We start from the raw sequence: 121,896 nt of genomic DNA, 5'->3' as shown, positions 1-121,896 counted from the left end.
ACTTCTGGGTATGCAATCAAGGGTGGCATTTGCACTCTTGACTGCCACATCACACTGATGACTCATGTTTAAACCAGTACCCTGCGATCCCTTTCAAAAGTGCTGCTTTCCAGCTACTTGTCCCCTATCCTGTACTTATGACACCCATTCCTATGCCCCAAATGCAAGTCCTTGCCCTTCCCTTCTAATATGAGAAAAATTGTGTAAATACGTGTGTGTGTGTGTGTGTTTTGGCAAAAGTTGAATCCACTGATGTGTAGATGAAGGAGAGAGAACAAAAGACTACAAAACTCAGGAAGAGTAGTTTTGGCTCTGTATGCACTTCTCTAACACCATTTACCATTGGAGTTGTATTGCCTCAGTTTTGCATGGATATGCAGAAGAGGAAAAAAGTGCTTGAAGATCCAAGCTGGAAAGCAAGGCCTTTTTTGAGTGCTTTGAATGCTATTTTTAGGGTAGAAACGTGTTGTATAAATCAGATAAACTTAACAGCGATGAAAAGAGGACACATTTACAGTGCAATGCAATGGGGAAAGAGATACAAATTGTACAAAGATAGGGGGTCAAAAAAGGCACACTTGGATTATTTGTGGGAGAAGGGATAAAGATGCAGGCAAAATGAGAGGACTTCCTGGTTGAAGAAAGAAAGCAGCTGCCTTTCCCCAGTCCCAGACATCCCTTGGAAGAGATGCTTGGAAACCTCCAAAAAGCATTCTTCATGCTATCAGGGAGAAAGGAGAATTTTTTTCTCATTAATAAAAGCCAGGAACAGCTCTATTTGTTGGAGGAAAGACAATGGGAGGCAGTGGACATCATTCCCAAAATATTCCATAAGTGCAAAACGATCCTGCTCCTATGCATAGCCATCTCCATCCACCCACTTCATGGAAAGAGGAGCCCCAAACTCTGCAATGGAAGTGCAATCAGCAGAGCATTCCCTGAAAGCAAGAAGTGTTTCTGCCCCCCACCCCAAAATGCTCCTTGCTTATATAACATCTTTTGGTAATACCGAGAGAAATAGAAACCTATGCAGTTACTATAAGTGCTGATCAGAACACCCACAGATGGACCAGTTGACACATGCTTATCTTATATGCTTGCTCTGATGCTGATTTACAACAGGCATAGACTCCATCTTGCAAAAGAACAATATCTGAGATATAGCAGACACAGACTACTTCATTATTATCACAGATAGGTGTGACTTACTATTTTCTGGGTCTTCTCAAGAATGGGTACTAATTGCCTTCCCAACACATACACACAATCTACTTTCACCTGGAACTTCATCTGGACCTATTTTTGAACCTAATCCTCAGAACATATTAGTAGGGGCAAAAGTATTGGATCCATGGCAATTTTATACGGACTAATGACTAGCTAGATTTGGGAAACCTAGTAGAATTCATCCTTCTAGTATCCTTCTAGCAGTCTTAGTATGCAAGCTAAGCTGACAGGAAGTCTGCAAATGCTCACAGGACAAAGGCTGTGCAACTGGCAACCTTCTTCAACATGTGAGTGGGAGTAGTTCATCTGCATAGAGTAGGTATAGGGGGATCTTCTCCACTGACAGAGAACTCCCACGGAAATGAAACACAGGTTGTCTTCATCTGGTGGTGCTGCCACCTTGCTGGAGTGTGATCTCCCCTGTGGCGTTCCTAACTGGCCTCTTTGCACACTCAGGTCCAGCAGCCCTGCTCTCAGATGAAACAACTTACTCCTTTCAGTCTTTCTTCAGAGCTACTTATGAGACAGAAACAGCCTTGGTTGCTTTGGTAGATGGCATACTCCAGGAACTAGACAGGGAAACGGAGTCCCTGTTGGTTCTGCTGGACTTTTCAGCAGCTTTTGATACCATTGACCATGGTATCCCTCTAGGCTGCCTTGTGAGATACGAGTTGAAGGCACTATCTTACTTTCCATTCTTTCCTGGAGGGGCAGCCCCCGAAGGACTTTTGTTGAAATCTATGGCCATTGATCTGTAGGGTTCTTTAGGGTTCTGTCTTATCTCCCATACTATTTAACATCTAAATGAAACCACTGGGACTGGTCATCCAGAGTTTTGGGCTTCAGGATCACCAGTATGCTGTAAATCAAGCACATCAGCTGCAGCTCTTGCTAGAGATGTCCAGCTATGCAACAGTAACACATGCCTTTAATCCATTTGGATTACTAATAATGTGCTCTACATGGCTTGCCTTTGAAGAGCATTCAGAAACTCCAGCTGGTTCAGAGAACTGCTGCCAGATTGTTTGTTGACTGAGGCTGGCCACAAACAACATTTCTGATGAAAAGGCTTCACTGGTGATCAATCTCTTTCTGACACAATTCAGAGCACTGCTTATGGCCTATATGGCTTGGGTCCAGTCTATCTGAAAGCCCATATTCTCCCTTATGAGCCTGTCTATACCCTAAGATCTTCTGGGGAGGCCCTTCTCTTAGTCCCAACAGCTTCAGAACAAGCTTGGTGGGAACCCAGGGAATGGCCCTCTTGGTGACTCTAGAACTCCCTTCTGAGGGAGTCAAATTGGCACTGTCCCTGTTGTGCTTTCAGAAACAGGCAAAAAATTTTGTTCCAGCAGACCTGTGAGACTACATTGGACTAATTCTATTGTACATATTTTAGCTTTTCAATTCTGGCATTTTGTATAATTTTAATTTTTTACTGATTGAATTATATTTTAACTTTTGCATATTTCTACTTGTGTCTTAACTGTATAGGTTTTAAATGTTCCAAGTTTCCTTGAGTACTAGTACTGGGCGTACATAGAAAATAAATATAGAAGTATATTTATAGCTAATAATTCATCTTAAACTTAAGACAAGCACAATGTGGGTAAGTATATGTGTTGTATGTAAATATCTGTGTAGCCTACCCACCACCCAAGAAAGGACCCAATGCAGCCCCCAGGACTCCACATGTGGTACAGCTCTTTAACAACAACCAATATAGATTCCTTAACTTGAAGTATCAAAATAGTAAGCATTATTTAATATCAATAATAAACATTATTTTGCCTCTTTTGCATGGCTTTGCATGTTTGCATGGCTGATGCAATAAGACAGAATGCAGCGCAGATAGAAATCTGGTGGAGGCATTCTGGTTAAAACTAAGGGGTTTAGACAGGGAAAGGGACCTGACAGTGGGGGTATGTTATCACCCTCCAGGTCAACTTGAGACCCTGGACGATGTCCTGACAGATCAGATTCAAAGGATATCTTGGGGGAGAGACAGAGTAATTATGGGTGATTTCAGTCTCCCAGATATTAGTTGGGAGACTCATTCAGCGGTGACAGCCAGGTCATTTCGCTTTCTAGATGCTATAGAGGGAGGGTTTTTCACACAGAGGGTCCAGGAGGTGATGAAGTGGGGGCGGATATCCTTGGGTTGGTTTTGACCAACAGGGAGGAGTTGATAGATGGGGTGCAGATTAGGGGAGTTCTGGAGGTGACTGATCACTCCATCCTTTGCTTTGAGATCAGGGGAATGGGGACGTGCAGCAGGTTGAGTACTAGTAGCTGGGACTTCAAGGGGGCCAACTGAAGGACAGACTGGGGAAAGTCTCCTGGGATAGGTTACTAGAAGGCAAGGGAGTTGAGGAGGGGTGGATGGCACTTAAAAGGGAGGGTTTGGAGGCGCAAGACTTGATGATACCTCTAGTTAGTAAGGTGGGGAGGCAAGGAAGAGTGCCGCCATGGATGCAAAAGGAGGTGGTAAGAGGGATTAGATGCAAGAGGGACCTCTGTAGGAAAAGGGCACTGGGGCAAATAGACGAAAGTGTATACTGGGAGGAGGAGGCCCATTGCAGAAGGATTCTTCGTAAGGCTAAGTTTGATTATGAGCTGAGACTTGCAAAGAATATCGAGAGCAACAAAAAGGGCTTCTATCAACATGTAAATAGTAAGAGGAAGGGGAGACAGTTAGTAGGACTGCTTAATAAGGAGGAAAAGGATCCTGTGACTGATGTGAGGGAACAAGCACAGAAATTAAATGACTATTTTGCCTTTGTGTTCTCCCCAAAGCAGGACGGGGGAGATCTGCATGGGAGATCAGATGAGGCCTGGGACTTAGGGGCACAGATTAATGTAACCCCCTTAGAAGTCGAGGAGCTCCTCAGGGCACTGGATGTTATAAGGTGCCAGGTCCTTACGGGCTACACCCAAGAGTACTTTGAGAGTTGGCGAGGGTTCCCTCACACCCACAGGCCTCCATATTTGAGGCCTCATGGAGAACGGGTGACGTTCCAGAGGACTGGAGGGTGCTGTAAGTGGTCCCAATTTTCAGAAAGAGTAGTAGAGGGGACATGGGGAATTACAGACCAGTTAGCCTTATGTCCATTGTAGGAAAAACAATGGAAAGATTCATAATAGTGAGAGATCTAGTAACCCTACATAGGGAAGGGAGGCTGGCAGCCATGCAACACGGCTTCCGCAAAAACAGTTACTGCCAGACAAACCTTGTAAAATTCTGTGACAAGGTTTCAAGGTGGCTAGATGGAGGGGATGCAGTGGATGTGGTTTACCTGGATTTCAGCAAAGCCTTTGACCGAGTGCCCCATGGTATCCTGGTTGATAAACTGAGGAGTTTTGAGATAGACCAATGCACTGTCAAATGGATTAGGGCATGGTTGACTGACCGAAAGCAGAGGGTAACCATTAGTGGGGAATCATCAGGATGGTGGCCAGTGACAAGGAGGGTCCCCCAGGGCTCTGTCCTGGGGTCGATACTGTTTTATCTTTTCATCAACGACATGGAAGCAGGGGTGAACAGTCTGCTGAACAAATTTGCAGAAGATACTAAAACCAGGGCAGTGGCCACAACTGAGGAGCTGGTACTCCAGATACAGAAGGAACTGGACAGAATATGGAAGTGGGCAGGTGACAACAAGATGGTGTTCAATGTGGATAAGTGCAAGGTCTTGCACTTTGGGCATAGGAATGGGTGTCATAACTACAGGTTAGGGGGACAAGTAGCTGGAGAGCAGCACTTGTGAAAAGGATCTTGGGGTACTGGTTGACTGCAGGCTAAACATGAGTCGGCAGTGTGATGTGGCAGTCAAGAGGACGAATGCCACCCTTGGCTGCATAGCCAGAAGTGTGGCTTCTAGAACGAGAGAGGTATTACTACCACTTTATATGACTCTGGTGTGCCTGAACTAGAGTATTGTGTTCAGTTCTCAAACCCCTGATTATAGGAAGGATATAGCAAGGTTAGAGTCAGTACAGCATAGGGCCACAAGGATGGTCATATGAAGCGAGACTGAAGGATCTGGGTCTTTCCAGCCTGGAGAAGAGGAGACTCCAAGGGGAGCTGTTGGCAATCAGATAGGTATGTAAGGGGGTGTCACACAGAGGTGGGTAGATACCTGTTCTCCCCTGCAGAGGAGGGCAAGCTCAAGGGCAGAGGAGGGCAAGCTCAAAGAACCAAAGTTCAATTTGGATGTCAGGAAGTACTCCCTGACAGTTAGGACCCCAAGGGTGTGGAATGGCTTCCATGGGAGGCGGTTGAGGTCCCATCGGTGAGGGTGTTGAAGGATAGGCTAGACATGCACATAGTAGGCATGTCATGAACAGAGCTGACTAGAGCCGGAGGTCAGACTAGATGGCCCAGGAGGACCCTTCTGACTCGTTCTCTTTCTACATTTAGGCGCAAAAAAAGTTGTACCACTCTCACCATTCCCCAGCAAGTGATGCTGAAAGTTGTAGGTCTTTTTGTGTCTAAAAATGCTTGGGATTGTACCCTAAATCTTTAAAAAGGAAGAAGAAAATAGACGATATGTGTCCCTTTCTTCAGGGATTTGATATTCCACACCCTGTTGCTTCAACACTGTCCATCTCTGTTGAAAGGAATGGGTACCTCAGCAATATTCCAATTCTGCTATGGATTCAAAAGTTCAAAAGGAACCCACCCTTCAAAAAAGAAAAAGAAAAATGGCTCTGCAAAATGGCGGAGAAATGCAGGGTAAAACAACAGGCTGGAATGAGATCAGGAATAGTTGAAATGGTGTGCAAAGAAACCTGTGAACCTTTTAGTTCTGCTGCTTTTCATGCTTACAGTAAACTGCAAACAACAGTGGAGTTAGCACTGGCAGGCCCCACATCTGCCCATAATGCCTCCCCTTGGTAAAAAAAAAAGGCATGGGGTGGCAGATAGAAGGTCCACTTTCATTGTGTATTTATCTATTTTCTTTTGTGTAGCTTTCAGAGTGATGGAGAATGTAACTGCAGAAACTGCTTGTAAACTTTTAAGGTTCAGTAACTTTAAAAAAATCCCACATTGCATAATTTATTTCTGGCTCACTCTGCTGCAGCTGTTTTACAGTTTTCTGGGAGGACAACGCCCCCAATTCCATCCTTAATGCTTCCAGTGAAATGTGCGGTTTTATGGCTGCCAAATTGGAGATGCTGACTGTAAACCTCAGCAAAATAAAAGTTAAAAGACTGCTAGCATCAGACCTAGCTGAGGGTTAGGGATAGGGGAGGATTTTACACCCCTCAGCAAAGCACAGTTTTTGTTTTTAAAATAAACTGTTGATGTCCCTGCTAGCCAGGTGACTTACAGACCAGCTAAACCAAGTGCCAATGAGGTTCAGTCAGGTGGAGATTCGTTCAGTTTCTTTATTCAGCTGAGCAAAGCAACCGGGTGTCCGCTCCCTACACGCAGGCAGGCAGCGACACACACACATTCCTCCTTTTCCTCACTTTTTCACTTAACCTCCCATTGTTCCCTCACCCAATCCCCTCTCAGGGTCTGCCTGGCCCTTTACCCAATCCCCTTGCAGGGTCTGCATGTCCACTGCATGCCTGGCCTCGTGTAGGTGCTTATCTACGTCCAATCCCCTCACAGTGGGAGCGTGATCACTTCGTGCCCGGCCTTGCGTGGGGGGTCTCACTCGCTGCCTCTTTATCAACATTCTTTTGCCTTCCCTTTTTCCTCTCCAAAGCAAGCAGTTATACAAAAAGCAAATGGCATTTGTTAGGCTGATCAAGCTCCTATGCAAGCGGCTGTTTAGAAAAGCAAATAGCGTTAGTTAAGCTAAAAGCAAATAACATTAGTTAAGCTAATCAGGCTTCTTCATAAACTCTGCATGTAAAATAAACTCTCATGGCGCTTGTTACCTGATTACAACAGATCCAAATTTTCAATTTGATTACTTGTTGCTCTTGGGCCTGAGACTCTGTAGAGTAGATTTTACATGAGCTGTATACTGGCGTATTCACACATCATATTCACAAATGCTGCATGTAGACTTCAGACTGTCTGTTGAGGTCCTTCTCAGGGAACTCCCCCCTAATGAATTAATGGGGTTGGCAACTAGGAGAAGGGCCTTTTCAGCAGTGGCACCCCATCTCTAGAACATGTTCCTCAGAGAGGCATGCCTGGCACCTTCTCTTGTACCTTTTCAGCACCCGGTGAAAACCTTTTTAATATTTTAACAGTTAGTCTGTGTGTCTTATTGCTGAGCCAATTTTAAATATATTTTTCAATTGCTTCTGTGCCCGATTGTTGTCCCATGGGTTTTGTTTGTTATGTTACCTGTTTTATAGTAGTTTATGAATATATTGTTTATATTGTTTTTATGAGTATTCTGTGCATGGTATTTATAATTTTAACTTTAAACTTCCCAGAAAACCTGTGTGCTATGGCGGTGATATATAAAACAAAATAAATAATAAATAAAATAGTCTAGTGTGTGCTTATTTCCAAGAATTGATACTGGCTTTCATCTGCAAATCTGATGCATCAACACACTGCAAAATAGAACCTTGCTGCTGTTTCAGACATGGTGGCATTCAGTTCAGGCACATCTTGCTAACACAATGCAGTCACTGCTGAAAAGAATGAAGTGGTCAAGAAATCGTACTGTTGCACCATCACTTAGGGTTTAATCCTTCAACTGCTGATGGGGTCTAGAGAGCCATAGGGTTATCCAGAGCCCCAGCCAGCCCTCTTGTCCACGCAGCCACCTCAGAGTGAACTGTGCTAGCCACAACCTCAAGGTCCTAAGAGCAACCTTGGAAACAGACTTTTGGGGACAGGGAGGGGACAAGGAGGGAAAGGAGGCGACACACTTAGCTGGCATACTCAGTATCTGAGCAGTGCCTCAACCTCCTTTCCTTGTACTCCAAGGGCAAAATACCTTTTCAAGGAAGAACAGACACAACCTTCTGTTCTGCACTCCTGTCCTCCATAGGTTACTCATAATCCCTTGAGTCCAGCAGTCTACAGGCTGCCTCATTGGATTGTTTTGCCTGATATCCATCTTTATATTGTCACGTAGGCTACCATCCTATGCTGGCTGGGGCATGTTGGCAGTTGTAGGCCATTTATTCCTGTCTACACTTGCAAAGGATTGTGCCTTTAGCCACACATCACACTTCATCCCTTAGAACAGCCTTCACCAACTTGATGCCTTTCAAAGGCATTTGGACAACTCCCAGAATTCCCATCCAGCAGGACCATTGACTTGGAATTCTAAGTGTTGCAGCCCAAACATGTTTGGAAGGCACAAGGTTTGGGAAGGCTGCTGTAGAACACATCTCCTATCCTGAAATGCCAAGGTTACTCCAAGGGCCATTTTGTACATTACGTTTTCAAACACTTGCATGTGGTTAGAGCCACTTCACACTGATTGTGTCTTTCTAAAACAATTATGACATAATCTGGTTTCACAAGGTTCTTATGTACAGATATGGCAGGATGTCACAGTAGTCTGACCACTGGGAGAGTTTCCACTGAGACACAGAGGCAAGAGTGTTGGTCAGTAGGAGGTTGGTTCAGCGAAGGAAGGCTAAACCAGAACGGGCCATGATAAAAGTGGCAAATGAGTGTTGGATATACTGGGACTTGGGAATGTATTTGGGACAGACTGGATGAGGTCTCAAAGAACTTCTCATATTTACAACTGAATTGTCCTTATTGTGTTTTCACTTTGCTTGGCTTCGGAGTTAAAATTATTTTATTTATGTAAGGGATTAGTTCTTCACCACAAACAAAACTCACAAGACACAGTATACATCCTTAAACAAATATTTCCCAGCTTTATTTTGTTCCCAGATGCATCTCGAAGTTTGTATCTGCTGCAATTACTGTATGTAGAACGGTGAGGAACAGTGGAGATGGTGGCTGCAATTTTAGACCCAAAATTCCTTGCTTACTTTCAGAGCCATAAATACACTTAAGATACACAAACTGCTTGAAGTTTAGTGACATTTGTTTTTTAAATCATGTTGCAAAATTTATCTTCTTTGACTTAGCACCAGCTGTTTCTTTCTGTAGGGAAAATAACAGCCATTTTAACTTTGGCATGTAGTGCCCACACCACCCAAAGCCATCCAAGAGTGAGTGAGCAGGGCCACAGTCCAAGGCCTCCTGTGCTCCAGGGCAGAGGTGCAAGGCATGGCAGTGGTGATCTCTGTTGCCACCATGCCTCACACCCTGCATTGCATATGGACATGTAAATAAAGGGGGAAAGGAGGATATTGGGACTATCCAAATAGGGCATAAACCACTGTCCCCAGCCTTCTCCCAACCCAGCCCCCTAGCATGCCCCCTTTCCTCCACTCCATGGCCAGTTTACAGCCTCAGACAGGCAGCCAGCTTGGTTCTTTCCATGCTAGCTGCAAGGCTGCAGGCTGGAAAATCAGCAATGCATCTCAATCTAGATCGAGAGAGGTATCACTACCACTCTATAGGACTCTGGTGTGTCCACAACTGGAGTATTGTGTTCAGTTTTGGTTACAGGAAGGATATAGCCAGGTTAGAGTCAGTGCAGTGTAGGGCCACAAGGTTGGTGGCTGGTTCGCAGGGGATAGGATATGAGGCGAGACTGAGGGAACTGGGTCTCTTCAGCCTGGAGAAGAGGAGATTCAGAGGGGATATGTTGGCGACATACAGGTATGTGAGGGGATGTCCCACGGAGATGGGTGGAAGCCTGTTCTCCCCTGCAGAGGAAGGCAGGACGCTCTCTAATGGAGCAAAGCTCAGGGAGTCAAGGTTCCATTTAGATGCCAGGAAGCATTTCCCGACAGTTAGGACCCCGAGGGTATGGAATGGGCTTCCCCAGGAGGTGGTTGAGGCCCCATCGGTGCGGGTGTTCAAGGATAGGCTGGATGTGCACATGGTGGGAGGGGGTCAGACTAGGTGGCTCAGGAGGCCCCTTCTGACTTGCTCTATTTCTATGATTCTATGTGTTCCAGCTCTGAGGCCACAAGGAGGCCCTAGACTTGTGCCCTAAATGAATTGATGAACAATGTATATAAAACAAGGAATCAAACTGGAATCACAACTGTTCTTAACATTACTTTTGTAAACATCAAATAGAAATGTGACTGTAAAGTGGTGTTTTCCAAATGCTGGAGTTTTTCATACCACTTTCAAGTGGGCCTCAGTGCTTGAGACTGTCCTGGCTTGATCACTCTGCCCCATGGCCATGCCATGCAGATTGCACAGGCTAATAATTTTTAAAAATAAGAATACTTTTTAAGGACAGGGAATAAAGAGGAATTGAGAAGGGAGAGGAATTGTAATCAAAAGTGAGTGTAAAAACTGGAAGAGGGAAGGATGGAAGACACTGGCAGTAGGGGACAAGGCACAGTATAAATCAGTATAAAATCAACTCTTTTTATTTAGATCCTCTGCATCAGAAAATTCTCCCTGTAGCCAGGAAGACTACAGTTAGAATTTTTTTTAAAGTCAAAAAATAAAAATAAGAGCTTCTTCCACTTTTAGAAGATGGGTAGATCTTTCACTGCACAATTAATCATGGTTTTTCTCTGCTGTTTCATCACAATCCACTGGTCTGAGAAAGCATTTTCTTGATTTTAATCTGTAGAGGATGGGATAGTAGCCAAAAAGTGGGTGTACATTTGATGCAGATGCTTTGAATCTTTCACTATTGGCTGCTACCTCTCTCCTTAAGTCACTAGGCACAGTACCAGCTTTTGTTGGTGTCCCTGCTAGCCAGGTGACTTACAGACCCCTAAACCAAATGCCAATACGGTTCACCAAGGCGGAGATTCATTTGGTTCCTTTATTCAGCTGAGAAAAGCAACCAGGTGTCAGCTTCCCAATACACAGGCAGGAAGCAACACACCCACATGCCACCAACTCATCCTTCTTATAGCTTTTTTTCTTACTTTTTCTCACACAGTCTCACCCCCATTGTTCCCTCATCCAGTCACCTCCCAGGGTCTGCCTGACCCTTTGCCCAATCCCCTTGCTGGGTCTGCATGTCCACTGCATGCCTGCCCTTGTGGAAGAGGCTCTCTGCATCCAATCCCTTCACAGGGGGAGCGTGATCACTGCGTGCCAGGCCTTGCGTAGGGGGTCATCTTCTTCACACTACCTCTTTTGTCTTACCTTATCAACATTCCTTTGCCTCCCCTTTTTCTTCTCCAAAGCAAGCAGTTAAAGCAAATGGCGTTTATTGAGCTAACCAAGCTTTCATGCAAGCTTTTTACAAAAGCAAATAGCGTTAGTTAAGCTAGAACCAAATAACATTAAAGCTAATCAGGCTCCTTTACTAAGTCAATAATTTTATTCAAAGGGTTGGGTTCCGGCATCCTGTAAGGATTCTGCAGCTTTCATTAAGTGTGTATCTATCAGTTTTTCATGGGCTGAGCTAGACCTTACCAAGCTAGCATAACAGGCTGGCAGAAATAACAAAAAGTCAAGGCTGTGGTTCTTAATATTTGTTGTTGAGTGCCCAGCTTCTTCCCATGAGCTTTCACAAGATATTATAGCTGGAAAGTTCTTTTGCTTTATATTGGGCAGTGTTTCTTATGAGTCAGCATGTAACCCAATGGATGCCTAGGTGTTTGAGAGTATAATGGTGATCCAATCAGTCACCTCTTCAAAAATCGGTAGAGGCCTGCTCTTTCTTGAGATGAAGAGAATTCGAAGCCTGATCATTCATCAGATGAAAGCCACATATTTGAACCATGGCAGGGTGAGACTTTCTGTTCCAGTATACATTAAGTTTATCTAGTGATTAGTTATTTTCTATAGTCTCAAAGTTGTCTGACAGAGTGAGTGAGAGGTCATCAGCATAGTTAAAACTTCTGGCACATTGAGGGAGAGGTTGATCATTAGTGTACATAGTAAACAAGACGGGAGCTACACACTGCCCCAGGGCAAACTATTCTTTTCAGTCCTCCATTGGCTGCATTGTCCTTGAAAGTTAACAATGTGCAGTTGTGCAGAAAAGTTGCTATTACCATAGTTAGCTTACAATCCTTGGTTAAATTGTACAGTTTTTGCAATATGATCTGGTGATGAACCCTGTTTTATGCAGCAGGAGGTCAACAAAGGTTACCCAGGATATTTTTTCTAGTTTCAAAGCCATCCTTGATATATTGCATTAAGTGTAGCATTCATGCTGTGAAAAATTTCTGGATTGAAGTCAGCTTGTTCTGGAATAAGGAGCAGTTCAACAACCTCCATTAAACAGAGCTGACATCTGTGTTTATTTGAGGAGGGTGCAATAAAGAACTTCTTGCTACAAAGTAAACAGCTTTCACAAGGAATGTTGGGATTTTGATGGGGGGCGGAGATTGGACTTTTTAAAAAAATAATTGCAAGCTGATAATTCAGGAGAAAAGCACAAAGACAGGTGCGGATACTTCCAACAGCAAGACTACCTCCCCCATCCAGTCCCTTCCTGCCCACCTGCAATTCCCTGGATCCTTCTATGTGCAAAACACGTGATCAGAAGACAAACACCCATGGGCCTCGATGCATCCAAGTCATGTGTGCTTTCCCAATTGCTTCCCTATCACCAATAAAGCCACTTATTCCCTGCCCCCACCTTGTGGGGTTAGCTCAAAATCTGAGGGTGTATGCAGCTCCAATTTGTATCCTACTGTTAGGATACATGGAACTAAATTAATCTGTGGACCATAGTAAATATTTTGGGGTGGTAAGCAAATGCAAACTTAAAATTTACTGAAATAGCAATGGTGGAAAAAAGGACAATTTCCATGACTTATATGAATTAGCATGGACTATTAAAAGGGAACATCAAAAACATAAGAACATGCAAACCACATTTTTTCCAGTTTGAAATGCATTGGCTGTGTAATGTAGGTACTCATATTTTGGTTAGATGCCAAAGTTATATTGGTTCCCCCCCCCCATCTTGTGTGCATCTATTCAGAAATAAGGCACATTGGCTTTTATTTAGCAGTTAACTATCAATACAAACAGTCATGTTAAGTCCATAGCCATCTGCTTCCAGTCTTGGTTTTGCAGTCTGTCTGCTGCCATTCGACAGGAATAATCACAATTAGTTTAGACATTTTTCCCAGTGTTTTCTAGATGTGACAAGCCCAAAATATGCATTTCTGAATACCAACATTGAGGCTGGACTGCTACACACACTCACCTTAGAGTAGGCCCCATTGAGCTTAAGTCTTTGAACAGACATGTTACATTCCTCATGGAAAATGTGCATACACAATAGTGCTTTCAGTATGATTTATAGGGGAAATACTGCCATCTTGTGGTCAAAATTGAAATAATGTGCACTGGTTTCAGTGAAAAAAGTTCAGTTTGGGTTCAGGCTCAGCTCAAAGGCTGGCCAATCCAGTCACTAGTCTGGAGAGGCCATTTTGTTGATGAGTCTGGCCTTGATATATGAGGTTCAACAAAGAACTTCCACTCCTCCTTTTCCTTTATTTGTTAACTCATATTAAGGGATGCAGGTGGCGCACTGGTTTAAATGGCTGAGCTGCTGGGCTGGTTGATTGAAAGGTTTGAATCTGCACAATGGGGTGAGTTCCCGTTGCTCCGTCCCAGCTCCTGCCAACCTTGCAGTTCAAAAGCATGCAAATGCAAGTAGATAAAAAGGTACCACTTTGGTGGGCAGGTAACAGCATTCTGTGCACTTCGGTGTTTAGTCATTCTGGCCACATGCCTACGGAAACTGTCTGCAGACAAATACTGGCTCCCTCAGCTAGGAAATGGAGATGAGCACTGCCCCCTAGTGTCAGGCATGACTGGACCTAACGTCAAGGGGAAACCTTTACCTTTATTACACTTAAGTATACTTACTTCCTCAAGTAAGTTAGATAAACCAATGAAAAAACTATGAAGAAAATCATGTGGCATCTTTAGGATGGATGCATTTATTGTGGGGACACCTTTCATGGATTATTTTTGTATTGATGTGAAGAAAAGATTTTGTCAGTTTGGCTTAGGACACGCTGGGGCCATGTTGCCTCAGGCTGAAAGCAGATAACCATGGGGAAACCAACTTTTTATTTTTACATGAAAATGGGTAAACTCTTCTATATGAATGAAGACTGAGAAATTTCAGACAAATAGGTATGAACGGAGATGCTGTGCAAGCATCACTTAAAGGTTGCTCATTTTAAAAAGGGAACTGTCTATAAGCTGTTTGGAAACTTCAGCTTAAGGAAAATGCTGTGAGGCAAACAAAATAACAGGGATTTTAATTGAGTTACACTGTTTGCCAGTTTGTTGCTAGGGTCATTCGAGCTATTGGGTTTAATCCTAAACCTAAACTTCGTTGCAATGATGCACTCAACATGATGGCCTTGTTTTACGTCTCACAGCAGGCTACTACCAGCAGCAGAACCTGTTCTGGAGTGCCATCCATCCTATGAAAAGGTCAGCAACAAATGCAAGAAGTACAGCTCTAGGGCTGCACGCAGGTCCCCTAAAGCTGTGTGTGCTTGTAAGTGTGCAAATGCTGCCCCCAGCACTGATGCTGTGCAGTGTGGCCCTCAGAGCTCAAACAGTTGTGCACTCTTCCCTATGGGATTGAGGTATGTCAGACCTCAGCCCGCTATGCTTTAGGTAGCTGATGGGCCCTGGTTGGGTGTCTTTTACTCTTCCATGCCGATGCACCTTGTTTTGCGAATTGTTGCTGTCTTATCAATTATTTTTCTCCTTTGGATTTAACTGGCTCTATATGTTGTAACTGTAAAATCTGTTTCCTAATGTGATCGGAAAAGCAATATTTAAAACAAATGATTTCCCCTCCCCTGTAGAATTAGCATTCTTGAAATCTGCAGTCTTCTCATTATCAGCCTTGTCAACAGTAGGCATCAGTTTCTTCTTAAGGGTACCTTAACCCTGAGCACAAACATCAGTGTTCATTTATCTGTGGGAAGTGATTAAGTTGCAATCCTTTGGCCTCCTGAAATTGTCGAGAAGCAGTGGGGATAAGTTTATTCCAGATCCCAGCTCACAGATCCTGAGCTGTCAGAGCTGGCACTCTGAACGCCAAGCTCCTCAGCTCACAGCCAGTGGAGAAAGAACCTCATTGAGTGCCTCTGCTGAGGTTAGACATGCACCTTGCAGGGGAGAGAATGGGGCCTACAGTGGAGTTGCAAGGAAGGGAAGCAGCTGTGGCTGATGACTTCCTATGATGCGCCTCCTTCTCCCTCTCTACTACCTTCTGTCTACATGGCTGAAAACCTGCACTGAGGGTGGGAGCTTTTAACTATTTTACAAGACATAGCTCATCTCTAAGATGTAAGTTGTATATTCCAGATTCAATTGGTCTGACAAATAAAACATCTTGCCAAGTCAGCTGCTAATTTAAATAATCTAACACTGATTTTTCCCTTTTAATATCCTAACTTCAATAAATCAGCAACTCAATTTACTGGTAGGTCATGACGAATCCTGGTGATTTGTAAGCATAAACTCTATTAAGTATTACGATAACTCTTCTTTTGTAGGCTTCTAAGATTGGCTAGACAACATCTGACTCTTATTTTCAGATCTTGGGCTGAGGGGCTAGGGGGCTGGGCTCAGAATTTCGTAACACATTCCAACCAAATAGCAAAATTGCTAGTCAAGCCACAAATGAAGCTGTCCAAACTGAGAACTTCTTTGAAAAAGTCCTCAGGAACCCGCACTGTTTTGGCTCCTGCTTACCACAATAGGCATCAGAATTAGGTACTGCAGGGCAAATGCCGTGGGCCACTTCCCAGCAGGGGGCTTCCTGGCCCTTTCATCCTTTTTTCTTGCATTTGCTACCTTCTGAATAAACATGCAGCACATTTGCAATTTAACTTTGCAACACTTCCATGTACTTATGAGCCTGTTGTTTTAAATTACACCAAAAGAAAGACAAAGAAGCCACAAAGTGTGAAATCTTACTGGAAGGAAATAGGACTGGAGCCTAGAATATGTAGCCAGGTGAATAAAGAACACTTCAATATTTGAAAACATTATAAAGGGACAGGAAGCAGTATATACTGTACTGAACAGGGGGACTTTCAAGGTAAGGTCAGGAATGCACCCTTTCCTTATACACAGTTTTCATATGTTGAATCACAATAACTTGTGGAATTAAATTGACTTTGTTTTCAGATTGTGCTTTATTCCCATTTTTAAAAAACAAAAAGAAAAACAGATATATTTTTTCAAACAGCACCATTTGATTTTCTAATGTTCTGCCACCAGAGTTAATAATGGCCAAGAGTGCACCTGAATAATTAAAAAAAAGTCTTGACAAAAGCACACAAGGCAGGAATAGTAATATCAGGCATGATGTCCAGTGCATTAATACTGATACATTAAAGATACAGTGGGTTAAGTCTAATTAAACTGAATGATAATTATTTTGGGGCACAGATGTGGGGCATAAAATGTCCCATTGGTTTCATTTTTAGTGGGAAAAAGCTTCCTAAGATTCTTACTAACAATGTATGGATGCCAATTGCAAATACAATATTTGATAAGTTTGGCGATTTCAAAGTAGTAATTGATGCATTTCAGATGTATATCCCTGGCAAGTCTGTGGGTGGATATATCCATGTCATTGAAATATTTCTCACTGGGAATGGAACTATCAAGTAGTTGCCATGAAACTGAAGGTGCCCCATTAACTTCAGTGGAAGAGAGTTGAATTCTTAGAAATAGATGGATGGATTACAGCACATAATGGCAGTTTCTTGGGTCAATCAGTCCTTGCACAAACAGGTTCCCTCCATGCAGAATGAAGGATCCTGGGAGTTACAGTCCTGGAGGACACGAGGTTGAAGAAATTTTAATTACTGTATCAACAGTATTCAGTACCTTCATGTTTTTTCTTATATTTAAGTAAGGGAAAGATATGTTATTATTTTTAATTTTTATAAATATTTCAGTAAAAATCTATATAATATAGCCTTATGACATATTGAGACAACAAGTTAACATGGGAAACTCTTTTAGCTTTGTTCTTTATTTTGCTCACTTTCTGTAAACAATATTAGATCACTCTTTCGTGATTTGCCAAGCTGAAAAATTTCCAATACAAATTGAACATTTTTCAATTTAAATTACACAATTATTTTCCTGAAAACCCACATCACTGCTTCTGAGAAGACATTTATTGGGTTCTGCTATAAAGCTGCAATCCTATGCCTGCAAGAAAACTGCATTTAACACAGTGGGATTTACATCTGAGTAAATATGCATAAGATTGCACTGCATGGCTTTAAAAAAAGAATATAGTGCAAATACCCTTTAGAAGTGATTTTTTGGAAGCACTGAGATTTCATTGTGAAAGATGAGGTCAACCTAGATAGTGACTTGATGTGCTTCATATAGTTGTTCCAGTGCTTTTTTTGTAAAAAAAGAAAAAAAAAAAAGGTGCCGGAACACCAATCCCAAGCTGAGCAGTGAGCAGCTCCCAAGCAGCTATCTCTCACTATCAGATAGCAGATAGCAGACACAATAGCAGCCTGCAGGCACTATGTTAATGATGTTTGCTGCTGATCTGCTAAAAAACGGTGCCAGAACGCTGTTCCGGTGCATTCTATGACAAAAAAAGCCCTGATCGTATAAAAGCAACAATTTTATTATAAAGGCAGAAGGGATTTTAACCTAAAGTTATTTATTGTGCATTATTAACTTTATTCTTTATTGTTTCTGGGATTTAGAGTAAGAGATCCTAAACTGTTGCTACAAGTTCTAGCTACCTATTACAGGAAGATCACTGAAGACACAGAAATGGAGGAGTATGTTTCTTTTTGTTTCACCCATTTGATTCCAACAGAATTTCTCATGTGTTCATGCATCTATTCTGGGCCTATTGAGAAGGTCTGGTATAGTATGTTAGAGTCTCCAGATTCTGAGGAGTGTTGCAAAGGTGCACCAGTTTTTTAGCACTGGTGTCCCAGAACTTCATTAGACAATCAACAGCAAGCACAACTATAAAGGATATTAAAAAAGAGAGTTAGGAAACAAAATATACTTTTAAAAATAATTAAAATGGAATTGGGATATCAGTGATGAGGCATTTGTGAGGTTGAACAATAGCCCTGGACATGGCCACAAGCTCCTAGCTACAACATGTATCACGTCCCAAGTATATTTATTAGGCTGAACATGGTGAAAGCCATTGAAAGCAGAACACCAGTATTATGGTTTGTAGCCTTCTATATTTCATGATTTCCCTCTTTTTTGAAAGCAGTAGGTGGAGCCACAGATGAAAATCTTCTAATGCATTCATTCTTCATTCTGCCTTTCAAAATTCTGTCCCTCACCACTGCAAAATTGTCATCAGAACTTTGAGAAAACTCTTGTTTTCATAGAGATTTGTTAGATTGGACAAATGAAGCAGAAATGATGACAGTGAAATACTCCTTGGCAAGACTTCTAGAGGCTGTATAGCCAGCTCATTTTGGTAATTTTCAAATACCTGAAAATGAACAGAAATAATATTAAGGAAAATGAAAAGTTTTACTCTCATATTTAGATTTCTGGAACTGTGTTAGGATAGTCTGTAGCATGACCTGAATGATGAATTAGTGAAATAGGGGCCACCATCCAAGGTGATAGGTTTTGCTTGTGTTTTTTATATAAGCATTATATAAGGATCAAGCAGAAATGTTTATTTGTAGTGATAACCACATGGTGATTCTATATAACTAGGATGATGTACAGAGATTGTATGGGATGATCACAACATGGGAAAGGTCGGCCTCTTGACAAAGGAAAACTGGGATGTTTATAACTATCCAGGCAGGACATGGGAAATAGCTATGCTCATTGGGCCTTTTGGGTCTTTCTCCTGTCTCCAAACAGCAGGTCTTTTACAGACATTTGTTGGCCTTCTTTCATACCTGATGACACTGACAACTTTTGGTTCAGTGGGCCTAGACATCCAGTGTTGTCAGCCTGTAAACAGTGACCTATTGGGATTTGCCTTGATATTCTGAATGGTCAGCCGGGTTATGACTTCTGTGCCCTCTGGATCCCTGTGGTCAGGATGCAGATGGCTGCACAACCAGCAGATTTGTCTACCTTGTTGTGATGGTGGGCATAGGACACTGCCAGAAGTCTATCTCGCCTTAGTTTGTATTTAAATGATTCTAAGATGGGCCAGGGAATCAGTGTGAATTTGGGCAGGGGGAGGGATAAGTGGTCTATATCTACATGGATCCCAGAATGGAGGTGCAGTGCAAATGTAGTGGGTTCCACTCTTGTCAAAATTACCACTGTTAAATTATGCCTGGAGTTCCCGGGGTGGGTGGGTGGCCCCGAGCTTGGCTTGGGGGTTAGAAAGTTCATGTGCACATACACCCCCCGCCCAGGGATTCTGGTATAGATTGCTGGAGAAGGGAATGAAGAATCTTTTCCACATTCTACCCCAACAATTGTGATTCATACTGCTCTTTCCTCCTTGTTGGGGTACCAGCTGGGAAATAACCATTTGTATCAGGTTTGCTGGGGAAAGGAATCTGGTAGCAGGCGAGGGGCTCAGGGAACCCAGAGGGATCTGCAGTGAAAACCTTTGAGGACCAGTTGTGCATCCTTACTGTACCCCCTCCCCCTTGAGGAACCATGTAGCCCCTGTTGGGTTCTGAATCAATTGTCCAATTACCTGTGCTCATTATTATTCGTATGACTTGAGGGTCCTGATCCAGTCTATGCTGAGCACAGAAAGCTCTTTACGCAAAGAATGGGGGCTGACGGGAGGGAAGTCAACAGCAGGAAAATCCCACGTGTGGAGGGGAGAAAGCAGCAAGTGGCAGAATAATGCCATTTGATATTTTTAATTGTATTTTCCACAAGGTATCCTGTTATGGAATTCTACTTACGAAAGTCTGTTATGCATTGCTGACGACATGTCCAGGGGGGCTAGAATCACTTAGTAGGTACTCCATATTTACAGCCTCATCTCCTCTTGATACAGTCTTGCTTCCCTCTGGAGAACTAGTTATAAGGCAACAAAATAGAACCTGGGATCAGTGCATATACATGTGCTAGTGCAGTGCAGACGATGAACAGAATTGCTTTCAGGCAGTAGGTCTCCCTCCAGTATTGGACTAGAAGTTCTTCCTATTCCCCCATGCTTTTTTCATGTAGTGCACACAATCAGGTTTAAGTAAATGGGCAAGGTCAGAAGGTCAGAACTGCTACTGTTTCACAACAGCTGGAGTTTATCTCCAACTTTTGAGTAGTAATCATTGCTATTGTTCTGATGTTGCAGTCACCTCCGCTCTCATGCAGAGCTGGCAAGAAATGGAAATGTGGAAAAAGAGAATGGACACCCGACGTCCCAGCATGTGCAGATCAAATGAGAAGCCTCCAGGCAAGACGAGAAGCCATGACTAGTGCAATTGAGGCTGCTCTTCTGTGGACTTGCAAGCTTTCTCGCTTTAATGGGTTACTGCATCTTTGCAAACAGCATGACAGATAGTTATGTAACAGATTAAGATGTGCATGGCACAGGGACAAACCAAGATGGCAAACACCTGTGACCCTTCTCTGCATTGTGCAAGTTTAAAGAGCTGGATTAAGAAAGTAGCTTTCAAGCGCTGGATTACTTTTGGTAAGGTGCCATTCAAGCAACACATCCAAACAATGTGAAACCAAGTGAAACAAAGCATGTTATAGACCAAGTGGAAAGCACACTGGTGGCCCAGCATACAGACAGACAAAGATGCTGGTGATGGTAAATGCCCTGGTGAAGGCATGAATGAATGGAAGGAAAAGCCCCATTTCTGTCCCAGGCTTCACAATCCTTAGGCATAACAACCCCAGTTTACACTGAATTTGATTTCTTCTTAAGGCCGGCGGCCATGGAATGTTTAAAAAGGCAATGCATTTTATGGTTATTTTGTTTCTTTAAGCATCGTTTTCATAAATTAGCTCTAGTAATCAAGGGTGGGGTAAATTAGATGTAATCAAGGGTGGGGTAAGGTGAGGAAAACAACTTTCCCCTTATTAGGTGCCCTTTACAGATCTATATTAGTATTGAAGAAAAGCACTGGAGTAGAAGCAAGCCATAAAGGAACGTTAGCTGTGTATGCATGGCCATTGCCATGCGAACTTTTGGACCTGCAGCTGTAGTGGGAAGAGGCGATGTTGTCCACTGCACCCCCATTTCCAGGTGAAGATTGGCTCCCTCCCTCCAGAGGAAGCTGATGGGGGATTGTCATCAGCATGCTGCTCCGTGATTGCTGGGAACTGGCAGTGCTGCCACGAATGTGGTTGGCAGGGCTCTGCTATTTTTATAGCATTTCTGTCTCCACCTTGGCTTGTGTGTTGGGACTACACAGCATCCCAGCTGAGCCACACTGTTTTCATGCTGGAGTAAGCGGCTGGGTTGCTAAGAGTGTACTGTTGCTTGTAATGCTGTTAATTAGGCCGCTGCCTATGTCTCAGAGGCATTCTTCCAACGTGATGAAAGATTTATTCCTCTTAGATTAGCGTTTGCAAGACAAATGATGCCTTAGCTGATTCATACATCAAGTCCAAATATCTTTGCTTGAAGATAGCCTAGTATGGCCCAGCTTCTCATAAAGCCGCAGTTCGCGTGTGTGCATGTACCTGTAAAAATCCCAACCCAACAATATTGCCTTCATGTATTTGTTCACTTGCAGCAGGCCTTCATTTTCTGGAAATACTTTCTGGAAAAAACTCACATGGGTATTTGATACTGTGGGACATACATAGGCATCCGGGTGTTGATTTCTGCACATCTCGTCTTAAGATGTACTTCTGGATAGTTGTTGACGTTAGCTGTCAAGATAAATGGTACTACTCTGGTAAATGATATCCCAAACTAGAACTACACTGTCCACAAGTGAACTGCTCACTCTTGACTATGATTGAAAGGACAGGTCATCTTTCATTCTTTTACCTAAAGCCCCTTCCTTAGCCCATGTCTAAATATAAACGGTTGTTATACTGGTAGAACCAGCCTAGTACTGTGTACTCCAAAGGCAGTGATTCTCCAGTTTCTCAAACACTGGTCTTTCTCAGCCTTTGCCAACTGAGATTATTTAAATTAAGGTGTCAAATGTTAAATTTGGAAGTTTGTATCACTAACAACATCTACCTTTATATGATTAAATGCCATTGGAAATCAAAATGAAATACATCAAACTGTGGGGATTCACACACCTACTTTTTATTTGGCCTGTAAGATACTCACAGTCCTGGACATGCAGAAGGCTCCGTAATTTACCAGTAGTGCGATTTCATGATAGTATAACAAATGTTATCAAAGCATAGTAACCATAATCTCTAGGCTTGTGGCACTGAAATTAACTAGTCCAGACATTCAAAAAAAGGCTTTAAATTATAAGGAAGGGCTCATTCAATGTATATTTCAGGAACAGCATGACTCAGATTTCATTGGAACTGAAATACTATTAGCAAATATTAATTAATTAAATATTATTCAAATATTATTTAAAATCTTAAATAATAAATGCTGTCACTGTGAAATTTTCAAATTAGCTCCTAGATCACAAGGCCAGGTATATTTGCCAACTTACCCTTGAGGAGATGTACAAACGGTTTCAAAAAATTCACGGCATAGCCAAGCTCGGCCTTGTGATTTCGGCCAAGCTGTAACAAGTGCTGCTCCAGGGGGAAGCTCGCCAGTTGCTCAAGTTCTGTGTGATCATACTCACGCCCCAAGGAGAGCACGAAGAAAGCATAGCCCTGGCACTTGGCTCTCAGGGATGCGTCGCTCAGCACCCCCTTGTCCCACTGACTCGTTCTTCCAGCAGATATAACAAAAATAGCCTTCGATTTCCTCTGGTTGCGTGCTACTGAAAATACGTTGCTGATTGTCCACTGTATGGCATGGCCAATGGCGGCTGATCCATTCAGCGGCTGGAGAGACTCCTGGATGTGCCTCTTCATTCGTCCTTTACTTCTAAAAGCCACAAAGTCAAATTCAATTTTAGCTGGATGCATGTGGGTCTGAGGTCTGAAATTTAGTGGAGTGTGGCTCACCACAGCCACCCTGTCACCTTCCAAAGAGGTGTCTGGTTTAGCAGAAATGTCAAAGTTGTCTATCGCTGCACCTAGGAAACCTTTCAGCTGCTTAAATTCAGCAGGGCTTATTCTCCGTGAGCTTTCTAAAATGAAAGCGGCATCCATGTAGGGCTGAGGTGGGGAGGTTTCATGACGGAAGCAAGATTCATCTGGGTCGCATTTGTCTGAAAATGGATGCAAAGTCATTGTAATGGCACAACACAAAGAGCAGCTATGACTGAAGAGCTGATTCTCATGTTTCTTTCAGATACTCTTACCATAGCAAAGTACACAAGACTGCATTCTTTCCAAGGCTGGACCATAATCTCTCTCCTGTTGAAGATTAATAACTTGAAACAGTCTTGTGGTATCCATCTAAAAGAAGAAAATGTGTGGCCGTGTTAAAAAAAATAACTGAGCAGACAAATTGTAAGATTTATAGTTTCATTTGTATCTTTTGTGAGTCCAGTGTGGAAATTTTGAGTAGTAGTAACTTCTAGGAATTGATGCTCATTTTGCAGATTTTGTGCAATCACATTCTCTTAGTCTTTTAGAACCTTATACAATAGAGCCCAATGAAGTTTAGAGCCAGTCCATACCATTGGCATCATAACAGTTGATTTCCTAAGTGCCAAACATCTAGTCATTTTTAACTGGAGACAGCCATTTTTCTCTGAATTTTGGGTTAGAACCTCATATTCTGATTTGGGACCAAGTTTAAACTAATTGGTTTGAAGGTTCCAATGAAGCTAACTAGAATTTACAAAGAAATTTGGCAGATGCAATCCTGCTGCTGTCCAGCGTACATGAGATGCATAATGCTGAGGTATCGGGGCACCAAAGCCTGTTGGGGAAAAGCCTAACATGTTTATCCAATCCAGGCCCTGAATGTAAGCAAGGAAAGGAAAGCCCATCGCCACCAGCTGCAGCATTCAGCAGCTCAACCCCTTGTACAGGATCCTATTTTACCTAAAATATGGAGGACCTGTAAGTTCCAACATAAAGGAGATATGTGTCAGCGTGAGAGAAATGGAAGAAGTAAAAATGACCTCAATTACTGACCAGAGGGACACATGATGTAAGAAAAGGGGCATTTTGTAGGTCAGCATGTTTAGTTGACGGTAATAAACGTACCCATGATAATGTCCCTATTCAGCACCATCCCAGTCAGGCTTCCCACCCCAGGTCTCCAGTCTGTGCTCATTTGCTGAATGTTGGTCAAGGTTGCCGGTGTGGCAGTGCCCCACTGGCAGCAGCACCTCAGGCCTGTCTGCACTTGGGTGGGTTGTCTCCAAATTTGCTAAATTCTGGTTTCATTAAATGATCTACTCAGTTATACTAAACAATTCTGTAAAATCTAATTGATATTGCAAACATTCTAACAAGCTCAATGAGACAATTCAGAATATGAAAAAAATGACGGTTTCTCACCGCAAAAGCACGGTTGACATGAGGGGTGTTCCTAAAAGCGACGACCACTGGATGGATATCTAAGGCACTGAACTCCAGGACCGCTGTGTCAATAGAACTTGGATCGTCAGATTGGCCATTGCTGAAAAACACAGCAACCCTTCTCACATTAGCACCTGACATAGTTCTCTTGAAGACATTCCTGGCAACAAACCTCATAGACCCACCAAGGTCTCTTCCACTTGTAGATCTCTGGTAGGAAAGAGTATTGATCTCCTGGATCAACTGGTTTTTGCTCTGGAAATCTAAGAAGCGGATCAGATAGTGGGTATTGGAGTTGTAGGACACCACGGCCACTCTGGCTCCCACTGGGCAATTGCTCTCTCTGATTCTGGTATTGTTCACAATGGCTATGATGATCTCTCTCATTTGTTCAAATGACTGGGGTGTAGTATCTTGAGATAAGTCCAAGGCAAACACTAATTCGGTGGGATATACAGGGCACTGAGTTCTTCCTAAAATATAAGACAGGGCAATGTTATCATTCAAAAATAATTATGTAATGACAATTTTTTAAAAAACATTTTATACATTTATGTCACCAGCCAGGCAAATATAAGACTTGTAACCACTATGTATTTAAATTGGAGATATTTAGGCTGCAATTCTGTAACCAGCAACCTTCAGTAAACACTGGGAATTCAATGGCAGTTACTTCTAAGGAATCATGTATAGGAGGTTAAGCATCCATTAACATGCTTAAAGCATCCATATTCTCTCATTAAAATCTGTGGGAAATTTAAAAATTGCTTAATTTAGATTGGATCTTACCCATTTTTAAACAAGTCAAACAGGTTAATTCTGGTGCTACAAATAGAATATTATCAAGTTTAACAATATTCTTTCCCCAAAAAAGTACTATTATTTTGGATTTGATTATCCTAAATTATTTAGAAGGGACATAGAAAGCTGCCTCATAGTGAACAAGGCAATTTGCCCATTTAGTCCAATACAGTCTACACTGAATGGCAGCATAGCTCTCCAGGGTTTCAGACAAGCGTATTTCTCATCCTGCCCTGAATATTCTGGGTATTGAATGAAGGATCTTCTACATGCAAAGCAAGTAAACTACCACTGAGGAGGCTCTGGATATAAATAGAAAATGGTGGTCAGAAACTTTGTTTATTTTTAAAATCTTTTGGAAAACAATATCCCCATTCCTGTTGAAATAGCTCCCTTAGTTCCTTCTTCTAGAAGACTTTGGAGGAGCATGAACTGGCCAAAACTGGGAAAGGCAGGGGCAGGGCTTGTCAAGTGCCTTAATTTATCATGGTTATAACAGGAAACCATTTTAGTGAGGGGACTGCTGTTGACACTTGCTCTGATGCCACAATGGCAACCAGCAACTCCTACTTTGAAATGGGGAATGATTACTGGGATCTTGTTTGCTTGTTTTCAAATTTGTCTGCACATCTTGGGATCACCACCCAACTCTAAGGATCCCCTCTACCAGCATTGTCCTTTCCGTTTCTTCAGTATCCAACATGTCTTCATGCAAAAGGACACCCATTTTGGAAATAGTGATCTGTCAAGTCTGGCATGATTCATGAGATCTTCGCCAAATTTCAGTTGTAATCATTCCATTTCCTTACAATATGACACCCCCTGTAATGGGTTGTAATCAAATCTATAGGAAATATGTATGGAACCCAGTGGCTTATTTGTCCCGAAGAGCAGGGCTGAACTTATTGTATGAGCTGAACTTATTTTATGATGACCACATTGTTGGGATGGGAAAGAAGCAGGCCTGTAGAAATTCTGCTTTGCTATCCAGTTGAGATGTAGTTTTAGATTACATCTTATGTAAAAATGTAATTGCATTCATCTACTGACATTGGTATATCACCTGCACCTAACATCTTCCCTAAGGTTTGGAGAAGCTAATGAAATGTTGTAAATTAAAACTAGAGAAATACTCACCTATCCAGCAAGCTAAATGAAAAGGGGAAGAAAAGGACATATAATTCCAGACTATATTATATTATATATGTATTTCTTGAAAAACTCTAAAACAGCAAAGTACTTTTCTTAAAGGCATTAATGGTCAAAATATAGAAGATAGCCTCTATATGGTATGTTGTTTATTACCATGCAGTATGAAGTTGAACTAGTTCTTAATTTTGAACTGTGAGTAATGAATACATAATAGAAATATGCAGTAGAAGTTATTGTGCAGGAGAAACAGTTGATAATACTTTTACCAGAACAATTAATATGGGGGTTTTAATAAATAATGTAAGCTATCAGACATTTGACATCCCTCCCGCTACACACAAACCTACAAAAATTAGATAACTATCCTGTGCAAAACATGCACAAAATAAAAAAAAATCTTTGAGGAAGGGACAATCTCCAAATTTTGCTACAAAACTATTTATTAATATTTATTGGTGCTGCCAACTGTCTGAAATAATCTTTAGTTGCACAATCAAGTGTTGAGTGACAAGAGTATCAATTGATAAAATGTAAATATATTTAAATATCGCCAAAACCTAATATAAGTGCCTTTCTGAGATTCTGGAATTACAATGATAACCTATAATCCAATGAACAAAGCTTCCAGACATGGTTAAAATGAAAGATCACTTTATATCCTACTACAGTAGTACCCCAGAACCAAAAAGAATCACAAATACAAACAAATGTGCTTTCAGTACTAATTTGATTTAGCTCCCTACTAAATTAATTGAATCTTCTGTTGAATAATGGTGTGATTCTGTCCTTAATTTATATGTGCTGGCAGGATAGGATTGCTCCATCACACTTGTGCACAGGGAAGAATTTGCATTGGTTTCATGGCTTAGGATGGTTCAGTTTCTAGGGATGCTGTGGAAATGTGTGGTGTAGGTGTTTCTACAACTTGCTTTGCTGCTGTGAGCTGATGGGGTTCAAATGGTATTATTACAGTGTTAGACAAAGAATCATCTACCGATGGAACTAATTCAGGTTTGTAACTCCACCTTTCCTTGTTCCTGCAGCTCCAATGGCCAGAAGGTTAACCTGTTCCCATACAGGACATTTTCCCACCTTCCTTGATTGTATTTCAACTCATTAGCTTTGGCTTTTCAGAATCACAGAATCAAAACTAGGTACTTACGGCTTTGTTCACGCACATATTTAATGACATCACAGGGCTGGAGAAAATAATGCAAAGTGGAAAAAATGTTATTTTTTTAGCAAATAAAGTGATCTATTTTTGAACAGACATTAGCAACAGTCTTAATGAGAGCCAGCATGGTGCAATGGTACAGGAATGCTGAGGTAGGAGAGGTGAAACCCACCTTCAGCAAGGAAATTCATTCAGTAACCCCGAGGTCAGCTACCATCACTCAGGCTCTTCTACCACTCATGACAGTCGAGATTAAAAAGGGGAAGAATCATATATGTCACTCGGAGCTCCTCAAAGGAACTGTGAGATGTGCCATAAATAACGTATAGCAGGTATACATACCTCAAAAAATGGAAGTCCCTTTGCTCCTTTTGATCCCTAGAGGAATGAGACTGGAGTTAGAGAAAATGATGGGTCTGGCTGGTTTGAAAATCTCACAACAGACCAACAGGATTATGGTTGGCTGAGGTGCCATCAAAGAGGTTAGAATACAAATAAGGAATCATCATTTTCCGATCTTACCAATGGCAAAGAGCTCAGGAATTTGCATACTCCAAGACACACTTATCTTCTTCTCTAACCTACGCAAATTCTGCGCCCCACTATTTTCCTCAGGATTCTCAATGGTGTAGCTGTATGCCTGCACTCAATTTAATACTAAGCATGTTTAGTGTCAGTGAGACATCTATTAAGTGAACCAGCTTCAAACCCCAAATTAAAATAGAGCCGTCACACTGGATTGACCGACTGAATGACGGATTGATGTAAAAACCATGTGATTTATTTTCTAAAGCCTCCAATTAATTGGCAAGCAAATAGTTTTGAGCTAACTATAATTAACATTAACTTCAGTGAAGGTATAATGATACACCATACATAATGCCAAAAATGGAAGGTGGGAGAATTCCTGTAGGAGAGAAGAATGAAGGGCAATGGAGTAGCTGAACCTGTGGAGTGCTCCCAATCACTTAGCCATGGTTAAAAAAATCAGAAAACCACAATGTGTCAGTGTGTTTTTAAGTAGGTGAGATGTTTCATATCTCACAAACAGTGACGTAAAAAAGTGGTTCCCAGCCAGACATAACCTGGAGTCAGTCACCTTGGTTCATTCAGTGAAGTAGGATTCACAGCATAGATTGCCATATGGCACACATTCCACTTATATAAAACAAATGCACATCCCCATGAAAGGAATCCCTAAATGATGGACAGCATAGCCTGAGGATATATGGATAACTGGCAATATCTTCTGAAGCTTCATCCACAAACCAATTAACCAGAGTACATGTTTGCACATTTTACAAAAAAACAAAACACCAAAGAATCTACACTACAGTCTTAAGGTACATTTCATTCTTCTGTGCAACTCGGATTTATTTCATACAGCCTGCACAAAAGCATGTTTTAATGGATTGTAATCTTAATCTGGTTTGATATGGACTTAACAATCATTTCTTACCTAATGGCAAAATGGATAGTGGTGTTATATTTTATTTAAACATTTTAATGCAATCTTTCAGCAAAGGCTTCTAACAATACAAAATGTAAAATTCAGCAATTAGAACTTAATTCATGAATATGAAAAACCAAGCAACAAAGATGAAAACAACGCTATGGAAGAGCATGAATAAGGTCAACCATCCATTTAAAGCTGAAGGAAATGAAATTGCCTTTACCTGGCACTGGAAAACTTGTTCAGTCAGTGCCATCTGAATCTCTTTGAAGGTAAACTGGACCAGCTATTACCTTCCTTTACTATACTATAGGGCTTCACCCACCGTGAATGTTGGGGGAAGTATTTAGCAAGATTTTTTTGGAGTGCCCTTATCTCTGAAGCTGAGGTACAGAGAGCCAGCTGATTTTTGCCCCTCCTGCTCACCTGAGAGAGCAGCTTCTCTCTGGCAAGCTAGGGGGGCAGCAGACAGGGAGTTCCCTGGGATGCACAGCCCGTGACTGGACTTGCCACCACAAAGCAGTTTCTTGCCCCCAGCTCGCATGGAGGGGAGGTTTCAGGGGAACCAGCTGGGCAGTGCTGCTCTTTTCCGGTGCCAGCCCGCGGACCTCCCACTACTGCCCTAAAGAAGGAGAAGTGTGACTCTGGCAGTAACATAAAGAAGCAGCTGTCAATGGTACTGTCTTGGCAAGAACATTAATGGGCTTTGGTTCAGGGTTTGGCACCACAATGGTTCAGACAACACAAGAAGTCATCATGGTACGGAGGAACCATAGAACAAACCATTGTTTCTGTTCATGATTTCTAAAAACCAAACAAGCCATGCTGAAATAACACGATGGGGTTCAGATGGCATGGTGGACATGCCATGGCAGGCATTGTGCAACCCCCCCCCCCCCCGTTGCTTGTAGTGCTGTGTGAACACAGCCAATTACTTGTCCTGGCAGCAATCCTGGAATGGAATGCCCCAGTAGGAACTACAGTGTATCATGACAGAGCATAATTCTCCAGAGCATTCCTGGGAAAAACAGTGCCTATGTTCACTGGCCATCTCTTGTATACATACTGCGGGAGCCCTGTCCCCCTTTGCACCTGAACCCCTTAAGCATGAATGATTGCAGGAATGACTCCATCTTGGCTGCAGATCGGAACATGATTTGACTAACAGTACAGACAACTTTATTTATTTATTTATTTATTTATTTATTTATTTATTTATTATTTTTTGATTTATATCCTGCCTTTTTCCTACAAAGGGCTCAAGGCAGCTTACATCTCCTCCTCCATCTTATCCTCACAACAACAACCGTGTGAGGTAGATTGGGCTGAGAGTCTGTGACTGGCCCAAAGTCACCCAGTTGGCTCCATGGCTGAGCGGGGACTAGAACCCAGATCATCTGAGTCCCAGTCCCATGCTCTTAACCACTACACCACACTGGCTCTCAGAAACTTCATAGACTTTTTGTCCAGGAACAAAGATGACATTGGAAATCTAAGTTACTCTAGAAGTAGAATTAAAAAAAAAGATGTGATGAGATTGCTACATACTGGATATCCTGGATAGCCTCTTATTCCTGGATCACCTGTTTCACCCTTCAGTCCTGGAATGCCCTGGAAACAATAAATATCTTATGTGTTTCAATAACAAATACAAAAAACTATATTCATATATTCCCTAAAATCCATGGGGGACAAGCAGCCTCCCAGCATTAAAACAGCAGCCAATTAGTATGGCACAAGAAGAACTATGAAGAGGAAAATGTGAATAAGAAAAGTGTAAGAACAAGTACTGTTATACATCGAAAGAGAGAGAGTTTTCCAGTTCTTGTTTCTTGGTTTCAAGTTGCCAAACCTGAATGCTTTCTTTGGCCACAGTCAGCCCTTCACTACAGAACAGAACAGCACAGGATGGTTGGATGTCTGTGCACGTAGTAGAGAACTCTGCCATTTTTTGCATCGTGTGATTTTTCTGTTACAGCAATCTCAGCAAAAGCTGGAAACCTATAATCCCTATGCTTTGGCTGTCTACTCTGGTTTTAGATCTTCCTATTAGCCTTCACAGCCATTGAGATGATCTAAAATAAGCCCCTCCTGAGAGATTTCAGACCTGTGTTTGGACAAAGCATAACCTATACCATTGTGCCCCCAAGCTTATGGAACAGGCTTCTTGAAAATACCAGCCTTTATGCAACCCTCCCAATATTGAAGTGCAAGGCTTTTCCTCTTCAAGGTAATTTCTGCAGAATTTGTAACTTTATGTTCGGCCAAGCTGCTTATATTCTGAGTTCAATTGTTCTGTTCTTGCAATTGCCTCTTGATAGCTTTGTTATGCTTTATGTTGCAGTTTTAAAATATATGTAAAGTTTACTATGAGCCATCACATAAATCATAATTACAAATGTAATACTGGTTTTAAAAATCTAATTGCCAAAATGCCACATATTCTTTAGAAACAATTAAGGAGGGACTGAATAATTTAAGGCTTATTTCTATCTTCTCAGGAGGCAAAATATAAATATGATGCTACTGGAAGACCTGGTAATCACTAACCAAGCCAATAACACTAAAATAGTATCCATAGAAATTAGTGGTCACAATACCATTCTTCCTCGGCTCCCTTTTTGGCCAGGTTCCCCAGGAATACCTTTGTCTCCAGGTATACCCTGTTGAATTGATTATAAAGCATAGGTTTAAAAATGTAGCAAAGAAATAAATGTGAAGAATGCAAAAAGTAAACCACCCTGTTAATTCAACTTCCCATGATATGCCTAGTTACGGTGTTGTCATAAATAAGAGATGCACAAAAAGCTCCAATAAAGTTTTCAGTCATAAATTCAGAAAGATTGCAGCTGAATGACACAAAGAACACCAACCAACACGCATTGCTTGGCAATTTCTGCAGAGAACAGCAACACAACACTCATTGCAGCGTTTGCAAGTGTGAAGTTCTTAGGAGCTTGACTTTCAGGACATTAACAGAACAAGTAAAAGGGGAAAAATGCAGTCTGTCTTGAATTCTGGAAAGGCAAATGATCAAAGATGGCCAGTATCACCTTTCAAAAGTTCCTAAGGATTCCTCAGCTTCTTTGAGACTACAGCATAAGCAAGCTACATTTTAAACATGTTTGCCTACAGTCAGGAATCAAAATGACATTCTCTGAATGTTGATGCCTCTGAATGTTCATAAGCCATAAAAAATCACATAACTTGAGGCTGACAACCCATTCCAGAAGCTTCCCTTTCAACTAGCTCAATCTAGACTAGTCAGTCAGGCCAGTTGGACTGCTTCAGAGACTCCACTTTCCAATATGCCAATACGATTTTTCTTTAGGCACAAAGATGGATTTTGAAGCACTTCAAACACATTTAGAAATCATGTGGTAAACACAGAGATCGGAAACCAAAAATAGAGCAGCACAGCTTGAGCTCCAGTTTTAAACCCACTGAAAGCCACTGCTGAACGTTCTCCATGAGAACCCTGGCATTACTCTGCCTCTTTCTTTTCTATGGCAAAGCTATAAACTGAAAATTAGAGTGCACACAACTCATTCCATTTATTAACAGACATGCCCACAAGGACTACACTGAGAATTTATCCCTTCATGAGAGTTGACTTCATAGTGTATGCATGAGGGTACCTGAACTCCAAAGCTCCCTGGGAAACCTTCTTCTCCCTGTAATGTAATTAGATATGCCATAATTACACCCAAACACACTTCCTGTTATTTATTTGACAAGAAAAGTATACTTTAGGGTCACAGACGTGAGACATAAAATCTGGCATATGCAAAAATAAGCACTAAATATGGCAGACTGATTAATCACCCTAGTAAATAAAACCTTAGTAGGCTAACAAAAGTATAGCTGAAAAAGGGGGCTGAGCAAGTGAGGGAGGTTAATTAGGAGCAGAAGCATTTTTCCTCCAGTCTGCTAATCTTGAACTTCAAAGGAGTATGCAGCCTACAAGAATTTATCACACCTAAGGGTATGCATAAATGAGGTTCAGAGATTGTGTGTGCCTAAGATATAGCAAGAGTTTGGAGCCTAGGAGGCATCTGCTCATTTTCACTTAAAACAAAATCAAGACAAGCCAGACAACTGTATTCAACATCCTGTGACTCCTGGGTAGGAGGAAAGGAGCGTAGTCTGTCCTCATTAGTATATTTCACTTCTCTTAAAATGTACATCTCCTTCATGGATTACTGCCTTGTCGTGGCGAAGGGGCTTGCATAGCTCAATGAAGCTATGAGTTATGCCGTGCAGGGCCACCCAAGATGGACAGGTCATAGCAGAGAGCTCTGACAAAACGTGATCCACTGGGGAAGGAAATGGCAACCCACTCCAGTATCTTCGCCATGAAAACCCCATGGACAGTACCACAAGGCAAAAAGATATGACGCCAGAAGATGAGCCCCTCAGGTCGGAAGGTGTCCCATATGCTACTGGGGAAGAGCGGAGGGCTAGTACTAGTAGCACCAGAAAGAATGAAGCGACTGGGTCAAAGCCGAAAGGACACTCAGTTGCCGATGTATCCGGTGGTGAAAGGAGAGTCCAATGCTGCAAAGATCTATACTCCATAGGAACCTGGAATGTAAGATCCATGATTCAAGGCAAGCTGGATGTGGTCAAACAAGAGACGACAAGAGTGAACATCGACATCTTAGGAATCAGTGAACTAAAATGGACAGGAATGGGGAAATTTAATTCAGATGACCATCAGGTATTCTACTGCGGGCAAGAATCCCTCAAAAGAAATGGAGTAGCCTTCATAGTCAATAAAAGAGTAGGAAAAGCAGTATTGGGATACAATCTCCAAAATGACAGAATGATCTCAGTTCGAATCCAAGGAAAACCATTCAACATCACAATAGTCCAAGTCTATGCCCCTACCACTGGTGCTGAAGAGGCTGAAGTTGACTGGTTCTACAAAGGCCTACACCTTCTAGAAATAACACCAAAAATGATGTCCTTATCATCCTGATTGATTACTCAGAGCTGGGGTTCTGGGGAATGGAAAAAGGAAATGAACAGAAAAGTAATTTCTGAGTAATTTGTAAGTGCCTGTTGGTACAAGTTTCTACATGAAATAAGGGAAGAGTGAAAATATTCTCCTGCATGCCTATTACAGAATGCATTTAAATTTTTAACACTCTGCTTCCTGAAGTCTATCACCTTCTTTTTCCTCTTTTTTGCTTAGATTCACAGAGAGACTGGGCCATGGAAATAATTTGCTATGGACCAACAGAGGGTAATATCTAGATGATTTATATCATATGAGCACAGGAATCCCTGCAGAACAAGTAGGAAGTGAAATATTATTCCATACATGTGGAGATCATTGCTGCAAGACAAACAAGTCTCATGCACAAATAACAAAAATCTGTGCAATGTGGAAACTGATGTTTGCTCTGCAGCAACTCCTGCTGGTAGGTAAGCAAGTCACAGTTTAGTTTCAAAAGCAGCACACTTTTTCACCACTTTCCTAGAGTGGCTCCAGGAAAAAAAGATCAGACACTCAATCAAAGCTTCAACTGCATTCCCTTTAAAGATCCTTTTTAGGATATAAGCCTTTAAGTCACATATTTATTTTGAAAATACTGGAACTAAGACTTGTACCCTTTGGGATTAGAATTGCTACATTATATCAAAATTTTACATAGGAATTCATACACAACACTTTTTTCTGCTTTTATACATCTTATACTTGCCTTTATTTTAGTAAGACTTAATAGACTGTAGATTTGCATGTCACTAACTAATTTGAAGTAAATTTTTAAATAGGATAAAAGTAAAACTGAATGTTCAGTCACAATTATTTTACATAATTACCTTTGATCCTTTAATTCCTGGTTTGCCATATCCAGGTGGTCCTTCTTCCCCCTAGAAGATATGAGCAATATCATTGAACTCACTGAATTTCAGTTATAGTTGTTTGGTTTATAGTGCCTTCTAGTTACACAGTAGACATGTATTGCAAATGGTTGTTTATACTTAAATAAACAATCTATAAAGCTATTTTTCTTCAGGACAGAAAAATCAGGCCCTCATTCATGTCTCCTTCCACTTTGCTGTCTGATGTTTCAAATCATTACTCTGGCTGTATTAAACAACTTCAGCTCCTTTTCCAGAGCTTCAGCAATGACCAGGATAATGGCAGAAGGAAGAAACAGGGCCATGCCTGTGTAAACCTAGTGAAGATCTTGCCATGCAATCACAGGTAGAAGGGCAAACTACTCAGTCAACCCAGCCAGGGGAGAGCCTGCAGAACTGGCACTGTCAATCAATTAACTGGCACTGCCCCTAATTTTACTAGCCCAAGCAGCAATTCCAGCAAGAGCATCCTCTTCGGCGTCAGTGTGTAGAAGAAGAGGTCTCATATGGACCTGGAGACTGAATTTTCAGGAGTTTCTGAATTCATTTCTCCTGCAGAAACTCTGTGCACCTTTTTTGTTTGTGTGTAGTATACTGTAGACAACTGGAGTTGTATTGTTTTTAATTACATGCCACAAATTGTTTTGTTTTATAGGTTTCTGCTTTTATGTGTATGTGTATTTGAATAATTTCTGTATTTTTTCTTGAAGCAACTTATGTTTTCAGAGCAATGCATTATAAAAATATTCAAAGGAAGCTGTGCTGGTATTAGCCAGCTGGCAGCATTAGAGTTGCAGAAATTATAAATGGCTTTTATTTGGGTAAAGCCTAGTTCACCCTAATGAAACTCCATGCCATGATGGGCACTGCAGCAGCTTGTTTGAAAGGGAATCTGGCATGCATACCAGTCGTAGCTAAGAGAGAGAAATGATGACAGAGAGGTTGTAAAGAAATTTTCTTGAGCAAAGAAAAAGAAACATGTTAAGGTTCCAAATGTCTGCAGTGGATTCCAAGTCTGCTCCAGAAATAATGGGGATTTGAGCAAAACAGAATCCACAAACAATACTGTTGCCCCCTTGGAGCATGCAAGTCCTTGCTTAATATGTTCCAAGGCCTCTGGCATGCCAAGACTTAGCAATTTTGCTGGTTTACTAGCTCAATATAAACCTCAGAATATACAAAGCAAGGGCTAGCATCTCCTGGGGACATCCTGGAGTTACTCTAGGCCTCACATTTCATGATGAAAATTATTAACATCACCAAACTTGGAGAGTGCTGATTGCAGAATAATTCCTGATGCTGCAATAAAACCCCTGTAACAGAGCAGAATGCCTTAATTCAAGGACTTCCACTCATGTCTAGGCAGATAATCAGCATAATTTTATTCCTTGAGGAGGAAGAGTCTGAAAGCAATTATGTATATATATAAATATTCTGTGATTTCTCACAAGCACATAAACAGGCAGACTTTGGTACCAAACATAGAATCCACCATGCTGAGAAGCTTTGTTTTCATTTTTTTAGTTTCTAGCTCACATGGCTGCAAAGATGCATGTACAAATGGGAGGTTACTTTCTGATAAGAATTCACTTACAATGCATTTCTGTGCTTGTGTATTAGCATGTGTGTATGCAGTACAGGTCACCAGATTCAGTTTCATGTGGAGCAGAATTTAGAGATATTTAAAGAATCCTTCAATGTATATACTGCCCTGACTATTGTGGCCCATTCACCACACCCTTTAAGTCTGGAGCAACTTCTGTTTTCAGTTAAAGCACCGTAACTGTAAGGTGAGTATAAATGACAAACCCTCATTCCTCGCTGGCCATGGGAACCCCTTTCTCCTTTTTCTCCATGATCCCCAGTTTCTCCCTGTGGATGAAAATGGGAATGATATTGTATGTGCAAAACAAATCAATATGCTAACATTGACAGTTGAGGATTTGATGAAGATACTTGGAGAAATAATAAATTCTCAAATAATGCATATGGCCATAATCCCAAAATATATACAAAGCATGTACTCTAACCATTCAAATAAAGTTAAGAGGTTATGGACAGAGCCTTCCCTGTAGTTATGATAATTTCGACCTTATAAATTGGTGTCCCAGAGTTACTGACTTTCATTTACTATTAAATACTTCTGCATACACTCTGAAATACTCGTATTTGCATGAACTACATAACCACTGCTATATAATATCTGCCTTATTTCTTGCTGTGAACATCCCTGGCTAATGTACCATTTTAACTGCTTTTTCTAAAAAGAAGAACATAGATTAGGGCTGGGATGGCCCATTCAGCTGCATTATGGGGAAACATCAACCACTGCCATTACCTTTGATGACAGGAAAAATTAAACCTGTTGATTTCTCCCTTAATTTCTGCAGGATTTGAAGGTCAAGAGTACAAAAACATAACAAAAATCAATAACCCTATTCCAAGATGTTTCCTTCAGGAGAAAAAAGAGGATTAGGGAGAATCCAACTTTCCCTTCATCATTCATAGGCAGTGAGCCCACTTATACTTTGTACAGTTATGAAAGTCTGAAAACATACCTTATTTCCTCTGAGTCCAGGCTTCCCTGGATTTCCTTTTGGTCCCACTACTCCAAAACCTCCCTGCAAGCAAAATAAATGACAATAGCTTATTACCAACAACATAGTCAAAGCTCTTCTGTCTTCTCTGGGCATTGTGTGGACATTTGCATTAGTGCTTATTGCTGCACTTCTCAGCCCACAGATCTCTTCCATGCATTATTAAGATAATACTTCCTGATCTGCAAGTTGAAACCCATAAGTGGGCTCTAACACATTTCTTATAGGCATACTATAAGTGCGGCTCTTTCTACCTGCAGAGAGGAGGCCCAGTCAGCCCAGGTTATAGACTTCCTGGATAGCTACTTCAGATGTGGATTCAGATGGAGGTGAGTGGGAATTATCGGAGGCTTTTGAATTGGCAAAGTCTCCATGTCAGATTACTAGAGAGCATGAGAACCGAAGGGGGTGAGGGGTCAACAATGACACTATAGAATGAGGGGTAAAGACTGAGGAGTTCTTACACTCGATCAGGGCAAGAGAGCAGACCACTGAAGCCTTGTCTACCATTCCTGCTAAGGTTGCGCTGATCCCTCCCTGGAATCCATCCCTCTTCTGTTTCTTGGACTTCTCATGCTTGGCCCTTGATCAGGAAGTGAGCTGAGCCAAGAAGGATGCTTATGGAAGTCTGGGTGTGCAACCTTCTTCTGCAGCACGAGGAAAGGCCACAAGAAGAGGAATGCCACTGGCACAACCTTCCTGCAGGCTTACTTCCTGCTGGGCACCTGTGTTAATGCTCAGTGCACTCACCCAGAAGTCAGACTCACAGCTATGGAAAAACAAGCTGGAATTCAAGGGGATCTGATGAATTCCCTCCCCCAACACAGATTCCTCACATATCCCTAGTCCCTGTCATCTAGCTGTCAAACAGCATGAGCCACCTGAGGAAGGGGGAAAGTCTTTTTTGAAAAAGAAGGAAGGAAAGGAATGTCCCAGCTTGGATTAAACTCTTCATATGAGCAGCCACTACCCCCCCCCCCCCCCGCCCACATATCAAAGGGATCATTACTTTGATTTATGCTGTTTGTAAAGATGCAGAGGTCAATGAAAGACTGAAATTTTAAGATTTTGTCTAAGTCTGCTAGAGAGGGAAAAGCAGACAGCAGGGGGTAAGGGGGAGACCTGCTTCCGCCACCATCCAGCACCTTTTCTGAGCCTTATTTCTCCTTTCATTTGCTGGGAAGTGTGCTATTGCTGCTGCATGAGCCCTTTAAGAGACAGGCTTGTTCCTTCCCTCTGAATACATAATGTTTAAATTCTGCTCAAATGCATGCTGTTGAGAAATGCCTATTAATATTGCAAATGTCAAATATGAACCTCTTTGATGTTAGCTACTGCTACGAAAAGAAAAGATAGAGCTCAAAACTCCAATAAGTGGGTTCCAGAAGGTTAAATAAATGAAAAGGTTAAATAAATTTACAGGTGGATTCCAGTCTGAAACATTTGAGAAGTGTTTTATTAAGATAATATGTATTGGAGATGTCAGCAGGAACTGTATGAGGTAATTTTACCTGACTTCCTTTATTTCCTGATTGTCCTTTCTCGCCTTTCACACCAGTAATTCCTGTTGTCCCCTGAAAAATACATTGCATCAAGCTAGCCTCATACATTCATATCAATCTGTAACTGAAGAGTTGTGTTACTTCATATTGTTAAAAGTTAATGTCCACAATAGAAAAAAAATGTGCATGTTGCATTGAGGGAAGGCTAAGTGAATGTTTTTTTATGTGTGTTAAGAATAGGCATGTTAATGTGTATATCAGATATAAACATGTCATTTCTGGAGTTTATACTTGGCATATTACTTACATGGCAACAGTCCTGAAGAATGAGGCTGCACTTAATTTTTTTTCAGTTAGGTTTTTCAAAATATGCTAACAGCAGCTGCAGACAAGCTGCTCCTTCAGCTCCCACAAGTGCAAAAAGCAATTAGTTGCTCTGGGTTGAGGAAATGTTAAAGACCCCATCTCCTATGTATTCAGTCTGTAATTGAATGTATAACCTGCGTTTCCACTCAAGATGGGTAAGCCCAGTAAAACAGAGGATTCGAAATTATAATGGAAACATCAAACAAACTCAATTAAGAACACACCAATTAGAATGAAATAACAGTATCTCCTGGTTAAAACCTATTTCTCCAAACTGATTTCTCAAGCTCATAGAAACAGCATAATGATATTGCAAGCTCTTAACTTCCCTAACAATATCATGCTATTTCTTTGCTATAACTTTTCTGCATAACTGTGTATTTCTCTGAGACCATACTCAAAATTTCAATATGGACTGAGGGTGAGTTGTTAAAACAGGGTTGTTTGAAACATGGGTTATTGTGATGTCTGAACCCAGTTAAGATAACAGAACATGGTGAATAACCCCAATTTCACAATCCAACAATAAACCATGAATTCTCTTTATGAGTTGTTCGTGGCTAACAAGTCATAGCTTACTAGCATAGCTGGGCTCAGATAACATAACAACAACAACCCACACTCAGTGTTGTCTGAACCCTGCCAATATTCTTAGTTTTGAGAAAAGTTTATTTAGCGGCAATTTGTGAGACCAAATTGGTAGATCCTTACCCGCTGCAGACACAATTCTCTATGCACACCTATAATTCTTATGACAAAGGAGATAACATACAAACTCACAGGTTACACATGTCACCCACAGCAACCTCTAAGATCTCATTACGTGCTACTTGATCTATTTACCTGTAAATGTCAAGGACTGAGTCTGAGACCATCTGCATGCAAACCATGTGATTTACATTGAATTACAGTCACTTCACACATATGTATGGACACACATATACACATGCACTGAATGATATTGATATCCACCTGTGGACCATGAAATCCTTGCTCTCCTTGCAAACCATTTGGACCAGGGATTCCATTCTGTCCCTGTATGAAGATACAATTCTTGTTGATAATTGTTTTCCCTTATGAATATCACAACCATTTTATTTTGATATTTATTTTATCAATAAATATTTATAAGTTCAATGCACCAAGTTTTAATACTCTCCTTTTAATTTCAGTTCATTTATTAATGATTGATTATATTGACCACTGTTGATTCCAGTCCAGGATTTAAACAGTGGCCAACAGAGCCCTGTTTTCTTCCCTCCCATTTAGGAAGCCAGTGTGGTGGGGTGATTAGATTGTTGGATTGGATGACTTTGGATCAGTCACAGACTCTTAGCACAACCTACCACACAGGGTCGTTCTGAGGATAAAAATGGAATGTAGGAAAACTGTAAGCTGCCTTGGGTTCCTCACAAGAGGAAAAAAGTTGGGATATAAATGATGAACCACCATGGGATGACGAACCACCATCATCATAAATGCACATCTTAATGCATGCATAAGCATGCGCAAGCATTGTGACCAGCCACTAGCATTCTACCTGTCTGTCTGCTGCAAGCAGATTGCTGTCTGTCTGCCTGTCTGTCTGCTGCAAGCAGATTGCTGTCTGTCTGCCTGTCTGTCTGCTGCAAGCAGATTGCTGGTCAGAGTATGAATAACTTTCACCGCATGAAGAGGGAAAGCTGGATGAAGAAATGAGAAGCATTCTCCTAGCACCCCATCATACTGCCTATGGATCCCTAGGAAGGAGACAGTCGCTCTTACAACATAGTGCCAGACTCATACAGTGGGGCCAGCAGAAGATGACTTCCGCTTTCTCTCCTCCCCGCGCCTGGGCAGCCTGCTACAGAGGCAAAGGAACCATTGCGAGCCACGGCAGATCCCTTTCACCAATGCCATTTTTTGGTGGCTGGGGAAGCCACTTTCCTCCAGGACCAATACAAAAGCTTTTGTCTGGAGGCAAACCATGGAAAAGTATTATCAGTCTCCTTTGAATTCTTTCTGTTTGCTTTTACCTAGCAGATTTACAGCAAGAACCACCCATCCAGCCCTCTCTGCATTTGCACAACCTGCCCCACACATAAAAGTTTGGATTGTGGTGGTGTAAGCACTCCTGCTTTTCTCTTTCCATCCAAGCTGTCCTTACTGCTATAGAGGGTCAGATGTTCCTCAAGGAAATACTCCATACTAGATGTATTATGAACTGGAAAATTAAGAAAAACATACTGGTGCACCTGGAGGTCCTCTTCGTCCCTCAGCTCCCTGTAACAAAAGGAATAATTGTTACTTACGACTCCTACATCGTTACTTATTGGACATTTACAATGGTTTTCTTCTCTTTTTTTCTGGCCATTGGTGTTTCATGGATCCCATGCATTTCAACAGTTGCATTTGACAGAACTCTTTGTGCTTGTAGAAGAGAAGCAAGAAAGAACATTGAGATAATGATACCAACAGTATACAAACACTTTGTGCTTTATTCTGGGACCTTGTTTCCCAGATGCCAAGGTCAATTATTATTGTTCTGTGTTACTAAATTGCTTTAAAACTTGGCTTCTAATTCCTGGTGCAATTCTATAATCAATTCGCATAAGAATATCGGAGAATTCTCATCAGTTCAGTTCCTAAAATCCCAGAAAAAAGTGGCATTAAATATATTTACTTTGGGGACTTCCTACCTCCTACCAAAAGCAAAGGAAATCTACCACTCTCATCTTTACCCCTTTTCATTCGTGTTTCAGCCTTCTTTCAAACAGTGTATTTTGGAGTGTAAGATCTGAGTAGGATGAAAAAGAGAGTATCTCAGTATTTATGGATATGCTTTAAGAGTTTTTTCAGCCAATATTTGGGATCTAGGATTAGGACTGTCTCTAGATAAATATTCTCTTTTTAAAAAATCTTAATTAATTTTAATTTTACAAATAAACATTCTGATACAGACTCATACAATCTCTTTCTGTGAATATGGATCTATATGCAACCAAAATGGTACTATCTGCATACAAGATTTGCAGAACTGAAAACAATCTTTAACATAAAACTCATAAGGGAGCAACCCATTGACCAAGGCTCATGATAACTGGGCATGCTCAGTGGCCCTAGAATGTGAAGTGTTTGTGGAGGGTGAAAAATAATGGCCTGTCAGTCTGGGCTCGTGAACAGAAATAGTCCAAACTGCAACATTACAGGGATTAAGAAGGACACTGCATTGATAAAGAGCCACTGTATTCCACAGAGCACAAATGTATGAGATTAGCCAAGACATGAGGCCTCTAAAGCCTGCAGTTCTAGTGAATGCTCCCATCTGGAACAATAATCCTTTGATGCTGCTTGTACTTGGGTTCTCCGAGACATCCTGATAGATAACAAGACTACTGGCAGATATATCCATATTTGTGCAAACCTCTGTCTCATAAAAAGGTAAATCAGAGACTACTAAAGGAGAAGCAGCCCTACTGTTGTGCGTGCACACAGAAAAGAGGTGCCAGAACACACGTGATCAGTGTATAGCGTCAATGGGAATTTGAGTGCAGACAGTGAAGATGAAGAGGTTCTGGAATGTTAGCACACTACAGTATCAGATCAAGGCCAGGGAACGCCTGCGGCATGAGAGGGGTAGCCCAGGTGGTGAGCTGATGGCCAGCCAGTCTGTGGGATTGGGGAGATAGCACAGCAGGAGGTGGAGGTGGCAGTCAAGGCTGATGAGAGCCCTGATCTCCCAAGAGGAGAACAGGGGGAGGAATTGAATAGTCTGTCAGATACAGAGGTTTGTGCCCCTGAAGAGGTGATGCCGGTTGCTAGGAGGCAACACAGATGCGAGATTCATCTGATGGAGCAACAGGAGGAGGACTGGCAGGCAAGCTATCACAGCGCCCCACTTCTGGGCTGGCATAGGAGAAAGGGGTATAAGTGGGGTGGAGATTGCGAGCTGTTAGAGACAGCTCAACACTTCACTTTGAGTGAACTCAGAGATGTGCAACAATAGGGATGTGTAACAATAAAGCCTTGTGAAAAGAAACTCTGGGGCATCATGTTTACTTGAGAGGAGGCCCATGCCGCACAACACCTATAGCTGCTCAACAGCATCTGAGTGGCCATTGCAGAGCTTTGATTTCCCGGTCTAAGGTCAGAGACAGCACTGGCCTTCCCCCTTGCAGCCAGCATGAAAAGAACTACATGGGTTGCTCTCCAAGGTCTGGAGAACAATTTTAGAAAGGGGGCATTTCATGGGGACAGGGAAGAGTGTAGACTGGAGAAGCCAGGATAGGAGGTATCCTGCACCTGCTCTGGCCTCAATCACTCCTTCTCTAAGATGATCTAGCTAGATAAGCAAAACAGCCCAGGTAGTGAAAAAGCACAGGGGGATCAAGGACAAGGATCTGAAGATCAACTGATGGTCCACAGATCACCTCCACTGTTCCTTGTATGCTGCATAGGATGCCCACGAACCTTCAAGTCAGGGGTCCTGGCGGCATCAAAATAGAATTGTGTCCTTGGTCAGCCAACTTTTAAAATTATTCTTACAATTTCTATGCAATGCATCTGGTATACTATTCTTTTATATTACATTGTACTTTTCATATACTTTGTTGTAGCCTGTTTCCAGTGCAGAAATAACACCTAGCACCTATTGTATCCAAAATGGCAGAAAAGTCAAAATGCCAGGTCTTCCATAGTGCTTAAATCCAGCTCCATATTCTGTTGAATGTACTACCTTTGTATCCAAGGCTCTAGCTTGTTTTTCTTCTTCTCTGCATTCCCCTTTACTTTTGTATCATGTCACTGTAAGCCTGAAACTAGGCACTGTCTCATTAAAGATATTTGCAATCCTCTCTGGGAGGCTTTTTGGTTGAAGTGCAGTGTAAAACTCTTCAAATAATTTTCTTTCCACCCATGCAGAATTTCATGGAAATTAAGCAATTCATGTTAGCTTTTCTCTTTCACTAAGAATTATTTGGTGTGCCAAAGGGAGAATTAAAATAAAATTCTGGCTTTCCTAATCTACAGTAGCACAACAGATGTGTTTGGAAAACTATTTTGGCAGCAGTGAAGTAAAACCAGAAATGCCCTGGGCAAGGCTCCATTCTCTCTCATTTCTCTTTTCCCCATAGTTAAGCACATTCTTGTTATGGAGTTTCATCCAGTGGTGCCATTTTGCACAAAGCTTTTACCTTTGCCGGAAATGCTGTTTTTATCTTTATTTAAGTCTCAGATCTGATACTTTGATTCTGCTTGTGCAAACTGTTGTACAATTCAGTGCATGAGGTTTTGCCCAACTCATTAGGATTTCATTAGCCCAAGCATTGCTTATGCCAGCTGTGCAATTTTTGATAGCATTTGTGGAGCTGCTCGTGGAACAATGCCAATTCTTGGCATTTTTCCACTGTTGTAACACTGAACACAAGCTATGGTTTCTGAAGGCCTGTTCTGAAATAGATTTCTCTTATTCTGTTGCTTGTGAAGAAAAACCAGTGTATCTACATTGGATCTTACATTCCTTCCTTTGGATCCTTCCCTCCCTGCTGAGCCATCTGGTCCTTTTTCTCCCTGTAGGGTAGAGAATTCAATTTTGCATTATTATTCAGCAGCCATTAGTGCAGTCCTTTCAGCTTTTCACACTGTAGTTACATCAGGACAAATGTGGACAGGCATACATAGACCAATTTTGTTGAAAGGGAAATATCATACATTTAAGGGTGCATAAACAGCATGAATAAAATAAAGAAATGGAAGATGCTAAAGCCTAAATCACAGTGTCTTTGTTTGTCACACAAGGATTACTGCTAGCAGAAAGTAGCCTTAGCGTTAAATGGCACATTGGCTTAATTGCAGAGCATGAAATGATAACCGGGCCTTTTTAAGTTTAATACTTTTCCCCTTAAAATAGTTTAGTAATTTCTTTTTAAAAAATTACAGCCCTTCAGTGTAATACTTCTTTAACTGGGACTGCAGTGAATGGAAAGGTAAAGTTTAACCTTTCCTTCTCCACCCATGATCCCTGTGAAAATCATCAAAACCTAATGCTGGAATTGGACATAGAAGAATTAAAAATGCACTGGCTCAGTTTAGGACTTAATCCCACACCAAAAAAGGGGGGATCCTGCAGTGTCACTTCAAGGCCCAGCCCAGCATGCATCGAAGTTCCCCAAGCGGGTGGCATCAGACCACAGTCAGTCTGATGCCTGGATTCTCATCCTCTATAAAGTATAATCAGATTGTAGTAATTTCTAATCTTGAGTGAACACATTGTCTATTTAACTTGCAATCTTATTCATCAATGCCCTCTCATTAGGACTGCATTTTTAATGCTTGAAAACAAATTTGCCATAAGGAAAGTCAGAATTAGCTGTAGTTACCATTCTTCCTTTTATCCCTTTGAGACCAACTGGTCCTCTTACGACATTATCCTCTCCGGAATCACCCTAAAGAAGTTTTTAAAAAGTTAACTTGCTTTCATCAAATCTTGCTGAAATTATTATATAATATGCTATAGTACATCAACCAATAAACATCTGCAGTATCACCCCTATTAGGTTTTAATTCTTCAAGATAGATTCAGGCACTTTGCATGTATAAGAAGAAACGGCTTGGGACCAGGATACCTGAAGGAATGTCTCCTTCCCCATGAGCCCTTGTGCCCCTTAAGATCTGCAGAAGAGGATCTGCTCTGGGAAACCTCATTGAAAGAGATAAGGATGGTCTCCACCCAGAGGAGGGTCTTTTCTGCGGTGGCGCCCAGACTATGGAATGTGCTCCCCAGAGAGGTTTGCCTGGCACTGGCTCTATATACTTTTTGACGCCAGGTGAAAACCTTTTTATTTGCCCACCATTTTAAATGTTAAGAATTTTAAACTGGTTTTAACTATTTCACAGTCGCATTTCGCTTTTGATTTTCCTCCTGTTTTTGATTTTGATTCTGTTTTGATTATGTTTTTATTTGTGAAATGCTATGGTTGGTTTCATGCAACCAATTTTTAATTATTGTTAATTATTGGATTGTTTGTTCTGATTTTTGTAAGCTGCCCTGAGATGCTTTTGCGTACAGGGCGGGGTATAAATATTTTAAATAAATAAATAATAAATAAATACTAAATTGCTTTTGTCAAGCTACTCTTTCTCATTCTCAGTCATTTGGCCTTTGGGGTAATTGGTGCCATCATTTGTACAGCAAGAGAGGGGCACTTTTAGGCTGTGCAATTAATCCAGCCCATGGAGGTGCCCCCTTCCCAAGTCCTGCCCCCCTGGCTTTGAGGATTGGGGAGAAAGTGAGAGGGACAATTCCGATGTTATCTTCAATTTCTGCTCAGAGATAACAGGAATTGCCTTTGTTCTGCTAGTCTTGCTTGTATCTTTTATAAACTATAGCAGACCAGTGAAGACTAGTTAAAGGCACTGATACACTTTTTCAGGCATTGCACATGAGATAAGAAGCTGCAAGCACAATATCTAAAGAATAGTGAATATGCTTCTAGAAAAACTATTTTTAAAAAACTTACAGGATCTCCTGGGAAGCCTTTCTGACCCTGGTCACCAGGAAGCCCACTTGGTCCTGAGCTGCCCTGAAGATGAAATAGACTTATGTTCAAATCTCTCAGATAGTCCTGTCTTAGTCCTGAAATTCTCAGAATTAATGACCAGAAGTTGCTAGTACAGGATGCTCTTGTTTCCTCCTTAATGGATATTGGAAGTTGAGAGTATAACCAACTGACTTTGCCCATTCTGTACTGTGTGGCTTGTAGCTTTTCAGATAAATGCAAGATGCTGATACTTACCTTTAAAACATGTCATGACCTGTAGGGCAAACATACAGTAGGGACTCTTTCTGTGCATGAATCTCCGCATCTTTCTGATCTTCTAGTAAGGGTCTGTTCTGTGTGCTTTCCGTGGGAGAAACACTGGGGCTTGAAATATGGCAGATCCAGGAATGCATCCAGCCTGCCTCTTTTGGCTTTTGGGACCTACCACTGGGAGAAACAGTGCCAGTGGCCTAGAGAGCTTTCTGGGTACAACCTGGTAGAGATGGGCCCTCAGGTCCTCCTCAATAGCCCCAAATTTCTGTCCCATTGTAACACCCCACAGACAGCAAATATGGATGTTAGATTTGCTCTGTTTGCTACATTTCATTCTGAAAGTTGCTTTAAATACAGGCAAGGGAGCATTTAGTTATTGAAAATAACTAGTATGAGGATAAGGCTTCTTTAGATCCAAGTTCTGATTCTAAGTATAAATGGGCTTTGGTGGGGAAGGGAGACTGGCTGCTGAAAGAACCACCACAAGGTGAAATGTGGCAAGGGGGCTTCCCTCTAACTCCAGTTATTATTGGGACCAGTATTCCATTCCACCACACACCTCCCGCACCGCCAAATTGGTTTCAATAGGAGGGAAAGAACAATACTAGCTCTGGGGCTGGCATAGTTCCCCAGTGCTGGGAGCATATCTGGAAAAAGAGGGAGAAAAACTTCCCCAGTCGTCTTAGACCCACCTCTCTCTCTTGCCTTCGCACAGAGGACTGCCATGGGCAGATCCCTCTTCCTTTCTTTCTCTCTCTCCCCCTCAGTCTCCTTCTCTGTGCCAATAGAGAGAGAGATCCAGTCCTCTCCCAGACACCATAAGATCACACACTGGAATGTTAGAGTTTCATCAAATACAACAGTTAAACAGCTAGCAAAGACATCTGCTCTACAGGAAAAAATACTTCAGATATCTCAAAAGTATCCACTGGGACATCCACCACATTTCACCAGCCAGTGCTAACAAAGTATTTCATCTCTTCTGAGTGTCATGCACACAGCCATTTTAAACTGTACAAAATCAGACTTGAAGCAATAACAGAGCCAGTGTGGTGTGGTTAAGAGCGTGGGACTGGGACTCAGGTGATCTGGGTTCAACTTCCCCGCTCAGGCATGAGTTGAATGAGTGACTTTGGGCCAGTCACAGACTCTCAGCTCAACCTACTCCACAACAACCTGTTGTGTGGATTAAGATTGAGAGCAGGAGGAGGAGAATGATGAAAGCAGCTTTGAGTTCTTTAAAAGAAAAAGCTGGGATATAAATCTAATTATTAAATAAATAACAGAGCTGAAAATGTTACCGCATCGCCTGAGTCCCCCTTTTCTCCTTTGAGTCCTGGAAATCCACTTGTTCCCTTAAAGAAGAGAAAAAGAGAGACGCTATCTTACAAATTTTCAAAAATAGAAACAGGACACAAGAAGATGAAAAATAATTTACCTCTTCTCCATCAATTCCATCAAGTCCATCAATCCCGTTCTCTCCCTGAGAAAACAAAATCAGGAAATATGAGTTACATCAATATCCCCAGTCATTCTGAATAAACAGATATCCAAAGTGAAATCAGGATTTTCAGCTAAGTGTGTTTTTAGATTATTTTCCTTATAACTTTGTAAGGAAGGCAGGAAGGGAGTTCTTGTTGATTTTACTCCACTAGTTGAATGGCAGTAGGGGACGGTGCTCATCTCCATTTCTCTGGCCATGAGCTAGCACTGCACAACGACATTCCTGTGGTCATGTGGCCAGCATGACACCATGGGGCACTGTTTCCTCCCCACCGAAGATTTTGGCAATGGGGCTGGCTTTATCTACTTGCATTACATACTTTGAAATTGCTAGGTTGGCAAAGCTAGAGACAAAGCAGCGGGCCTCAACTCCATTGCATGGATTCAAACTACTGACCTTTTGATTGACAGCCCAGTAGCTCAGCGGTTTAACCCACTACACCACTGCATTCCTGTATTTTGGTAAACCATTCTGAAAAGTTTTATGTTATCCACTTCAAGTCCTTGGTCAGAGCCCTCAACAGGCTTTTCTCCATTGGCTTCCCCTCTCACCACCATTTGTCATCTGCTGCTTCTCCTTCTATTTCTCAACACTGCAACCAAAACATCTGTAAGCAGTAGGTACTAGCATGTACTTCTTCTCAACACCCATCATTGTCTGGGCCAGTGGGAAGCAGGCAAATGAGTAGGTTGCAGCAATGAAATAGATTTTTATCTCTTGTCAGTGGACCCCTGCTATGGTCTGGGTCTTTGGCAGGTGCCCAGCTATACCTGCTCCAATGTCCTTCATCCATCTGGAGACTTTGCCTATCATTTTTCTTTCTCCCATCCCCGCTCTGCTCCATCATCTGTCAAGCTTTGTAGAAAGAAAGGAACACAACACCAGGTCTCTTTCCATTTGGTATCATAGCCTTTGTCCATAACATAGCTCAAACTCTGCTTCTCTCTCACCTGTCAACTTGAGAGTAGTCACTATTGGTTTTATTGTTTGATTGAAATATGGTTATTTTACAGCTTGTTTATATGCTTCTTAACTTTATATGCTTTATATGCTTCTTAAATTCTTACACCTCTGGGCTATGGGGCAGTATAGAAGAAAGCAGAGCAAAGCAGAATAAAGCAAAGCAAATATAGCTGCTTTATGCTCATTAGTGTCTCTCTTCCATTAAGATGGAACTTACTTTTCTGGCCCTCTAGTTAGGGGGAGTGATAACTCATTTCAAAGCAATCATAGAGATTAGAAGGTTCTAGATATGTTCTTCTACTATGCTATTATGACATATGCTGATCCTAGATATAAAGATTCACATTCTGTGTTTGTGTGTGTGTGTGTGTGTATGACATTCACATGGTAGATATTTCATGAGTGGAGCCAGCTGGAGCCAGGGTCAGATTAGATGGCCTGGGAGACCCCTTTTGACTAACTGTGTTTCTACGTTTCTATATGTACGTACGTACATACGGCAATCCATGGGCAGCATGGTTGAAATCACAAGGCCTCAGAAACCTCCCCCAACATACACATCTCCAAACTGGATGAAGATTTTACCTGCTTGTGAGTGTAATGTAGTACTGAGGAAGTTGGGACACTGTAGAAAATTGCCCACCCACAAATCAGGTAACATTTTTAGTTCTTAACTGAATTTCAGCTGTCAAGGGGCACCTGCTGTGTTACTGTACTTGAGAATGTCTAAGAAAGGAATAATAGAAGCCTAAATTACTTGTTTTCTTCTTCCATTCCCCATATGTAAGTTTCTCTACCAGCAGCAACAGAGCCTGTTTGAGTAGATTGTAGGTCAACTGGGGGTTGTTCATGGATTTGTGGGTTATGAAAGGTTTGAGGTAAGTGGAAGCTGATTGCACAAAGTGGCTGCAGCTCAGGAAAGGAACATGACCTTGCAAGTCATAGGTTAATTAAATAAGTGTGAACCAGGACATATGTAACTTTGTCCTGATAATATATAAATCACTGCCGGCCCTGGAGGAATTCTGAGAAGCTTCAGGAAAGGAAGTCTTTCTATGGCTGCTTAAGAATGAACCATGTTTTGATTCTACATCTGCCTTGATTCTGTGTAGGGCCGGCCCTGCCATTAGGTCACTGGAACTGTGTGGTGGAACACATGGTTTGCATGCAGCAGGTGATTCTTGGTAGAGCTGGGAAAAAGCTTCTCTAAGAAAGCCCTAGAGAGCTGCTGTCAGGCAGTGCAGTCAATGCTGAGCTAGACCAGACAATGGTTTCTGCAGCTGCATTTGTGCATCTTGACTTTTTGGAGGGACTGGAGGGTGCCATTTGCTTTTCTGTCTTGGACAGCAAAAATGTCTCGGAATTGCCCTGATTATGGGGCTCTGGGGTATGATGGGGCTCTGTCTGCCCCCTCCTCAGGATAATAGATTTTTACTCCCTTTTCCTTACCTTCTCCCCAGCACTACAGAATATTAAGAAAAGCTGGATACCTGGCTAGAATGAATCCCCTTACAATTGTCTCCTGGGCTCAAAGTGTACCTTCCTTTAAATTATCTATCAACAAATAAAATGGAAAGCTGCAGAACAAATTGACCACCACATACTAATATGTGTGTAACAAAGCTACATTAAAAAGATAATAAAAATAGGAAAAGCAGTATGCAAGAAGGGTAAAAAATCCCCTGATCAACCATGACCTAACTAATCCCCTAGGAGTTTTCAGGTATACATTTATGATGGTGAGATCATAATGATGAATCTGCATGTGCTGGAAAACAACAGTAGAAATTTTGACCAGGAAAAATTGGTGAAAAATTGGTGTTCTTCTCTCTCATACCATCCACAGCTTAAGATCTCTGCCTCTCAAGGCTGGGTGTGTGTGTTGGTGCATTGTTACACTCATTGTATAAATGTATAATCCACCTCTTGTTGAAAATTCACACTCATTTAGGCCAGGATAAAACTTTTCACTCAAAAGCAACAATGAGTTTGTATAGAAAGTAAATGTATCTTTACTGTACCTTTTCTCCCAGCATGCCTCTCAGCCCCTGAAATATTTAAAACAGGTGTTTATTTAATTACAGAAACAAACAATGATTTCTTGATGATATCAAAATAAATTGGTTCTTACTTTCTCTCCTTTTCTGCCCTTGTTTCCTCTGTCACCTTGTTGACCCATTGGGCCATGGAGTCCACGGGGACCCTAAGACAGAAAGACTGAGAATCAGTGGAAACAAAATCCTACTAAAAATTGCAAGGTAAATTCAGAATTTTTATAACTTACTGGCTCTCCATCATCTCCTGAATGTCCTCGAGGGCCATCAAAACCAGTAGGTCCCTGAAAATAAAATTGTAAATGAAAAATGGCTAGCGATTCACAAAAGTTGCAATTCTATACATTTAGGCTGAAAAACAGTCTAAATGTGCTTCCATTTCCCAGCATTCCCCAAATAGCCATGTTAACTGGGGAATTTTAGCAGTTCTAGCACTTTTTTCTGCCTAAACTTGCAAAAGATTGTACTCTCACAAGGATAATTTGATGCTTGAAAATTTGATTCAGTTGCCTGTTTAATTCAGGAATGGTAGGGATAAGTGGGCGAATTGCATGTAAGCCATTTTTGCTTTGAATTAACACTGCAGGAGTAATTGTTCAGATAATTCTGCCACAAACAACCAAGATTTCTGGATTCGTGTATCACAAAACAGCGATTAAATGGAAATGGTTTACACATAGCTTGCACACTGTCCCTGCAATCCCTGCATTAAATGGTCTAGGAATTGTCACTGAGATGTATGAACTGAGCCAATATCTACATGAAGCCATAGTAATTAGGAGATCTGAAGTGCAGTGTTATCGGAATGAGCTCTATTTCTTTATTACCCTTATCAGAAAGGGCTGTGCAAGCCCTAAACCAAGATCTGGACAAAGTGGTAGGTTCAAGAAGAAGCTACAAACTGAAGTGAGACTGCCATGGTAACCAGTGCACTGTTAACCCCACATTTTGATTATTGCAATGTACTCTATGTGAGGCTGCCCTTTATGTGGTCCAAAAGCTGCAGCAATACAATTGTAGTGTAATAGGCCCAGCCACTCCCATATCACACTGTTGTTGTGTCTGCCTGTTTCTTCCTGTTTGTGGCCAAGGTTTAAGGTGTTGATCTTAACCTATAACTTTCTGAACAACTTGGGACCTGGAGACAGGAAAGAAATACCTTTTTTCATATAAACCTGCCCAATTGCTATAAGACCTTCCTGATTATGCCAAAACCTGCACATGTCCACCTGGACACAAATGGGAAGAAGACTTTCTTCGTGGCAGTGGCTGCTCTCTGGAATATCCCCTTTCAGAAATGTAACATAAGATGAACTTACTAACAGTTTGGAGAAATGCTGAAGATTTTTTAGATTTACTGCAGCACTTGACAATTCATAACACCCATCTCAAGAATTCTTCAAATTCATGGCTGCTGATTTTACTGTCTCATTGCTAATTTTAGTCTCATGCCTGTTTGCACTGCAATTTTCTCATTGCCAATCACCCGGATGCGTTGTATGTGACAGGCTTTAAGTTTTGTCCTGCTAGCAGATCTCCCTCTGCATTCACTGAGCAGCACTGCATCACTTCCTGATTGCCTTCAGCAGGCCTCTGGGTAAGCCTAGCATTGCTTTTTAAATTATTAATTGATTAATATTTGCATATTAAGCATGCATATGCATGTGTATGCATGTTTGTATTACTGAAAGCACTGTTAAATATTTTAAAGGGGGAAATTTGGAAAAAAGCAAAGTAGTTTTTGTTTAATCGGAGCTGCACAATGCTATATGTTTCACCTATATCTGGCACATTGATTTTCTATTATTTGGAAATAGAAAGAAACAATTCACAACACCTAGTAATATTTTTCTTGTAACATGAGATGAAATGAATAAAGTAAATTTCCAGAGATGCTACGAATCATGCAGTTTTCTGCCCAACCTACATTTAACTGCTGAATTAAATGATGCACAAAATCTTTACCTGAGATCCCATTTCCGCTGTTTGTCCCCGGGGTCCTTCCTCTCCCACACATTTGCAATGCACGCAGCAGCATGTTCTCTCGGCAATTTTGTCCTTGAAAAGAAGAAATGGCCATAAACAGAATACCTGCCCTTAGAAAAATCATATAGGTATAACACTGTAGAGCACTGCCATCATTCCACCCCATTTACAAGTTGGTGTGATGATGCAAAAGGATAGGACTTTAAACCTTATTTATTTATTTATTTATTATATTTTTATACTGCCCATCAGTTCAAAGACTCCCTGGGTGGTTTACAAAATCAGAACCTTGAAATATAATCCATCAGTCCTTCCCTTAGGAACTTACCACATACTCTAATAGAATGCTGTCAATATTATGGGTGCCAATAGTTAATTGGTTATTATATCCATATCCTTTTCCAAATTCAATATGCAGAAGTTCATTAATGTTGGTGGCTCCTTCCAGGGCAACTGTTATTAATCCATCCAGTCCTATTTGAAACATTGGTTATAAGAATTTTAACAAAGCATTTCTTAGACTATTATTTTTCATATTAGTTTTACTTCCTTGCATTGAAAGATTGACTCAGATATTATGGCAAGGTAAATTCAATAAAAAGATGACAATCTCTCATTTTCTACAGCTCAGTTAGTTTTATAATTCTAGCCTGAGATAGCAAGTTATCACTTTGTAAGAGATAAAGGCAGAAAAGCAGTGACTTTGTTAATTTGTCCAAACATTTTAGCATCCAGCATTTGGACCAAACATTCCTATATAGTTGAGGTCTTACCAATAAAAATCATAAAACTGATTGGGTTGTAAATATACCTAAACTGCAATGGTGTATTAGAACTAACATAACACCTTTACTGGGAAATAGGGCAAAGAGATCTTTCTGTACTGCCCACCAGGTACAATCGCTTGATAAGAACTTGTTATTTCACTGAATAAACCGATTTGTCTGTTTATTTCCTGCCCCATGCATATATTTTATTTGTTTATTTATTTAGAAAGCTTCTATGCCGCCCCATTCGCCAAAGCCTTGGGGCGGCTCACAACAATAAATAAATAATAACAATATAAAAACAATACAATTGGAGATGTCCTGGCCAAAGATGTAAAATAAACAAACAATATTAGCAATTAAAATAAAGTTTAAATAAAAAGGTCTTCGCCTGGCACCGCAAAACAAATAACGACGGCGCCAGGCGGACCTCTCTGGGAAGTGCATTCCATAAATTGGGCACCACCACAGAGAAAGCCCTCCTCCGAGTACTTACCCTCCTAATATCCTTCATGGAGGGTTCCTGGAGAAGGGCCTCTCCCGCTGATCTCAAGGGGCGGGCGGGCATATATGGACGTAAGTGCTCCTTCAGGTAACCAGGACCCAAGCCGTTTAGGGCTTTATAAGTCATCGCCAACACCTTGAATTGGGCCCAGACTTCAATGGGGAGCCAGTAAAGCTGACGGAGAACTGGAGTCATGTGAACATAACGCCCAGTCCCTGTCAGCAGCCTGGCAGCTCTATTATGAACCAATGGAAGTATCCAGACCGTCTTTAAGGGCAGCCCCACGTAGAGCGCATTACAGAAGTCAAGTCAGGAAGTCACCAACGCATGTGTCACTGTCACCAGGCCGTCATTCTCCAGGTAGGGACACAGCTGATGGATCAGCCGAAGCTGAAAGAAAGCACTCCTCGCCACCGCTGTCACCTGAGCTTCCAGTGAAAGCTCTGGGTCGAGGAGCACCCCCAAGCTGCAGACCTTGTCCCTAAGAGGGAGTGCAACCCCATTCAGGACTAGGTCAAGGTCCCCTTCCCCGAAGCCCGATCCGCCAACCAACAGGGCCTCCGTCTTGTCTGGATTGAGCTTCAGTTTATTGTCCCTCATCCAGCCCATTATATAGCAGGATTTCTCCCTGCAGGATTTTAGGTGAATTGTCATAGAAGCTTGGAGCTGGCCTGAAGGCAGATGGTTCAGAAACCTTGCTGAAGGTAAAGTTTCAGTCTGGTTAGCGCAAGGATAGTAAACTTCCTGAAAAATGGTGTTCACCACGTTTAGTTCCATCAAAGAAGAACCCGGCACTACAAATGCTAGTAGCAGTAGTAGGAATAGAAGAACTAGCAGTAGTCATTATTGCAATAACTCAGATGGATATAGTGTACCTTGCTTTCTAAATTCTTCAGATTTATGTTGAAGGGTTATTGTATCATCATCCAAGCCATCAGAGAAAAGAAGTAACACCTTAAAAATGGATTATGAAGGTAAGATTAATATAATGATATTCTATGACAAAAACAGGATATAGAGAGTGATCTGATGTAGAACTAGAATGCAAACTATTTAGATAAGGAAACACTGAAATGGACTATAAAAGGGGACACACAATTAAAGATTCAAATCATTCCAGTTTAGCTTCAAAGGGAACTGTAAAGTATTGTGATGAATGTTAGCACCATCTGTTGGGAGTGAGACTAATTTACCTTGCTTCGGTTTCTATTATCAGAAATGTTTTGAAATGCATTCCAAAGAGTGTCCAAGAACTGCACATTGAGAAGAGAAGGCCTGTTGACCACAGTGTCCTTGAGATTCTTTAGGATTTTTTCATGTTCAACTTGGAGATTTGCCAAGTGTGATTGGTCTGTATTTTCTCTTGGGATCGCCACACTGAACTGTGTATTTGTTCCTCTATTGCAGCTCACAGAACTTGAAGATGTAAAGCGCTTTAAAATATCAGGAAGGTAGGCCTTCAAAAGGCGCTGATTACTGAAGAAGTTGTCTCCTGACTTCTGGGATGTTATATCAAAGCCAAGAACAACATCCACAAAACAAGCTGTTTTACGGAAATACAAAAATGAAGATATCAGAAATGAATTGTGGAAGTAAATGCTGAAGAAAAACAGAATTGGAGAGAGTAATAAACATGGAACAAACTCTGATAAAGCTGGTCCACTACCTCTTCTGATTGCTTGTTCTAGTCTTCTTGCCTGACACCTGGATAAACTTCTGTAGGGGTGTTATCCTAGCCAACTATGCATACATTGAAATATACTTCATAAAATGACACTTTCCAGATTTTGCAAATCATGATACTGTATCCAGTTGCATTCCAGCTGTTAATGGCATTCCATCTACATTACAGCTGCTCATTATAAGATCTATAAGATATTAAGAATTGGTGCCTGAGTATTTGTGTTTTTCTTTCCCCTCCCAACACTTTTCCTTTTCATGTTGTGTTTTTTTAGATTACAAGCCTGAGCACAGGGACTGTCTTATTTTTCTTGATCTGGAAAGAAGCTGTGGAAGAAGAATGGGGTTATAAGCACTTTAGTGAGCAACCCTATCATTTCCGAAGGAACACTTTAATCTCAGAACACTCCACATTTCCAGATGTCTGGAAGAACATGGAGAATGCAAGAAAGTATCTTTGTCTCTCTATCCTATTTTCTGTTCCCTTTTCACTAAATACACTTTTAAGCCTGTCTAATGGTATTGTGCTGAATGTGGCAGGGACAGGAGGTGGGAGGGGACAGGACTCTGACCTTGGATAAGGCAGTTGCTGCAAGTAATTCTGTGGTGCAGCAAGACTGGTGCGAAACAATCCCCATCTGGATTCCACGTTCTGAAATCATAGTGCCATCCATGGTATTACACGGGGTGGGGGACTATCATTCTATGATACCTAGAATTTGCACCCTGACCTATCTCTTTCCCCCATTCCAACCTTACAGTGGGAACCAATGCAGAAACTACTGGGATGCCTGGGTGGAGACGACAGTGCAGCTTGTGTTAGGATCAAAGCGGTGACTAGGGTCTTTGCGGGTTTTTAAATATGGGGCTTTGTCTAAGGACTATAGGATTACGTGCTAGGTGGTATTGGTTTTATTGTGTTTGCGTTTATTCTGTATCTCTCCCTAAGAGCTTTAGCTTGACGTATAAATGAAATACACACACACACACACACACACACACACACACACAACACATGCAGCAGAATCATGCAGTGCAACTTTTTCTGCATGTGTGAATTTCTTCCTATTATTCCAACACAGGCTGCAGGTGATCCCAGCCCCCTCAACACATGACACAGGAAATTATTGTGCAAAGAAAAAGATGAATGCAGAACCTTTCTCTTACTAGTTTTCTATGTGTAGGAAGATTTTTATTTGCAATATATTATTATAATATATTGTGTGTGCAATATATTATTATTATTATTATTATTATTATTATTATTATTATTATTATTTCATTACATTTCTGTTCTGCTCATAGCCAAATCTCTGGGCAGATGTATATGGTTTTATGCAGAGGTTTGCCTAAATATACTCATTTTCCCAAACTGTTACTTTGACTGCAATGCTGCTTTGTATGTTTTTCCTTCAAATGAAATTTCCCTGCTCCCTATTCCCATCACTTGTTTATCAAATTGTGCTGGAATTTTAAGGTAATTTTCCTTAATGTTTTTGTTCTCACCTACAAATATTTTCATTGTTCTATGCAAAAACTGCTGTCTTTGAGACATTCTTAGAAATGTGAGCAGATAATGCATTCATCTAATCGATCACAAAGACACAGCATTCAAATACCTAAACCCTTCCCATCGAACCCTTCCTTAAGATAGGTTTGACGACAACCTTCAGCACTAGCCCTGTTACTGAACTATCCTGCCAAACGGAAAGTTTATCCTGATGGTGAAGCACAGTTTTCTTTCCCTTATGTTAAACTCTTGATACCCGTTCCAGGTAGAATCTTAACATTTTAGTAATATGTGAGTTTTCATATTTATTGAAACAAGAGCTATGAGTTGTTTGTGGAAAACTGTAGAAAAGTCACTAGGATATACAGAATATCAAGAAATAGTCCAATCCAGCAGTCCCCTTTATGCACTGAGAAGATCTTGTGCATGGTCAGTGAGATTTCTGACTTTCTCTTCTAATAGGAGCTTTGTTCCTCCACAGCACAAGGTAAGCTCTATGTTTCAAACATTGGATTAAGCCTTTTCTGGGTTGGCAGAATTAGTCATGTAGGTCTCTGGATTGCAGCTAATGGATTTAGGAATAGTGAGGAAAATTATGGTGCGTTATCTATGTGATGAGGGTGAAGAACCCCACATGCATCAGTGAAAATAGAAGCAGGGTACAGATGAGAAGATTGTGTACAGGGAAAGGAAGGAAACATTGGGAAATTAATATATGCAATTCCTTGTTATAGTACATTAGACAACTATGAAAAATGCAAATGTTCATATAGAGAAAGATGATCTAAAATGGTTATACTGAACTGAACTTACTTGATTTAACAGGTTGACACATTTCTTCTATTACATGTTTTGCAACATTTGACAGTTCATTGTAATTAGCTACTGTATATTTTCTTTCTGGGGAGTTAGTTATCAGTTGAAGCTGCATGTGATTGACCTTTCCCACTCCAATTGCATGGATTTCCACACCATTGTCCCTCAAAACCTTTGCTGGCTCAGCAATGTTGTCATCTGACTTTCCATCAGTAATTAACAGTAACTTCTGGTGGATATTTCGAGCAATTCTCTGTTTTGGTGATTTAAAGAAGGATTTCACTTCTCTGAGAGCCTTTCCCATGTACGTTTTATCACCTTGCATCCCTGAAACATTATCTATCTTATCCTTCAGCTCTGAAGAATTCTGATAATTGCCAAGGCTGAATTCTTCTTGGTAATTTTCACTAAATTGGGCCATACCAACTTTTATATTGCTATTGTAACCAATCAAATCAAGTAATTTCTTCAAGAAGTCCTTCATCCTGTTGAAGGCTTCTGTGGATACTCTTGTGGATCCATCAATCAAAAAAACAAATTCTCCTTGGATTTCACATTCTGCAGAAGAAAACACAACATAAAACAAGATTTTTTTAGCATTAATATGGTACTAAAGGGCAAAACAATAGTCTCGCTCTCTCTCTCTCTCTCTCTCCACACACACACACACACACACACACACACACACGTGTTTAACTTCTTTACCACCAATATCTAAACTTCTCTGTTGACTGTAATACAACTATACTCTTCTATTACTATCATGTAAGAGTGCTTTTTCATAGACATTATACACGGAATCTACCAAAAGCCAAGTATTAAAAGGGAAGACAGTTGTCACATTAAGAGCTTAAATACGTGCAATATCAGTGAAGTTTTTAATGAGCTATGGCTGTTCCACCTGCTTTTTCTTTGTCTTGCAAAGCTCTAGCATTACTGAGAAAGGATAACTAGTCTCCTAGGATAACTGGACATCTAAGTTGTATTTTAGGTTGAGAGACACCTGGGAATAATGCACTATTTCTGAAACATTATGAACTCTCTCCACTTCTAATTTTCCATAATCCCAGTGCTAACCATAGAGAGTACAAAATTCAGCTATGATTTGCACTCTGTAAGTATACATGTGAATCTGTGATCTGATACAAATCAGTAGTCAATATACTTTTCTAGAAAATCTCCATCCATTTTCCTCATGCTTTACCCCAGTAATGCTCTTAACAAAACACAACATTCCTAAGAAATAAATTTTGAGTGCCACATTGCCATTAAGAAATAAAGATTGTAGGTTCCTTCTAATTCTTTTTGGCCCTCAACAAGTGTCTCATAGAGGGAATCTCACACCCCCTCCCAGTTTGAATGGAAATGTAAAAACATACTAAATTCACAATTCATCATGCCTGTTTTGTGGAACACAGCCAACTAAATTTCAGTTTTCCCCATATGGATCCGACATTAACATTTAATATTTATTAATTATATTTATATCCCACCTTTTCCCTCAGCTAGTGAGACAGGTTTTTATTTCAAACATCAGTTAATAAAAGTGGTAGGGAAAAAAATCAAACCATAATCATTAGAACTGATCAGTCCAATAGACAACCAGTCTATAATTATTGTGAGCCGCCCCGAGGCTTCGGCGAATGGGGAGGCATAAAAATGTTTTAATAAATAAATAAATAAATAAAAATAGGACAGTGGGGCCACAATTCAATTAAAAGGTCGAGTAAATGAAGTTGTCTTAATTGGGCACCTACAGTCAAACTACACATTAATTGTGCAGCATGTAGCTGATACTTACGGGGTGTGGTTTTTTTACTTTCTAGAGTGACTATGCATAGGCTTGATAAGAACTGCAACTACATACTCTAGAAGACAAATAGTCTCCCATTTTTTTAATGCTCCTGGAACCAGAACTTTTCTCCACAGTATAGCTATTAAATTATTCTATACCCATTGTTGAAAAAAAAATACAGCAAAAGAGCAAGTCAGTACATTACCTGGCTTTGAAATATTGCAAAGTTGTTGTGATAGTGTCTTGGATATGTTTTTTAGTCCTTCAAATTCATCCACATAAAACATGTTCTCTTTTGAACCAGCCATGGTCAGAAGTTCAGCAGGATTTGCTCCTTTTATCCCAATGGCATAGATAGAAATTGCATTGGCCCTAAGACTCTTTGAGACTCCATCAAGGGCGTACGTATCGTGGGAGTCACCATCAGTTATAACCATAAGAACTTGGGGGACACCCTTCCATTTGCGGCTCCCACGTGTCTCAGTGAACAGAGTTTCTGAATCCTGCAGAGCCCTGGCGGTGTATGTATTGCCATTTAAAGGGGTGTCACTCTGGATAGCCGCAATCACTGCTGATTTGGTACCGTGGGTATTAAGGTCGAACAGGTTTTCTGGATTATCTGAATACTTCAGAGCTCCAAACTGAACTTTGTCTGGGCCAACGTCAGATTTATTCACGATGCTGATCATAAAATTCTTCATGATTTCATAGTTCCATTCACCTATGCTTCCAGAACTATCAATTACAAATACAACATCTAAACGTTCTATCCTTTTGCACTCTGGAAAGCAAACAAGATACAAACATCATTAATGAAACTGCCCAAATATCTTCTTGTTCTTAAAAATGCAAATTCATTTCTCTCAAATTCACAAATAAAAGGCATGTGATTTCTCATTATGTAATATTTGTTAAGAATGGGTTAGTTGCTCCATTATGGTTGTGTTCTATATTTACCCAAAGTGGTCAACATTTCCTTGTCCATAGGTACGTTTTGTACACTGCTAGCCAACAAACCTGAATCAAACTGAAAGCTGGGGAGCCATCATTTTTAAAAAGTTGAGAGAGGGTTCACCTCCCACTGTGTATAGCCATTTTTGTTCCTGTTCCACTTGACATTTCCACACATAGGACTCCTAGCAATAGTACTCAAAGGGCACTTTTCAGCTATTCTATCTTTTTACTGATTTTTTCCCCCCTGCTTATAAAAGATGGAAGCAGTGGTGGGAAAACACAAGACGTTAATGAGTGAAAGATGGCAACAACTGGACCTTCATAAAATTTTATGAAAGAGCTACTGTGGTTGTTCAGAAGCAGAGCAATCCTATGGCACCTAGTCAGCATCCGGAGAGCCATTGGCTTATTCACATTCCCAGATTCAAGATCAGCAACAAAGCTCCAACCTCAGAGCTGGGGATCCACACTCAGATCCTGTATCTCTCTTGCAGGTGGCATGGAAAGAGCCATGCGGGCTGCTTCTATGAGGTTCTAACAATGACCGAGAGAAGACTTGGGGGAATAGGAGGAGCCTGGGACTGCTAGGCTATGCTGTATCATGGTGGCACCAAAGGCTACTTCCCTTGCCCTCTGAAATGCTGGAGTTTCACAGCTGAACATTGCCTTTGTACTCATCCTGTTCTGCCTAGAATGCACATAATCCTCTGCATTCAGGGCCCTGAAAGCCTCATCTGGAAGCACCCATTATTGCCTCTGATAATACAGGTTTTGGGCACAATGCAAAACCCTGTAAAACCTGATTGCCAGAACCTTAAGTGGGGTAAGTGAACATATTATCTGCAGCAACCCTGGTGTCCAGCAATCCTACTATCAAACTGCCTCCAACTCTCATAAATATCTATCCATCTATAGCCAACCTATGATTTTCTATTCTGTTTCTTGAAAAGTTAAATGAACCCAGTAACTCAGCACTATTCTATAACCTCTTCTTTGAATTCCATAACACCAGAAGCATCAAAACACCTTTGTTAAATTTAATATCTGTGAAAGTGAAATATCCAGCCTTTGTAGATGGCTGCATGTGTTCTCCCACTGATTGCTCATTCACTAATTATGATAGGACACCAAATCATGAATCAGTCCCTATGCCTGTAATCATCACCTGGAGTTGGAACACTGGGTGACAGTTTAGAGGTATGGAGCGGCAGACAGCCTGCCTGACATGAAAGAAGCATGGAAATAGCTTGCCAGAACCACCCAGGAATTTTATATCAATGAGGGGCGTCAAAACAGCAGCCCTTTGATTCATATCATATACATGGTGGGCATGTCGTGAGCGGAGCTGGCTGGAGCCAGGGGTCAGACTAGATGGCCCGGGAGACCCCTTCTGACTCGCTCTGTTTCTCTGTTTCTAAATTTCAGCCTCTTAGAACTGCTGCTGGACTAGCTCTCATTACATTCGAATAACCCCATCCTTAAAAACTGCAGTAGCCATATTAGTGTCGTTGCAGTCTATAACATAAACTAACATAAACTATAAGGGGACCCCAAGATTCACATTTATTTTGAAGGCTTTGAAATGGCAAGGGTTTTGCATAAAGTTGCTATTAGAATGCAATGTGACCATAGGAATGGTCATTCAGTGATAGGAGAACAAATGTGATGTAGCTAGCAGAGTGTTACAGCTGCCATCTGTCAGATCGAGATTTAAAACCCAGCAGAGGCTAGGTGCACCTTGTATCACAGCCTCATTGGTAAAATACAAATCTTAAGTTGTAGTGAGAATGGACCAAGTAAATGAATTTAATGTCTTGTAGTTACTGAGCTGACACAAGACAGAAACTGGGTGGTGTTGTGTTCAAGAGAGACCCAGGAGATCCAGGTTCTGGTTCTTACTCAGTTATGAAGATCAGTGGATAACTCTCAGACTCACCCACCCCACAGGGCTGCTAAGATGAGGAAGATTTTATAAGCCACCTTAGGTTCCTTGCAGGAAAAGAGATGGACTGGAAATTAAGTGAATAAATAAAACAAGGTGGCTAAATATTGATCCTCACTTGCTGAACTGCCATGGAAGTGGTGAGGTCAATCATAATTATAGAAGATGGCATCTGAAGTGCTAATAAGAATTAGCATCTCCATGGTCTGAACAGTGACCTGTTGTATCCCCCAACCTGCAATCATGGAAATCTCCATCAAATTTGGCGGTAGTTGTGCAATACATGCATCACATTACCCACTGCTCAAATAATCACAATGCAAAACTGCAAACTATGAGTGTATGCTTTCTGTCATTCCCCCCCCCCCCCGCCCCACCAAAGTTACAAACTGCTCATTAGACTACCTCCTCATTCTCTGAGGAGGACACACATAAAAACACACGTACCCACACAGTGCCTAAATGAAAAAGAGCAAGTACTAACCGTCAGGCTCATAGATAGTGCATATGTCAAAAATAATGGCATTTTCTAACTGCTTAAGAATATCAAAGTTTTCCACATAAAACACCTTATCAGTTCTTCCACTTATTTCTTCCAGTTGTGGTTTATAGGCATTGAAAACCCCAACTGCATAGATTATGATGCCTTTCTCTCTCAGTGCTGTTGCTGGAGTTGCTACTTCATCTTGCGCTTCCCCATCTGTGATCAGGATAAGAATTTTGTTGACTGAAGGCCGTGCTCCTTTGGTAGGTTTAAAATAATTGGAAATGACGTTCAGTGCGGCTCCAGTGAGTGTGTTTTGGTCCATAAGCGCCATTCTTCCAATAGCATTAATGATATCACTTTTTGTGGAATGCTTGTGGAGTGGGAATTCTTCTTTAGGTATGTCACTGAACTGGACAACACCAATCTGCACACGGTCTGGACCAATGTCAGATTTTTTCACCAGCTCTTTCATGAAGTTCTTCATTTTCTTGAAGTTCTCAGGTCCTATGCTACGAGAACTGTCCACTAGGAACATGATATCAGCTTTCATTGGCTTACAAGCTACAGGGGTAAAACAAATATTACTCAGATTAAAATAAGTCCCAGATGTTATTTATGTGATTTAAACAAAAGACTTGTCATATCCTAGCAAAAGCTGACAGATCCATTCTGAACTTTGATTAAGAGCAATGCGGTTTTTAATCTGATTTTTAACTGTTAAATTATGTCCATTGCTACTAATTGCACTGTTGCAAGTTATCTAAATTCTTCGCTGTTTAAAGGTCGGGCAAACTCTTACACTTTATCTTCCAAACAAATTTTGGAACTCTGTGTTTCCCTCATAATACTCAGTAGTTGTAATTGTGGGTTCTGAAATCAATATATGTCCTGGAAATCTAAAGGCAAGACAAGTATTCATCTGTCAAACAAACCCAACTGAGTTTCTGTTTACAGGAAGAAGTACCCAGGGGATTTTTCTTACCTTCCTCAGAGCATATGTCTCGAACAAGCTCATTTTTTATTTCTTTCAAGGCCTCAAACTGTTGCACAAAGTAAACCTTGGACTTTGAGCTTGCAATCTCATACAACTGTGTTATATTAGCATCTTTCACACCAATAGCGTAGATGTTCACCGCAGTATTTCTAAGCTCTCTGGCAGGTACCAGCACATTGTCATGTGCCTCCCCATCTGTCAGCACGATGAGATAGCAGGGCACGCTGCTGCCACGCTGCTTTCTTGCTTTTTCAAACAAGGGCTGCATAGAATGTATAGCAGCTCCAGTATACGTATCTCCTCCCAGTTGTTTGATGTTATTAATGGCTTTTTCCAAAAGGATACTTTTAGTGTGCTCATCAATTTCAAATTCTTTTTTATCATTGTTTGAATATTGCACCACTCCGAATCGAACCTGATCAGGCCCTACAGAAAAGAGCTTGATCACTTCCTTCAGAAAAGTCTTCATGTCATCAAAATATTTCGGATGAATGCTGGAAGAGCCATCAATTAGAAAATAAATATCGGCCTTTTCTGTGTCGATACATCCTACGAAGACAGAGATAAAATATAATATCTTATGTGGTGTTTGGCATAGATAAGACACAGAATAAAACATAAGCATGAGTAGATGCAACAAGTGGTCAGTAGTAAAGGATGAGGGCCAGATACGGGGAGAGCAGAACGTTAGTAGGACCAGAAGATCTGGACACCCCTATGTTGCTGAAAAGGAGTAATGCAAAGAGGCAAGAGAGGAAATGATTTACTGGATTGGATGTTTTCTTAGGCAGGTCCCCCATGTATATGTTGAAGTACCTAATATGTAATCAGTGGTGGCCAGTGGTGGCCAGTAAATGCTAGCCTAATCTGTGTTTTGTTTATGCCAAGTGGAGAGTTTTAAGGCTCCAAAGAAGTCTCCTGCAGAGCCATGATTGCATCATCCATGTAAATCAGTTGGGCAGCTGGCCACCTTAGCAGAAAAGCAGCTTCACAGTGGCAGATTTTTTGGGACCCCACCACCAGTCAAGCACAATCTATCCAACCCTGAAGGACCTCTTCCTACCACTGCTGTGAAAAAGGGGACATCTTGCCAAATGTGTTGTCTAGTGGTCTGTCTGTTCCATCATCAGTGTCATCGTCATCATCAAGTCTTCATGGCACTTCACAAACACAATCTAATTGTAATCTGTACAAAAACCCAGTAAGTATTATTATCCTCCGTATTGTGATATGGAGTGGGCAGGCTGAAGCTGAAGGGGGAAAAGTGGCGTTTGCCTTGCCTAAGGCTACCCTGTGAATTTCTGGCAGAGCTGAGATTCTTATGCGTGCGGAAGGCACAAATAAAGAGGGTGAAAAAATAATGTTTCACAGGTTGGTCAGAGATATGTTCTCTTTTCAAAAACAAAATAAGGGGCAGACAGATTTAAGCAGGGTTTATGCTTACCAGGCTGCATCAAAGGCATTACCTGTTCTGAGCTGCACTTTTTTTCCTGCTTGGACATAGAGCTTGTGATGTATTTGGTTGAAGAGTTTCTTCTCAAAAACCTCGCTCTGATTTGGAAGATTGGAAAATGTGATCCGTGATATAACATTTCGCTCTGGCGGATATGACACCACCTGAGTTAACTGGGTGATGTTGGCCCCTTCAATGCCTATGGCAAATACCGTCACACCAGTCCGTTGAAGGAGTGCAGCTGCTTCAGGCAAGCTGTCATCGGAGGGTCTGTGTGTGATGACCATGGCTACTTGTTCCACCCCTTGAGTCTTTCTGCTTCCATAAGCCTCAGCAAAAAGCGTTTTCCTGGTAAAATTCAGGGCAGCACCAAGGTGAGCCTTTCCTTGTTTGGGAGAAAAGTTCTGAATTGCCTTCAGCAGATCACTTTTATCTCTTCCCTTGTACAGATAAGATAATACTTCTGGTTCAGTACTGAATGTCACAAGGCCAATATTTATACATTCTTCCTTTACATCAAGAGAGTTTATTGTATTGGTTAAGAATTTTGCAGTAGCATCAGCGCCTGTGTTTGAAACACTCTCATCCAACACAAATACAACATCTGCTACAGAATCATTAGAACAACCTGCAATGGGGAAGGAAAAATAACAATATTAGCAGTGCTAGATTTTTCTTTGATAAAACTTGTGTTCTTACAATACAGCAAAAAAGCACTTTTCATATCAGAACTTGAATTAGCAACTTGATCCAACAAACAGTGGGACAAGTACAGAATGAATAAGTTTGTTATTGATGACCAAAATATCAAAGAAGCATAAGAGAACATGCATGAAATGTCATGATGGCTTATGTGTCCCATACAGACTTCTGTTGATGTTTCCTTCACATTACAAAATATTTCCCACACTGCAGGAAAAAGCAAAAAGGGCTCTAACATCATGGATCTACTTTATATGTTGTATTGTCCAAGACCCCCAATACATCCTTCATGATTTTTTATTTGCTATGGATTAGGAATCTTCATCATCAATACCTCAGAGCTGCCAGGTGCCCTGGATGGATCTTGATTCTTAGATTTTCTGTGCTCTGGACTTACACAGTGTAGAGTGTCCAAAGTGCAGCTTTGGTAATTGAAATCTTCTGTGTGGTGGATCTGACTTATTCTTGAACCTATCTTTGATCTGATAGACCTTGACCTATTTAGTTCTTTGTTTTCAACAAACGTTTCTAGATTGGATTAAAATTCAATGTATATGGATTTGCTAAGGTGTGTTTCTTGAATTTGTTTTAGTTCTCTTGTCTTTGATGGTCTGGAAAGGATTACCCCAAGAATCGTCAAGCCCTGGCCCTTTATTCTAGCTTCAGAGATTACAACATGGAAACTGAGCTGTCTGGAGCTGTTTCTTATGCAGCTCTAGTTGCTAGCTTTGAAGTGCAAAGTAATTTTGTGCCATTACTTATGGAGGCTTATTGCTACCAGTGATGTAATTTCTAAATATTGCAACAATTAAGGTTCAGACATGAAATTTGCTTCAATAAAAGAGTGTCACTGATTTGGCTCTGTGTCAGAAAGCAATAGTGTAGGCTTTAAAGTTCAGATCAGTGGCAAATGCAAGGACAATTAGTTAATCTCCTCCCGCCCATTATAATCGCACTCAGACTGCTCCCTAGCTCTAATCTATCAAGTTTATGTAGGATACATTAAATGCATTTGTATGACTTCTGGGGGTTTTTTTAATTAATTCAATGACTTTACCTTTTACTGCATTGTTTTCTTTACCTTTTGGGGGAATGGTTTCTATAATACTTGGTGGAGCAGTTGTTGAGATGACTGGGATACTATCAGCTTGTATAGCAGCTCCAATGACAACAGACATATTTTGAGAAAATGTTACGAGATCCCTTGGTGTATCAAAATAATAGTGGAATGACTGTGTGGCCATTGCCTGCAGTTCTTCCTGGGTTGTAGCCAGTGTTCCCAAAGCTATCACTTTTATCCCTTCATCCTGTAATAACTTTGCAGGTCTTCTCACATCATCAACTGACAATCCGGAAGTTGAGACCACCAAAATCTGGCTTCTGTCTTTGCTTGGGGTTTTGAAGAAAGTCTCATGGACCTTCTGTATGGCATTCCCAGTTCTTAATGATCCACCCCTGAAAGCCAAGTTCTTTTTGATGTGGTTCAACATGGGGTTCTTTGCTTTAAAGCTATCCAGCTGGAATTCAATGTGCACATCATCACTGTACTGCACAAGTGCAACACGGTATTTGTTTGGAAAATTGTTGATAATCTTGTTAACAAAAGATTTCACAGAGGGAAAAGACCTTCTGCCAAGGGCATCGGAACTGTCCATCAAAAGGACAATATCTGCAGACTCAGAGGCTGCAAAAGCAGAAAATGAAGGTTAGCATTATGCTGTTGACTACTGATTCATATATTTACTCTGCTTTTCAAAATTGCTGAATATTCTAAAATTTCAAAATGTTCACAATATGTATGTATTAAACATACACTATAAAACCAACATAGAAACAGAGAAAGTGCAATAACAAAAAGTTGCATAAAATATTACTATGAGTAAATCATTAATCAAAGCAGTGTCATCATGCATTAGGTGTACACATGTACACACACATGCCCCTATACAGAGCAATATGCTTTTCAGTTTATTATGTTTCCTTTGTATTTCATATAAATATTTTATTTGTTCCTGTAACTTCTTCCTGTAACAACTTCTAGGAATATGATTAAAGGTCAATATGAAAATGCATCCACTATGTATGTAATATTTTGCAGCATGTATAATAGTCCCTTGCAATTGAGGCTTTTCCTAATTTACATAACCTAGAACTGAAACTGATTTAATTAGAGTATTTTAGAAAGCTTCATGAACCAGAAAAAAAAATCAAATGTCTACTACAAAGGGGTGTACAGTAAATTATAATCACATAAATGGAACAATCCAAATTAAAATGCAAAATGATAAGACAGTTGTTAAAGGATACAAAGTACCGAGTTCTAGCATTGTAGAAGTCTCAATCCCAAGAATAATGAGGAGGAAAGTCAGAAACATCTTCAGGCTGTGCATAGATGGTCCAGGAAATAGATCTAAAAATAGCAATAACAATAATTCCTTGCATCTTTTGTCACCAATAATACCACTTCTTTATACATTCAAATAAAATTTCTTTTCAGGGCTACCAATGGCTTAGGAAACCATCTGGCACTAAGTTAGTATTTCAAGCTGTGTAAACTTTAAACACAGAAGGTGAGATACAATGAGTCCTTACCTATGCCTGACAGAAATGGCACAGAATCATTACTATAGAAGTCATTTCTATAAAAACTTTACTATAGAAAAGGTTTCCAACTACCACAGAGTCTTCTGGAAAGTGTGGCAGCTGCAGAAGCCACTCCAACCATCAATGTGTGGACCAATGAGGAAGAGGCAGGGAGTAATGCACCTTGGGAATAAGCTTCAGGTACAGTGGCTGATGGGGTACATGCCAACAGTGGGAGGACAGAGCGGGGAGGATTGAAGCCACGTTAAAATAGAAAACACTTGATTGTCAGATAGATCATGGTAAAATAACTGTGAAGCATGATAACCGTGCAGGGTTGCTTGTTGTGTTATGTGAACACAACTATTACACAGGTCATGCAAACAAACAGTAAGTCTATTATGGCAGCAGGGAAGAAGCAGGAGTTATCCTCCCATTTGCCAAAATAAATCTTGTCCTCCATTTCCTTTACTTTCCTTAGTAAAGGAATTTCCTGAGCATAACATTCTTTTGTAATGGCCAATGTCCTATCATATTATTTCCACCCCACTTTAAAACCTGCATATGCAGCTGCTCGCTCGCTCGCTCTCTCGCTCTCTCTCTCACACACACACACTGTAGTTTGAAATACACCCATAAACACTCCTTTTACTGTTATTATTTGATCATCAACTTCCAAGGATGATGCTAGGTCAGATGAGGAGGATTTTTCTTCTCTTGCCAAATTTTAATTACATTTCTTTGAAGCCAAAAGGAATTAGCAAAAGCCAGTTTTGATTCTGTTGCAGAAAAGTTCTGAATGGGTGTTCACAAACTATACATTTTCCTGCACATAAGTAATTCCTATGAAATCAGAACAGTGTCAGCAAAAACAATGAATTGCAACAAAACCTCTCCATCCATTAAGGTATATCACAAGCTTTATAAACCCAGGCCCTCTTCCAAACTTACGCAGCCTTTAGAGTCCCATAAGTCAGCTGAAAGTATTTGTTTGTAAAAACTCTGACATGCATCTGTCTTGATGGAAGTCAGGCCTACATATGGGAATTTGTACATCAGGAAAAATGATATTTTTAAAGCAGCAATGCCCCTTCTTGCCCTCCACACATGCAATGGCAGAGCTTGGTACCAAAAAAAATCTGGGGCTCAAGCCCACAAACAAACAATTGCACAACTATGCATAGGCTAACCTACATAGGCAAATATGCTTGCATACTTAAAAGTAATAGCTATATTTTTTACAGAAGGCAGGCTACTGGACTTTTGCTTACTGTCACAACAGAGCTCTGACATTTCCCAAATTGTGCTTGTTTAACATGTATCTTCCATGTGCTCATTCTTTCTTTGGTCTTTCAGGCCCAAATCCTGATGGGAAGAATGCGATGCTTAGGATCCACAAGGAACTTTTTCTGTGTTAAGTGGAAATATTGGCCTTTCAGATAGTCCAGCCAAGCCATTGGCCCTTCAGCTCCAGCTTCTAGGTGCTGTGACCCTCAGCAAAAGCATACAAATGATGGTAAAATGGAGGATTCTTCCATTTGGACTTGGTCAAGATAGAGTCTGTGTTGTCTGGCTCAGTGGGTCTCTCCAGAACAACCATAGCAACACGCTCAGAACCCTGTCCTGGCTTGCCGACAGATCAACACACAGATAGGTGGTACCCTCAATAGGCAAAAAGCCTGGCACCAGACTGTGTGGGGAGGTATGTCTACTTTCAAGTAGATTTTCTTGTGGATATCTATTTTTATGATATTTATATTATATATATATATATATAATAAATCCTTATATTTCTATCCCGCCTGTTTTCCTTTCAAGGAATACAAGGTGGCTTACACAATTGTTCTCTTCCTCTCAATGTTATCGTCACAACAAGCCTGTGAAATAGGTTGGGTTGAGAACAGAGACTGGCCCAAAGTCCCCCAGTGAGTTTTGTGACTGATTTGAGACAATAACTGACACTCTAACACCCTAACCACTCCGCTACACTGCCTCTACTAGGTGTGACAGGCAACCACTTAAAACAGAAAGCTGAAGGGTCTACTTACAATGGAGGCTTGAATGACACATGACACAAATCACATGATACCATCTCCCACATGTTTCTTTTATCTGGTGCAACTGCCCAGACTGCAATCTCCAATGGGCAGCCAAATCGACTTACTATCCAATCCCTCAACCCAAGGAACATTACAAGCAGAACATTTGTCTCCAACCCACTTGGTAACACTCGTTCTTTAGATTCCCTCTGCTAATTTTTGTTTGTATGCAGTATAACCACTCTAACTGGAATACAGGAAGGAGGGGGCGGATGAGAGCCAAATTAAAAGAAGAATGATGTGGATGGCAAGTCATGTTGTTTCTTTGCTTCATAAGCAAATGCTTTTTGAATGGCTGTATTTATTTGTTCCAGGAAGCATATAAATAGATATTTGTTTTTGATAATCCTAGGTAAATTGGCATCTGTCCTGAAGTGGGTTGATTCTAATTGTAATTGTGTGGAATGGGAATAAGAATGCCAATCTGTTTTCCATGTGTACATATCCTTCATAATATGAGCTTATTCTTAAATTTGGAAATTTATTTCAATTGGAAATTTGGAACATGAATGCCAAGCAGCAAACTAATGCTGGTCCATATGGTGACCCCAAGTCCTATGCAGCTACTTTCACTAAGTCTCATGCACCTAAGCAATGGGAGTTTCAATGAAGTTTCACAAGACTTTGCTCCAGATTTTGCAAAGTTTGCTGAACATTGGAGAAGACTCACGAGACTGAGGTCAGCATTTCTGTGGCCCTGGCAGCAGCAGCTGCCGGGGAGCAAAAAATGGGAAAGATGTGGCAGAGGGACCTGCCTTGGGCAGTATAATAGCATGACCTTGCCCTGTCTCCTGTATATATCAGCCAAAATATAATGAATGAAATGGAACATTAGTTCCCAGTGAAGTTAATTGTGATTAACTTCTGAGGGTTTCAGCAGGAAAAATCAACCTTAAAGTAGTCATAGTCATGATTAACTTGTGCCACGTTGAATTGAAAGGGTCTACACTAAATAGGACTTACTCTGGAGTAAGAATGAATCATAACTAAATATTGTCATTGCTGGAGAAGACTCCTGAGAGTCCCTTGGACTGCAAGACGATCAAACCAGTCAGTCCTAGACGTGAACAAACCTGACTGCTCCTTAGAAGGCCAGATACTGAAGATGAAACTCAAATACTTTGAGCTAGCAACCTAATGAGAAGGAAGGACTCACTGGAGAAGAGCCTAATGCTTGGAACAATTGACGGCAAAAGAAGAAGGGGATTGCAGAGGATGAGCTGGCTAGATGGGTTGCACTCCCTCTTAGGGACAAGGTCTGCAGCTTGGGAGTGCTCCTCGACCCAGAGCTTTCACTGGAAGCTCAGGTGACAGCGGTGGCGAGGAGCACTTTCTTTCAGCTTCGGCTGATCCATCAGCTGCGCCCCTACGTGGAGAATGACTGCCTGGCGACAGTGACACACGCGTTGGCAACTTCCCGACTTGACTTCTGTAACGCGCTCTACGTGGGGCTACCCTTGAAGACAGTCTGGATACTTCAATTGGTTCAAAATAGAGCTGCCAGGCTGCTGATGGGGACTGGGCATTATGTTCACATGACTCCAGTTCTCCGTCAGGTTCACTGGCTTCCCATTGAAGTCCGGGCCCAATTCAAGGTGTTGGTGATGACCTATAAAGCCCTAAATGGCTTGGGTCCTGGTTACCTGAAGGAGCGCTTACATCCATATATGCCCGCCCGCCCCTTGAGATCAGCGGGAGAGGCCCTTCTCCGGGAACCCTCCGTGAAGGAAATTAGGAGGGTGAGTACTCGGAGGAGGGCTTTCTCAGGGGTGGCGCCCAATCTATGGAATGCGCTCCCCAGAGAGGTTCGCCTGGAGCCGTCGTTAATTGTTTTTCGGCACCAGGTGAGGACCTTTTTATTCAAACGTTATTTTAATTGTTAATATTATTTATTTATTTTATTCTTTGGCCAGGGCGACTTAAATTTTACAGTTATACTGCTAAATTATATTGTTTTATATTACGTTATTTATTTATGATTGTGAGCTGCCCCGAGGCTTCGGTGAATGCGGCGGCATAGAAGTCCTCTAAATAAATAAATAAATAAATAATAGATGGAGTCACTGAAGCAGTCGGCGTGAGCTTAAGTGGACTCTGGGGGATGGTGGAGGACAGGAAGGCCTGGAGGAATGTTGTCCATGGGGTTGCGATGGGTCGGACACAACTTTGCGACTAACAACAACAACAAATATTGTCATATCAGGTATTATATGTGCAAAACCATTCAAATTACTACTAGGACTCATACAGTTGATGCCTCCAAACATCCACAGTGTAGGTGCATTTGGGATACTGTATGCATTTCTGATTGCCCCATTTCTGAAATGGTAATGCAGAACTGGAAAAAATGCAGAAGGTGGCAATCAAAATTATAAGGATCAAGAAAAGGCTAAATGGCTATTTAGGCAGATAAAATGGAGATTGCTAACTTTCTTCTATAATGTTTGAACATGGGATCATTCAATAAAATTAATGTAGGTTAGAGTCAGGATAGATAAAAATTTACTTCTCATACGCAATAGATGATTGGATTTTTGATGGCTATTATCTATGATAATGGCTTTCCAGGCTGACAGAGAGTATTATCTTTCCTTAACCTGTGCTGAACTACAACTCCCATCATTCACCATGGTGGTTTGGAGGAGTAATCCTATATATCTGGAAGGTAACAATTGAGGAAAGCTGCAATGACCAGTTCCAATGACCAGTTCCATTGGATAAAACAATGTGCAGAGAGGGTGCTGTCCTTATGTGGAATTTTGTATGGCCGCTATGGCCAATGAATGGTGGAACTTATGCTGGAATCCCCCAAAAGAAAAATATGTACATAATCAACTAGAGAACTGCAGTTCTATAGCCAGTCTCTTGGTGGTAACACTTACTGAACTTGAACAGAAGTCACCTGAGATAATTTTCTAGACGAAGATGTATAGAACTGCATTGTAAAGGAAACAAAAGCCTTTTTTTTGTTCTCTACATGCTCAAACTTAAAATATATTAAAGCTGTATTGAGATGCTTTGTTTCCATTACACAGGAAGAACACTCTTTAGCGAAAAGTATAGAAGGAAAGGTAATGGATTGTAAAGGAATTGCTTTGATGAATTTCTTTTCTTCATTGGCATCCACTGGATTTGTATTTTCTTTTATTTCATGTTTCATTGGAATGCCTTGTCCTAATAAAATTTCATACCACATTATGGAGAGAAATGATTGTGCTATTAAGTAGCCTATTTCCAATTAGGATACAATCATATACATGGTAGTTGCAGGGCTTTTTCTTATCTAAACGTGTTGGTTTTCCAAGTGCTCAACCATGAGCCCTTTTTGTCCCATTTCTGCATTACTGCATGATTTTTCAAAGGAAATCCACATGAAGATGGATATAAATGCATATTTAATATGTATTTTTGAAGTTATTTCTCACGAAATACATTTTCTAACTGTATTTTATCTAAACATAAACATTCCTAAGTGCATTTTATTGTATAATACATACCTTTGGGACTGCGGGTGGTGCAGTGGTTTGAACTGCTAATCTGCTGGGCTGGTTGATTGAAAGGTCAACAGTTTGAATCCGCAGACGGGGTGAGCTCCCGTGCTCCGTCCCAGCTCCTGCCAGCCTTGCAGGTCGAAAGCATACAAATGCAAGTAGATAAAAAGGCACCACTTTGGTGGGCAGGTAACAGTGCACCATGCACCTCGGTGTTTAGTCATGCTGGCCACATGCCCACGGAGACTGTCGGTGGACAAATGCTGGCTCCCTTGGCTAGGAAACGGAGATGAGCACCATCCCCTAGAGTCAGGCATGACTGGACTTTAATGTCATGGGGAACCCTTTACCTTTACATACCTTTCAACACATTTTGTTACTTAGTTACCTTTTGAGCTGAGAACTGTGTCACAGCATTTAAAGAAACTTGAAATTCTGAAGGACAATCCTTTCTGATATGCATGCTATTCTGAGGGAATGCAGCTGGTCAATTCTTATCAGAATTCACAAAAATTGAATTTCTCAAGGATCTCTCTACTGTAAAGAATATGTTGCTGTTTACCTAGTTTGTTCATCTTTGCTTAAAAGACATAAATTATTACAACCTGAGGCTATAACCCTATACATCCTTAAAGCCTAACAGCTTTCAATATGACTTAATTCTGATTAATTCTTAGGTGCAGTAAGGGAGGGGGAAACTAACATTCACTGGTAGTTTTTCAGCTATTGCAGTAACTGCTGAGGAAATGTGTACTGTACCTAGGAGCTGTGTAACATTTGTACAGCTATAAACCACAGTTTGGTCACACTCTGTTGTGTTACAGCAAGAATTCGTTTTTCTTTTTTTCCTCCCCTCTGGAGTCTGGAGAATATAAGGATATCTTGACACTACAGTACAGAACTTCTTGTTACATTAAGCTCATTGCAGTCAAAAGTTAGTCATTTTAAATTGCTGTCATTCTGAAAGGGTTATGTATGAATTTAACAGCACAATCTTACAGTTGACTTAAGGGAATTCACTCCTAGAGAAATAGGTATAATATTACAGACTGGATCTCCTAATCAAACACGCGTGCATACACACGCCTCCACACACACACATGCACAAAGGACATGATCTTACATATATATTCAGACAGGAAGAAAGTTCATGGCTAGCTGTGGAATACTTGGTGTTGTCAGACTTTTTTCTGCCTAAGCATGCATATGATTGCACCCTAAAGCTGCAGTACTTTGTTTGTTTGTTTTGCAATCCTACTCTTTTCCTTTTAAGAAATTCAGGGCAGCTTACATAATTCTCATCCTCCTCTCTATCTTATTCTCACAACAATAACAACGCTGTGAGGTAGGATGGTCTGAGAGTCTGTGAATGGTTCATGAGCTGCATGGCTGAGTGGGGATTAGAACTCAGATCACCTGAGTCCCTGTCCTGGGCTCTTAACCACTACACCTCATGATGACAGTAAGTCCCATTGAATTCAGCAGGATTTGATTTTGAACAGACTTCCATAGGATTGTACTATACAATTGTGTTTTGCATGCATTACAAATATAGTTTTCAGTTAATACTTTCCTATCCCTGTGAAAGCAAAGGAAATATTTGGGATAGATACAAGAAAAACATAAAGAAATGGACACGGTAATAGTCCAGTGCTATATTGTGAAATGAATTGCACTTTAATCTTTGAAATAACCATTGCCATTTTCAGAAATTAACAGGGGAGATTAAATTCAAATATGTGTATTTCTTTCCAAAGCAAGATGTGTAGGAAAAAAGGAAAAGGACAGAATATGGGCAAAAGAATGACATATTTATCCTTGACACAAATACTAGCAGTATTGAGAATTAACAGATAAGATTACATTCACAGCCATGGTTTGTAACATCTTTAAATACTACGACTCTGTACCTTCATCATTTCAAACAGCCTTCTACAAACTCATCATCCTCTTTTCTGAAATTTTAGCATCCTCTTTTCTGAAATTTTTAAATTTAGCATTTAAATTTTTAAATGTAATTTTAGCATCTACTCTTCATGAAAAGGGTTCTGATCAAACAACATTTTTAAAATTTGCAGCTGCAACAAAATAAGCAACAATCCCACTTCACTTCAACAAATGAAAACACTTACCAGTTAACAAGATGCTCATAACTTCATCTCTTCAGGAAAAATTGGCACTTTTATGAACAGCTGTGTCAGCAGCATCCTATTAATCTTGTCATAAAGCAACAATGTAACAGAGTTAGTTCTCTGGAAATGGGTCCCAAGCTACATGAAATGTACAGCATCAGTCCCATCCCACTGTGCAATTTCCACTACATCATCTGCCCTGAATTCACTGTCAAAAGCCAAAGTAGCAAAGGTGGAGCTTGATTTGTTCAGGGCATTGGTTCTGTGGGATCCTCTTCCCTCCACAAACTAAAACTCACTTTCATTTTCAGAGGGGACATTCCCTCCTTCCAAATAGTCAGTTTAAAACTGGATAAAAGAGGATTGCATTTCCCAAGGTTTCTAATTCTGGTCAAGATGCTATTGCCTCTCCTCCCTCCTTCTCTCACATCAGTTAGTCCTCCACTCTTATCATTAGCTTGGTTTTTGTAGCCAAGTAATACAGCAACCTATTGGCAGTGGCCCTTCTTCCCGAAGAAGCATCTGGGGAAATTGGCAGTGCATTAAACTCATTAGTAATATAGAAAAAAACACAAAACAAACATGCACAGCATACCATAGTATAGACCAAGAGTAGGCAGTCCGTTTTCTGTTGAGGACTGCATTTTATTGTGGGTAATCCACTGAGGCTATACGCTTGCAGTGGGCCGGGGTGTAATGGCAGCAGTGAGCAGAAGTGCAGCCAAAAAGAGGAAGAAACATTCCCCTTCTCTTTTCTTCCGCAACAGCAGCCTGCTGGGGAAAGAACAGATCACTCATGGCAAGGGTTTGAACATGAAGAGAACTTTTGAAATCAGGTTGACAACCGTAAGAAATTCAGGCAAGGATTGCAGGTTGCTCATTACTACACTCAATATTTTGGAACGCATTTGGGCCAGGCTGGACCAACACATCGCAGAACATGCATGAGTACCAATTGGAGCTGCAGCTTCACGTCTCCTTCTTTCTTCCTCCCGTAAGAGTTGCCGATACAAAATGTTCACTGTGACAACATCACACTGCTGCTCCTTGCAAGGGCTGGGCTGTCATACAGCAAACATACTCAATTAGATATTTTGTCCTAGTAACTAGATGGGAGTTGCCGCTATCGGTGCTATCTAAAACCTAGCTTTAGTCTGTGTTGATTCAGGCTCTGCTGGATGTTGCTCATGATAGACCTGATAAATGATTTTATTTCTTCCTTCCTTTTTCATTCCCCACCAGTCTATTTTGCACCCTTTTCCCATGTGTTCTCTCTCCTGAACTTTTGAGGCAATTGGAGGAGGCAAAAAGCATAAGCACCGGCACTTTTCACTGGCCACGTAGGATTTACAATTAAGACAAAGCAGCAAAGGGTAGCATTTTTCTCCATCCCACCCCCACCCCCACTTGGTCTACGGAGCAAGCATTGCTGCCACTTCAAGCAATGAAGGCCCATTTTCCAGCCCTGTCTAATTTCAAAGGGTTGTTAAGCACAAGGAAACATATACAATTCAGTAGCATAATGTATGTTCTTTATGAATGGTTAGGCTGCCACCATATGCTACCACATCACATTTTCCCTTTTGGTGAACAAGGTTTACCAAATAAAGTGGGTAGGTCAACACATATGCCCTATGGTTTAAGGCAGATTTTGGAAAGCCAAACCCATCTTCTTTAACTGAAGTTGCACTCTTGTCAAACAAATTTCTCACAGGGAGGAACCAGAGAAGAATTGATGGAAAAGAGCATTTAGGCTTTGAAACTATTTATCAGATATAAATAGAAGAATCCTATGTAAAACATAGGCGATCTTATACATAATGTCCATTTTAAATGTATTAACATATTAAAATTAATACTTAAGTTATTAACTTTTCCCCACAAGCTTTAAACATACCCATCTATCTATATTCTGTGAGTTCTCATTGATCAAAATGTTTAACTTGATCATTTGGGATATGGTTCTGGGAATATGTGTTATCAGGTAGGCAATAAACCTGGGAAATCTCAAAATTGCTAGTTGGCCTGTACACAGTGAGCTATATTACCTCCAGTCCTACTTTTGCATTCCAGTCATTCCAATGTGATTATTAACATGTCATGGTTTGCTGAGTTATCAATTTCCTCTTGAATACTCTGCCTAAAAGCTTTCAGTTTATTCTTCTTCAACATCTGTTGTTGGAGCATAGACTTGAATGATTGTTTTTTTGATAGGTTTTCTGAGGCTTCTGATTGATATGATTCGGTCAGACTTTGCATTATAGGTCCTTACTGCCTGCGCTGCATCTTGCTTCAGTATTAGAGCCACTCTGTTTCTTCTGAGTTTTTAATTTCCATTGTAAAACATTTGGTGTATGTCTGATGTCCCATTCCAGTCTACTTTAGTTCACTTTAGTTATTTGTTAGTTTAGTTTAGTCACTTCGTTATTTGTTTTTTGGCGCCAGGCGAAAAACTTTTTATTTAAGCAGCATTTTAAATGTTAATACTATTGAATTTTATCTGGCCAGGGCGGCTTATTTTATATTGTGTGTGTATATATACATATACATATACATACACATATATATATATTTAAATTATTATTATTCTAATGTGTATATTTTAATTTATGTGGTTTTAATTTATTGTTGTAAGCCGCCCCGAGGCTTCGGCAAATGGGGCGGCATAAAAATGTTTTAATAAATAAAAATAAAATAAAAGTATTGTGATGCATAATTTCTCAATTTCTTGCTTTATGGTTTCTAGCTTGCCCTGATTCATACTTCTCAAGTTCCAAGTTCCTACTGTATGTCTTGTACAGCATTGGACTTTCCTTTTGCCTCTGTGCATGTCAGCCATTAGCCTTCCTTTTGGCTTTGATCTTGTTGTTCTGTTAATGGCAGCACTATTCATATTGTCCTTTGTTCTTCCTCAGTAGCTGGCTGAATGCCTTCTGACCTGGAAGTCTCATCTTCTGGCACTACCTCTTGTTTCATTTTGGGCTGTTTCATCAGAGGGTTTTCAAGGTAAGAAAATCCAGAAGCTTGCCATTTCCTTCTTCTGCTCAGTACTTACCAGGATTAGCTTGAGCATCACTGACCTTGTCTGTGAAAGATGCTCCACTAGCATTACCTTCAGTTACCATCGTTGCCCAGTAGCTGCCCTTCAGTAGGTTCTCCATGTTGCAACTCTGACCATTTCTCCTTGGGTGATCCTGCTAGGATACCAGCCTAGTGAGTTCATTTGGCCTCTTGGTGACATTGCTCTTGTCTTCTCTGACACTTTCAACCCCTCTCATGACAGTAAGGTGCGCATCTAAGAGAGGGAGCAAACAACACACAGGCATAATATTCTAAAGTAAATGCAAATTAATTGTTAAGATTGTAGCAGTTTTTATTAGCAAAATCACAAATTACATGTTGCTCCAGGCCGGGTTCTTTATGCTTAATTTTGCTCTGAATTTGGCAAGATACATTATTGAAGCAATGCTGACATTCACAAAACTTGGTACCAGCATGCCTGTCATTTGTGCACTGAACATTTCTGCCACAGATTTCCCATTCATATGCATGTGTGAGAATAATAAACAATCATGATTGAGATAGGTGTCTATTTATTCCCTTGCTGTTAAGCTCACTCTGTCACTGAGCATAGACCTATCTACAAGAATATAAATGCACAATACTATGCAACTTTAGGCGGAAGAATGACTTCACCCCCAGTGTGCCCCACAATCAATTTTATTGTGCATTAAGTCTCCAGATACTGGGACAACTTCACGTATCAACACATATTTTAAGTGGAGTTGCACTATGGGATTGGAAGGTTTCCTTGTTTCATAGTCCAGGTCTTAAAGACTGGAACACTGACTCATGTTCTCACAAAAGTACTTTGCTGGTTGATGTGTGGTTTTTCCATTTAACATCCAGTGTTGAAGACCTGATCAAGACCTTCCAGATTATAATTATTTAATGTTAATAAAATTAATGTAAATTAAATGCATTAAATTGCCATAAGATGTGGCAATGGGAAGAAGATCAGAAGATCAATTATATTTTGAGGCAAATAAATGCTCTTTAAAATGAATTAGCAGATAATGTCACAAGAGATCTGGATTTGAATACAGTTTTGGATACAAGAAAGACAGGAAAAGAGTGCACTGCATATGAGCAGCTTCATATAAAAACGTGCACAAAATATAAAGAGTATGAATTTAATACTCTTGAATAGTTATATAATTGAATAGTTTACAAAGAAGAGGGTGAAAGTTGTTGTGAAAAGCCTAGAACATGTGATACTTTAAAAACTGAGTAAGATTTATTAGTTTTGGAAGAGACACTTTGGAAAAGGGAATAAAGCAGATAAGGTTTTTGCAGTAGTTTCTGAAAAAAGAGAAAAACAAAAGTATTCCTTGAACCCATGTTACAACTTATACATAAAGAAAAAAATGGACAGAACTCACTTTTCTTTATGAGGACTTCTGTGCCTGTATAAATTTAGGCCAAGGGAACATAAATTATTTCCTAAACAGTTTTAAAAATCCTGTCAGTGGAAGATAAACAGATGTTGGACAGATGTTGAATATATTCAGGATCCAAAAATCACATCCATTATAAAACAATTATATTCTGTACAAGTCTACTGAGATGTAAACCTCATCCAATTGAATAAAGTACATAGATATAGGATTGCAGCCTAAAACAAAATAAAAATTCTACCCTGGATGGGTTAATTTAAAGATGAGCACTTATTGGTTGCAATCAATTTGGAGTCAAAAAAGAAAGAAAAAACAATCAGAAATAATGCCATGCCCTTCTGTTTAATTTGCGACTACAGTCACAAATGAGACAAGACACATGACCCTTTGAATGAATACTTCTTCCACAAACTGGGCACTATTCATTTCTGTTTGCCACTTGATAATGTTATTAACAGAGTGGGTACTCTGTTGTTGCATATGGAGAAAAAAAATACTTGCCTCATTCATAAAAAGTGAAGCACTGGGGAAAGTATTGAGAGCTTGATCAGAGGAATACCTATAATAATATGTCCCGAAGATAATCTTATCCTTTGATTTTATACAACAAATCATTTTATTATCATATTCTATCCTGGTTGTATTATCCTCCATGGAAAGTGTATGTTTCTGAAAGCTAACAAGAGCCAAATGGTAGAAAGGCTGTGATGCTAAAGGAACCTACAAATATATGTAATGGGGATGTATACAAATGTAGAATAATCAGACGGTGGATGATGAACACAGGACCATGAAGTTACAGCAAAAATTATAAAACTGCTAAGCAGAGAGATGCCAGAATTGGTAAAACATGTTTATTTTACGTAAAACACTGGTTTTTTTTTTTTTTTTTTTTTTTTGAATGGATGCTAGAAAATCTTATGGTTCTCAAAACACTGTGGACATTTGAGTGACTATAAATCTGTTTTATCGCTTTTGGCATCTCACACTCACAGGACTGGGGCAGGAGTATTCAATAGCTATGTTGCTTTGTTTAGCTTCAGAGTTATAAAAATGACAGAGAAACAGCTTGTAAATGTTGAGATTTAGTGATAATTAGGGTGATCATAAGTAAACACTAGAGATTTTCTATGGACATATAGATGGTACAGAAAATTTTAAAATGAATAAGGAAAAATGAAATCATGGAGGCACCCCATTGAAGATATGACAAAGATGTTAAATATCTTGGTGCTCTAGAAGTTAACCATGGACTTCCTTATTAGCAAATGAAAGTCTTCTTTCAAAAATTGAAAGTTTCACCTAATGAAGTAAACAAGAAAGAACACAAATGTGTGCAAAGGAAATGGACAATAAGAGATGCAATGAATCATTCTGGAAAAAAAGATACTCAGATAACAACCAGGCCAAAATAAAGAATTAAGAAAACTGCAGAAAATCTAAGTATTTCGTCTGCCTTCACTGCACTTCTCCAGCCTAAATTTTTAGTCTGGAGTTTGAGGTACTGAGGCAAATAGTGTTGAGAAGACATGACATTCTAAACCTTCTAGAGGAAACGAATCACAGGTTCCATTTTAATACTAATTTTTAAAAAGGTATCTGTGAAATTGAAGGCTTATCAGTGTAGCGTCCGTTGGTAAATTGGTGGAAACAGTTATTTATAAAGTATCAAGTACCAAGAAGGAAAAGTCCTGCTGTAAAAAGGAAACAGCATGACTTGCAGAAAAGTAAGCTCTGCATCATTGTGCATGTTCTAGGAGGATCTTTGACAGGATTCAAGGTTCCTCAGGTTTGTCATTGTAACAAGGAGCAGATTAAGACAGGCTTCAGCAGGAATATGCTGGTTAAGGTAACTGGGCTCTACACTGATTTTGCCTCTTAAAGGGATCTAGCCTGTTTTAGCAGCTGCAGTGTGAGAGTAGGTATGGCATGTAAGTAACCTCATGGCTGTAACTCTGCAGTCCAAAAATGACAAGGCAATGCCCTCTGGATGCAGGGGATCAAACCCCTGGGATCTTTTGGAGTACTCGATCCTGGGAACTAGAAGCTTCATGATATCTTTCTGTAACTTAATCCTCATTCTGAGTTTCCAACTTTAGCCTGGAACTTCCTCAGACGACAACAGACCATGATTCTCAAAGGATGAGAGTTCCAGGTCCTGATCCATGGCACACAGTTGGAATACTAGTGGCTCTACCCTTAACCCTATTGTATACTGCAGGCCTATAAGACATGCATTTCATTTTAAGACCAACATGTGTGCATGGGTGTGCTAACTTCAGTCCTCCTCACATCTTGGGCTTACTTCTGTGCAGGTTCTGCCACCAGCCAAGCTCTGATATCAGAAGTAGTTTGTGAGACTTCCAGGAAAATCCTAAGGCTTGGCAGTTATAGATACGAAATATTGAAGGGCTTTGGGTTGATTGGGCATGAAAGACAAGCCATATTGAATCAGACTAAGGACTCATATGTAGTCCAGCATTCACAAAGTGACCAATCAAAATCCTGTAGGAAGCTCTCAAGTAGGACAGGAATGAAGGAACATTCTCCAGCTTGAATTCTCCAGTAACTGGTTTACAGAGGTCTGTTGTCTCTGAAATTGGTGCCATTGATGGACTTCTCCCCCAAGAATATGGGTGATCCTTCTTTAATATTCACCCAATGGATGACCGTAACTACAGCTTGTGGTAGCAAATTTCATAGATCAGTGTTGCTGTTCATGATGGTAGAATGAATGACATGAGACTGCAAGGGACATCACTTCACCTAATTCATATTTGTGGTTGCTGTTCTCTTTGCATGAATGGGAAATGTGTGCAAATCAAGTGCTGATCAAATGGGAAATTTGCACAAATTTCCTCCATAGACTAAAGCCTAGCTGAGGAAATCTGTGCAAATTAGGACATTTGTGTGTTTTGAACGTGGCACTGGAGATGAGACAAATCTCAGTGGTCTGTGAATATTTTCAGCAGGAACGAGCTTATGTTTGGGGTTTTAAAGAAGACATGCTTCCACACTTTGTGATCAAAAATGAAATTATCATACATCCCTAGTGCTATTTGAAGAAATACTGCCAAGGGTCCAAGATTGGGATGTAGGCAGTCAGAGACAAGACAGAGGCACTGGGACCAGGGCAACAGAACCAGGAGGACAAACTGAATGCAGGTACCTTGGACAGCATACACAGCAAACATCAGGCGGAATGCACTGAGGCAGGATAGCTGGGCACAGAAGTGTACATGGCAAGGCAAGAGACACAGTGAGATGCAGAAGACCACAGGAACCAGATGCAGCAAGGATCAGGCAAGATGCAGGAGCTGAACCACAGCTAGCAGACAAAACTGCATTGCTGAGGCAGCACAGTAAGGCAGGATAAATAGCAAGACAGAATACACAACATGGCAGAATACAAACAGTGGGGCAGGATACAGGCTCAGGCAAGATGCATTTATAGCAGCAGAAAGAGAGAGCTGCGATGCTGAAGCAACATAGCGAGGCAAGATACACAGCAAGATTCAGGACACATGGCAAGATACAGTATACACAGCAGGAAACAGAAGCAGGGACCAGGAGCAGGAATGGCCAGGCAAGGTGCAGGCAGTAAAGCAAACAGGAGAACTTGTGTTGCTGAAGCCTGTGTTCCCACAAGACTCCCAGCTGGCTTTCCTCAGGAGGGTGATGCTCTAGTAAGGCCTGAGACAGATCCTATGGATATGGTGATGGTTGTTCTCATTCTGACCACCAGAACAGCTCAGATCCTGACACATACTTCCTATTATTTCTTCTGCATCTCCCACCATTCAGTTTCACGTGAAAAAAAAAAATCTATGGAGCAGTTCTGGAACAACTTGACAATCTCAAAAGGCTGTTAAAGGCTAGAGCTGATTTTATACTGAAGACCCCTCCTCATTTCCTTTCCTGAAAGGATGGGGTCCATCCTCAGGGAAGTTCATGTTGCTTGTGGGTCAGATAGTGGGAATGCCACAAATTACATAAGTTGGCCTCTCATTTGGCTTGATGCTGGCTCACCCCCCTCCTCAAATCCTTCAGGTTCTCTCTTGTTTCCTGCTGAACCTGAGGCAATTTGGTTCTCCCCAGCTGTCTAACAAATCTCACTCATTCACTTGGACATTTCTGTGCCACATTCCAATCCCTCACCTTCTCCATCGAGTTCACATTCCAAGTCTGAGCTTTCTAACTGGGAATGCCAAGTCTGCAGACAAACGGACACCTTCTCTGCACCCCGCTCCACTGGGAGGCTAAGGCAACTGGCTCTTTCAGTCCAACGATAGGGCCAAACCTGAGTAAAAGCACGTCTCCAGGTAAGTCCCAGGGTGGGGAAGGTATATGAAACTATTTCCCTCTTTTTTCTTATGCAATGTCCTACCACAGGCAGGAAATAGGTTTAACTACACCCCTTTGCTAATCCTAGGTGTGCCAAGTTATTTTCTCCTAAATATATGAAAATAATGTATTTTTCTTTAGGAAAAAGAAATATAAAACAGTCCTGCAGGAAAACTACAGTGCTGTACTTAAGGATAGCCTTGCAGTGAGGAACAGAATCTGACCTACACGCTGGGTAGCTCCTCTCCCACTCACATGAGTACCGCAAAGGATGCAGTTCACTCGGCACTAATCAGACCCTCCTTCTACACACACAGTTCTGTACATCTGAGCTAATGATGCACATTTTCCTAACTGATAAAAAAGTCACTAGGCTTCCATAAGATTCTGAAATATATCTTGATTTTTGGAAGCAGACCTTGAAATATTATTCATAATAATTGCATTTCTGTACTGCCTTGCAGCCGAAGCTCTCTGGGCAGTTTACACAATTTTGTTCTAAGTCCAACTAGTGAAAGATGATGACAAAAGAGCATAGCAGCCAGCACACATCTATTTTCTCCTCTAAAGAGAAATCGTGACCTTCAGAGCGTTGGCCAGCATGGTTCTTTCCATGACAGCTGCAGAGGGGGCTAGGCTGGGGCTCAGTCTTTGGAGTCCCAGCTGTGAGGTTGCAGAACCTTGGAACTGGAACTTCAAATAAGCCCATGGTCTCCCAGATGATGTGAGGAGACCACAGGACTGCACCCTAAACGTCTTTATATCGCTGCTGATTATCATACATATTTAACAAGAAGTACATAATCAGGGAGGGACAAATTATGTGTAAATGACTTTCTATTTCCTCCAATAAATGTCTCATGGAAGAGAAGTGCAAAGATTTAGCCTGTTCCTGATTGGTTCTGGCTTGGTTTCTAAATGTACCATAACATGTCTTGCCTGGCATTTTATGCCAAAACTTTCACATTTTAAAAATCTGTTTATTTTTTAAAAAATCTATGAAAGTATGAACCGCATGGACTGCCATTGTTCATATGTTTTGTTTTTGAAGTAAAGGTTGAAATGGTTGTTCTGTTTTGTTTCATCCCCACTGAACCTCTTTTAAGAATAGCACTGCCGCACCACAGTTGATTTTGTTGGGAACTGGGGCAATGCCGCTATGACTGTAGGTGCTGGCTTGTTCCACCTGTCAGTTGTCTTTCTTCAAGTGTAGGAAGGTGCTGCACTGTCCCATGGTTCCCATGACATCCTGTAATATCATCATCAACAACAACATATTTCATTGATATCCCACCTTTCTTCCTACTGCATCTTAAAAGGTTCTCCTCTTATCCATTTTATCCTCACAATAACCCTGTGAGGTAGTAGGCTGAGAGGCAGTGACTCAGCCAAAATCACCCACTTAGAGAGCTTTATGACCAAGTGGGGACTAGAACCCAGACTAGAGTCCCAGTGCAGCTCTCTTAACCACTGCATCACACACATATGAAAAGGGCCTTAGATTTCTCCAAAAATATGTTGCCCTGGACCCAAAGAACAGGGGATCTTCAACAAAATGGATGGGGGCACAGTCCAGCCCACAAGACCTATGCTGCACAAGTCTGAAAAAGTCTCTTCCAACAATGTTTCTTGAAGGTTTTTACTGAACACTTAACACTGATGATGGATGGTGGTGTAAATTAATAACCACAACAGTCACAATCCAGTCAATCTTACCTTTATCTCCTATGGGTTTACATATGTGCTATACCATTTCTGCTCATTGGGGTTATGCGGTATAAAAGCATTTAACTAGTGTTCATAGAATCATAGAATAGAAGAGTTCGAAGGGGGCCATGAAGGCCATTGGATCCAACTCCCTGCTCTTGCAGGACACGAATTTACTTTCAATTTACACCATGCCACTTAAAAGTACGAATTAATAAGCGACCATTTTTTTCCTGCATTTTGTTGTATACAGCTCTGATTGAAACTTTAACTTCATATATACCAACAGAGAAAGCCCACCGTGATTTCCCTGCACAAACACTTTATTTATTTATTTATTTATTTAGAAAATTTCTATGCCGCCCCATTCGCCGAAGCCTCGGGGCGGCTCACAAACATAAATAACTTCGTTAAAATAATATAAATTAACAGTATAAATTAAGTCGCTCTGGCCAAAGAATAAAATAAATAAATACTATTAACAGTTAAAATGACATTTGAATAAAAAGGTCTTTGCCTGGCACCGAAAAACAAATAACGACGGCACCAGGTGGATCTCTCTGGGGAGTGCATTCCATAGATTGGGCACCACCACAGAGAAAGCCCTCCTCCGAGTACCTACCCTCCTAAGTTCTTTCACGGAGGGTTCCCAGAGAAGGGCCTCTCCCGCAGATCTCAAGGGGCGGGCAGGTATATATGGACGTAAGCGCTCCTTCAGGTAACCAGGACCCAAGCCGTTTAGGGCTTTATAGGTCATCACCTACACCTTGAATTGGGCCCAGACTTCAATGGGAAGCCAGTGAAGCTGACGGAGGACTGCAGTCATGTGAACATAACGCCCAGTCCCCGTCAGCAGCCTGGCAGCTCTATTTTGAACCAATGGAAGTACTGGACCGTCTTCAAGGGTAGCCCCACGTAGAGCACATTACAGAAGTCTAGGTGGGAAGTCACCAGTGCGTGTGTCACTGTCGCCAGGCAGTCGTACTCCAGGTAGGGGAGCAGCTGATGGATCAGCCGAAGCTGAAAGAAAGTGCTCCTCGCCACCGGTGTCACCTGAGCTTCCAGTGAAAGCTCTGGGTCAAGGAGCACTCCCAAGCTGCAAACCTTGTCCCTAAGAGGGAGTGCAACCCCATTCAGGACTAGATTCAATTCACCCTCACCGAAGCCCGATCCACCAACCAACAGGACCTCTATCTTGTCTGGATTGAGCTTCAGTTTATTGTCCCTCATCCAGCCCATTACCTTGGCCAGGCACCGAGGTAATGGGCTGTATTTTGTATGAATTTTGCCACGATAGCTTGGCCTGCCTTTGTGTTTCATTTTGCATTTGGGTGCATTTTGTGGAGGGAAATGACACTGAAATGGTAATGATAGTGGTGACATTTGTATGGTGATACAAAATGATAGATATATAAAATTTGAAGGAAAGTAACTTCTTTTAGTTACTTAGTTTCTAGTTACTAATAAAAATAATAATTCAACCTGAAAGCAATGCTCCAGTCATAGTGATTCCTCAAAACCGCAGAATTATCTGCCAAGACCTGTCAGGCTTATGGTTTAATAGTAGCACCTCTTAATACAATAGTAAGTCGATTTTACTTTTTGCTGTAACAAATGGCCTGTAGTCTCCCTTGCTAGGAATGTTAATAAACTGAAACTGTCCAGGATCATCCATCTACAAATAAGAATGAAAAAAAAGTTTTAGCCAGCAGGTCTGGGACTTTTTTGAATGTATATTATTAATCTGTTTATTGCTGGAGTTTTACTACATACTTCTGTGAGCTTTAGGTATCTCTAAAGCACAGTTGTGTGTCTGGAGGGTGGTCAAGCTCCTTTTAAAACAAGGTTCATAGATTTTCTCAGGAGAGTCATGCCTCACTCTCTGACAGGAGTCACTAAAGACTCTGTGGTTCTATAGAATAATTTAATCAGAATTTGTGGGGAAATGGGAATTTGTGAAACTCTGCTTTGCAACAAAGAATTATACAAAGAAATATGTGGCAAAGTACCAAACCAAAACACACAGTTCTTAGGAAAAGGGGACTAATTAGGCCAAGCTGCTGGAGTTAGGAAGAAAAGAAAAGCAATATTTGGCTCTGAAAGGACTTTTATCTACAACATCCTAGACGTTCAACATGTTTTCCAGATTTTAAGCTTGCATCAGTAGCGGGTTCACCAGACTGGGGCCAGATGGGACCTGGCCCATCCAGAAGACCATCTGCGTGTTGGGAGGCAGCTTGGATAAACTTCCTCTCCTTGTACCCCGTGGTCCAAACAGCCCTGGAGGCAGCCTTCCTTGTTAGGTGGGGCATTTTGGGGGGAATCCAGCCAATCCCCCTGCTGCTGGTGGAGATCAAGCAAGGGTTAGGCCAGGGGAAAGAAAAGACAAAGATTATCTCCTTCATTCCTACATTCATAATGGGCTACACAAAAGTCAAGTTATCATGCCAGGAATTAAATGACTTGCATTTTTTCTTTCTTATGGTGAAATTATTGTTGAATAAGGGTATACCAAAAGGTGTAAAACAAACAGAATAATTAATGGGAAGAATAGTAGAGCTGGAAACCGAAACGAGCATAACTCTTGATTGTACAAAAATTAAGTTTACGCTTGTATTGGGACAACATCAGTATGAAAACAAAACAACCCCCTCCAGTTTTGAAGTAGAGAACACTGTGGCCTACAGATATCACTTTCTTGTGGAAGTCAATGGGACTGAGGGCACAAATCTATCTTTTGTGCCCTTAAAGTTTGTAAGAGACCAAACTTGAGGCTTATGAGTACCCAGTGTAGAGTAGCCAGTGCAGAGCATCGTCCCATCTCCTGCTCTAGATTTTAGGTAGATCCCCATTCTCAGCTCTCTAGCTAATGTGCTTCTGAAAGAGAGGAAAGGAGGATGGCTTTAAGATGGCTTAAGTTCTGGTAGCCCCACTCTCTTCCCTTCCTTGCCACCTTACACCCCACTCCAAGTCTGATTTACTGACCGTGTAGATGCAGCTGGTATGGGTCTTCCTGTGTTGGCTGCAAGAGAGGAGTAAGATCAGGTTGTAGATTCCCAGTTCCAGGGACAGAACTCTGTCTTTGACCTTGGAAATGGGAATCCAAATTATGCCATGACATTCACTCCTGCAGATGACATCAAGAGGACACCAGATTGCTCTTGGAGTACTTTGCTTTGTAACAGATTTACTGCACCAAGCATAGAGCCATCCTTTGATGAATGTAGAATATTGCTTGATAAACACGCAAAAGGGGTTTTTTGAGTCCCTGTACACCATTTCAGAGGAAAAGAGAAACATGCCTCCTTATTCCCTCTCTGAGGTTGATTTTCTGACCTCAGAGACAAGGCTTCTTCCTGTGCTCACCTCTGGCTTAGGAAACAAGATGTGCAAATGCTCTCAGAACTTTGGTAGCTCAGTCACCACCCATACTCAACCCTTGAGTGTGGGTTATGTCGTTCAAACTGAGTCATAGTGGCTTCAGCACATTCATCATATCACTGGAATGACATGATTTCCTTTCCTTCCCAGTCCTTTGGCTAGTTTTCAACTTTTATCCAAAGTAGCATGGACAGAATCAGTCAGCAGCTGCAGCATTTCAGCTGCCGGCTTGCTGCCATTTTTTAAGTTAAACATGAAGAGATGGGGAGGAGAAGGAAACAACATAAACCTCCCAATGTCCCTGCATCTCACTTGAAGCTCTTCATTGCAACTGAAAATATCAAGCCCCACTGACTGAAGGGAATTGTAGACTCATTTACTTTGATTTAATTTATGGAAGTGATCCTATGTTCATGGGTTAATGGTTGCAATTAATTTAAGGGAAGCACATGGTTACAATACTCTCTGTACAGATGCTCTCATTTAGATGGTTGCAAATGTTGTTGATGTTTCATGCCATCAAGTCATCTCCACCTTAAAGCAGGTTATGAAGAAATGCCCTCCAAAATGTCTCACCCGTCACAGCCCACCTCTGCCTTTGCACAATCAAGGCTGCAGCTTCCTTTATGGAATCAAGCCATTGCTTACCTCCTCGTGTTGTGCTCAGAGTACAACAGCTTTGGTTTTGTAATTTTTTTCTCAATTGTTCATCTTTTTGGTAGTCCTCCAGGGTATTCCCAAAGCCTTCCTACACCACCATCCAACCTATCAATTTTCTTGTCTGTTTTCTTCGGCTTTCTTCCTGTCAGTTTTCACTGTCCAGCTTTCACACCCAACACAGTAATCAAGAATATAATGGCATGGTTGATCTTAACCTTGGCCTCCAATGACGGCTTCTTGTACCTGATGGTTTTCTTCTAGCCTCTTTATTGCTGTCTTTCCAAGTCTCAGCCTTAATTCCTTGGCTGTAGTTTCCATTTCCATTGATAAGTGAGCCAAGATATGCAAAATCTTTCACAATTTCAATTTCTTCATTGTTGATAGCAAAGTTGAGTAGTTCTGTAATCATAATTTGTTCCTTCATGGCTACGTTCTGGCATTCTCATGGCATCATCTGTATATCTTCAATTCTTGATGTTTCTTCCGCCAAGTTCACTCCTCCTCCTCCTCTTCTTAAGCCAGATTACCATATGATAAAACCCCTATTTTTATCCTACACCCTCATCTGACACCTTTGTGTGTAGGAAACCATTTTGTTTCTCCATATTGTGCTCCAACACCTCTTGTCCCCAATACAAATTATGCATCAGGATAATCAAGTGCTGAGGCACACCCATTTCTTTCTGTGAATTATAACATCTTGTGCTCCATACAGTCAAAGGCTTTGCTGTAGTCTCTAAAGCAATGCCCCCCCAAACCTTTTTGGCAACAGGAACCAGTTTCATGGAAGACAATTTTTCCATAGACTGGGGGTGGGGGAAGGTGGGAAGGTTTAGGGATGATTCAAGCACATTACATTTATTGTGCACTTTATTTCTATTGTTGTTGTTGTTGTTACATTAATATTTAATGAAATGATTATACAACTCACCATAATGCTAGAGACACGAGACCAAAAGGGCCTTGCAGCAGTGGCATGGGGCCTCAAATAGGCCTCGCGGCCTGCCATTGACTCTGCCATTGACTCCCTCGTGCTTCATCCTGGTTCCCTCAACACTCGCCTGCACCCTTCCATGGTTTCTTGCAATTTGCCACCCGGCTTTTCTGCTCTTGCCACCCAAAAGGACCCTAATGATGATCTATATTTGCAGCTGCTTCCAAGTGGTGATGCTAGTGCTGGGGAGTGCTGCAAATACAGAGGAAGTTTCACTTGCTTGCCCGCCGCTCCCCTCCTGCTGTGCGGCCTGATTCCTAACAGGGTAATCCCAGGGTTGGGGACCCCTGCTCTAAAGCATAGATTGATCTGAAAATCTTCTATCTGCTTCAGTGATATGATCTCAAGTGCCTCTTTCTCTTTTTGGAATCCAGCTTGAACTTCAGGCATTTCTCTCTCCATACCAGCTTGAATGCCAGGTACTCTCATTTTATATCTTATGTTCAAATATACATTATTAGACTAAACTCTTTCGTTCTTGTTGAAGTCTTAATGGTTAGAGCAACCAGCATAAGCACAGAAGAACTATGTGGGGCCAGAATTCTCTTCACACATGGGCCAACCAATTATCTACAGCACCCTCCTACCCATGTTCCCCAGCAACAGGTGTGCATAGGAAGACTGCCCCTGATGCAGATGGTAATGCATGGCCAGTATTTTATTTATTTATTTATTTATTTAGGAAGCTTCTATGCCGCCCCATTCACCGAAGTCTTGAGGCGGCTCACAACAATAAATAAATCATAACAATATAAAAACAATATAATTTGAGACGACCTGGCCAAAGATGTAAAATAAATAAATAATATTAGCAATTAAAATGACATTTAAATCAAAAGGTCTTCGCCTGGCGCCGAAAAACAAATAACGACGGCGCCAGGCGGACCTCTCTGGGGAGCGCATTCCATAGATTGGGCGCCACCGCAGAGAAAGCCCTCCTCCAAGTACTTACCCTCCTAATATCCTTCACGGAGGGTTCCCGGAGAAGGGCCTCTCCCGCTGACCTCAAGGGGTGGGTGGGCATATATGGACCGATATCATGTGCATTTGCTGAAGATCCTAGTTAGCAGGGAAATGTGTAATTTCCTTTCTCTCTTGCGGAAAAGGAGATGGGGTGATGGTTTGGATTCTACCAAGGAAATTAGTGGATCAGTTAATTGATGGGTATTAATTTAGATAACAAATTTAGGGGGAAAGTCTTTCTATTCATTTTGAAAAATAAATTGATTCATAGAATTTATGTAGTGGTGGCATGGAGGGATTAATTCTCTTGTCTTCTGTGAAAGAAGTGCATGGAAACCTGTGCTCTAAGGGGTGCCTATGAGCACTTCTACATGAGACAGTTAGTGCTCGTGATTCCTCAGTCAAGGTAGTCTGCAAGTGCTTTACATGCACTGGGACCTCTTCTTTAGAACCTGTTCTGATCAAGGAAAACCTGGCTTTATCTGGGAATGGCAGCATGAACCCCTTGTGTAGTTATGCAGTTGCACTATACCCAGCATTACCTTGTGGCTCTGTAATGGCATGCAAAGAACAGCAGAGAAAGAAAAGTCACAAAAAATATCTCACAAAGTGTCCCGAAGAAGTAGCCTTGGTATAATGGCAGGTTAAAAGCCTCATGCCCTTTGTGTTTGGGTACATAACATGTCTGCCTCTGTCTTTGAGCATGCAGGGAGAGAAGGTTTGCATTGTCATCACTTGGCCTTTATATATCCTGTCTCTAAAATGGATTTTATTTATTTATTAGGGTATTTCTATCCCGTCCATTACGGTTCATCTCTGGATGGCTTACAATATAAAACACCTAATAAATGCATCATAATGGCACACAACTGAGGATGAAAACATAATTAAAATACTTAAACTTTTAAATATTGGGTAAATAAAAAAGGTCTTGACCTGGCGCCGAAAAGCATATAACGTTGCTTATCCAAATCCAAAAGGATTGCTGGATTCTGTGCCATTTTGTATCTGTGCTTGTTGTAAACCATCCTGAGATGCTAGTAATGGGACAGTGTATTAAAGCTTTAAATAAATAAATAAAGCATGTATTTTCTAGGAAATGTTCCTTATGAGTAATATCTTTGTCACATAAATCAGGCCTGTGTATCAGGTTTCTGTAAATGTACAACCAGACACGAAATGGTCATTCTGCAACATAGAGAATCCTTTCCTGACAAACATGTGAAGCTGTCAGTGTTTTAAATTGTTCACCATTCTTAGAGTTGTTGTTACTTAAAGGTTTATGAAAGTCATAAATAAATAAATGCCATGTTATGTTAAATGGTTTTCTGGCACTGATACCAGAAAATATTGACCATGGCATTCTTAAGAAGAATTGCTGCACTGTGTTTGCACATCTGTGCTTTTTCTCTTGTTCACTGCAAATAAAACTTAATTGCAGTTTATTATTCCTCTTACAGGAAGATTGGGGAAAAAACACTCCAGCATTACTGCCATCAAATTCCCATTTCTGAAAAGTGCTTTTAAGTAAATTTCTTTAACAATTTATCATTAATAAAACAACAATAATTTGACTAGAGTTTTTCAAAACAGGTATGCAGGGCTTTTCTACATGATGCATTTAGGGTGCCTTCATCATAAGCTTCCCAGAGGGCCTATGGCTAGTGATGTGGCATATAAATCAAACAAATAAAAATAAATAGATCATCCCCTATTCATACCTGCTTAAAGATTCTTTAGATTACATAGAGACCCTCTAATGTCACTTCAGTATCTAACCAGCAAATTGTTCTTACATTTCTTCACATTGTTCTTGCCTTTCAATTCTGCAATGCATCCATAAGTAGGTACAGTGGATTAATAACCAATTAATAGCCTTATGTAGAAAGCAGGCTAGATGGGAGAGCTACACCGGATTTATTTTTGCAAATCACATTTACTGCTGCTGTGACCCTCCACACTTGCACATGAGTACAGGATATTCTCTAAAAGAATCAAAAAGCCAAATAGGATGCGCCCACATTCGAGAACCACTCCTGCAGCCCACCACCCCACTGAAACCATTTCTTTTTTCTCTTCCTCAAGAACAGTACCAGAAGTTTAGCACACACTGAAGTATATACCATTGGAAAAATACAACACAGTCATGACATAACCAGTCTGAAGAAATGCAGGATATAATGGTAGCAATAATGAGACAGAGTTGCCATAAGTTGGAGACTACTTAATGGCATATAACAAGGAGGAGGAGGAGGAGAATGTGAGGGGATCAGTTTGGAATGTGTGATCCAGGCATTACAAGGATGGTAAAAAATTCTTCCTGTGGATCTCCCCTTAGCTGTATTAAGTCCCCATAGAAATAATGGCACTTCAAACATAAGTAACTTGTCCCATTGGTTTTAATGGGGACGAAGTTCAACCAACATAATCTGCATTCAACCCATTATCTTGGCTCCAGCCTTGAGTAATCGGCTCATTTGATGAATTTAGTTGGATAAGTTTGCAAGATGCGTTTTACCCATGTACAACCTGTTTCGTATGGTAGAGAAGTAAGGTGACCTAATGGATCCTTTTCCAACAAAATGGGATTGGACTAAAGCCTACATAGGGAGGGAAATTACATGCCTCCAAGGCCCCTGTCCTGTACTTATGTGTCTGTGCGTATTGTTGGCTTGTTTTGTCTATGCATTAGACAAGCAGGGCAGCCGGCAGCCTCATGGTTGGGGCTTTGGCTCTCAATTATCCTCTCTGAAATCATAGAACTCAACAGTTGCTTAAGCAAAATGCAACCTGCCCTTAACTTTAGGTTACATTTCCTAGGTGGCATTGCAAGAACATGTAAGAACACATGCACAGTAAATCAGGTACCAGTTAATCATTCTTAAAATTGGCTTCCCATTCTGTCCAAAGTTCTGTCAACATTTATAATCAGAGTTCTCTGATGACCTTCATATCTGCAGTTTTTATCCTGAATCATTCTAAGGAAGATTTGCATATCACTAAACTGATCAGAGGAGGAGAAACACAGCTGCTATTTTCCCTGGAAGCCCTGTATCCTCTATAACTTCCGTTTCTTAGCCAAATAGTTTCCTAGATGAGTGACTGGACTATTCCAATAAGTTTCAAAATATGCAGTGGTAAAAGTTTGTGTTATGTGTAAGTGTTAAGAAAACCTTTGCTGTAATGAAAACATTTCCCTCATCTTGTATAAAAACTTTAGGTATATATTCATGCCTTTAACACAAATATAGTCAGGGCCCAGCTGCATGGTACGTTCTTTATTTAAGTATGACTATCAAGGTACACAATACAACCTGACCATGTCAATTAAATGCATCTTTAACAGCTGGTCCTATCCACATGGGAGTAGGCCCTGGAGGGGGCTGGGCGGGGAGTGGACTCTGAGCTTCTGTGTACACTGTACAGAGAAGTGATAAATTGTAAGCCTATGCTGCCATTAATGCAAAGCTGTATTTGTGTTCACTGATAGGTTGAATGCAGAGAGGAAAGTGTGAAATCCCACCGTCTCTTTAGTTCAAGAAGGATGTGTGCGAACACATATGGAAAGAGTTCATGGATTATTTTTTGGAAATGTTGTTCCACATGCACAAAAATGTTCAGGCCCAGGCCAGGGAGCCAACAGATGAGCTATATTTTTGGTGAAGGAGTGTTTTGAATACACAGAAAGATGAGTCCAACTTTCTGAGGCATGTTAGGATATTTGGACTGGTGTATAATATTATTCCCCAAGCAGGGACCTCTGTGTGCTTTCTTAAGAACTGTTCACCAAATGACCACTCATCTACCACAAGCAGTCCGTTCCAATCCCCCTCAGTATTTCTTTTCCATTCTTGCAGCATCTATAGTTACCAAAACATTAAGTCAACTCAAACCTGGGAAATACTTTTTTTTAAAAAAAATTAATATATAAAAAGTATAATAACCCCCTGTCCTATTGCTCTAGGAAGTCCGGTTAACTCCCAGTGCAAGTGCCTTGTCAGTTTTACTCATAGGTTTAATGGCGCTGTTTGAAATAACAGCATTTTCTAGCAACATGCAACAGTAACTTTTCTAAAGAAAAAAGAAGCTTGCTATTAGTGCTTCCCCCTCTCTAAGGACCTTTCAGCCAAAGATCTCCTCTGGCTGGGTATATTTCTCTCCACACTGCTTGGACTGATCAGCCTTTTATTCTCTTGGTTTCTCTTCATGTTTAAACTTCTGATTAAATTAAATTGATAAGTGCTTCTAAAGTTAGAGGTATTGTTGAAATTTCACAGTTATTTTTATGAGTGGTACCTCCCCTTCATATCTTTTCTTAACAGAAGGAAAGGGAAAGAAAGAAGGGATAATGAGAATTAAAAGAAAAAGAAAGCAGAACAGAGGGCAGAAAAAGGGGAAAGGTACAGAGAAAGAAAAGAAAATGGAAGTTGATGTCTTGCATGAAATAGGCGTGGGAGAGAACTCTAATATATTACTAAAATAGTGAATGGCTTTCAGACAGGGTTTTTAATATATGGCTACCCTGCCTTACTCATAGAATCATAGAATAGAAAAGTTGGAACTCACATAACCTGATGATGGATGTGTGTGTATCCAGAGAAAATCATCATCTCTCCAGCTCTGCACCAAGTCTTGACTGTCTACAAAAGCAAGAGAGAGAGAGAACATTGAAGTTAATTTGACAGGCAGATGGTGAAGCGCAGTTCCACCAGGCCCTTGAGGTGGGTGGGCAAGGGTTCCAGAGAGAAAGCCCTGGCGCACAGCTGGGGTCAAAAACTGAGTGATCTGTCAAGGATAAACACAGGCAGAAGGCAGAGTCAATGTCATGCACCGAGTTTTCCTCCCGTCACACAGTCAAGGCAACAGACCCTTTCTTTGCAAAAGGTCTTTATTCATCAAAGGATACCCAGTAAGTGCAATCACCACAGGATGTATCTTTGAGGATGTACAGAGCAGTTTGTTGAATCCAGTCTAAACAGCTACTTCTGGAAACCCTCCTTTTGAGTACGTCTGGGCCTGATCCCTTCTGAGGGACCCATTTGAAAGTGACCGCACTTCTTTTCTATATACCTACCCTCTAGCTGGCTAGCCCTCCTCTCTCAGTGCTGCATCATGGGGTTAAGAATCATACCAGGCTCATGTGACTCTGAGAACTGCTCTCCCATGCCCCCACCCAACACCTGACTTTTCTCAGAGCCTAGCTGAGTGCTTGAGGAGAGTGGCCTCAAGATAAACACAATTTCTTTCATCTCAGAGTCTTGAACCCCACCTTTCCAAGCTCCTTCCTCCTTCTCACCTTCAGTCTCTGCCCAGAACTGGGTGACCCATGAATGTATAACAACTGCCACCCTCATTCCGAACAATCAGGTAGGAATCCATGGATCACTAGCAGGGAGGTCCAAACACAGCAAGGTCAGGGAGAAAACAGGATACCGAAGACTAGCAAAGAAGATAAAGCTTTGTTTCCAGTTCCAGATGAGAGCCAATATATCTGGCGCTCCAAGAGCCCCACCCAGGGCTTACTTGCACATTGGTTGCCTGTCAGAGGTCCATCTCATGAGGAGAGACCAAGTCATGAGTAGTGCTCGTCAGTAAGTCCTCACTCCTTTGCCATGGCTTTAAGGCACTTATGTCTCGAAGGCTCAGCAGTGGTTGAGGATCCCTTTGTGGCCCAGAAATTCCTCTCCAGGAGGCAGATTAAAAGGCATCACTCCTGAAGGTATGGATCAACTTGGGTAGTTCCAGGATCTTCTGAGGTGCCAGTTGGATCTTCCTCTGAAAAGGATTCTAGAGGCATGTCACCTCAGAACTTTAGCTTAATCCCCCCATGTTTCCCCATCAGTTTGTCCATTTTTTGTTCCCACAATTAAATGAATAAATAAATGCTAATCTGTTAAGAAAGAAAAAACCATGCAGTACCTTCTGACAGTGCTGGAATCTCTCCATCTGAAAGATCCATGGAAAGCAACAGCATTCAACTTTGTTTTGTATTTTTCTTCTTTCTCCCTCATTTACCAAAACAAAATTGATAGCAAAGACAAGAGTCATTCCAGTATCATATATAATATTCTCTCAGGACCAAACTATTGGATGCTAAATACATCAATTGTGTGAATTAATTAAAACACATTTAAAGAACAGGCAGGGGAGATCAGGCTCAGGAACATGGAGGTACTTGATTCTTTGTTCCTTTGTTATGGTCTGATGAAAAACCTCTGATGAACTTCTGATGAAACTCCTGCTCCTTATGGACACCAATCATGGTGTTATCCCCACCTCACCCCTAATGCATGTTGTTAATGGCCATAGCTGCAAGTACAGGCATCCTATTTACAGGAACTTGTTCCTGCTGTGACCAAAATCATACTAATGTTCTAAAATGAAACAGATGAGCTTCTTGTTTACTTGTTAAGAATTATTATTATTATTATTATTATTATTATTATTATTATTATTATTCAGATATTGACTGAACACAAGATCTGAGGGGCAAAACAATTACTTTCTGCTTGAGAAATATGAGTGATTCCATTATTCCCCTTCCCACTTTCACATTAGAATAAACAGGAAGCCGTCCATTTGGCATAGGTAAAAATAATTCGTCTATGTATCATACAAAACATACACCAGGAAACAACTTCAGTCCAGTTATACAACACCTGCATATTATGGAAGTAAACGATTTGTTAGAAGCCTTTGAAACATGTAGAGTATTTTTATTTATTTTATTTGTATACAGTCCGAAAGCCAAAGCTCTCTGGGCTATTTATGTTTGCAGGAAGCACTTCTAAATCTGTGCATATCAATTTAAACCTGAATGACTAGAATTCACCTTTTAAAAAAATCTATGCAAGACCCATGCTAGATCAAAAGAAGGGACCACCAAGTCCAGCATTCTGTTCACACAGGGGCCAACCAGCTGCTTCTGGGAAATTTCCAAGCAGTGCTGCTCCAGCCATGTTCCCAGCAACTGGGGTACATAGGCACAATACCTCTGATATTGGATGCAGCTCAGCCATCAGGACTAGCAGTAATTGATAGCCTGCTCCTCCATGAATCTGCCCAGTCCCCTTTCTGCAGCCATATAGACTGGTGGCCACCATCATATCATGTGGCAGTGAATTCCATGGAATTGCATGCAAAAGCACCTTTTTTCCTCTCCCGTATGTCCCACCAACCAGCTCTGGGGGATTATCCTGCACTGTGGTACCATGAGAGGGTGAGAAAAATCTCTCCCTACCCACTTTCCACACACCATGCATAAATTTGTGCACCTCTATCATGTGTATCCTTACTCAGCTTTCAAGATAATCATTTCCTCATAGAAATCGCTACAGAATTGGACTTGAGCAGTGCTCATCAGTGGCACCTTCTCAAACAAGTGTAGTACAGAAAGGTTCTGTCCAGGGCCCAGTGCTCTTCAACATTTTTATTTTTGATTTGGATGAGGAGGTGCAGGGAACACTTACCATATTTGCAGACGACACAATACTGGGTGGGATAGCTAAAACCCTGGAAGACAGAAAGAAGATTCTTGATAGGATGGATTGCTGGACTGAAAACTACAGAATTAAATTCAATAGGGGCGAATGCCATATCCTGCACCTAGAAAAAGCAACCAAATGGATCAGTACAAGATGGTGAATATTTGGCTGAACTATACTGCAAGTAAGAAACACCTTGGAATTGTTGTAGAGCACACGCTGAATATGAATCGACAATGTGATGTGGCTGCAAAAAAGGGCAAATGCTCTTTTAGGCTGCATTAATAGAAGTATTACTTCCAAGTCAGCTTCCCTTTACTAGTTTGCCTTTACTCAGCACTGGTTAGGCCTCATCTGGAGTACTATGTCCCGTTCTGGGCACTACAGATGAAGTAAGATACAGATAAGCTGGAAAGGGTTCAGAAGAGGGCCACAAGGAAGATCCACAGACTGAAAGAAAGCCTGTGAGATTGAAAGAACAGGGCATGTTTAGCCTCAAGAAAAAGAAGACTGGGGGAAGGAAGGCTGTTCCAAAGAGGAGGCCAGGATCTCATCTTGATCATCCCACAGTGCGGGACATGGAATAATGGGCTCAAGTTACAAGAAGCCAGTTCTGACCGAACATCAGGAAGAATTTCCTGATTGTTAGAGCAGTATGAAAATGGAACCAATGACCTAGGAAGGTTGTGGGCTCTCCTACGCTAGAGGCATTCAAGATGCAACTGGACAGCCATCTGAGAGGGATGGTTTAACTCAGTGTCCTGGAGTGTCCAGGCTGGAGCCAATGGCCCTCTGGCTGCTTCCAACTCTATGCTTCAACAATAGCTGAATTACTCCAGCCCTTTATTACTTTAGTTGCCTTTTCTGCACTTTTACCAGTTCTATAGTATACTTTTTCAGGTGCTATGACAATAAATTTGCACACCTGTTTAATATGTTTGGTGATTTGTCTGGTCAAAGTTTGAACTGAAATTAGAAGCAACATATTATGTTGTTTATTAGCCGAGTGGCAATTTTGATAGTGCCTGAATTATTTATTTAATCTTTATTTATCTAAGAATACTGATCCTCAGAGTGCTACCTCAAATGAACGAAGCAAACATAACTATCACTCTTAGGATATAGATAGAGCAGCATCTCTAAGGTTGAGTTTGTGGGTTATAGTTAATAAGATGATTACTATACCTCAGAGTCACTATGTACATGTTCTATATGCAATTCCTTTATCTATTTTAAATACATAATTTTCTGTTTTGTAATTTGGGGGTGGGCACAGGGATTTCCCTCTACCACAAATGTTTGTTTGTTTGTTTGTTTGTTTAGAATTGAATTTCTAATCCACATTAAATAATAGTCTGGGGAGAATCTGTAGGCAGAGAGTCAATTTCAATTATCCTTGAAAAGGATACAAATTTCAGTTATGGGTCTGACTTTCCAGATCTTGTTCTAAACCATTGGTCCCATTTGCTGATTGGTACTAAAATTTGATCTTTCCATTTAGATTAGATTGTACACCTTGGTTAGTTCTTGAATCTTCTTATCTGGATCCTCCTTTCAAATGGGATGCATTAGACTCTTGGCAGATCATATTGGATAGGGTTCTTCCCACAATTAAGGCTACTAGAGACATGTGGCAGATAATAATAATATGTCCATTACATTTAGTTCCATTTTCGAATGTTAAATTATCTTTGTGGCAAAATCCAGACTTAAACACTGGTAAGAAAATGTTTCTGGAAGGCTTGGATAGATGAGTTGATTTTTACTTTGCACCTCTTAGTATGGACTGATGATGAGTTTTTGTCATTTTTGGATTTACATGCCAAATACCATATCAACCCATAATCCATGTTTACTAATACAAATTCCAGTTTGGGGACCCACAACAGACAGTTGGAAGTGCTATGTTCCAGTCTGTTTTCCCAAGGCTTCATAGGTAGTCTGGACATTTAATTATGTAGAGTGTTGCTGGCCATTCTTGTTTTTTGACTCTAGAGCAGCTTTCACCAACATTGTACCTTCCAAACATGTTTGGACTACCAGAATTCTCAGTCAATGGCTCTGCTGGATGGGAATTCTGGGAGTTGTGGTCCGCATGCCTCTGAAGGCCACCAGGTTGGGGAAAGCTGCTCTAGAATCACTGCCAGCCCAAAGTTTTTGAGGACCTCTGGGCAAGGATCCCTCCTCAATGCCTGGGCTGGCATGATGTGGCAAGCAACTGGGATAACGATGGTCCCTGGCAACCAATTGGGACCAACAATATGGGATTGACCTCTCTGCCTATGGGGCAGCTGCAAAGAATGGATCTAGCACCTTTGTCCCTTGCTCAACAGCTCGAACAGGAGACAGGATGTTCCCAGCTGCACTTGGAAGCACAAGCTCTGCCCAGTGAGCCTCCCCCATCACCTACATTGCCACCAGCTGCTCTTGCCCTCCTCTTTTCCATTGCTGGTATCAGCTGCTTTCTGGACAGGCAGCCGGCCAGGGAACAAGGAGGGGCTGGCATCAGATGCTCTCACCACCACCTCTGCCTGAACCAGAGAGAGGCGGATGGATAAGCCTAAAGCTCAATGGCAAAAAGAAGGACCAAGTCAAAGCAGCTCTCTTCAGCGGGCCCCTGCTAGGGTGCGGTCTCTTGGCAGGAGCCCTGCTGCACCGTTGACATGCAACCCTGTCCAGATAAGTATGCATGGCTCTAATTTGGATCCGGCTTATTGCCCACTGGGTGGGGATGATTAAACCTTTCCCATCCAGCTGTGCCAAAATCCCCCCTGCACAGCAGTTCAGAAAAGCAGTGAAAATCTTCCACTGATGCCAAATTAGGTAATCTGTAGTTGGATTCTATGTGCATGATTCTTGGATGCATTTTGGTCTGCTCATCAGGGTCCTGTAAGTTTCAGCTTTTAGGACTTTAAACAAACAAACAGAAAGTATCCTACTCAGTAAATGCACTTGTGCACAAAAGCAAAGAAAGAAACCCATAGCAAATCTGCTCCTTTTTAAAATCTTCACAAACATATTCATATTAACGGGAGAAACTGTACATTCATTTGTTTTGTTTTGCTAAAAGCAACAGCTACTAGTTTAGCGGTGTTATACTCAGGGGAGGAAGCAGTCAACAATTTCTCTCCATAACATTTTCTCAAATTAATCATGTCAAGCTGTTACAACAGATGAAGAAGAAACTATGTAGTTTTTCATTGTGCATGTGTATTTTCCTCTTTGCACCAAATAGCAGCTTTAGTGGGAAATGTCTGGTCTAAGTCTCTCTCACACATATGCATACATGCACCACCTTCGCTGCTTTTACCAAAGGAAGAAGATATTTGGGGAATTAGTCATGAACCTGTTGTTTGACCCAAAGAACAGCTTTCTAATGAGACAAGGTAAAATCACCCTCAAGGATCTGGATAAACATTATTGTATTGATTTTCCAACATCCATAACTCTAGTTTTCAACCTAACCCAATCCCCTTTATTTACAGGGGATTATGTTTCCCTTGGGGTGTACATACATTATTATATCTGTTCCATCTTAGTTTCATGAATTGCCAGATACCTTTCATTTGGTCATCTGCCCATTAACGGAATCAGATTTTGTGCAAATTCTTTTGTATTCATTTGAACAAATTTGCATTTCCGAAAATGTGCAAATTCACCAAAAATAGGCAAATAGCTACCAAAATGCATGTTTTAGTCTTGGAGGGGAATGTATATTCTTTATTTTTCACTTTTTTCTCCAATGAAACATGTAAAATTATGGAAAGTTAAGCAAAGGTGTACAAATCCACGGGATCCATGAGTCTTTGGAAAAGGAGGTCCATTATGGAATCCACAGATCAAATTAATAGAAACTGAAACTCATTTCTTCTACTATATATCCTTATTTGTCCCTCACATAAATGAAAGGGAATTATTAGTTATTTTGGCAGGGAGAATGGGTGCATGAAATTCTGAAGACCGTTAGTCTATGTGTGCATGGGTGACTCTTAACTGAAAAGGAAATATGAAGAGTCAAGGGTTTGCTTTTCTTTCTCCTCTTTCTTAACAAAGCAAGTGGCAGCTCAATTTCCTATCCAGCAGACTAGTGGCATTTGAACCAACTTCCTCAGCAGAATGCTTCATGATAATGATGACTTCCCAGATATCATTTTGCAAAGGGCTATGCTGGAAACTTTGATGCTGCTTTCCGTAGCAACAGGGCTTCCTTTGCCCAGAGAAAGAAAGAGTCTTTCTACATAAGTAGAGACCTAGTGTGCTGGTTGGAGTGTTGGACTGGGACTCAGGAGATGCAGGTTCTAGTCCCTGCTCAGCCATGAAACTAACTCACTGGGCATCCTTGGGCCTAGTCTACCCCACAGGGTTTTTGTTGTGAGATAAATAAGAGCTAGACAAGCTGCTTGAGTTCGTCAAGGGGGAGAAAAGGGGTGGGATACATACGCAGTATAATAATAGATAAAGCATTGCATTCTTGTGAATCCTCAGTCAAGCAAGTTTATTCTTTACATATCCTCTTCCTCCAGGGCCTCTCCAATGCTTTGCAACCATTTTTGAAGAAAGCCTGGCTTTATTTGTGAGTTGTAGCATGAAACCTTCTTTAATTTAGCAGTTCTGCTATACCACAGCACTACCTAGTGGTTGTGCAAGCAAGCATATAAAAAGGCAGCAGAAAAAGAGCTCAGAGGAAAATTGTGTCATGATCTGGTCTTACTCCTGCAAAGGATCCCAAAATAGATGCTCAATAAAGTGGTGGTTCGAACGCCTCATATGGAAAAGCTCAGAGAAAGAAAGAAGGAAGGAGGGAGGGAGGGAGGGAGGGAGGGAAGAAAGAACCCTCATATGTTACATTCCACTAAGATAACCCCAAGTCTTTCCCCTCCCTTTGCCCAAAGATCAAGTGTGCATGTAGCAATCATGACAAGGAGCAGCAGTGGAGGTGAGGAAGGGTTCTTGGTGGAGAACTGACCCAAAGGGGTGGACCTGGCAGCCCATCCCAACTATGGACGCCCCAGTGCAGAAAGAGAAGGTTTGAAAAGCACAATCTACGATGAGGCAGCCGAGCAGAAATGAATTACCTGGCAAGGCGATATCATCATTCTGCAAAAATCCAGAAACGCCACCTTCTGTGACTGTAGATGGTAACAGAATACACATGGCAAAAGTCAGTAGTAAATAAGTACACTTAATTTGGGAGCACTCTTAATGTTTAGAGTGGAACATACTTTAAAGTAAATATGCCCTATGTACACAGTTTGTGTGCGTGTGTGTGTAGAGAGAGTGTGTGCAATAGTGACTTGGACATATAAATCATTTTTGCTCACCCACTTGATTATAAATAGCTTGCAAATCTTTCCTCTTTCTAAAATGTGGTATTAATCTGGTGCTGCACACACAGGATCCAAAGTTTCTGTTTGCAATTTGCACAAGTGCTGATTGCACTTCTGTAACACCTTTTCATGTTGACCAGCATCTGGCCGCTTGTTGCAAAATGAGCCATGGACTTGGGAAAACGCAAAAACAAGTGAAGATTTCATTTCTGCCACCAGGGTAAGAGGACCGGGAGGCTCCACAGGATTGCCAGGCTTCAAACTATGAATCAAAATGAACAGAAAATAGTATTTTATTTCACCAAATTAATAGAGAGAATCTAGGACATATTATGGCCTGCTTCCCACCATAGGTAAAGAAAAGCAACCCATGTTCATCTTTCTCTTACGCAGATAAAAAACCATGCGAAAATATCAGCATTGTAGTTATGGGCATAAAAACCTCTTTCAATTAATGCCACTTGTCCTTTGTATTCCAAGCATTGGTATTCTTAATATTTGCCCTTTCCTTAAGTGTTAAGTTTCTTAAAGTGTTCTTAATGTTTCTTAGGGTAATGTGCAAGTAGCAATATTTCAATGTCTAAGAGCTTATTTATGTTAGGCATTTATTGTGCATGTGTCATTCTCTGCTCATGGTCATTCTCAAGTTCTTTAGATGAAGTCATGACCCTCCAGTTTTACTTCTGTCTAAATAGCACTTTCAGCTCTTTTTTAAAAAAGCAGGGAAAATGCAGAATTTAAACCTGAAAGTAAAATAAAAGTGTAATTTCCTTTTATCTAACTGCACTATCCTGCTACACCACAGTGCCACCTAGAGGTTAAATAGCCACAAAGCAGAATTTCCAATGCGGTGGGTGGTTCTGCAATGAAACTACAAGCATATATATGAATTAAATGATGATTAACAACCTCATGTAGAAACACTCTAGCACAGCAACACTACAATGCCAGTTGATGATTCTATACCAAAAACAGCACTTCCTTATCTTTACTGACTTGTGATAGCAAAATCCGACTGGGGAAAGGGGATTTTCTGTGGGGTTCCCCAGTTCAGCCTTTTAATTTTTCTTCCTTCCTACTGACAATAAAAGGATAAATCATATTTGTTTTAGACCTATTTGTGTCTCTCTCTGTGTGTGTCTTAGGGGAATGAGGGGCTTTCGATCTGGTGCAGAGGCTTTCTTGAGCCCTTCCCCACAATATTTTGTTTGTTTGTTTGTTATTTGATTTAAATACTGCCCACTAGCCATAGGCTCTCTGGGCAGCTGACAACATGACAAAATCCTTAACAGCATACTAAACACTATAGTACACAACACAACAACTCACAATTACAAAAAACCAATAACAATACATTCCACAAATACACTACCAACATTAAATAAAACAAAATAAGAATAGTAAAACAATAAAAATATACATTATATAAAACATGGAGTGATTAAAATTAATTTATATCAATATATAGCATTTTCACCCATTTTGTCTGCTAAGATGGCAAAGCAGCACCCAGTGGTCTCTGAGCTACTTTCTCCAGGAGCTTGGAATGATCTTTTTCCTATGGAAAAGAGATTAAAATATGATGTTGATGACTGTTAGATGCTCTTTTTACCTTGACCCAGTTTGCACAATCACCTTGTGCATATTCAAAGCAGCCCTGGGCTGTGAGCAGCTTACTAATCACATCAACAACATCCTCACGAGGTTCAGATGACACAACAAGCCACAGGGACTGTCCACCATTGCTTGAATAGTCAAGATGGTCACTGGCTTGCAACCCAATCGTTTAGCATGTTTTCCATATGCCACAGCGGGCTGCAGTAGCAGTGCAAACCAAACAGCTGTAAGCCACTTTGGCAAGGGTTGACCTAAAAGCCTGACCCACGAACGTCAGCCGAAGGGGTACACTTTAATTCCCCATGTTGGGCAGGGAGGTTTATTGGTAAATGTATAGGAATTCATGAGAGCTGTGTTCCCATTTGGTTTTTGTCAGGATGCATCCAGTCTGCACCCTCCGGATTGAACACAGGCTCACATGCAATCTGCAGTCAAAGTTGTACATCTCCGAGCTTATAATATGGTCCAAAAATGTGTCCAGCGGCAAACATTAATTTGACAAATGGGCACTTTTGAAAAATGCACACCAATAAGCTTTTACGAAAGGGAGAATAATGCATACCTTTCAGAGACGTACAGAATCGATGTGTACATTTTTGGGAATGAACATGGATTTTCATGTGAAAAGAAGAAGACACTGCTGGTTATCTGGTAGAGACTTGGGTCAGAACAAGCTTTGAGGTGGCCTTTAGATTGCTTTTGCAAGCAAGTGCTTTGCTGATTTGCACTTCTCTAGGGACCCAAGGGCTGAGCCAAGCTGGTTCCTGACTCAGCTGTAATCTTAAGGAACGTTCTCCAAGGCTGCAACTAACATAGGAGATGAGCTCTTGCCTTCTCTCCTTTTGCCGGGGTGTGGAGTTCCTCCTGCTCTATGATAACTTTGCTTGCCCTACTCTGCCCTTTTTTTTTCACATATCCTCTGGGTGGGTGCAGTAAAGACAACTGTACACTGTATTCAAAGTAATGTGTTGTCCAAACCCAGTCATGGTATTTCACCATGGTAAATTTGGACTTTGGAAACTGCAGTAAGAAGTCCCTGGAAAGAACAGCAATTTCAGCAGCCAATCCAGCCATAAAGCCTTTATGAACAGACCACTGAGGAGGAGGCTGGTGACATAGGCAGGAAGTGATGCGCCTTGGGGTTGAAGTTCAGGCACAGTATTTGCCGACAGTGGGGCTAAGCAGGGTGGATGGAAACCATGATAATGTTGAAACCACATGATCTTCTTTCAGATTTGTTGTTGTTGTTGTTAGTCATGAAGTCATGTCCAACCCATCGCAACCCCATGGACAACATTCTTCCAGGCCTTCCTGTACTCCACCATCCCCCAGAGTCCACCTAAGCTCATACCAACTGCTTCAGTGATTCCATCTAGCCACCTCATTCTCTGCCGTCCCCTTCTTCTTTTGCCATCTATTGTTCCCAGCATTAGGCTCTTCTCCAGGGAGTCCTTCCTTCTCATTAGGTGGCCAAAGTATTTGAGTTTCATCTCCAGTATCTGACCTTCTAAAGAGCAGTCAGGGTTGATTTCCTCTAGGACTGACCTGTTTGATCGCCTTGTGGTTCAAGGGACTCGCAGGAGTCTCCCCCAACACCACAATTCAAAGGCCTCAATTCTTTGGCACTCAGCCTTCCTTAGGTCCAACTTTCACAGCCATACATTGCAACTGGGAAAACCATAGCCTTGACTAAACACACTTTTGTTGGCAGGGTGATGTCTCTGCTTTTTAGTATGCTGTCTAGATTTGCCATAGCTTTCCTCCCAAGGAGCAAGCGTCTTTTAATTTCTTGGCTGCATTCCCCGTCTGCGGTGATCTTGGAGCCCAGGAAAATAAAATCTGTCACTTCCTCCATTTCTTCCCGATCTATTTGCCAGGAATTGAGAGGACCAGAGGCCATGATCTTAGTTTTCTTAAGGTTGAGTTTCAAGCCAACTTTTGCGCTCTCCTCCTTCAACTGCATCAAGAGGCTCTTTAGTTCCTCTTCACTTTCATCTAAGCCCCATTGAGTTTAATAGGACTTACACCCTGTTACATGCATCTAGAATTTCAGCTCACATAAATTTGCATTGGAGTGATTTATATACTTAAAAGTGTCCATATATGGACCAAAAGATTGCTTGAGTACAAAAAGCTTGCCATGTTTTCAGCAATATGTTGAGGAAAAATTAGCTGCCTGGATCAACTGGAAAGCTTCAAAGAAGCTGGCATATTCAAGCCAAAAGCTTCAAATTTGCTGGCATATTGAGTGTAGCACTTTTACTGCATCATCTTTTAAGATTTTGAATAGCTCAGCTGAAATACTGTCACCTCCACTAGCTTTGTTGTTGCTGAGACTTCCTAAGCCCCATTTGACTTCACATTCCAGGAAGTCTCGAGGTCAGTGACCATCCCATCCTGGTTATCAGGGACATTAAACTCTTTCTTGTATAGTTCCTCTGTGTAATCTTGCCACCTCTTCTTAATCTCTTCTGCCTCTGTTCGGTCCCTGCCATTTTGGTCCTTTATCATGCCCATCTTTGCATAAAACATTCCCTTCATATCTCCAATTTTCTTGAAGAGATCTCTGATCCTCCCTGTTCTATTGTTTTCTTCTATTTCTTTGTACTGTTCATTTAAGAAGGCATTCTTATCTCTTCTAGCTATTCTCTGGAATTCTGCATTCAATTGGGTGTATCTTTTTCTTTTTCCCTTGCCTTTCGCTTCCCTTCTTTCCTCAGCTATTTGTAAAGCTTCTTCAGACAGCCATTTTGCTTTCTTGTATTTCTTTTTCTTTGGGATGGTTTTAGTTGCTACCTCTTGTACAATGTTGCAAACCTCCATCCATAGTTCTTCAGGCACTCTGTCTATCAGATCTAACTCCTTAAATCTATTTGTCAGCTCTACTGTATATTCATCAGGGATTTGATTTAGGTCATACCTGAGTGGCCTAGTGCTTTTCCCTACTTTCTTCAATTTAAGCCTAAATAAATCATGCTAAAAACACCCACAAACTATAGTAACCATCCAGGATTGTTTGTTGTATTGTAGAAACCCAGCCAGTATGTTATAATAATGTTTCTTTCTTCACCACAAGTAATCTTACTTTTATTTGGTGCTGTGTTAATTCCCCCACTTATTTCATTTGATGCTCACTTTCTCCATAGGCTTGGAGAAAATTGCTTCAAACTGTAGAGCAAAGTACAGCAGGGAAGAGAATGTTGTTAAAATGGGACACAATGTGTGTGCATGTGTATTTGTGTGTGTGTGTGTGTGTGTGTGTGTGTGTGTGTGTGTGTGTGTGTGAGAGAGAGAGAGAGAGAGAGAGAGAGAGAGAGAGAGAGAGAGAGAGAGAGGGTGGGGGCAGGAAAATGTGTATAAAATACTGCCACATTTTGTGCAAACTATGGGCTGCATTTTGCACAAAGTGTGGCTACATTTATACAAATAATGCCTCTATTTTCTGCGAATTGCTCTGCCTTGTAATAAATCTACAAATTACAACTCATTTTAAAAGTGAGTTGTCATATCAAAGCAAGCCAAAACCAGTACAGGGCAGACAGGCCAGCATCTAGGGGGCTTGATCTTGACCCTACAAGCGGTATGTCCTATACCACCTATGCCCTGAGGTGCAGTAGAGGGCTTCAACTGTTTTTGTTGATTTGCTGAAGGAAGTTTTAACTGTCAGTCTAGTCAGTCTGTACACAGAATGGTGATGGTGAAGGCCGTCTTGTCCTTTGCCTCAGGCAGAAAAACATCTGCCAAAGCCAGTCACCGGATTTGAGGACTGATACAAGAAATCCCAAACACCTTTCCTATCTGTCAGTCAACATACCACAAACATATATTAAATAGCTAACAATTGCTACCCTTTCACGACACCCAAAATCTTCTCCCTGAAGTGGCTGTCTCACTTTCCCTAGTTATAGGGTCAGTTGCGCCTGCACATATAGGTTCCTATTTATGTGAAGAGGGAGCACACACTTTAGATATGAGCAGTTCATGCATAGATGGCTGCTGTTTCTTGTCTAGTTTGGTTCGAAACAGTGGAATGAAGCTGAGGTCCAAGAGATATAAACTTTGTAAAACAGAGTTCTTATCTTAAATTCATATTGAACCGGATTTCTGCCTTTCCCCAGAGCTTCAAGAATCCCTGCCAAATACTGTGTCCCACACAAATCCCAGGCCTCTCTTTCACTCATAGTTGTATCACTTCCTTCCCCCCGGTTTCAATATTTTCTAACTCTTAAATGCATCTTAAGGAGCATCTTATTCCATCTATTTATGAAGGGGCTTGTCACACAAAATGCTTTGCTTTGTCAATTTGCAGTTTTGTTGTCAGTCACAGGTGAATTCCAAATTTTCACTTTAAGTGCTATACTGGTTAGTGGCTGAGTCCCTTAGCATGTACACTGCTCAAAGACTGGTGGGTATTTATCCCTTGAGGAAACTGGCTTTCCAGCTGAGATTCTCCATGGCATATGTAGAAATAAGATCTGTGAAGCACATTATTTTTGAAAGCAAGAAAATTGCAGGAATGGGCACATCAATGGCTTCTTGCCTACCAAAATGAAATGGATCCTTTGGAGTAGCCAGGTTGAACATCAAAATGTGCTGACTGGGAAAGTCGAGTTCTGATTACTCCCTATTCCTCCATGCTAGTCCCTAGTCCCAAATCTTGAGAAAAATCTTGCCTTGGAGGCAAGAAGGGGTAGGCAGCTCTCACAGTTCCTGATGACACCTGCCTGAGTCTCTCTGGCATTCATGTTTTGGATGCTTGCAATGGATTGATGCAACACCTTTTCCAAATGGAATTTTGGAAGTTACTGAATTGCATCATTTATTTATTTATCTATTTATAAACATATTTATAGGTCACCTATAACTGCTGAGTCCTTCCTAAGCAGCTTATAAATCATACTCAGATGTTGACATTTTCTGGACATAGAAACATAGGAAAAGAGGGAAAGTACCCAAGGACCCACAGTATAAGAATTCAGAGGGACCCACTGCTATTGCGGTTACTGTACTCCCTAGAGAAAAGAGCTTCCGACTGTTACAATGCATTGGCTGTATACATTATTGCTGCTCCAATAGGCTTATCATTCTTGACAGCCTTAAGGCTGCTGCTGTTTGTATTGCAGACATTAGAAAAGGGTTTCTGGCTCTGCAGAGTAATTGATAGCTTCAAACTGAACTCAGGCACAGCAAACATCAGATTTTTCACCAGGGAAATCATGAAGTCTTTCAAAATGGCTGGTTTCAGACAATGTGGCAACCCATAATGGTTTGCAGCATTGTCGTCTGCTGTGTTGTCTGAACCCAGTCATGGTATTTCACCATCATAAGTTTGGTCTTTGTAAACCATAGTAAGAAGCCATGGTTTGATCTATGGTTTCTCTGTACCACCATGGCTTGTCATGTTGCCTGAACCCAGGATCATGGTTTCTATGGTCCTTCTACACAATTACCACAGAGTCCCCTGGAAAGAACAGTAACTGCAGGAGCCAATGGGAAAGAAGCAGGCATGTTGGCAGAGAGGAATGCAGCTTGAGATTGAATTTCAGGTGCAACGATTGATGGGATATGTGCCAATGGCAGAAGGACTGGGCAGGGAGGTTGGAGGCCACACAAACATAGGAACCACTTGATCATCTGTTGGGTAGATCATAGAAAGAAAGAAAGAAAGAAAGAAAGAAAGAAAGAAAGAAAGGAAGGAAGGAAGGAAGGAAGGAAGGAAGGAAGGAAGGAAGCAAGCAAGCAAGCAAGCAAGCAAGCAAGCAAGCCACGGTAACCATGCAGATTGTAGGTTGTGTACTGTGAACCCAAGATCATATTCCTGGGGATCTATTCTCCTAAAAGCATCAAGGACAAAAACAATATATAGAGTTTTCTCCTCCTGTGATCTAGAATGTGTTCCTGGCCTGAAACACCTGCCTGTTTCCTGTTGACAATTCTTACCCTGGATGTCATGGCGGTGCTGTTTATAGAAAACAGTGTAATCACAAAACAGCAGGTTAGGGACCTGTGGCACAGGACCTCTGTCTGAAATATGTTCTGGACTGGGGCCCCCCAGCTGCTTGCTCTTCAAAATAGATGTGGACAGTTGAAATATGCTATTTAACAAATGTGAATAACGTTGCAAGTAGTTTAACCCTAAAACCAGTTAATACTTGTCAGAATACATCTTTATCATAGCCTCCAATGTTGCAGGCAAAGCTTGTTGAGTTTAGATCACTTTTTGGAAAAAAGTGCTATCAATCTTCACAGGGCACATTCCCAGCAGAAAGATTTAAAGAATATGAGCCAGTGAAGCGAATGCTTTGCTATGTTTGCCACAAGTTCATCTGGAGTCCATTACATCAGTAGGATTGTCAAGCTGAAATCAGTTGTGCGTAGCCAAAGAAAATTTTCCTGTGTTCAAAGACCCTATTACTAGAGATATTGTGCCAGCAAATTATCCTAAGCCCAGGCCATACCGATCACTCAGCCAGCACTCCATCAAGAAAGGATCGTAGCTCAGCGACAGAGCCCCAGTCTTGCCTGCAGAATCAATCCCCTCCATCTCCTGGCATGCCTAGGAAAGGAGCCTGCCAGAAACCCTACAGAGTGGCTGCCAGTCAGTGCTGGCAAATACCAGGTTAGAGGGACCTGCAGTCTGACTAGAGAGGAAGCAGGGTCCTGGGTTCCTAAGGGTGATGATAAAGTAGGATTTCCAGGTTTTAAGTTACTCCATTGCACACATGGAAAAGGAGCCCAGAGTTTAATCAAAATATGAATTTAGGCCATGCAATGTCAGCTATGAATACACATAAAAATGAGGCAGATTGAGACAACTGCCTTAAATGGCAAATTCCGCCAATGTGTGGGTTAGTTGCAATTGTCGTGTGAGGAAACAAGGACAAGGTGCCAGAAACAGTTACTGAAACAGTTTTGATGGGAATGCAAACTCTGACAGTGAAGACGAGATGGTTGTGGTATTTCAGTAAGACCCAGTATCAGATCAAGGTCAAGGAAAGTCTGGGGAAACAGGAGAGGAGTTACCAGTCCAGGACAAAGGGAGTGATGGCCAACTGGCCCCTGGGAACTAAGAGATAGCAGAACAGGAAGTGACGTTGACAGCCAGGGTTGACAAGAACCCAGATCTATGAATAGAAGACCAGGAGGAAGAAACAGGGGCTGGACAGGTTTCACATCAGGAGGAAGTGACACCAGTTGCTCAGACACAGCATAGGTCAGAAATTCAGTTAACTGAGAAGTGAAAGGATTGCAAAAGGACTAGGTTTTGCAGTGCTCCATTTGTGGATATGTAGATGAAAGGGATATAGAGATGAGGAAGGCAAAGGGGAGTCAAAGAGGGCTCAACAAGTCATTCTGAGTGAACTTAGAGATATGGAACAATAAAATCTTGTGGAAAAGCAACTCAGGAGTAGTGTGTTTACTCAGGAGGAAATTCCTGCCTCACAACAACCATCACAAATCTGCTTGCAACATCTCCATGAAGAGTATGCATAACTGCGGGCAGCAGGAGAGCTTGGACTGGAGAGGAGGCAGCAATGGCTTAGGAGAATCTAGTCACCACATCAAAATTTGAGACAAGTGCAGGCTCAAAGGAACACAGGGAGCTGGTTTACATCAAAGGAGCACAAGACATTAACTTAGAGCAGGTTGTTCTGTCCAATGTATCCCAGCTTGTACATGGCAGTGGCTAAGATAGAAAGCAGAGATCTTTTACATGACTTGCTACCTGCTCCTTCTAGCTGGAGGTGTAGGGGCTGCACATAGGACCTTCTCCTTGTAAAGCATTTACCCTGAGCTATCTCCCACCACTGACCCCAGCGGTGCTGATCCAGTCCTCTGCAGAAATATTTCCACACTGGCCCTCAAAAGTGTGCATAAAACATGGCCCTAACCATCATCTGAAAGTATAGACAAGTTTGCATGTTACTGTTTTCATTCACAAGCCTTTCGCAGATATATGTCCCATTAGAGACAAAATATGGGACCCTGGAGGAATCAGTTGCGATGCCCATATCTGTACCCGTGAGGCCATGTTGGACCAGGCTGATGTAGTCTAGCATTCTGTTCACACAGTGCCTAACCAGATGCCTGTGGGAAGCCCATAAACAAGAGATAAATGTGGGTGTCCATTTTCCTAGGCAAGTTCTGCACATGGGCATACCGCTTCTACTACTGGAGCCAGGGTGCCTGGTAGCCATTGACTTGCCTTACCCTCCATGTCAAACATCTGTATGTTAAAGTTAGGAATAGCTTAGGCTACCTAAACCCCAGAGTTGGATTGGATATGCTCATATCACAGTCCCATGGATATGAGACAAAGCCTTTTCAAAAGCTTGCCTTGTGAGATTATGTCTGTGCTAAATGTTTTCCGCTAACTTTTCATCATAAAGCAGCTGGGCCTTATTAGACTTAGTGTTCTAACTTACTCCTTCATCTGACCTATGGGCAGCTGTATTTTATCTATGTATCCTGCAAGTTTCCCTGATAGGAAATTAAATTTACGGCCTTATTTGTATCCTCTGAGCCATCTTAATTAATTTAATGTGAGAGCTTTATCTCCAAAATGAATGATTGGGATCCAAAAAGGTGAGAGGGAAAGGAAAATAGCTGTAAGTGCTGTTCCACAAATGTTTGCAGAAGGGTTTACATAAGAATTTATGCAGCCAGGTTCACCAGCAGTTTTCTCCTGTTTTCATCTGTGGAAGATGTTGACAGACACAAGAAGAAAACACATTTGGATCGTTTCTCATGTAAAAGTCTGGCTCTAACATGGCTTTTCCATCCATGGAAGATACCTTTTACATTTGGAAAACTGCCTTTGGATTTCACACCTTTTCAGAAAGCAGCCGACCATTCACTGGGCAATACGCTCTTTCACAGTACCTAAGTTCTCCACTGTGGCTTACATGGCCTTTTTCATCACTGCAACATCAATGAAAATTGCGTCTCAGCAACTAGTAGCAAATCCAAATTGGAACGCTTGCTTTATTTTGCACTTTCATCAGCCCATGAGCAGTTAATTAACTGGTTACCTTATTTATCTAGTGTTCTTGCCTGATAATGCAGAACATGCCTTTGCTAGAAAGAAAACCAACTTAATTTCAATAGAAAGCTTGTATCAGGAACTATGTTATACCATTGTAATTCTCTGCCTTAATTGTATGCATGCAAAAAGTAAGGTGGTATCTAGAGTAAAATGTCCTATGATGTTTCCATATATCCAAATAAGCATTCATTTTTAACTTAAATATCAGAATGAAGTTTACTGAAATGAAACATGCACAGGCTTCTGCGTACTGATTTGAACGGATGGATGTACATATAGATTCATTTCTCAAGACAGGGAATGTAACTATGGTAGGATAGACCCTCAGTGAGCTACCTTGATTTGCTGTATTTATTTATTATACCAGTTACACCCAAATGCTCAGTAACCTTGGTTTGAAGAGTGAATAGTCCTAGATCAAAAGCAAGGCTTTTTGGTGACGGTATCACCAAGGGCCACCTCCTAAGTCCTGGTCTAGATATACTGCACTGTTTTTATGCATCTCTGTACCATCCATTCAAAAAGGCAGTGATTCTCCAAGGTCTTAGGCAGAGACTTTTCCATCCCTTGTTAGCTGATTGTGAGTTCTTTAAATGAAGATGCAGAACAAAGCTCAAATTGCCTACATTCATCCATTGTAGTACTGCAGTGCCACTGAAAACCACAGCCACTTTTTCTTCAGTCATTCAAGGCTTTCATGGACAGGGAGGAAGGAAGTGAAAGGCTCTACCACGTGCTTTTTATCAGAAGCTTTACAAAGGCTGACAATCCCAATAGTGAGCCTTGCCGAGCTCACGTTAACCTATGATCTGAATATGTGCTTGATCCTTTCCAATGATCCTAGCAAAATGGATAGCAGCTCAGAAGCTTCACCAAGGGCTTTGCATTGTGCTCATACTGATGCCAAAATGGGTTCAGCTGCTGTAAAGTTGCATGAATAGCATGACTCTGATTCCACTGGGACTAGTAGAAATGGTATTAGCAAATGTTGCAAGTCAGCTTGTTAGAACCATTTGGTCTGGAAAACATTCCTGCTGCAACAACCTTAAATAAGAGATGCTGTCGCAGTGAAAAGTTCAGAGTCCCTAAAGCCAACTATTTTTATATCTGTTCACTCACTATCCAAACACATTATTACTTACTTTATGCATGTATCACTGTTATTGATGTAACAAATGCCTCATAAAACAGTTTGGATAAATATTGAACTGAACCACTCTCATGTATTACGAAATTTAGGAGGCTCCCCTAAAAAGAAAAACCTGCTGTCATTCTTTTGCAGTATGTGCAAACGATGAGAAACATGTCATCTCAGTTTATCTTCTGAGCTCAGCTTATTCATGGGAAAGGCAGCCATACTACCTGACCCACCCCCTCCAAAAAAATTCTATTTTTTGGGAAGGTGTGCAAACAGCTTCAGAAAATTCACTGCATCTTCAGGCTTGCCCTTGTCATTCTGCCAAGTTGTATCATACAATGCTTCAGGGGGATATTTGCCAGCTGCCCAGAGAACAACTTTGGCTAATGGGTGGGGTAGAAATCTAATAAATAGATAAATAAAAATAATAATTCTATATGCTCATTCCCTAATGAGAACATTAAGACACCAGAGTTTGGGCACTTGGCTCTCAGAGATGCATCAACCATATACTTGTCCCAGTGACTTGTTTTTCTATCAAATGCAATTACATACATACATACATACATGAATGACTGTGTCTTGTTGCAAATAAGATTGGCCAATGGGCAACAGTTGCTGATCCTTTCAACTGCTGGAGAGACCCTTGAATGTGCCTCTTCATTTGACCTTCACTGCTAAAAGAAATTTTAACTGGGCTCTGAATTCTTCTGGAGCTTGGCTCTCACAGGTGCCCTGTCACCTTTCAAATGTCTGTGGATCAGGAGAAGTGTCAAACTTGCCAAGTGTTGTGCTTAGGGAATCTTGCTGCTCCTGAAGTTCAGCAGGACTTAGTTTCATTGGGCTCTCAATAGTGAAAGCAGCATCTATACAGGCCTAATATGGGAGTGTTTCGTGACAGATGCAAGATTCATCTAGGCTGCATTTGCCTGAAAACGGATATATAAGCATTTTAACAAGATAATGTGAAAAAGGAGAAGTTGTGATTGGAAGGCTGGTTCCCATGCTCCTTTCATATTCTTATATAAGGCAAGAGTCACACAACTGAAATCCTGGTAAGGCTGGGAAATAGTTTATTTCTCAATGAATACTGAAAATGTGAAAGAGTCCTGCGTGAATGAATGCAACTGGAAATATACAGTCTTAATTTTTTAGATCAATATTAATTCCTTCTGAGCAACAAGAAAGGCTTTATTTTTCCTCCTGAACCAGGATTTGCACATCTTCTTCCAATCATCTGAAAAATATTAAAAGCAAATTCTAGGTGAAGCTGTAAGGGAATTCATATAGGTGAATGACAAGAAACTCATAGAGTAGCTTCACACACTACAGATGTGGGACTCTACCCAATGGTGCCATTCTGCAAACACAGATCCTGCTAGTGGAGCTCTGCCAAATCTTTCCTGGACAAACAGTCGCTCATGATGCTTACATGACCAGTTGTGCAAGCAGCTGCACAACCAGTAGTGCAGCCATACTTGTGCAAGCCAAAGTATTTAAAGTCTCCTTTTCAGCCTAGTTTCAAACCTAGTTTTTGCTAGTGCAATGACCTTTGCACTAAGGAATAGCACAGTTGGATATTGGCCTAAGGATACAACTAGTTGTGACAGCAATAGATTGTTAGGTTGGATGCAGACTTAGTCCAATGTAGCTTCATTTAAATCAGCCTTCCCCAACCTTGTGCCTTCCAGACATTTGGATTGCAACAACCAGAATTCCTAGTCAATGGTCCTGCTGGATGAGAATTCTGGGAATTGTGGTTCACATGTCTCTAAAGGCCACCAGGTTGGAGAAGGCTGATTTAAATCAACAGAGCTTGATTTCAAGTTACAACTCACTTACATCCAACTGATTTTGGTGGATCTACTTAACGTATGACTGTATCTGAATCCCTGAATCCAAGGCCAAGTGCTTAAAACTGGATCCATCAATTTTACTTACTGCAAACTGAAAGAAATGTGCCCTAAATAAACAGAACAATGTCTAAGCTGTTTTATCACACAGAAAAGAACAAATGCATTAGAATAATCCTTATTATTAGTTTAAATGTTAAATAGGTGAAATGCTTCTCAGTGAACATTAAAGGATTGACTGATCATATTAAAATTAAAATAAATGTGCTGATATCTGAAAAGTATGAATGACAGTTTCTTGTTACTTCAAGAGATTCATGTAGACTAGCAATATGAAATGCCTTCCAAAACTATTTGTTTGATAGCATTTACTTCCAAGATAAATTTGTTGAGATTTGAATGCTATTACGTCTTATAGCATAGATAAGATTGCAGATACTAAGCAGAGCTTCTTTGTAACTACTAAAATGTTTTGGGCTAGAAGTGATGATCATGAACTCACAGATGTTTGGCTATTTTATAATCAAGGATTTAAATACCATATATTTTATACAGCAGAGTTCCTTGATAGATTATGAACACATTCATTTTTGTTTTAGGTCCCCACCTCCCACCCCATCCACAAATGCAAATCTGTAACACATATTTTGTTAATTAATCATAATCTGCATGAAAAATTGTCTGGACTTACATGAGACTAAGACTCCTTGAAGTATATCTTGATTTTTGAGCGCTGATCTTGCTACATTTTGTTCTGAGTTCAGCTGGAGGGTAGCTGTTTACCTCAGCTGTTGTGACAAATGCATATAAAATTGACATTGGTGATATTTAGAAATAGATGTTACAATGTTTTCCTGATGGTTTATACAAACCTTCAACATTTCTCTGGTTTATCTTTAATGTTATAACCATTGTAAGACAAACTGAAAGGACTGAAAAATAAACTGAAGTGATTTTCATCCACTTTAATCCTGCATTTTAATTTTGTAGGAGCACCATCTAGAGATAACCGTTCTGCTTCCTTTTCCAATCCCTTTGTAAGACACATTCTACAGAAGCATGAATATCTTGGTTATTTAGAGATCACCATTGCTCTCTGCAGGGTTCA

At 41.0% G+C, this 121,896-nt stretch overlaps 2 protein-coding genes across 5 annotated transcripts in view; both read right to left on the bottom strand.

Moving 5' to 3' along the window:
- Positions 1 to 17,705: 17,705 nt before the first annotated feature.
- Positions 17,706 to 78,229, bottom strand: LOC123036443 (collagen alpha-6(VI) chain-like). Of its 4 annotated transcripts, XM_044455717.1 has the most exons (39): positions 75,692 to 75,714; positions 71,047 to 71,129; positions 69,827 to 69,922; positions 68,594 to 69,196; positions 66,824 to 67,438; positions 65,346 to 65,906; positions 64,361 to 64,924; positions 61,186 to 61,761; positions 59,183 to 59,743; positions 56,373 to 56,722; positions 56,055 to 56,133; positions 54,236 to 54,381; positions 53,887 to 53,979; positions 52,152 to 52,205; positions 51,999 to 52,070; positions 51,889 to 51,915; positions 48,839 to 48,883; positions 48,702 to 48,755; positions 47,107 to 47,169; positions 45,967 to 46,032; positions 45,104 to 45,157; positions 41,837 to 41,872; positions 40,583 to 40,645; positions 39,254 to 39,316; positions 37,704 to 37,766; positions 36,955 to 37,017; positions 35,104 to 35,154; positions 32,913 to 32,948; positions 31,875 to 31,937; positions 30,823 to 30,885; positions 28,164 to 28,199; positions 27,810 to 27,846; positions 26,633 to 26,644; positions 24,674 to 25,167; positions 23,521 to 23,617; positions 22,756 to 23,427; positions 21,898 to 21,994; positions 20,068 to 20,182; positions 17,706 to 18,665 (listed from the first exon to the last, which is right to left on the bottom strand). In XM_044455717.1, the coding sequence occupies exons 3-38, from the start codon at positions 69,900 to 69,902 to the stop codon at positions 20,077 to 20,079; spliced, it is 6,711 nt and encodes a 2,236-aa protein (XP_044311652.1). In that variant the 5' UTR covers positions 69,903 to 69,922; positions 71,047 to 71,129; positions 75,692 to 75,714; the 3' UTR covers positions 17,706 to 18,665; positions 20,068 to 20,076. The 4 variants fall into 4 exon arrangements, with proteins under 4 accessions (XP_044311652.1, XP_044311633.1, XP_044311641.1 ...); XM_044455698.1 differs by lacking the exons at positions 71,047 to 71,129; positions 75,692 to 75,714 and adding an exon at positions 77,818 to 78,229; XM_044455706.1 differs by lacking the exon at positions 71,047 to 71,129 and having other exon boundaries at positions 75,692 to 75,742.
- A 41,775-nt stretch (positions 78,230 to 120,004) lies between these two features.
- Positions 120,005 to 121,896, bottom strand: part of LOC123017648 (collagen alpha-6(VI) chain-like) — a 54,817-nt gene continuing 52,925 nt past the window's right edge. The window contains exons 33-34 of the mRNA XM_044419135.1: positions 121,480 to 121,576; positions 120,005 to 120,172 (exon numbers count right to left, since the gene is read on the bottom strand). Of these exons, the coding sequence (XP_044275070.1) occupies positions 120,169 to 120,172; positions 121,480 to 121,576 (101 nt within the window). The 3' untranslated portion in view covers positions 120,005 to 120,168. The remainder of the gene's footprint in view (positions 120,173 to 121,479; positions 121,577 to 121,896) is intronic.

This window comes from Varanus komodoensis, unplaced genomic scaffold (assembly GCF_004798865.1).
Source record: "Varanus komodoensis strain SLA01 unplaced genomic scaffold, ASM479886v1 scaffold10, whole genome shotgun sequence".
In the NCBI taxonomy this organism is placed as follows: domain Eukaryota; kingdom Metazoa; phylum Chordata; class Lepidosauria; order Squamata; family Varanidae; genus Varanus; species Varanus komodoensis.
Note: the sequence above shows the minus strand (reverse complement) of the source record. Positions and strands in the feature narration are given on the sequence as shown.

Excerpts from the sequence above, each read along its gene's own strand:
- LOC123036443 (XM_044455698.1), bottom strand. Across the intron at positions 39,317-40,582 it reads AAGGATTTCATGGTCCACAG|GGGACAACAGGAATTACTGG; the intron begins GTGGATATCAAT and ends TGTATTTTTCAG. Across the intron at positions 27,847-28,163 it reads AGGGACTTCCATTTTTTGAG|CCCTGTGATGTCATTAAATA; the intron begins GTATGTATACCT and ends TATTTTCTCCAG.